The 144,179-nt window shown below is 32.5% G+C and overlaps 2 protein-coding genes across 2 annotated transcripts; one reads left to right on the top strand and one right to left on the bottom strand.

Annotated features, from left to right (window-relative positions):
- Nucleotides 1-55,489: 55,489 nt before the first annotated feature.
- On the bottom strand, nt 55,490-109,036 carry LOC118195956 (26S proteasome regulatory subunit 6B). Its single transcript, XM_085813708.1, has 9 exons — nt 108,882-109,036; nt 102,901-102,993; nt 93,219-93,405; nt 87,682-87,828; nt 74,374-74,577; nt 66,516-66,683; nt 62,489-62,565; nt 56,680-56,904; nt 55,490-55,685 (listed from the first exon to the last, which is right to left on the bottom strand). Exons 1-9 carry the CDS (start codon nt 108,912-108,914, stop codon nt 55,572-55,574), a joined length of 1,248 nt encoding a protein of 415 aa, XP_085669834.1. The 5' UTR covers nt 108,915-109,036; the 3' UTR covers nt 55,490-55,571.
- Nucleotides 109,037-125,407: 16,371 nt separating this feature from the next.
- On the top strand, nt 125,408-143,881 carry LOC118195954 (uncharacterized). The gene is made up of 5 exons (XM_035367300.2): nt 125,408-125,519; nt 128,681-128,802; nt 131,312-131,536; nt 138,281-138,450; nt 141,178-143,881. The coding sequence occupies exons 2-5, from the start codon at nt 128,694-128,696 to the stop codon at nt 141,412-141,414; spliced, it is 741 nt and encodes a 246-aa protein (XP_035223191.2). The 5' UTR covers nt 125,408-125,519; nt 128,681-128,693; the 3' UTR covers nt 141,415-143,881.
- Nucleotides 143,882-144,179: the final 298 nt, after the last annotated feature.

Raw genomic sequence — 144,179 nt, 5'->3', positions numbered from 1 at the left:
GTTCCTTTCTGCTGCTGTGCATACTGAGCACAGAATGCAATATGTGGCCCACAACAACGGCAGCCCCATTGAACCTCATCTGAATGCAAAATAAAAGGTAATTTCCGTATTGATTTGCATTTGTTAACACTCTATTTTCTATTACACAGCGCCAAATATTCTCCTAGCAGTGACTTTTGGAACTAATTTGTTTTTTCGCGGAATCCTTCGTTCCCCGTCTTGTTTAATCTTCCTACAAAATGTGGCGTCATTCTCGCAAATAGATCGCGCCTCAGAGCACTTTGAGCACTGTCAGTTTAAATATGGCCACCCGGTACTTTTACAGTAGGAGTGCAGAATATAAACACAGTGCAGTAAGTAAAACAATAACGACGTATAACCAAAGTTAAACGTAGAAAAGAAATATTTTACTATTAAAATGAAGAGGACTGACTCGCGGCCAAGATGAAAAGATGAATAAACGAGAAATACAAATGGTGCTCCACTGTTATTGAATGTGGGCATTATACGCCCACTTTCAATGCAAAACAATAAAATCGAAATTTACGGGTGCGCGTTATACGTCGGTTATAAAAATTATAGATTAAAAAATAAAGAATAAGGATAAAAAAAGGTAGATTTCTATACGTACCTAAATGCTGTTTATTTTTAAAAAATGATACTCCTTATGAAGTTAATCATTTTCACTATCAGATAGCATTTAAAGTTCGTCATCTTCGTCTTACGTTACATCTTCAAGCCCATCAACCAATTCCATTTCATCATCATCATATTGTTATTCTGATCCATAAATAAATAATCATCATCCGTTCCATCTCTCACCAACACCAAACATCCTTACTGTAGCCCGATTTCCATTTTCTTTCGCAAAATGAATGATATTGCATTTGAAACACCACTGTATTTGTTCCTTTTCAAGGGAACCATATTTACCACTAAAAAGGACCACTAGATAAACTGTACTATGTCCTTTGATTTTTCATTTCAGAATCACGGCTTCAAATGCCTATAGAAGGAGAAATCATTTAACTCCGAATTCCACGAATTCGTTCAGGTTGGAAGTCGATTCTTACTCCAAATTAAATCCGCGTTTCTCGAAACTCTAAAAGAGCATTCTTTTGTACAGCTGCATTGAATATAATCCAACCTCTTTGCAGGAATATTTACTCCATCCATCATTCAACGCACACCCATATTGTTTCTATCGCTTGTTAATTCGGTACACCATTTTTCGAAAGTCTAGGACAAATATTAAAATAAGTGACCTCAAAAGATGAGAACATCACACATGCATCTTTTAGATTTCTTCATGAAGAATTGGGTGCGCGTTATACGGCGAACATACCTAAAAATTTAAAAATATATAGCTTAAAATTATAAATGCGCGTTATACAGCGGAAAATATGGTGTATATATATATATATATTCTTTGTATAGTCAAAATCACTATTTTATATTTTACTGTCTAATATAAACATATGGTGTTATACTTAGTTTATCTAAATATGAAAATGGACAGGAGGACTATTTGCCTAAGAGTCCTCCTATCCACAAAGGACTATTGCCTTTGTGGAGGACTTTCTAAGAGAAACTATGGTTCGTATTCACGCTAATGGAGCAACCAGCCCGGTTAGCCTAGGTTCGAACCTGAGCCGAGCTACAGCTATGTAGCAGTCTTAACCATTAGTGTAGAGATAGGTGGAACTAACTAATAATTCTTACATAGTTATAAAGAAATATATACCAGAATTTGTAAACCAATCTATGAAGAATCATGGTAAAAGATAAAATTTTATGCATGAAGAAATTTTTAAAAAATTTGTTTGCGAGTAATTAGCACATTTCTGACGAAACCTTTTAAATTATTTGTTTCTCTAAATCTCTCTCCCTCTCTCTCTCTCCCTCTCTCTCTCTCTCTCTCTTCTGTCTTTTCCTCCCACCCCTTTTTAAAAAGCAGCTTGTTTCGGAAGCAAACAAAACAATTCGATCGTCATTGTGCCGTTAATGCAGACAAAAGACCGTGTAAAAGGTTATATCTTTAAAAGAATGCAAACATTTGCCTGCAACGAGATGGATATAAAGATACAAATCTTTTGCAAATGAGGTAATGGCGTTAAATGTCAAAGCTGACCCTGGTTCTGTGATATATTCGCAATTCATGATTTGGTTTCTTCTAAGTACGAAATCAGGGTATAATAATTTGTAAACCTCTCTCAAATCTTAAAAAGAGAAAAGATCATTTTTTCATTAATTAAATTTCCTTCATTCTAAATCAAAAGTGGCTGTACTTTACAGATATTTAAATTACTAAATACTTTATTAGTCAAGGCTGAAGTCAAATCTAAATTTACGTGCATAATCAGTAAAATTGGCAAAACCTAAGTGAATAATTATAATATTATCAAAAACTGTGAATTTATTATAAAAACTGTTATTAGATTCCCACTTTCCCAGAAAATAATTTTAAGCAAATAAGAATTGGCTGTCCAAACTTGTCCGCATTTTGCACAAATGTATTAACAATAGGCAAAATTCAACCTTCATTGGTTTTTTAATTTTGGACTCCGAATTAGCGTTGTTTTCGGACAAAATTTCGGGGTAGGAAGCGAATCTTATTCTTGAAAAGTAGAGGCTTGCTTTAGCAATGTGAAATTTTGATATAATGTTGCTATACATCACATCAATTGACCCATTTCCCATATTTCCAAACTTTCTTCCGTGAATGTAACATAAATAATTACATACCAGTTTCATTTTCCTGCGTTCCATATTGGGACCAAAAATTAGCATATTTTTCATAAAACTTTTGTACTCATATCAATTACCTGAATTTTAAGGGGAAATTCAGGCATTTTTACTTAATAATGCCTTTTTTTGCTGTGGTGTGGAACTGGGAAAACCACTTCAAAGAAAACAAATGCTAGGAAAAAAACATGTATTTTTTAAATACTTACTTTTTTATTTCTTTTCAAAATTCAGCTTTGGTATGACTTTTAAAACACGGACATAAGTAGAGTCCAAAATCACACTCAGGACAAAAATATCTGGGTTTCTTCCTGACTCGTTTTCAGCTACCGTTCTTTTTCGAGCAACTAACAAAGCCTAAACGGAAAGCAGTAAAACTTATCCTTGAACAGGTCGTGCAATCCAGTCTCTCTCAGGCATTAGATACATTTATTTGAAACTCTGCAAAGTAAAACACGTGAAAAAGGCCTGGCAAATCAGCGGACTGGTGTAAGAAAATATACTGCCCTACCAGTGTACGGGCAAATCAGGGAAGTCTCCTTTCTCGCACCAGAACGGTGCTCTCGGGCAAAACTGTTAAGTGGATAATCTACTTTTCTTACATACTGTCTCTCAGTTAGCGATCATTTTAATTATCTCTTAACGTTAATATGTAGAGGTGAACAAACACACTTACTTTCGATATGAAAAATTTGATAGTGTAAGAAAATATTTTATAACTGTGAAGTGGTCAGCACTTTGTGCACTAAATGACAAAAATCATGGCTAAAAGAACAAATATTCATTATAATGTTAATTACTTTATGAATTAAATCCTTAAAAACTTAATTCAGCATTTCCTACTCTGTGCTCCTAAGAGCTCCAGGTATACGTCCCAGAGACTCCTCCGCTGAGGATTATTGCTCACACAAAACAACTGTGTCCGCCGAAAACGCGTCAAAAACATCGCGGACGAAAACGTCGTGTAGAAAACAACGCAAGGCGAAAACGTCGTGGTACAAAACATCATGGGAGAAAACATCGCAAAGTAGAAACATCGCAGTTCTAAAGCATCGTGTTAAAAAATATCTTGGTCGAAAATAAAGCGGTTCAAAAACTTCGCAGTTTAAAAACACCATTGTCGAAAATATCGTGGTAAAAAATAAAGTACCTACAAATCATCGCATGACGATAACATCGCATACATGCGTTTTAAGGTTTTGATAGCTGTAAATGCATGTTCGTATGAAGATCATAGAGCGCAAGAAGGAAAGAGGGATTTTTTTACTTCTATATTTCATATATTTGAACGAACTAATAAATTTTTGCTGAAAAAATAAGAAGGTTTTAAGCATTTAAAAACTGAAAATGAGTAGAAAATTAATGCAACTTATAAAGCTTGATAGAATTTTAAATCTATATAGTTAATTAATTTTTCATGAAAAATACAGTCTAAAAATGCTTAGAAAAAGGAAGATAAATTACTGCATGAGTTACCTCTATAAAAATTGTTAGTTAATTAAATCATTTACTTTCACATTTGTTAATCTGATATTGTTTTAATGAAAATTACATATTGTTTTGTTTCCGTTTATTCTTAAAGTGTCGTTAACGTTTTCATTTATGGGATGCAATCAATTTTTTAAAGGTCAATTTGTTAGTTATGACGAAAGTAAGTTAAATAATATGTCACAATGCTATTTGAAAAAAGCATGTATGCGATGTTATCGTCATGGGATGATTTGTAGGTACTTTATTTTTTACCACGATATTTTCGACTACGATATTTTTAAACTGCGAAGTTTTTGAACCGCTTTAATTTCGACCACAATATTTTATAACTGCGATTTTTTGTCTTTGCGATGTTTTCTCCCACGATGTTTTGCACCACGACGTTTTCGTCTACGATGTTTTTGCCGCGATGTTTTCGGCTGTAACCCAAAGCAACAGTCTAACTACTGCTCCTGCTACTAAACTACTGTTTTGCTGCTAGCATTTTTATTCCTGCTACTACTGTTGATGCTGCCGCTGCTATTACTTATTTTACCACCATCAACCATCTCCTTCACTATCGCCATTGCAACTGCTGTTATTATCTACATAATTTTAGCTTAAAAATTACTAATTTCTATGTTTCTTTATCCCGATAACTTACAATTACTTCACTTGCATTATTTTCCGTTTTTAAGCTCAGATTAACTTCATTTTCCACATTTTTATAGAATGCAAGTAAACAAAGTAAATTGAGTTAAAATATTGGATCAAATAAGCAATAAAATATCAAAAACCTCATGTTAGTGAAACCTCAGAATTTCATTTATTCATAAAAATTCAAAAATGTTTGACAAACACTCTAAACACATATTCTGCATTGGAAGGTATTGAAGATTCTAAGAAACATTGCAGCGTTTTATTATAAAGCTTGGTCGGTAAAAGTTCTCGATCGAATTCCAATTTCGATTCGAAGAATATCGGCATACGACAGCGTGCTCTGTCAACCGAAAAATTAAATTACCACTTTCTCTCGTTTAAAGTTAGTACGTTTCCGTTTGGAATGGATGTTTTAGTTCATTCGAAGAATATACTCCTAGCAACTCAAAACCCACATAAGGAAAGAATTTGGATTAAATGTTAACAAGGGCAGAGGGGTTTCAGAGGCAAGCCATAATTCTTTCGAGGGAGAATATGGACATTCCAAAATCGATTTCCTTTAATTCTTTTAAAAAGGGATTTACAAGTTCTTTATAGTGATACGGAAGCTATTTTTTGCCCTAGTTATTCTGTAGGACATTATTAAACATAAAACAAAAACGATTTGTACTCCAGTCTTTAAAATAGTAGCCTAATTGCACTTACTTTGAATACATATTTTTCCAGACTGCTTGATAACTTTTCCCCTAAGTGTTATTATACTTGTATGTTAGCTGGTACTCGTATGTACATCGCCAAAAATAGCCCTTCTGACCCTGATTTCTGACAATGTTCGGAAACTCAAGAAGTTGTTACAAATACATTTTGAAATCCGGAGGTTTGTTATTTCTTTCCCATTTTTTCCTTGTTAATTCTCCTCCTTCTTCTCCCCCCTACCACCACCACTAAAGAGAAAACGGAGATAGATTCCATTTTCCTTTTTTCAACCTCGGATTTACACTAAACAAAGCAAGGATGTATTTGCATTGCATCAATTTTTGTCATCTTTGTAGGGTTTCCCTTAGTTCAATTACCCAATTATTCAATTTTTTTTATCTTTCCTGAACTCCTCAACTTCCTCTCGCATTTCTTCGCTGGGATGCTAATTTAAGGTTAAGTGAACTGAGTATTTAAACGAGTGAATCTTGGAGTTTATACAATGCTTGTTTTCGCTAACCAGCACACATTTCGTTTCTGACCTTGCTGTTATGCGAAGTTGCTGATACGCCTTTTTGGCCATTTGAATAATTATCACCTCGGATAGGTTGTCAAGTCAGTCTAGTTTGTCGTAACTTAAAAGTGCTAGTCCAGCACTATTCTTTTTAGACGTGAACTGATTTATGTAACAACGCTTAAGTTCCACGAGTTCCACCGCAGGTTGTCGGTGTTATTATAAAGCATGAAGTACGTGCCTTTCTGTTCATAGCTGAAATTAATAAAGGGTTATTTTCATCCTTATTCTGTTCTGATATTATTTTAAGCCTGGGAGAGAAGTCTCCAGGTTCATTAATAGGATCTAGTTGAGTTTATATGGTCAAAGAGAGTTAGATCCTATATCTTTTACTCCCAACAATTCTCGAGACAACGTTTTCTCGTCTGGTATTAATTTTTATTGCATTGTGTATCATGAGATTCTCGAGGACTGAAGTAGAAATGATCCGTTCTTCCTACTTACATGCTATTTTTTCATCAAAATAAGCAAGTGTTATGATTCTAGCGTTACAAAACTGTGTATGACGGAAGACATACGATGGAAATTTAATGTTAACAACAGCTAATGTAACATATAAAGTAAAAGGAATAAAATACTTTTAAAGAACTTCAGTGCCAAAAAACGTTCAGCTACTTCGTTACTCGTTATTATAACATGTTCATTAAACTAAAACGCTATTAATAAATGTAAATAAATGTTATTTTAGGTAAGATGTAGCTTAAAACCGATTGAAGTATATTCGTTTTGTGAATAATTAAATTTCTCTCTTAAAATAATAAAGTATCATAAGTGCGCTGTAGTACCAGTTTTTTAATATACGACTATTTCTCTTAATAATTTGATCGTTTGCATTAAATTAAAAGATTTATTTGCCGCTCTTTATTTTTTAATACTTGGCATTCAAATCATTCAAATAAATGGTAAAATGAAATGTATTACATAAAATAAAGAAATTAATTATATGCAAGATATATACTTCGAAGAAGCTCTAAAACCATTGTCCTACGAGTAGTCTTATTAACCAGTTTAAACTCACAAAAAAATCTGAAAAGATTCAGATTTTAACGATTGCCCAAAAGCGCTCTTTTGAAGTTTAACATCGCTTATCAGTAGAGGTTATCGATAGAGATGGCCTAAGGGTAATAGCGAAACATTTGTATACGATATTAGATGAATATGCATTTATACTAACATAGAAATGTTGTACATCTAATGTATATTTGAATTTATAATTTATTTTATAAAAATATTTAATGTTTTTAATTGGATATATCATGAATTAAATAAATGCATTTTTATTTAAATCAATCAGATTAAGTGATATTCTTAAGAACTGAATCTATTGCTCTAATTAGTTTCGTTTATTAATTAACAAACAGGCAATTTAAATAAAAAAAAGAATAATATCTTATTTTTTTAACGGCAAATGAAAAGTGAAAAAGCTCAAAATCGTGTTTCGAGACCAATAGCCCTTGTGGGCTAAAAATAGTCGAGTCTAATTACAATTTAAAATTATGCAACATTATCAGTTATTTAAAACATGATCCTACCAAAGGTATGCAGGGTTATCAGAAAGTTTGAAGAAAAAATAAATTATGCTTTTGTTTATTCTAACTAAAGTTTATATCTTCTTCAAAATAACCTCTTTGTGAACAACGTAGGAATTTTTCTTCTTCTTTGCCTCCAAAACGCTGTAAGACACTTTATACGGCGTTAGTGAATGTTTTAAGGAGAATAATTCATAAGTATTCTTTCCTTAGGGACAGACAGTGAAATCCATTATACATAACAGACAAATATCTGAAACGAATTCTGTGCGTTAGGTCGTTAAGCTCGATTAAATAATTGTTTTTTGCTGCACAACAGTTCACTGTCACACATTTCCATTCAGTCTCGTCAAGAAATTTCTCGCAGAGGAAGTACAGCGAAACCTCCGTTTTATAATTTAAATTCGTTCTTAAAGGCTGTTCTTCAACTAAACTCTTCTCAAATCAGAATAATTTTCTCTATAGGATTTGATTTAAAATGTATTAATTCGCTCCCTTGACCATAGATGATGGCTTATTTAAACTTTTACAGTAGTACTTTGTGCATAGGTTCGAAATATAAAACTGATGGAAATAACTAAATATAAAAATAAAAAGATAAACACAATATTATAAGAATAAAATAGATAAAATCTTAAATTTAATTTCACTCTATTAGTACAAAGGAAAACTGATGGCATACGCGGAGAATAATGAGGAATGTGTTTTTATTTGTATGCGAAATCTCTTCCATAGAGAAATATCATGCAACTGTCTTCTTTTATCTTCTTTTGCTTTTACTTTGTCTCTAAGAGACAGTCGACTCTGATAGTGGGTTTACGTTTAGTTCAGGATTTCTCCTATGTGATTTGTCATTGTATATGGTTAAAATGTTTCTAAAGTGGCATATGGCATTATCTATCAAAAGCTTCTGCTATAGATTGCTACTGCTTTATCAGGTAATATCGGTACGCGAAAACTTCAGTGTTTAGATAGTTTTAGAGTGATATCTAAACGCGAAAACCGAATGTACCGTTTTGTATCTAAACGCGAAAACCGAATGAATTATTTTGAACAAATGTTGCCTATTACAGAACTAGAGTGATTTTTTTCCTTCTTAAGATGAAAGCTGCACAGTTGAGCTTTGTTGCTGCTTCTTAAGCTGTTCTTTCTTTCTGAGCTTATTTTTACAATCCTCCAATGTTTTCTCCACATCTTCACTGTCAGTTTCCTAACTCATGGTTTTGCCTAGAGACACAAATCATAAATCACAAAAAAATGTCTTAAAGACTGCAAAGTCTTAAAGCCTTTGCTGTCTCTGCCTGCAACCGAATATAGGCATAAATTAATCCAAAGACGAACTCATCATCCTTTAAGTCATTTGCTGTCAGATTTCATTATTGAAAGTTAAGCAATGAAAAATATTAAAATGATATTTCCATAAGTCCCTGAATGCTAATTATGTGACGTAGACTGCCTCAATGTTTTGCAAATCATGCGTTGTCGGCTTAAGTCTGAACACAGTTCATCATCCAGACCATTTTTAGGTGATTGTTCGTGAACTGAATTGTTCATGAAGTGAGCGTTCGTAAACCGAGGCTTCGCTGCATCAGATTTTTTTTAATCCATCCCGCCTTCAAACTAAAGTTAAATTGTAGTCCGCACCTTCAAACTAAATTTAAATCTCCCTTCAAACGTATTTATGAAAACCGAAACGAGATGCCGTATTATTGGCATCCAGATTTTCATAAGTTTATTTCTGAGATAATTGACAGCTTTTGTCAATTCAGGGTAAATATTTGATTTCCTTGATAATTTTGCTTTAAATTTTTCCTTTACTGTTTATTCTTTTGTATTTTGTTTCATGCTTACCTCTGTAAGTGTCATGCGATACTCTAAAACATGTGTTCTACTGGGGAAAATAGATGTTTCAGCTGAAAGTTGTACAGACTTAATCTTTCGATTTTGTTCTAAATTATTCTTAAAATGTTTTAAGTAAAAGTATTGGTAAATAGATTGAGTGTAAAATGCCTTTTTCAGTTTATAATTCTATCTTTTACTGCTAAAGTTTCGTTATAACAATGTAAATGTGGTATTAATGAGACTAAAATTTTAGATAACATATTTTCTGCATAAAATTCCAAATAAAGAATAATTTAAGTACTTTGAAATTTAAAATATTTAATTCAGTACCTTATCGCATTAAAGAAACGTTATTATTCCTGCAGCTTTAATGCTAGTTCTCAACAAACAAATCGATATAATAGTGCTTTGCTTATACATATTTTGCTTCTTCGATGTTTATGTTCTATGATTTTTTCTGTGAATTTCTATAAATATGCTTAAATTTTCATATTCGTAAAGAATTTCTTTTAACTTTCAAACAAAAGACATGAATTAACTTCATCCATGCTTTCTTTTTTTATTCCTCTGTTTCGTATATCTCAAGATACCCTATTGAATACATACCGTTTTTGCCAATAGAAGCGTAGATTATTTCTTTGTCGTCAGATCCAGCTATTCCAAAAGGAATATTCGATTTTTCGATATCATTCGTATTCGGGGTCAGAATTATTTGCTCAAACATTTTATTTCATTTCGTCGTTCTTTTATAAACGTTGTTCGATACTATCTCTGCAGCCCAAAGAAAAAGTGAAATTATTTATATGCAATTGATCCTTTTCCTTGAAAAATATCTTAGTTTTTTCTTCGAAATGAATTTTTCCGATATTTTTGCTTATTCCACTGAAATGGGGGTGCAGCTGATTTTATAATCAAAGCTGGAAATCGGGGAAAAGAATCATGCTTGTGTTAGTTTTATGCTTCTATCGAAAGTTAAGATGATTATGTTATAACTTTCATCGATTCATACATTTTTCGATGAAGGGATTTGCTTCAACCTCAAGTTCGCAATTCCGATAAGGAAATGCTACGTAAGTAGGCAGTGATTGTTGTCAAACTTCAGTACTGCTTCAGCACTTTCAATTTAGAATTCGAGATGAATGCACGGTTTTTATAGCTGACATTTTGAGCTTAAGTTTGAACGCCATCAAATGGATCTTTGAACAAAATAGTGTTGTTTCAGAGTATGTCATTTTTACACTTTCATCGTTGGAAACACTAAAATGTATTTCTTCTTCTAATAACATAACCATCGAGATTCAAAGACAACTTAAAAAACTAAAAGATAAAAACATTTCTGTTGCTTCTGCATTTGCTCATAAACAATGGAAATTGTTTGAAATGTACAGGCCAATTTTCTTGCAAAGCATGCCATCAAGCGCGAAACTGACATTCTTGCTAATATTCCTTAAATCCGTTTATAACTAGGTCTTTAATGATAGTATTGTTAAGTCGTGAAATCAAGAATACATTAGTCAAATAAAGGGAACTTAACTAAGAGATTTTTCCCTTCCTCACTTCCATCAAAATGAGATTATCATGTCATCATTTTTTTACAAATTATAAAATGATCCAATTCCTTACTGGACACGGAAACTTTAAAAGTTATCTGAGCAGATTTGAGTACAGACATTTTATGATTACATCAGAAAAATATTGAACCTGTGATTCTTCTGTGCTGCAAATATGACAGTGAAAGAAAGATCTTGAAACTGGTACTAAACATTTAATATTAAATAAACAGTTAATATTAAATATTTATTGGCCTCCAGATTTTCATAAGTTTATTTCGGAGACAATTGACAACTTTTGTCAATTCATGGTAAATTTTTGATTTCCTTCATAATTTTGCTTTAAATTTTTCCTTTACTTTCTATTCTTTTGTATTTTGTTTCATGCTTACCTCTGTAAGTGTTATGCGATACTTTGTGGTACATGGAGGTTTTTTTTAATTTCAGTACGAAGTATAACAGTAAGATTTCATTACAGAATTAAAAAGAATCAGGGCGGTGAGTTATTTTTTCCTTCTAATATAAATATTAGCAGCAGAAGAATATTGTCCTAACAATACATAATATTGGCAGATTTACTTTACTTCTTCATTCGTAATAAATGCAAATATTCATCTAGCTTTAAAAATCACGACAGACAAATAAGAGTTTTACAGCATTCAATTAGTTATACACAAGATACACAATTCTGCGGAAAAGTTTCAGCTCAAGCAAGGGCTCGTTAAACCAAACGATTACATTAGTGAGCTTACGTCCTCTAACAAAGTCTTTTGTTATTGTAGACTATATTTGAGAATAAATTAAAGGCATGAAATATGGATGACATTTAATTTAAAGACATGTAGCAAAATATTTTTGCTTATAAGAAATGCTTTGGCTTTCCACATATGCATACAGAAACATTTAAAAATTTAACTGATCGTAGATCAGCACATATTTCAGTTTCATAAAAATTTAAATACTTGTAATGTTTATCCTAAGTTTTCAGCAGTTATCTTTAGTTAAAGCTACTTTTCTGTCCCTTCTAAATTTCAACTTACAATTTCCTGCCAGAGTGTGTTTTTAGAATCGCGGTTAATGCAAATGAGGAAGAGCAGTACTTAAGTCGAAGTTCCACTGACTTCGTTAGAGAGCCAGAGATTCTGACTAGCGCGAGTTTGCTTGTCGGCTACACTCTCTCTAAGCTATTACTACGCTCGATGCGCACTGTAGAGACATTAGGTTAACTGGAAGCAGGAGAGACGAAAAATGAGCGACGACCTCGCCGAGAATCGAACCACAGACCTCTGGAATACGCCCAGCGTGCTGACCACTACACTACGAAGGCATGCTAAGAATGCGGGAGAAATACCTTATATACGTTTTTACTGTTTCGAAACTGTTTTAAATGAAGAAAACTTTAAAAAAAATCTTTTATATTGTTTCAATGAGTAAAAATTTAATTGCGAAAATGTTCATTAACTTTTAAATAGATTAGAAAAAAGTTTTATCAGTAGCCAGATATTGTAAAATTAAGCAAAAAGCATATTAATTTGTCATAGATTTCAGGGGTGACTATTAGTTCTCCTTTAGGCTAATTTAGTGTTACATAAGCTGTTTTAGGCCACATTAAGATAGCTTAAAATAAATTAGACAACCTTATATTCGCCTAAAATAATTTAGTTATGTTTTTAGAATATAATAAATCTATACAAAAAAACAGTTGGGCGGTACAGTCTTATCTCAGCTTTTCAGTTTCTTTCTTAATGTCATACGTTCGATGCATGTCTGTCAATTCAGCTTTTGTAAATGTTACACTCACTAATTTTTTATTACAAATAATCAACAAAAACCAAATAATCGTCTGCCCCAGTACCTTATAGAACTTTCTAGAAGCAAAAAAATGGTTTCGTCCAAAACACTCCTCTAGCACCAATGAATAGTCACTCCATTCAGTCTTCTATCACCTAAGAATTTTCGTAGGTATATATATTGTTACCAAATGTACAGGCGCGGTAAGATGGCTTCTCTGCAAAGCAGGTTTAGGGTTGCCATAAAATGGCAAGGGAAGGCAGAGCTGCCACATTTGGCAAGAAATCTCCTATTTGGTGACATTTGGCGACGAAATTGGCGATATTCCATGCACGGATGGAGAACTTTCTGGAACGAATTCTTATCGGTTTAGCCCAGAATGTTCTCGAACACAAGCCAAAAACTATATAAACCCTCCTGGTACGCAGAGAGTCAGTAGTGCGAGATAGTGTCTCGAGTTAGTCAGTCCGTGAGGAGTCGATCGAGTTGACAGCCGGGCTGCGAGTGCCGAGTGGGTCGTCGAGTGCATCGAAGAATCTCTTAGTGCATCGTCGAGAGAGTGTGTTAAGCTCCGGGAACGACTGAACCGAAGAGTCGGGAGCTGTGCTCTGTGTGTCGTCAAGTACATCGCGAGTTGTAGCGTGGAGAGTCTCGAGAGTAGATAGAGTTCCGAGAACGACCAAGCAGAGTTGGGAGCTGTACTCTGGTGCTTTGCAGTGATATAGCCTGATAACCTGAAGTCCTGATAACCAGTGTCTCCACCGATATAGCCTGATAACCTGAAGGCTGTGTCGCTGATTCTTCCAGCGAGTGTATAGTAAATCTTCGACGACTGTAAAACCTGACTTTGGAGCTGTCCTGATTAATATTGGCTAAATAAAGTGTGTTTCGATACTTCATCAAGTGTCGTCGTTATTCACTCCAAATCTCACGAACCCTCACAACTAGTGCAGGGGAAAAAAGCAACAATATATATAACTAATGAATTAAAAAGACTAAAGTATGGGCTCCATTAAATCTTTTAATGGTACTTTGAAGATCACCCTGTTTATTATGATAACTATAACTCTAATAACTAACATACATATAAATAAAACATAAAATAAATTAGCGTATTTCCAAGGACATAAATTTCCTTCATCAGACGCAAACAGATCTGCACAAAAGCAAAGCAAAATTCGGTTACCCTAAAACTTTACAAAAAAAAAAAAAAAAATTGTTCAACTCCATTTACTGGAAATGTCAAGGAAGAGTCATAATGAAAAACCGAAATGGATAAATAATTAGCTTCTTAAAAAAATAAATGGATAATGAGGAATGGCAACATTCATTAGCTATCCATTTTGATTTTGGTTTTCAACCATCAATGCGTAAATGATGATCACAGCTAATTATTTCGCCATTTTACTTTTCTTTTTACTCTTCATTTTTAATCAAAAAAATCTGATGAGGACACCACGTGGCATCCTTCTACGGTCTGTTAAATTATATACATTTTTTGCTGCAACAATTAACTTATATTAAATATTGTCAGATACTTAAAGAAATTAACTGATATTAAATATTGTTAGATATTTATTGTTAGACTAACGACATATATAAACTATTATAAGTTAGATTTCGTTGTTTGGCGAAAAGTAATTTTTTTTTTTATTTGACATTGCCAAAACATGAAGGTTTTCGTCATTTAATGGTGCGTTTCGTCATTCGTTGCGAATGGTGTTTAAGTAAATGTTCAAAATGGTGGTCTTAAGCATCGATAGCTTTCCGAGTACAAGTCATGACTGATTCCGTTCCTCGCATCAAAGTGCCCAATGGGATTTCTGCCTACTGATACGCTTCTTTTGTGGAAGCCCTTAAGTATAAATTACAGTTCAAATTTTCACTGACAGATGAAGCCGTTAATATTACATTATAAGAAAAGAATGAAAATAAAATTAGAATCATACAGCATTTATTCGTTTGCATATACTTAATGCAGCAATCCACCACTGTGCTATCAATTGCTCATCTTCTTTCAAAGGAAGCTGCAGATTTTCGCAATAACGTTAGTAGTACAATGCCATATAGAGAAAAGATTTAATTAAAATATATCTTGGCGCCAAAAAAATAAGTCTTTAACAAGTTTTCAATGAATCTTTTATTCTGTCCGTACATACAGATGCCACGCAAAAAAAAAAAAAAAAAAAAAAAGAAAAAAAAAAAACATACATTCAGATGGATTTGAGAAAGGTCGAAAAGGTTATTTTCATTGAAATATGATAACCGAAATTTTTCGTGATTACAATTCTTCCTTTACTTCGTACGCGGAATTAAAAACGATTTCTTACTTCCTTGTACGAAGTAAAAAAAGTACTATATAGTATCGCGAAACGTTTCGGGTATCATATTTCAACTGGAATATTCATTTTAACCGTTCACGAATCCATTTTAACTATTTTTTTTTTCCCGAGACATACAGATGTCCAGAATAAAGGATTTTTTTAAACGAATTGTTAAATGGATGTTATCAGAGGGGAATTTTTCTTGACATCTGACAGATGAAGCCGTTAATATTACATTTTAAGAACAGCGTACACACGCGTATATATGTATGTATATATCTCGAACATACGCGTACATACGCGTTTATATGTATGTATATATCTCGCAAAACTCAAAAACGATAAGCCGTAGAGCATTGAAATTTGGTATATGGGACTGCTATAACATCTAGTTGTGCACCTTCTTTATTTTATTGCAAATGAGCAGTACTAAATGTCCCCTTACGCGGCTTAAAAGTCTTTACTTGGCCTTTATTTTCGCAGTCGTTCATGGTAGTCGTGCTTTCAATTATAGAATTGTTTTAAATGACGTAAATTTTCATATTTTGGTGATATCAAATTTTTAAAAAAATAAATTTTCGACAAATAACGAAATCAAACTCAAATTTAATAACAGTTTATATATGTAGTTATTCTAATAATATTTAAAATCAGGTTATTATTGCTGTAAATATCTAACAACATTTAATGTCATTCATTGTTGTGCCCACCAACCTCCGAGTAGTTAAATCGCTGAACACTAGTAGTTCAGTCCCGGATTCGAGTCTCGTTGAACGAGCTGTCTGCATGGGCATCTCGTGGTTTTCACCTTGCGTAACGTGAATACAATTCTATTTCCCTTAGAAAGTCCTCCACGAAGACATCCCTCCCTTCAGGCAGATAGTCCCCATGTGCTTTGCCGTAATCAAATAAACCAGTTCATTGTTGTTCTAAAAATAATATTTAATATGACCGTACAAGGAAGTCATGTAGTGTCTACTATATCATAATTTTTTAGGTAAAATATAGTCAATCGAGAGTTGATTGCATAAACGATGGAGCTTGTATTTAAAATTGGATGGATGTTAGATTGGGTGAGACTACTCGCCCAGGACGGAATTGTGAAATCTGAAGTAAAAACTTCTTATGGCGTACAGAAAAGTTCCTATCATGGATCAAAATTTCTGATTAATAGAAGAAAAATTAGACATACAACTGGCAATTTTTAAATTAAGATGTATAATTCCTGCTCAGTTTCAGGCAAATATTTAAGTGCGCTTCTTTTTTATTCGTTTCTTAAAATCGAACTATAACTATGAGTGTACAACTATGGCTATAAGATCTATTTATCGGAAAATCTGCATCATTGCTATTTTACTGTCTGTTTTATTTTATGTAGTAATCATATGCTATGCTTATTCTTTTAGTGCAGGTCTTTAACAGTCGAATCAGCTGATACCTTGATTTGAAAACGCAGCTAAAATTCCTCAATTCACATTTGACTGACACATTTCACGTTCAAATTGTTACTACTAGTCAGTGCTCTTAATATCACACTATGAGACCAGAATAAGAAAATTAAGATTGTTTAGCAATTACTTGTTTGCATTAGCGAGCATGTTCCATAAAGTCCCTATGCTTCCGTTCCGCGGGACGCACGTCGAAAGGAACATTTCTCAGAACTCGTACATTTCCACAAAACCTACGTAGCTAGGTTACCATTTTCACTTACTAAACAGACTTGAACGCCAAACGGTAATCGATTATCGCTCAGATTGGGATCGCATGATCCTTCAGAAGCAGAACTTTCGTCTGATTGGTTGATCTCTACCCGGGACAGAGCTGCAGACAGAACATTTTCGGCGAAATTTCAAAATATCCCGCGTAGCCGGGACATCGTTTCCGCCGCTAGGCGGGACTTCGCTTCCAGGGGAGCTATTTTTTTTTCTAGGAATCCTCCCGTTTAAACCAATGCTACCAGAATCTCGTTTCTCAGAAAAGTCCCGTCTAGCGTGGACAATCGCTACATGTGAAAACCCCTTTAGTAGTAATAGTGTAGCATGACGAAGTCATGTCTGTCATGAAGTATCAATGACACACTACCTTTTAAAGGATGTCAAATTACACATTTTTGCAATATTAAAGGGTAGAAGTCATCTGGAGGCAAAACTGTGAACTAAAATTTATCATAATAAAAACATAATTAATTAAATGAGTTCTGCGGGAAAATATTGCTAGATTTTTACTTGCTAACTCCCATCTGATGAACCAACTTGGTGATTTTACATGGTATTTTAAATTGTGTCCAAATTTATGGGACGTTCTGTATATAATGTACATGTATAAACAGAGAAAGAAACTGCATGGGAAACTAAACACTTGTTACTTACCTAAAAAAAGATTTTCTTTTAAACTAATTAAAGCACAATAAATGCTTTAATTATAATTTCTACTCTACATTTTTATTTTTAAAAAGGAGTAATTTTTTAAAAACTAGTGTTCTTCATGCCCTACATTATTAATTTATCCTATTAAATTTTTTATTTTATTTTAAAAAACTTAGCAAGTATACTTCTAGAATGAATAAAAAATAGCGCTCGTAGGCATTTCCCTCTACCCCGAACATCCTATGTAAATAAGCATAAATAAATAAACAGGTACAAAAAAATGTAAATATATATAGTACACTAGACTCATAAGTACATGTAAACATACATAAACTCCTACATAAAACCATACATCATGAAAAATAAAAGTACATAAAACTATACATCAATGAAAAATAAAAGTACATAAAACTATACATCATGAAAAATAAAAAAATGCCAAACTGGTATGAGATGGTTGTCAAAATGCGCATTTTCATCAAAATAAGGAATTCGAAATTTTTTAACGTTTACTAGACAGTTTTTTTTTTTTTTTAAATTTTTTTTTTATTTTATTTTATTAAAGAAAACAAAGAAAACAAATGGAATATATTTCGGAGGAAAATGCTGCCGTACATAACTGACAAAATTCTTTCTGCTTTCGCTTAAAACTATTGACGTTGCGTGATAAAATATAGTGACTTGCGTGACAATGTTTTGACAAAACGTATTTTTTCTCGCTCACAGGTTCATTCTTCTGCTCAAATCAGTTCTTCCAAATTGCAAAAAGTAACTTAAAGTAGCATATTTTGTTGCTTTCCCTAGCAGAATGTGTTTTGCCGTCTAATATGCGAAGGCATTTACATTATGCTTTAAGTAACTGCAATGTAGGTAAACACAAAGAAAAATAATATATTTTAAAAGTTATATTATAGTGACTCATGACTTGCATACTTTCTAATGTACAGTGAAAAGCATATTTATTCTGCAATCATTTAACATTAAATCGAATTTATCAGTAAATCAACTAAATCGAATGTAGATATAGAATTAGTAAGATTGTGAATTAGAATTTTTAAGGATATAAAAGGATTCGAGGAAATCCAAGTCACCAATTGAAGAGTCTTTTTTATTTTGGTCAAAAGAAAATTTCAGTGATGATTATGGTTCCAGCAAATCAAAATAATGAATAATTTATGAGTTTCTTTTCTCGAATATAATATTATACGTGCTACCAACTGCGAAATTCTAAATTCTCCTGATCTGACTGATATAGGATAAACTAACAAGAAGATAAGAGAATAAACTTCTTATGAAGCTTACTCTCTTATCTTCAATTCTCTTATCTTAGGTCTTTAAGGACCACACTTAATAATAAAACTTAACTTTTTACTCTTATCTTAAGTCTTTAAGGACCACACTGTGAATTTTATTATAGACAGAAATTCTTTCTAGCCACACAGCAAAATCTATGCAATATTGTAACTGATAAATGAAATAAAAGAGATAAAAACTAAATTGTTGCTATCATTTGGAATGGATATTTACTGTTTTTATTATTAACTGATATTTCTATTAGCGTTGATTTCTACACTTACGTCCTTTTTTACTTTCTTGTACGAAGTAAAAGAACTATTGTAATCGCGAAAAATTTATGGTATCATATTTCAACGAAAATATCCATTTTGACTGCTATCGAATGCAATTTAATGATGCCTTAGCATTGCATCTGTATACGTAAGGACAGAATAAGCGACTCTTTTTCCCAAAACGGATAGCAAAAGGGATTTAAAATGGATTCAAAAGAGATTTTTCGTAACGTCTAGACGTACATACGTATGTATATATGTATCTGGCAAAACTCGAAAACGAGTAGCCTCAGAACGTTGAAATTTTGTATATGAGACTGCTATAGCGTGCAGTTGTGCATCTCTCTTTTTGGTTGCAATCGGCCACATTAAAATTATATAAATATGTATATATACATCCACTCTGTTACTCGACTCAGTGAGCTCAGTTTGTTAATTCTTGTATATTGGTAAATTGTGCGTTTTTTGCTTTAAAAATTATTGAATTATGCTGTTATTATATTCCGGTTAAGATTTTTGTGCCTTTAATTAATCTGCTAGCAATAGTTGCAGAATTATCAATAATTTAAATGTTGTTTAAGTGCGGCTAAACTTAACTTAGCAGCCATATCTGTTTACATTTGAAACTTAGCAGAATAGTGAATTAAGTGAGTTTCTGCATCTTCATTTTTTTTTTTTTTTTTTTTTTTTTTTTTTGTTCCGAGTGGTATTAAAAGTATGGTGTTTTATGTTTTTCTGTTTTTTTCAATTTTTAATTAAGACGTTTTGAGCTTTTATGTATTTTTGCCTTATCGCAAAGTGAGAACTGAATTGATTGAATGAGAAATATATCTCTAATGAAATTCGAGGAAATAAGTTTAAATGAAATACTGCGAAAAATGCGTATATTTTAATAGGCCGTACAAGGAAGTCATGTGGTGACGGCATCAAATTTTTTCTTTCTTTTCATCGAAATGGGAAAAAAAATTATTCACATTATATATACATCAGTTTTAAGCTGTTTATATTTATTTTTCAGGTTGTTTTTAAGTGTTTTATCTTATTATACGTGCATGTACAAAAATTTTAGGGCAAAATTCATGCAAAATCGAAAAATTAATGAAATACAGTACACTTCCGATTATCCGCGGAATTGGGTGGCGCGGCCGCCGCGGATAACAAAAATCGCGGATAATCCGAAAAAAGCTAAAAACGGATATAGCAAAAGGGAAAACAGTCATTCCAACTTTGAAAAATCGTTTTATGTACAATAAAACGTAAAATAAACAGCAGGAAATGTTTAACTAATGCTTAATATTTTGGTATATCACTCAAAACTAACCTAAAATGTATTTTGTTAATGAAAACAGAAAAGTGCTTTGTACTTACGACAGGCGTCAAGGATACACAGAAAAATTAATACATATGTACGGTTTTAATACTGTAATGTATTATGTAATTACAAAAGCATAACTGTAAAACTACACCTTTTTGAAGAAATCAGTCATTTGTGTTTGCTTCTTTGGAAGCATTTTCTCTTGATCCGAGATTGCATTTTTCGTAGCATAAGTTTCTCGGCCAACTTCTCGTCGTCTTGTTCTTCCAAATAGCTCAGTCCGTCGACTTGTTGCATAGCCGCTTCGTGAGTCTCCCGCATCTGCACAGTGGGCTCTTCTTCGCCTTCACTTCGCTCTCCTTCATTCTCAGTCTCTCCCCTTGCTTTCTCCACAATTTCGTCATCTGTCAAGCGTTCGAAGCCAGGTTCGTTGACGTCACATTCCAACCGCTCGTTAATGTTTTCAGTATCGACATTCTCACCACCCGGAACTGTTTTCACCATATCGGCAAGAGTTGCCGTGGGCGTGTCTACATCTTCATTCTCTTCTTCACAACTCAAAGGGGTCAGGTTGTTGTTGGCTTCAACATTAGGCATGAGTTTTCTCCGTGATTTTATGAGGGTTGAGGGTTTCACTGAGTCCCATGCAGATGCAATATCGTAGATGCTGTCCAAGATTGTGTAGTGTTTCCAAAACTCTTTCAGATCATAACCTTCTTCAATTTTGGTTATTAGCAGCTTGGTTCGGTATGTTCTCTTCATTGTTGCAATGACTCCTTCGTCCATGAGTTGGATTAGCGCAGTAACGTTTGGGGGGGAGAAACTTTGCAAACATTTATCCATCAGTAGACTTTAGCACACTTGTTGCTGGGTGAGAAGGTGCGTTGTACACAGCTTTAGCACAGAATAGCACAGCTTTTTCAGGCAGGTTTTTCGATTTAAGATGTTTACGCACTTGAAGAACAAAGACTTTTTCGAACCATTCTTGAAAAATGTTTCGTTTCATCCACCCCCCCCCCTTTTTTTTTTTTTTTTTTTTTTTTTTTTTTTTTGTTAAAGTAATCAACGGGCAAATTTTCTATCCTTGTGCCTTTGAAAGATCTCGGTTTTTTTTACTTTCCAATGACAACAATGACAGTCTATGTCCACCGGTAGCATTACTACAAGACATGATAGTGATCCTTTCCTTGCTGCTGTTATGACCCGCCGCTTTACTTTCACTTTCAAATGCTAAAGTGCGAGTGGGAAGACATTTCTACAAAAGTTTCGATTCGTAGGCATTGTAAATTTGTTCAAAAGATAGCTCTTCTTTTAAAACAAATTCTTTAAATTCATGGTGGAAATTGTCGGCTGCTTATTGGTCACCACTAAGTTTCTCCCCATGAAGTCCTATTTCTCGAATTCCATGTCGCTGCTTAAAACGAGTCAACCAGCCAGAAGACGCATCAAAATTTTCTTTCAGGCCTAACAAATCAAAAAACGTTTTTGCCTTCGCCGCAATGTGATAGGACCATTTACAGGAGTACCCTCTTTTCGAACTTGAGCTAACCACTCTGTTAATACCGTGTCTAGCTCATCAAAGGTAGAACCCTTCATAGTTTTTCGCGTTTTCATAGCGGAAGCACTGTCCGACATTGATGCAAAGTTCACCAGTTTGTCTTTTTGCTTTAGAATGTCACGCACTGTTGTTTCCGCGATTCCGTAATCCAATTCCATCTGCTGGCTTGTAGCGCCGTTTGCTACTTTGGAAATTAATTCTAGTTTTTGCGCAATCGTCAACACAACCTTCTTTCGTTTTCCTGACATTTTAAATCGGTAATGAAAAATACAAAACCAAAAAGCACAAGTACTGAACACAATAAAAGATAAGAAATTAACTCCGACCGGTTCGCAAACACTATCAGGCTTAAACTAACAATGGCGAGTGGGAAGAAGTGGACATGTCAGTAAGATTAAGATGAGAGAGGGCGGTGGAGCGGGCACAGCAAGGGTAAGTAAGAAATCACTTACTCATCAGAGGGGAAGTTTCCGAGAAGGCCGCGGGAAAGGTTCCGAGAAGGTCTGGGATATTTTTGCTATAAATAAGCACGATGTTAGCAAATTTAAAGTTTCACTCAGTTTTGTGAACATTTTTATTTTCTCTGCTTTATGCTTGTGAAAAAAAAAATTGTGCGGCAGGCGCGGATAATCGGGGGTCTACTGTACATTTTTTATTTTTCACTACGCAAGGATTTCAAGTTCTGGTCAACGTTTGGCATGTTCATACAGCTGTTTGATCCTTTCGTACAGCTCATCTTCTGGAAAAGTATTTCCGTCTCTAGTTACGGCTTTCTTAGTCTTTTTCAGTGCTTTTCGAAAAATGATATTTGAGCCAAACTTCCCTTTAGGGAAACGGAAACAGTCTGCAAGGGCTAAATCGAGGTGAATAACGAGAATTGTTTCTTAGAAACTGTTTGACGAGACCGGACGGTGTAATGGCGCGCTATCCGTACAGCAGAAACTAGTTATTCCATTCATAGTTATGAGGCTACTTGCTATATTCTCTTCAGACGTCGGTCAATTACAGTTTTATAAAATACAGAACTCATCGTCTATCCTTCAGGAGCAAATTCCACGTGATTAATCCTTTTGCAAAAGAAACAAAAATGTCATTAGTAAAGTTTTTAACTTGAGATTTCTAAAACTATATTTTCCGTGAACCTTTTTAAACTCAAGCAGATGATTGTCTCACTGTTATAAACAAAACATCAGGTTTTATCTGCAGTCACAATTTATTTGATTAAAAAATAGGGGTGAGATTAATACCCGCTTAGAGCAAATTTGCTGAGCTTTTTAATTTATACCAGCAGATTCTGAATCCATGTTTGGCAATAACTTTTCATACAATGTAACATATCAATTAATATTTTAGTGTATTCTTTTTTAAACTGTACTAGCGGACAAGCCCGCCAAATGAGCAGGCTGAATCCAAAGCAAAATTTATAAGTTATATGTACACTTGAAAAGAAAATGTATAAAAGCATTTCAATATGAATTAAATCAGTTTAGTCTTTCCAAGCAATAGCAAAATTCGTAAATAAATTTTTTGTTGCCAAACCAGAAACAAAAACATTTGAAACTATAGGTTAAAACCTATACGTATGTAGTCATGATTTAAATTTAATGTAATATGGTAAATTCTCCTCAATGTCGATAAAAGAATTAACGTGACAATAATATATCGTGTCATTTCTCCTAACCTGAAACAAAAACGTTGCCAACAACAGTTATTTAATTTATTTAAAATGCTGATATTAACGAAACATTTTCTACCTACAGTGACGTTACATGCAATCTCTTGCATTCTTCAACGTCAGAATATGACCTTGTATAATAATTATATATTTAATGTTTGGCAATGCATTTTTTTTTTTTCTTTTTGTTTTATCATTTTGGGTTGAAACCTTTAAAAGGCCGTATCACTTTTCAAATCGTTGCCACCAAATACTATCGCCCTGTATTATATTTGAAGAAATTAAATAATAAAGAATCTGCATAAATGTATCTATGTTTCTTGCATTGTGATAAAACAACGGTATATACAGCCATCCAATTTTGAATGGCATAATCCTACTGCGAATATGGGCATCTGAAAGCCGAAATTTGGAATTTGTTTTATTATTGATTTCATGTTTTGTAAACCTTTAATGAATTTTTAATGAACTCAACGATTTAAAAGCGAGCAACGACAACACTCTTTACGGGGGGGGGGAACCTTTTTATCTCTAGCGAAATCTATCTAATCGGAAATGTATCGGAAATTCTAAAGATAGGCTCATTTTAAAATTATTTTGCGACATTGCTATTGAACTGAATTTTATGGTTAAAGTGCAAAGAACATGATATTTAATTAAAGGTAACACAGAAAACGCTAAAAAAACGCCCCTTTGGACGTAATTTAAAATCTAAAACCTTTCAGATTTTTTTTTATTATTTCATATTTTGTAAAACTTACAAATTTTTTATTAACAAACTCTACGATCTGAAAGCGAGCATCGGCAAGAGTTTTCAAAATAAAGCAGATTTTTATCTCCAGCGCGTGAGACTGTTGCCACTCGGAAAAATTATTGTTTAAATTAGCGTGTTCAGAGTTATTAATTAATATCTCGGGTAATTAAAGTCGTACGAAGATGAGATTGGTCGAAATGTTCTCCCACGAATATTTGGAATACGGATTTGCTTTTCTCGAAACTCAACTCCCTGCCGTTCTGGTGGAGATAATACCGCAAAAAAACAGACAGATTTGAATAGATTTTTAATAGTGCAGATTCTCTCCATAAGAAGACGCTATTTTAGGAGTCGTTAGAGGAGATGTTCTTCTAGCAATAAATTTTATTAATTATCTTTTGTAGATTTGCTGGAAATTTAAAAAAAAAATAGTTCTTAAAACTTTATAGATGTTTTTATGTGTATTTATTTCACTCTGATGTTAATTATTTAATATTTATAATTCCCTTTTACAATTAATTTCTTTGCTTTTTCTTAGGAAATCTATCCAATTTCTTAAAATGTATATTTATATTTAGATAGCTTAAATAATTACAAAATGGGGCATACATAGCTTGTGTCTGAAGTGTCTTTAATTGTTGACTTATTAGAAGAACATGAAAATCCTTTATATTTGTGAAAATAAATTACGAAGATAGTAAATATGTCAATTATCAAGTATATATTCTAACCTTTAAATTGCGCAGTTATAACTGATTTTGAATTACTTTGCAGCAAATTCACTAAATTCTAAAGCTTTTATCAGTGCGTTTTATATCAAATACATGTAGTTGTTTATTAAAGAAGATCCTTTTGACCTTTAATGCTCAATGAGCCTTCAGAAAAAAAGATTTTCTCATTATAATTAATTGGAAAGTTTAATTTTGAGCTTACTCTTATTGGTAACATCCACTCCTTTGAATTTTTGTTGAATTAATTGCTTTAAACAAAGCGAAAGAAGAAAATAAAGAAGAGTTCTGAGTGGAATTCGGAGAACGCGGTATTTCTTTGAAAAGGAATTTTCTAGAACAAGGATTTTTCTATTTTCCCGGTTTAAGCCTCTTTTCTCTAGTTGAATTGCCCTTCGTGTTTTTTGAAGTTATTTTTTCCTTTAAGCATACTTGAACCGGTATTCCTAAAGAGCTTACGTTTGAAAGGAAATTGATTTTGTGTTAACTCCTGGAAAATATCTCCTTCCCTTACAGCGCCTTCTCATTTTCAATACTTAAAGTAGTTTCAGTTAAAAATTTTTAAAACAATTTAAGAGCCTTTTTCTCAATTCATAATCCTCAAAAATACCTTTCGCTGTAATTTAAACGATAAAAAATACAGAGTTTCTCGAATTATTTTTGCCATAAAATATGAGATGAATACTTGTTAACTTACCTCACTTTTCTTATGAGCAGCAGATAATTAATTTCAGGTGCTGCTGCTAACTACATGCGTGTGCAAAGTTAAAGAATAACTTGTGAAAATGCACTTAATAATCAATTACCAACTAAAAATCCTAGGAATGTGTATTTTATTTCGGAACTATGGAATTAACCTGTAACATGAATCAATTTCTAACAATATTGTTGCCTGCGTACGGGTTTGTTATGAGTTGAATGCAGAAGTCCGATGAAAAGTGAATAAAATTTATTATTATCACAACAAATAAAACAAAATGCTTAAACTTCCTCATATATTCGTACAATATCCCAATATCTCACAGTAGTTATCTTTTAAACTACTAAAAACGTTCGACAGAACTTAATTTAAATCAGAGAAACGTAAAGAAAGCTAATCCGATTCACCACGAATTCGCTACAGTAAACAACAGCAGTTTTCTAAACAAACTAGAACTCAGAGGTTTAGGTTTTGATCCCGCTTTTATAAGCTTTTTAAACGTGTACGAGGATATTCTTCTATTTTCTCGATTTCTCTGGAATTTAAAGAGTACAATTAGAAGATATATTTTATTAAAATGTTAAATATGCGTGCTCCTGTAATTTAATTTTTCCGGCATAGCTTTCTATTCAAATAAGTCGCGTGCAGCATTGCAGGGAGAAATATAAAACAATTTTAATTAATTCTATTTTAAAATAACTAGTTCAATACAAAAACCGTAACAATAGTGTATGGATAAAAAAAACACAGGTTGTTAATTAGCAACTGTGTATATAGTAAAGCTCTAAGTAAATTTATTACTTACTGAGCATTTGAATATTAATTAAAGATAGTGGACATTTAGCCGACAGCTGATAGCTAGCAGAACATTTAGCCGACACACATATTTAGCCCACAGGACATGTTTTGTTGCCCCAGATGAAATTGCCCCAGACATTGTTGCCCCAGACATGCCAGAAACATGCCCCAGATGTTTAGTTGACAGACTATTTGAAAAGACATTTAGCCGCTATCATGTTTAACCAACAACAAACAACTTCAGCCGACAGCATGTTTAGCTGAAAAGTTTTCTATTTAGACAAAATTATTCAACAGTCAGTAACTTTGACCATATTTATCCAACAAAAGGCCATTTCCAGAGTATATAATAAGAAGATTTCTGGAAGTATCGCACTTTTGTCTTTATCTGGTGCTATACAGAGTATAAATTTTTAAATTAGACAGAAAAACCGCCTTAGTTTCCGTAGATTTTGAAATCAGTTTCGAGAGCAATCAAACATAAGTTCGTGCATTTTGGAAGGAGAAAAGAAACTCTGAGCAGTGGAAAGAGTGAAAAGGTTTTTTTTTTTATATGGAAAGCAGTGGGTGGAACAAAGCGAAAATGAATGTAACAGGATCTGATTGAGGAAATTAATAATGAAACGTGAAAATGCTATTATATTAGATTTCTGAAAGCATTGAGAAGAATTAAATTACAAAATTAATGCCATTAACTAAAAGAAGAAAACTTTTTTTAATTGAAAAGAGTTCTCAGAAGTCCAGTTTACGGATAATTTTTGCAGATAAAAACTCAAAATCGTAATTAAGTGTCCAAGTGTGATTATATGTCAAAAATTTGTTTGTTTCTCCTTTTCGAACATGCGATTTATGTTCGCTGATGAGACGTTTAACGTTTTTTTTCATTTTATTTCTCCTTTCCGAATATACGATTCATGTTCTGCAATGAGATGGGCCGATATCAAAGGTGGTATTTTTAAGAATGAAACGACTAATTTTACTGATAGGGAAGAAATAAATTGAAAGTTGAGCTTACAGTGAATCCAAACAATTTTTAACTGATCAAATGAGCAAATAGCTGTCGAAGATAGAGACAAATTTTATTAAAACATTCTCTCGTGCTTTTATCCTAATATGCTCAATGATGGCTAAGCGTATTATCGGTTAAACATGTTGTCAACTAAATGTACTGTCGATTAAATTCCCTGTCAGCCAAATGTCTAACTCGGTTAAATGTACTGCAGAATAATTGTTGGCTAAATGTCTTCTCTGATAAACGCACTTTTCGACTAAATGTCCTGTCGGCTAACAGCTGCTCATTAAGTATCAAATCAGCTAAGCGGTTGTCGGCTAAGTGTCACGGACCTATTAATAAGTATGCCACAAAGACATCATTTTGAGAAATACCAACAGCGGCTGGTGTTTGGTGGAATTGAAAGTGAGGAATCCCTGTTGTATAACTGCAGAGTTTTAGATATTATAGGATGTAGCGTATCAAATTATGAGTAACAGATTTTTAACACTCGAACTCTTCGTTTTTGGTTAAACACAGATCATTCATGGACATCCAAACTTCCGAAGCTATTACTCTTTGTTTGAGAAGTGAAGTCATTAGGCAACTACAGCTCACATTTGATCTCATTCTAACGATGAATAAATAGTATTACTGCTTATCAAAATCTGCAAGAAAGTGACCTGCATACAAAGAGACAATATGCTGCGTCCCTCCTTTTTTACTTTCTCAGTGAGCTTAAACGGATGTGCGCCACCACACCATCAATGAGAAAAGAAATATCTTGTGCGCAGGGTCATTGCGAATAAACTACACCATAGCTGTCTGTGGTTTTACATCTACATCTATAATGCGGTGAATGAAGGGACGAATAGCGAGACATTATTTCAGGCGGTTTTCACGATGGTCATATTCACATCTAATGTTACTAAGGCAATCGATCGAGTGGGTTCTGCATTAAGCATTGCCATACGGTCTGACACTTGACACAAGTACGCATGTTAGGAGCGCTAAACATATCTCTAATGTGACAGATATGACATGGGCTACCCTGTCATATCTCTTATCTTCAGACTCGATTTGGGACCATTTGCGAGTACGCGATAGGTCACGATCTCATGTGGTTAGCATAGTCTAATATGCTCCATTTCTTCCTTAGGAATGCATTTTCCGGGATTTACCGTCTACTGCCTCATGATGGCTCAACGTTTGGGATACCATAATCTATTGCTACAGCCGGTAAACATCTACAACACGTCGAAATTTCGTGGATTCCACGTTTTAAGCACATTCACCATCCTCCCTATGCCAGGCCATTTCACCTGTAATTATTGCCGCTATCGATGTATACCCGATAGTAATGCTTTTATACTCAAAAGTCGAACAAAATTCTAATTTTAAATGTTTCAGTCTTGCATATGTGTAATATGCATATGTATAGATTCTTTCATAGATATGCGCTTTTAATCCAGCATGTGAAAGGAAATAAAATTTTATTAAAATGCAAGTGAATAAATGAATTATTTTTAATACATATTAAATTTCAGTCAATTTCATTTCTACACTTTTTAATAGATTGATTTTTCTATGGATTAAATGAAAGTTATAAAAAATATGAAAGGTTTCAGATTTTAGCGGTTACCCAAAAGAGTTTCCTAAGGTTTTTTTACGCTGTTGCTGAACTCGCAGTCTACCAGTCTGCTGTCATACTTCCTCCAGCTATTGTCATACTTCCTCCAGCTATTGTCATACTTCCTCCAGCTAGCCCATTCCTTTTTGTCTTTTTAGCGTTATTATTAAACGTAATTTTCTTTGTAAATACACCATATACAATTCAACAGCAAAATTACAAACATTTTAAAAGCAGCATAGCAGAAAGTGTTTAGAATTCCAGTTGTTGTGTTGGCTTATATTTTTCTATTTTGTTCAGTCTTTTTCTCAGTTCACTATATCAGTGCTCGGTTTCCTTAGAAAAATGACTTGCAAAACTTTGTTTTTTGTTTTCTTATTATTAACGTTTTGCGTATTCACTTTGTATGTTAAATATCACGCTTTTCGCTCTTACGCGACATAAAATTCAGTTCAGGAGCAAAATCACAAAATATTTAAAAGCAACATATCTTTAGAATTTCCTATAGACAGTTTTACGTGGAGATAAAAATGTTTAATTTCGTACCATGTTGCCACTGCTGGCTTTCAAATCGTACAATTCAACAGCAAAATTTCAAACATTTTAAAAGCAGCAAAGCAGAATGTGTTTAGAATTCCGGTTGCAGCGTGAAGTGTTGGCTTACATTTTTCTATTCCAAAATTCATTAAAGTTTTGAAAAGTATAAAATTCAAAATTCAAAATTCGAACTTCCATGTGCACATCTTCGGGTTGAGAACTACATTATTCAGAATTTGATGGCTCTAGGTACCGGCGTTTTTACACAATGCTAGGAGCATACTTGGATGCTGGTATTTAGGCTGGCATACAGCTAAAAGTTAGCTCTTTTCAGCTCCTTTTTTCAGATCCTGAGTGAAGTTTTCTTGAAGAAAACGTCGCAAAATCGAAGAAAAGAGGCAACATTATCCTCTGTGGAAAGCAACATCTGATAAGTACTGATAAACTGACGGTAGAGATGGTGGCCTCTAATGATGATGAAACTTTCTCAGCTGGTGGGAGAAAACATATCCAGGGCAAGATAATGTAATAAGTCAGCAATTATGTACAAGATGCAAAATTCGAAAAATAAGATTGCGTAAAAATATACAAGTTCCTATCTGAGGCAGAATAAATAAAATAAGTCCATACTGGTGGAAATCTTACACAAGCAGTGCAGTAGGTCAGAGGTAGTTAAAATACGCAGAAATTAAAATACACTACTAAAAATTTAAGAATAGAGGCAAAATTTGTCCACATACTGCACAAGTAGAAAACAGCCTATTTCAGTAGAACAGCGGGAAAAGTAATTTACGACAGGCAATAAACAGAGTTAATAAAGCTCTGTAGCCGACAAGTAATTTTGGATTCTGAGCCGGTCTCCTGGCAAACAACCCTCTCTCATTCAATCTTCTGGAAACAGCCACCCTTCTCACATGGGTTCCTGTGGCTGCATACAGGTCCCGGGAGAGCTGAGAAGCTCTGGGATTGCACTGAGGATATAAATTCATTTATATCCTCAAAGTGCAAATGGAGCCCCTCTATTATGCCTCTCCAAAATGGATAAACAGCAATCTTCTCTGACCATCGTGGCTCTTGGACGACCTTGCCCAGGCTTTCACTTGACGGATCCAGTATCCTGAAACTGTTTCCATTTGTTACACAACGACGCTGGGAATTAAATTAAACTCTCTGTATATCTGGAATTTCGATTGTTCTGCCTCTAGCCTCCCCAGAATTCGCCACCTTGTTCTATCATCTAAACGTTGGTGGTTATTCATTTTTACTGTTCCGATGTGAATTTAACCGATTGCTGCAAGTAACACCAAGAAATTCGACGAGGTGTGCTAGCGAACGCAATTCGTCTTACCCTCCATGCGCTTATAAAGTCTGTTTTTCTGCTGGCTTCGCCTACACACACGTGTACGCTTACGTATTCGCCGTACAAGATTTGCATTTTTATCTAGAAGCAGTGGTTTTTCCTTCAGTTCAGTTCTTTTTATGTAATTCGATAAAATAAGCAAATTCTCTTAATTTATTTCACCAGTGTAGATATATAGATAGATAGATATTTTTTCCTAGACAATTTCTGTTAATAATATCTGTACAGAATGTCAAACGTAGCATTAAATATCCTTGCTGGTACCACTCCTCTCCACCTACAAGCGATTGATGAAGTCATTTTTTCCAATGTGCTGCAACTCAAAAGCAACATCTATTTGCAAACAAGATTGTTACTTCAGAAGCGTATGGATCCCGTTCTCCACTTTACAGTAGACATCCAACTGAACCTCACAGCAAAATTAAATTCATCAAGAATAACATCTTATTTCACGAAATGCAATAATCGCTTATACTGACGGTTCCAAGATCCAAGAAAAATCAGCTGTGCAGTTCCCATTCCTGCCCAGAAGTTCCCATCCAAAGCTCAATAAACTAGTTAGGTCTATTAGGTCTACTCAATTAATCTAACAGCACCTACTAAGCTGAATTATGTGCAATTAAAACACCAATACAATTAACCAACCTCCCAAATGTGCAGACTTTAAATATAAAAGCCAATAACCAAGCTGCCATATTCTCCATAATAAATCCAGATAATCCATCTCCCATAGCATTTGAAATCAATCAGTCATCCAAAAACCTACAAAACCATTCATCTCCCACCATATTAGATCAGAGGCAATAAAAATGATACGGGTAACGACCAGGCAGAAAAACTGGCCAAGGAAGAAGCCCTAAATTAAAAAGCAACTCCTTTTATCAGTCAAATCTCAAAATATCACCTTCGAAATATTATTAATAACGCAATACACGATTTCTGGCAGCAGAAATGGGAAAATCCGTCACAGGACACCATAGAATGGGAACATGACGTCACAGAATGGGAGGCACAGGAATGGGAAAATGCCATCACAGACATCAAAGAGTATACACTTTTTAACCGAAGTCAGTACAACAACAAGAAATATCCAATTCTACACACTCAGTACTTAACAGGGCAGAAGCAGTTCCTTGAATATTTCCTGAAAAGAGGAATAGCAACAGACACGAAGATTACAGAGACGCCGATCACTATGCCTTCATCTGTCAACTAACCCAAGACCTTCACCTACTCCATCCGTTATTAATCACCCTGGCATTTAGAAGTCTTCTAATTGCACAACGAAAATTCAACCATAAGGTATAAAAAATAACAGATTAAGGTTAATTCATATGGAACAGAAATCTTTAATACTTTTATCGATACCATAAAGTAATAAGAGATCTCCTAGAAAAGCAACGAGAAAAAAGCATTCGTACCTCAGTAACCATGCTGGTCCAAGTATGGGCTCAACTAACTAAAATGAACTTAAAACTGATGAACAATGAATCCAGAACCAAGAGCTCTATACCAAGACTTAGTGACAACGAGCAACTCAAGCACCGTACGTTTCCATTGCACGATAACGCATTTCTACAAAACAGAAACATCAGTCCGTGTAATTAACACTCCCACTTGGAATATTCCTGAAATCACCAAAACCAAATCCCAATATGAAAATTGTATTCTGTTATTTTTTATATATTTATAATTCAAAGTATCTTAATTTATTTAATATGTATTTCAATTTTCTTTAACTAACTACTCCTTGAATATTGTAAAATGTACCTTATCAGTTATCTGTATTAAATGTACGTTCAATAACCCAAGTAATATTATCAAGTACTAAAGCAATACTTCAATCTATTATTGCAATCTAGCCCTCTGATATGCACATAATAGCACATTTATTTCCAACTTTCAAAAACTAAATCACAAAGCTATTTTAATGTCTTTGCAAGATTGACCCAATAATGTCGATTGAGAATCTTCTGTAAATCGCAGTGAACTCTGAGTAATAATCAAATATAATAACCCTCTAAAAGGGTTGATTATTATATTTGATTATTAATTATTTACCTTCATTCGGTAAATCACCAGTTTAAACACCGAGTACTTCAAGATTTCAGGTTTCGCCCAATAGGGCGCTCGCAAGACCCCCTGCAAGATTCTTTCCTTTAGACTTATAATGTGAGGTGACAATACTTTTAAAATCTCATAGTGAAACTCTGGTGTCTCCCACACTTTCGCCTGTCACCTGTTAACGGCGTAAATACAAGACATTTCTTAAAACAACCGATACAAGCTAAAAATCATATGTGGTCCCGCGACGTATATCAATGTCGAATGTAAGGTTTCAGGCTTTAGGCTACAGTAAGCACTGGTCTCGCTGACGTTATCTTCTGCTCCGCTGCAAATAAGAACACAAAACTTCAACACAAGTCAATGTGTAAATTGTTCGCTAGTAACACCTTATAATTTCTTTTGTTATCTAACTATTAATTGGTGCGTTGTGTTATTTGATATAAGGCTCATCATCTGCCGTGTAAATACAATTATTTTTAGCCTATTTAGGTGCAATTGTATTCCCATTTCCGTAGATTCATTATCCGTGATTTCAGTTTTCAAAGCGAAGGAAAAATGGTCCTTTGAAGGTTCAAAATTTACTCCAAGCAATAGACGTAATATGGCCAAATATTACATACAGCCCCTAAAAGAAGATAGGTTCTATATTCCTACAGCAATCACGACTACATGCATTTGTATACACATTCCTGACGTATGTAAATAAATGGACTCTTTGGAACCTCATATACGTTCTCAGGTTACAAGTCACTATTCAGAATTGCGCTTTGCTCAATTAATCTTCCACCCTTGGTGACTGTAATAATGAGGTAAAAACATCCAACTTCTGCCTCTCCCCATATCCACAGATTTTTCCGTTGAATATCTCCCAATTCTGCTTTTAACAATATCTCTGTTCTCATTAGTGATATTACCAGAGCTCTCGTACTCAGAAATGTTTTATTTACGTTTCAATGGCTACCAGGGCTTCTAAGAGAAAGCATGATGTCTTACACATTACTGAAAACAAAAAATTCAGAGAATAAATTTTTCATTATTATATTAGCAATAGAATATTTGAAGTAATAATAGGTATCGCTATGTAGAACGGGATATCCATGTAACACATATAAATTCAATCAAGTTTAATTGATAATCCGGAATATATCCGCGGAAAATTATGCAGGAATACGGCATGCAATGCAATTAAAACTGTGGTTATGAATATACAGCTGAAATAGTTATTCTTGAGATCCATCAGAAGGTTTAATGTTGACATTATTCTTAATGGAAAATTGCACATTGTTTCAGTCTGAAGGAGTTGTTTAAAAAACAAAACACAAGTTTTGAATTAGCGGTCGGAAAATATATTTTACCTTTGAAGAATTTCGAGTAAACATTTTTCCATTGCTCCCAATTTAAGCCTCTTTCGTTGAACTGCTTTTAGGAGATTTTCTGGCTTCCTCCACGCGTGCACTAAGATCTCAGTTGACATTTTTAGAGTGACAAAATTTTTGAAGTGATTTTTAATACGATTACACTTTTGAAAGGAAATTGATTTTGTGTTAACTGTGGAATAATTTTTAATATTTTCCTGAAGAGCTCTTCATTTTAATAATATATTTGTTTTTATTCAGGATTTCCAGAAATTTATTCAAAGTCACCGCTTTCCCTGAACTCATTCCCCTTATGCTTTAAATTAAAAGTGATTGTCAGATTATTATCTGTTCAAAGAATAAATAGATTTGTAATGCATTTTGTAAAGTATCAGAATTTTATGTCAAGGGTTTATGAGTCTCTGTAAGATCTTAATCTGTGGCGGTATTTTTTTACTGTTTACACAGTTTATTGCATATTAGTTCTGAGCATTTTGCTGATTGGACTAAGCTCGTGTTGACAGAAGGATAGGAATATTTAACTAATATTAGACAGCTAAAGAAATTAATCTTCTTTAGATAATGAATAATCTGTTGAGAATGCAGCGATACGTGCCAAGAATAATTTTAATATGAATTAAAAAGAAATGTTTAACTACCTTTTGTTCTTTCACTGTTAATTTTCCTTCTACGAATAAATGATGTTGGACAGTTTTTCATGACAATAAAATATTCTTAGTACTTAATATACAGCATTATTATTAAAGATAATCAGACATTCTATGCAACAAAAACTCAAAGTTTCAGTTCATAAACATTACAAATGAAGAATATTATAAATTAAAACTCTCCTAAAATAATTCGAGTCTATCTCAGGATCGTTAAAAGTAAAGTAGGAACGATGCTGAGGCGTTCCATGGAATACTTTGAGGCCATTTCCACATAGTTACATACACCTAGCATACAATATTATTTATTAATTAACAGTAGTTATAATATTATACTATTATAACTATAGATATTGAATGAACACTTTTATCAACATAAAATATTTCTTAACATTTTACATATTAGACAGAAGATTTTGCATAACATCAGACATGCTTTCTTAATAGAATAAGAATTTGCGATTTTAGTAATGAAGGTCCGTAATCTGTTAATAAAAGTTTCAAAAACAATATGTAAGATGCATTAGTTGGTGTGATTTGTATATTCCAGGATTTCGTTTCGCTCTATTGGAAGTATGAAAAAAACCCATAGATGTAAAACTACATAGTAAATAAACGATGGAGGGGAAAATCAATTAATATACTTCCCATCAATAAAAACCTTTGGTTACTAAAATTCAATTACGTTTCCAGATAGTAAGCGTAAGATCAAATATTACCTTATGTAGTTACATTATATCACGTACAGCATAAATAAAAACACAGTCAGTCATTGCAGGGTAGTAGTGCTCAAGCGATTGTTGTAATTAATTAACTACCTATGAATTGTTTCTACAGTAGGTTCCGCTGAATTTGATCACGTTTGTCCATTGCTATTTTGATAATATTAACCGAATGATAATATTTTTTACGAATTTTGTACATAGATACATGATTTTAGTGCAATTATATGTGAAATTGTTATATTTTTCTGTGTAATGTATCGCGAAAGATCTAAAGAGAGATGCTATGCCGGAGAAGTAAGAATAGAGAGACAAATCTAGTTAACATTCAGTAAATAGGTATCTGGGTGATTTGGCGAGAAATCGCTAAATGTCTCTAAACGTGGCGACATTTGGGTCTGGTCCCTGTATCACCGTATAATAAGTATTGTAGTTGAATAAATGCAATTGATCATTATATTAGTTGCAACCGTAATTCGACCCTTACATTGCTTTCCAGCAATATCAAGAAGCAAAAAGTACTAGAAATATCTCGGCGGCCAGTTGAAAACTATATCAGGCCGAAGAGAGCATCTGTTCTCAGTTATTGTTGTTGCGTGTTGTTAGTTCATCGTAAACTGAGATATCTCTGGGTTGGCTTTCTCTTCAGATGCGCTTTGCATTGCGTTGTGATTAACGTTCTTAGTAGTTTGAGGTGTAACTACTGATTGTACTCTGTGGTACTGTAAACACTTGTATGATTATTTGTGTGAAAACTTGCTTAACTTTGAAATGTTTTTTCATTCGATAAAAATGAATTTTATTAACCTATCATCGGACTTGTGTTCATTCAATCTATTACGAACCCGTACGCACGCAACAATATTAAACGATGAGGAAAATATATCCTTCAAAATAACAATGTAGTTTAACTAATTAAATATAAAAATAACAAGAAACAAAGCATTTTCACAGTATTGAAATGCTATTTTTATGTTTATAATTGAAATTAGAAAAATGCAAAAATATGCTTACGAGTTGTTCTATAATTCAGTTCATTTGGGAAGTGTTCCTGGCGTTTCTGGAAATTATTTGACCGATGTTTTTTCCCTAATCTCAGGCCAATCCCTAGGCCATTGACTGCCCGAATACTTTCCTAAGAGTTCTATAATTCAGTTCATTTGGGAAGTGTTCCTGGCGTTTCTGGAAATTATTTGACCGATGTTTTTTCCCTAATCTCAGGCCAATCCCTAGGCCATTGACTGCCCGCATACTTTCCTAAGATTGCCGACCCCAAATTAAAAAAAAAAAAAAAAAAAAAAAAAAGCTCAATGATTAATACATTATTTATTTCATACTCAATAAGTACTTACATATGGCAAATTGTATAAAAAGTAAAAAGTGCTTACATATGACAAGTACTTACAATGAATATTTAAAATATTTAGGCGTAGTATCGCGAGAGTCCGTTTTACGTGCGCCACCCCCCACTAGGAACGGCCCTGCCTAATCTCAATATTCGGAAAGCATTCCTAATTAGAAAAGAACAAGCCAATGTAAAATTTTAAATTAAGCAGAAAAGCAATCTTAGTTTATCATAGAAGTTTTCATAAAAAAAAATTTCATTGGAAAAGTTTCTGCTGAATGCCTTTTCCTCCTGAAAAAGAAAGATTTGTGTCTGATCGCCATCAAAATAGATCAAGCTATTCAAAGTCTTCGTCAAAAGGTTGATTTTCTGCCTAATTCAAATGATTGAGTGAAATAAAAACCAATCTGTTTTAGCGGCTTAACACCTCACTAGGCGACATTTCTTTCTCAGTTTGCAAATTTTGTAATCTATTTTGATCTTATTTGGCAAGTTTATCTTTTAGTAACGACTTTGCTGGTTTAAAAAATTCAATCTGTAACACTGTGGTGATATTAAACGAAATGTTATTCACAATAAGCGATGTATTTTTCATGTTTTCGTATACAAACGAACGGAATTTCATAAATCAATCACAATATCCAAATGAAAACATTAAGAACGATTACATTAAACGACGTCTATTGTACTGCGCTTCCTATTGTAGGCTTTGGGGGTTTAATATATTGATGTTATGAATATTTATGATCTAGTTAATTTAATATTATTATTATTTGTCGCATTATAAGGATTTATCGAATTTACCAGAGCGTGTTCTCGTAGTGTAAGTCATAGCACATCTAGCAACTGGAAGAACGTTTTTCAAATCTCGAAGAGGGCATAATCGATTCCTCATGTTCCTAGTTTAGAAATCTTAATGGTTTCTACATTTTCATGTTATATTATCATGATATTGACCATCTATACGACAAATCGGCAGTTCTGAAAGCTAAGGCCGCCCCTTTAATTTATCTTTTAAATAAATGCACTCGTATATTTTTATTTTCATGTATTCTAATGTGTTCCTAAATAGCATTTTTAAATGCACATACATATGTTTATCATCTCTTCCCCTTTTAAGTGCAACATTGTGACTGGAATTGATTCTTATCAATAATAGGACAGTTCTTACATATACGCACCATTAACACTTTACAGAACAGTCATAAGTACAGTCTGGCGTCACAAGTACAGTATAAATATATAGGGTGGTTGAAAATTGTATTTCAAAAATAGAAAAGCAGGTAGAGGAGACCTGAATAAGCAGATTTCGTATAGGAATGTGTGTGCGAAAATGCCGCATTAAAGTCCTAACACGCAAAGCAGAATGAATCACAGGAAACTGAGAAAACAAGTAAAGACAAAAGAAAAAATATTAACAGTTTACAATAGGAGCTTGAGAGTGCGGCCACCAACAGCGATACAAGATTCACAGCGGTGACGCGCAACGCGCATGGATCGGCCTACATTAGAATAGACAACGGGTATGTCGAGCGCATGTCCAGCAGCAACAGACAAGCGGGAAACAAGATTTCCTGCAGATGGTGACGGGATTCTCGTTCACGAGGCTTTTAATATGACTCCAAAAGAAGAAATCCAAGCAGGTTAAATCACCAGAACGTGGTGACCAGAGAACTGGTCCACCCCGTCCTATCCAATGCTGGCCGTCTTTCAGATAATTCTGACTTTCCGGCTGAAGTGAGCTGGGGCTCCATCATATTGGAACTACATTCGTCTGCGAACAGCTGGAGGAAAATCGACCAAAAGTTCAGGTAAGACCTCCCTGTACGTTCTTCAAGCATCTCATCCATTTCCTTGTGGAGCACCATACATAAAATGCATGTCGGCAAGCTTCGCATTGGTGTAACTATGCATGGTGCTCGAGATAATTTAACTAACACATGAACATATGTGTATGTAATAAATCTGCAAATTCATGCATTTATTTGATTTAATATTTTTGTACATTATTCATTGAAACTATTATTTTAGTATTGCATTGGTTTTCCTTAGTTGTAAGTACAGCTTGCTATTTTGCGGCTGCACTACACGGGACGTGCAGTTCTTGGGAAGGGAGCAATGTAACGAATTTTGTACATACGTAAATAATTTTAGTTAAATTATATGTAAATTGTAATATCTCGTGTACAGTGAAAATGACAGTCCTCAAGAGAGTGAAGCTTCGCCGGAAAAATAAAGTTACTGGGGCAAATTCATTTAACACTGATGTAAATGTCTATCACGCCAAGTTAGCTAGCTAGCGCCAAGCTGGTGATAGTTTTGCTAACTGATTTTTGTGGCCAAATTTTGTGAGAAATCGCCAAATGTAGCCAAACTTGGAGCCCATTTGGTGACATTTTGGTTCCATCACTGTGTAACTGTAACTGGTCCGATGACTATATAACTGTAACTGCATCCGGCCCTATGCAACTATAACTGTATACGCTTTCCAGCAACTTCAAGAAAACGAAGTTACTGGAAATTTCTCAGCGGACATGGCAAAACTGTACAAGACCAGATAAAACATCAGTGTTTAGTTCACTGATGTTTAGTTCAGAATTCAAAAGTTTAGTTCAAAATTTAACTCAGAGTACAGAGGGTACTGAGAGATGATCACTGTGCGACCTTAACGCATATGAGGCTTTTTATATTGTCTTCAGTGGTCTTAGTAATTTGTTGAAGTGGTAACTACTGATTACGCTCTATCATACTGAGAAGAGCTGTGAAACTTTCAGAATTACAATTTTCAGAACTTTCAGAAATACAAAAAGTGTTTCTTTTTGGAAAATAAATTTGATCAAACCATCACCGATTATGAGTGCATTAAATCCATTACGTAACCAGTACGCACGTAACAATATCAGTTCACACTGACACTACTCACTGTATATGCTAGCTTGTAAAAATTACCTTTTTTTAATCTCTTCGCCATGAAATATTTTCTCATCCAGAAATGACATTTTATGGCAGGGTTATTTATAAACTATACTATAAAATACTACACAATAAATGAACCGTTAGTTATCGGGTAATTCATGTCATCTGAACATTTTTCGAGTTTTATTTCATATTGCGCAGCACCCGCAGATAAGCACAAAAGAACTAGGATGTCTGTACTATAAAAACGTATGAAAAAACAGAAACAATATTCATGAATAATATCTTAATCGTTTTGCCTCTCGCACGACAGCAGGCGAAGCTAAAATCAGCATAATAATAAAGAATTTGGGAGATCGAATGACATTTTTAAAACATAACTTGAATATCCCGAGAGAAATAATTTTCATTTCCACATGAACATTAAAATTAAATATTATCACGCATACTTACGGGGACAGGGAACATAATTTAGACCCATAATATTTTAACAATATTTTCGAGAAAGATTCTAATTAAAGAAGCATAAAATTCAACAATACAAATATGTTATTTTGAAGCAATGAAGTAAAAAATTATGTAAGTAATGAAGGCAAATCACGCGAGGGTTATTTATGTTAGAAAAACTTCATTAGGGAAACTACATTTAAATTATAATAACCGAATATTACTTATGGAAAATCATAAAAAAAAATTAAATTAAAATAAGTCGAGACATTAAAATCTCGACTGAACGATGACTGCTCAAAGTACTGGATATCTGAACTAGAAGTAAACGAGATGTGTACCCATTCCGTAACTTCTGCTTCTGTTTGGCCCATACCAATACTCCCAGCGCAGAGTCGATATAACGATGAAGAATGCAAGCTTCACAAGTTAATCTCGCTCGGCGCCTCCACACACGAATATGGCCATCTTGATGCTGTAACTAAAAGCCAAGGGATCTTGGCATAGAAGACGACGTCACGCCACTGATACGTCCAAATGCATTGCTGAACAAACCACTGTACGCAATGACTCCTGTGCAGTTTTAGCCGCCTTGTTGGCGGAAAAATATTAGCCATCTTGTTGACTATCCGTGGCACTGCAGAAGTCATCCCATCGTATAACGCAGATACTTGTGCCCTAAAGCACACCCAAGTTATATGATGAGCTATTTGATTCTTTATAGCAAAGCAAATAAATTATCTTTCATCTCAGTTATTGGTGAATGGGGGTCATAGAGATCCCGGGTGTCGATCTGTGTGGCTTGCCTGAACTCATCGATTGCTAATTCTCATCAGTCATTCGATTTCGACCATCAGTAGCAAGGTACTATATTATGTAGACACTAGGATTCTCCCACGATCGAATTCTGACTCTCTCTTATCTTTTCGGATCTTCGGTTGAGAACCTTATCGATAGGGACTTCGAATAATTATAAATAAACCCTTATTAATTTAGAACTTTCCCCAAAGCCTATAAATGATTTTGGGCGAATTGTTGAGATCCTGGAAATACCTATCTTTGAATGTTCTCATCTGCTAACCTTCGAAGGTTTTACAAATGCATTATGCCGCCATCAATATGTCTTCCCTGTGCCATATTTATTAGCACAGGGAACATCATCTGAGAATAAATAACAACAATACTGAATACAAGTTCTTCGTATTGAACCCCCTCTCCCTAAAAAAAACTGCATAAACCAACACTATAAATTTCTCCATCTACCAACTTATGGGAAGAATTTCCAACTACTCTTCTCAAGGGAGCAAGATAGCGTTGTCTACCGATTTTTATCTCAGTATCTATCATATATACGCACTTGGCAATTCCTTTAACCTAAGGTATTTTGGTATCTTAATTTCAACAGCAGATTTCGATCAAATTAGTCTTCCTTGCAGAAACAAAGTAATGAAAAAGTCTAGAGATTTCGATTCACATCCCCATAGTTTAAACGTTCTGCAAATGTTTGACTGGCTATAAAGTTACCGACCTCTTTATGTGTTTCACAAAGGAAAAAATCGATATTCTGTGCGACAAAATGATAACACTGGATGCTGTAACATCAAATGCAAACTGCTTGCGATTTAAAAGAGAGATTTTTAGTACAGTCATAAAATGCGCGTATATGCAAAACTCTTTCATGGTTGGTCTGCTCTGTTTCATATTTTACTGCAGGTTCAAAAATCCACACTGTTTCGCTGCTCATTTTATATTTCATGAAAATAAATTACAGCCTAATATGTATACATAAGAAATGCATATAAAGTACCAAAGATATTTGATGTAGGAAAGAAATCATGAAGAGTAAAATTAAACTAGTAAAAATTAAATCGATTCTAGAGCTGAAATAGACTTATGAAATCACTAATTGAATCAACAAATCCAAAATTAAGGTTGAAATTATAACAAGTAGCTAAATATATAAATGAAATATAATACTATAAAAACAATAATAAAAAATCTGACGTGTACACATGATTTCCTTGTACGGAATATTAAACTATACGCATTTTTTCTTGCATTTCATTTAAACTTATTGGACTAAATTAAATTTATTTCGCGATAGCGCATAAAATACAGTATAATAAATGCACTCTTTAAAATTCACTATACTTGTTTACCACAGTGACACTCAGGCCCTAGGTTCACTTAACAACATTAAATTGCATTCATTTTAACTCAGAATGCACAAAATTTATATCATCTGAAGAATTAGCTAATCATTCCCACATATTCTATTCAACTGCTATAATAAATCTAAAACGATGTATAAAAGAAATTAAGCACACAACTACAACAACAAAAAGAACAGTTTTTCACAGACAATTCAGTATTTTCCATTCAATTAATTCAGTTTTCACACCGCGAAAAGGCACAAAATACATAAAAACTCAAAATATCCGTATGGAAAACACTTATTTCCTCGAATAAATTCCAGAGAGGATTAAGCATGATTTAATTCACAATAATAAAAGAATGCGTTATCTTTATTTTTGCGAAGCTCACTTTCGCTAGATTGGCAACAAATCTACTATTCTGCTGTTTCAAATGTAAAAAACATTGCCGCCATTGCAAAACTAATTAGGCTTAGCGGCACTCAGACAGCTTTTAAATTGTTAATAATTCTAAAAATATTGCATGCAGCTTTACTAAAGGCATAAAAAAACTGGAAGATAAGCAGGGGCGTAGCTAAAGGGGGGCATCTGTCCCCGGGCGTAGAATCCAAGGGGCGCCAAACTGATGTTACGACATTTTAGAATTAAATGTGTTCCATCTTTGGCAAGTAGTAGGCGGCGCGAAACCTTCAGTTGTCCCTGGGAGCTGAAAACCCTAGCTACGACTCTGAAGATAAGCACACCATAATTCAATCATTTTTAAAGCAAAAAGTGCACAATTTACAAACATATAAGAATAAAGAAACTGGGATAACTGAGCCGAGTCACAGAGTGGATATATTATATATATATGTATATATATACATATATTTATATACTTTTGGTCCGGCCGATTGCAACCAAAATACGAGGTGCACATCTACATGCTAAAGCAATCCTATATACAAATTTTCAACGTTCTGAGGCTACTCGTTTTTGAGTTGTGCGAGATGCGTATGTACGTACACACAGACACCATGAAAATTTCTCATCAGAATTCATTTTAAATCAGTTTTATAATTTCTTGGTGAGAAAAAGAGTCCTTTATTCTGTTCTTACGTACGGATGTCACGAAAAAATATCATTAAATCGCATTCGATAGCGCTCAAAATGGATATTTTGACCACTACCGAATAATCATTTTTGTTGAAATATGATGCCTAAAGTTTGTCGCGATTACAATACTTCTTTTTTACTTTGTACAAGGAAGTAAAAAGGAAAAAAGTTCGATTATGTTTTTTACATTCTAAACAAAAGAGAAAATTTTCTCATTGCTTTAAATTATATTACATTACATAACTGAACTTTTTACCTCAATTATGATTCAAGTATAATTATTAGTTAGTTAACATACTGAATAATTGTCACTTCAAATTTCTTTTAATAATCCCACGTGGAGGCATGTTTGTTTTCTAATGAAAATAAATTTAAAGCAACTAATTTCAGTTTTTTAAATTAAAATTCATTTTAATTTATAAATTTGAAGTAATGACTTTACCAGGGAAAAGAAAATGCATTGCAATGAAATTTAAAAAAAAATAGAATTTTTTCCATTTAATTCAAATTTCAAGCATAATGCTTAAATAATTAGTGCTCTGTAATTAAAAAATTAGCTTGTTTGAAATTTTTCCAAAGTGATTATGTTGTTGTTTTCTGATTTAAAAAAATGCCTTCTATCATTTTAATTTAATCTCATGGATACTGAAATAATCTGAATGAATTTTCTAATGGATTTGATGTTATTTTTTACTGCATACATAATTAATTGTGCTGGTAATAATGTAAAAACTTTCCCAAAAAATTCATTTCATTGATCAGTGTTCACAGTATTCATTTGTTTAGGTTGACAGCACCATATTGCCATTAACGTGCTGCCTGATATTCCAATATTATTGCCCATTTCATAGTTCTGCGATCATGAAACATAGTGCATCCTAATTCTGGGCATATTTTGCATATCCTGGTGAAGTTGCTCTTGAAATCTAAGTATTCTTCGACTCCAAACAGTGAATCTGTCTGAGTCCAAAAACTGATCAAACTCATTTCGGACATCCTGTGCAGAATGGAAATAGCACCAGCAAGATGTAGTTGAAGGCATGAAAACAGGTAGAAATCCAAAGGAGTGATGTCAGGGCTATATGGTGGGTGTGGTCAAAGATCTCATTTGATTACATAGAGTCCAGCCGGTGAACACAGACACATATGGTCTTGCATATCTTCTTGATCGAACGTCACCTTTTGCACCGGAACTCAATTCAACATTTTTCCTTGATAGCAGTATCATCACGGACTACCATCTCACTAAACACCTTAATGTCGAGGGTTTCGGCTTTTTCCAGATACTCTTTGTGGATAATACAATGGCTATCCAACCAGATACAAAGCATGATCTTTCTGTAATCAAATTGAGCTTAGCAATGCTGCCAAAGAGCACTCCAAGCATACACCAACCCCTTTTTCAGCCTGCTTTGTAATCCACTTTTCATCACAAGTGACAATCCGGTCCAGAATTTTGTCCTTGCATTGATATTCGAGCAGATTAGTGCAGGCCTGGGAACATCCGTCCTTATCTGCTTCAGTCAGCTCATGTGGAACCCAGCGATTGAACCTGCACGCCAAATGTATGCGACATATAGCACGACTAATGGACATGGCACTAACGTTTACCTCCTTAGCAAGCTCTCGAATAGTTGCATACTAATCTTCCACAAGTTCTCGCAGGCAGGCTTTATCAACACCAGTAGGCCGGCTAGAGCCAGGACTAAAGAGAAGGGCTAGCTCATAGAGCGTTTCCTCCTGAAACAGGCAGTGAGGAGTGATGACATAGCAATGACACTGAGCGCGGAGATGCAATTGACAACATAGAGATTAGCGTTTTAAATTTGAAGAATCAGCGTTTAAAATGAGCTGTGTGTGAAAGATAGCTATAATTTGGAAGAGACAATGTTACTGCAGTATGCATTTTACACTGAACATTACAAAATATAATAGTACTTACTCAATTTTAAAATAATAGATAAAATGCACTACTCTTAGCATAAAGTTCCTTTTTTTTTATTTGCAGGGATTTTTTTTTTTTTTTTTTTCTTTAAATGCCTGTTTGTTTCTAATCATTTCTTTATCTGCATGTTAACTAAGAGAACTGTACTACTGCTAAGATAACTATAATAACAGCTATTTAAAATTAATCAAAAAAATAACCTTAAATTGGCATAGTTTTAAACGTGTATGGTTATATATGGCAAAATTTCTGCTAATCTAAGTTTGAGTTTCAGCCTAATTGTAAATTTTACATTAGCATATTTTTCTCCCGATTCATTATAATAACATATATTTTTTTTTTTTTTAAATAATTTTGTAACTTAGGCTTACATCAATATTTCATTTAAATAAATACATGTAAGATTGTTATCTTAATTTAGACAAAACAACTTTATTCACAGTACCTAAAATAATTATTTAATTTTTCAAAAGTGGGGGTTAAGGGAGCAGGTCTTCTTATGCCAATTACTTTAATATTATACTTTATATATATTTTATCTAGAATGCTAAGCTAGCACAAAATCGAATCAATAATAACAGAGGATACAATAAAAATAACTGTAACAATAACTTAACAGAATTAGTTCTCATTTGAAATATGCTTTACGCTATTAACTTCTAAAATGCAATCTAGAAATATTTCAAATCAAAACATATTATATATACTTACTTTTTGTCTCTCGTTTCCCTTGACCATTAAATAATTTGGTTTTAGTTTGTGACACAATTTAATTCTCTTTAATAATATCAACATTTAAAACAGTTCCATCTTCTAAAACAAATCCTTTATCTAAAAAGTGGTTTCTCAGTAATTTGAGCCCACCAGAGGCCGAGCGGTAAAGTCGCTGAACACTGGTAGTTCGGTCCGAGGTTCGAATCCCGCGAACGGGCTGGCTGCATGGGCGTTTTCGTGGTTTTCCCCATGTGTAACGTGTATACGAGCCAGTTTCCCTTAGAAAGTTCTCCACGAAGGCATCCCTCCCCTTAGGCAGATAGCCCTAGTGTGCTTTGTCATAATTAAATACACCAACACTCAACTAATTTGAGGCAGTGTGCTAAATCTGCAAAAACCCATATTTTTTTCGTTTGGAATACTGGATTTGGAAAATGAGAACTATTAATCGAAATCTGTAACTCTTTCCACAAAGTAGTAGATCCTCCTAAATCAGATACTATTGCTTTCACTTCTACTCTAGATGATTGAATATGTCTTATGAGTGAAAAAAGAAGTTCTTTCTTAATTGGAGTGTTAAAATAAAAAAATATTGGTTGTTTCCACTGCGAAATGCTCTGATTAAAACAAACTGCACTTTTTGAAAAGGACCGATTTTGGTCCAGTTTAGAGTCATAGCAGAGTTTAGAATCTATGTGCATTTCGTCGAAACTGAGAACGCATATTTTTTCTACAGAATTCAAATATTGGCATCTTTCCTTCATTACAGCAAGAACATCACTCTGAATTCCTGGACTACATGAAAATTTAGCGCACCATCTCTTTAATGTGCTAGTGCTAGGTAAAGGAATTCCCATTTTTTCTTTCCAAAAATCGTAGCTTTTAGATGACAGAGCTCTTATGACAATGCAACGTGAACTATCTTCACTAGTCCACCGGATTTTTTCCTTCTTTTCTAGCAATGCGTCTTTGTAAAAATATGCTTTAGATGTTTTTCCAAATTCTCCGATCTGTTCTGTTTTTTCCTAAATTTCGCTGTTTGGGATTTTAATTTCTGAATTTCCGATACAAATTTCTTTCTAAATGCCGTCCACCTTCTTTGTCGCTGAGCAAACATTCTAAAATCTTTCTTTTCTCTATTTTTCAATATTTTATTACAATTTTCTAAAGATATTATTTTGTTCTTCAAATTATCAATACATTCTTGTTTATCTTTACACTTAGGGCACTCAGGGATATTGTCACATAGGGCATTGGCACTTGTGAGTTTTATTTCAAAATCATTCACATTTGATTTATTATTGTCAGCTTCAATTTCGTTCTCGGCCTCAAAATAAATTTTCTTTGGGCTTAATTCATGTAGTCTTTCAAAAGCACTCTGCATTAGTTTTTTCAAATGTCTCCGATTTCTTGGTGTTATTTTGTTTACTGCACACGATAAATTTACTTTCGGCACAGCATTGCATTTCAACAGTTTCTTTTGCGGCAATCCAAGCAAGCGATTTCTCATGTCATCTTCATAATCACTGCACAGAAAATGTTCGCTGCAAATTCTTGCTTTTTTCACATTAATAGAATCCTGTCTTCGACATTTATGTATCCATTCTTTCGTCAAAAGCAAATTGTCCTTGGGGAAAGCATGAAATACAATATCTCTTCCTTTCGTATTTCTATAAGTGTTACGGCACGTTGCTACAGCACAAGAAGCCATATTACATAAAGGATACTTTAAATATAGAATTTAAAAGGAAAACTGACTAAAACTATATATGCACAAATTATTTTAAATATTTGCATTATTAAAAAACAAATATGTATGATTAAAATTAATTTGGGATATGCGATCTCCAGAAAATCATCTCGCAACTGAATGAAACTACAGTTTTAAAGGCGCGAAATCAGAGCGGGTGCAACAGAGATACGTCAGATTACTTCCGGTTCCCCCCCTCTATGAGACTCGCGTCGGCGAGGAGTCGAACAAAGTAATGACCTAGCCCTTCTATTTATCCCTGTGCCAGAGCACTCTACTTCTTCACTGTCATAGTCCTTGGTTTTGAACTTTCAGTATCAAATCTTCACAGTGTCATATGGTACAACATCAGGACCTAAGGCTGTATACATGATTTAGTAACATTCTGTAGCTGACGTTTTGCAACAGAAATGGAAGTAAATGATGGTTCTATACTGATAGTGTGATAGTTCCATTTTAGACACCTTGTACTTCATGATAAAGATATTTTTTTTTTTAAATTTCACAACACAGTGTTCTAAAAAAAGTCTCTTTCTTTCAAATGCCAAAAATCAATCAGCAAGCCCACCAGCAGACGAGCAGTAAAAGCCACTGAAACCTGGTTGTTCGGTCCGGGGTTCAAGTCCCGCACCAGGCTGGCTGCATGAGCATTTTCATGGTTTTCCTCATGAGTAACATGAATACGAGCCAGTTTCCCTTAAGCTAAGCCACTCTCGGCCATTCCACGGGACATCCCTCCCTTTCCGTGTCAAGCTTAATGGCAGAGCACGTAATAAGTAAAAAAAAAAAGTTTGACAAAATATAATTAAGCACACCAATATGGACTGTTTAAGCAGACAATATTTGCGGTAACGGGAAACTTTTCGTTAAAACCTGATATTTTATATTACCATCTGTGTAGTTAAACTAACTACTGTATTCCTATAAAACTCTCTATTTGGCTAGGCACATACACAGGTCTAATAATATTTGGTACTTTTCTGATAGCTAGGTACCAGAATATTTGACCCTGGTGGACTCAACTAAATTTTTAATAAAATATCGCAAATAAATCTTTTTTTAAAATGGCTAGTTACAACTAAAACTATCCATTACAAAAAAAAAAAAAAAAAGTATCAGGTAAATTAATCTTTTTTTAAATGGATAGTTATAACTAAAATTATTTAATTATCAAGGACCTGTTAGTAATGATCTTTGGAGTTATTTTTAACGTTTATGGCAACCTTATAACAGCCTTTTTTAAAAGATGTTTCTTTTTACGAATACTGACTGTTTTATAAAATGCTAGCTAGACTACACAATTTAACAACTGCCTAAAAATCGCGAGGCAAGCATCCAATTTTTCAAAAAGAATAGAATTCTTCATAAAAAAAAAATGATCTTCGAATGATCATCCCATGAGGTTATGCACAAGTGATTCATCATGAGGAAGGCTAATGCAGTCTATAATCATGACGAGAAAAGAAAGGAATGTGGACACAAACCTGATTTGATTGATCATGTATCCCCTCCCTTAGCTCACTACTTTACGATTTATACACCTATGGTGTCAAGTGTTAACGTCGAATGAATTTTGCAAAGTTCACCTTCAAATAAATCGCAAGAAGACTGTCGATTGGAACAACTATATGAAGGAGGTTTCTGCCAGTGCTTTGTTGTTACAGGAAAAAAATAAAAAACAGAGGAACCAATGCAGCAGTTGAAATAGATGAAACATTTTATACCCAAAGAAAAAATAACATCGGCACATTCTTCAACCTCAGTTGGTTTTTGGCAGGTTATGTCATGAAATTAAAAACTGTTTCCTTGTTGCAGTTCCAGATTGAACAGCAGCCACTTTAATAGCTGCAATAGAGGAACATATGATGGTAGTACCATATTTTCTGACTAACTGAAAGGGTACAAAACTGAACTACTGAAAAATTCTGAACCTGAAGATTTTACAATCAATCACTAATATAATTTCGTGGACCTAAAAACTAGATGCAAGACATCATGAAAAGCTTCCTTGCATTATTGTACATTACCAGTCTTTGACTGTAAAAGGGCAGTGGTCATTGTAGGCTGAAGATAATAGAAAAGAAAGCATTGATTGTGCCTGTAATAACCATGATATGGAGGTCAACTTGACAGGCAGACACAATCTTCCTGCTGGCAAGAAACACTTCTGAATTTGAACACATCACTGGAAGAAACGTTTTTTATTTGCTATGTCTGTGACTTATAACATGTTGAAAATTTATAAATAAATAGATTTAAGCCTGAAAGATAAAGATATATTGCTGAAAGATTATAATACATTCAGCAACAGCCAAAGAGAAGCAGCTTTTAAGACAGAAATTTCACAACGGCAGTGTACAATTTACTTAAAACAAAGAAATAAAATCAATAAAGAACTAGTAAAAAATGCAAATGTCTCAAGGAAGTGCAAAAGGGATACAAAATCCAGAGATGTTAGAACTGCTCTTCCAGAATGGTTTCAAGCTATGAGACTAAAATATATTCCTATTTCTAGAGCTCTTTTAACCACAAAAGCTGTAGAATTCACTAAAATGCTAGGAGAAAATTCTGCACCAACAGACGGATGGTTCACAAGACGGAAAAAAAAATAACATTGTTTGTTGAAAACTACATGTTTAGAACCAAGGGAAAGATCATCATTTGACTGAGAAAGGAATAAAAGACATTTTACCCGAACTTCTATAAGAATACAAGCCCCACAAATTTATAATACTGATGAAATTCATTTAAAAGCATTACCAGAGCACATAATATTTAATTGTGAAACAGTAACTGGTTTTAAGAAACTAATGGGACAAGTTACTGTGTTATTAACATGCAATATGGATGCAACAATTAAAAAGGTTACTGGAAAGAGTATAAAATGTTTAAAAGAAATCAAAAACTTAACTTACCATAGTAACAAGAATTCATTGCTGACAAGCAATATTTTTACTGATTTTCTTTTAAAAATGGAACAGAGAACCGAAAAATGATGTGCTGCACATTCGATATCATTCTGAAAAACATTCAATTCACAGTGTTTATTCCTACAAATATGACTTCTACCACTCATATAAGTGTGCTGCACACCCAATATCATTCTGAAAAACATTCAAGTCATAGTGTTTATTCCTACAAAATATGACTTATTATAATAGCTTTTAAAGCAACGTATTATAATAGCTTTCAAATGCAATTACAGAAAAAGTTTCATTCAAAAAAAGATAAAAAGAATTGAATCTTGTGAAAATGTAACCACTTTGAAATCCTTGCTACGCATATTATAGCCAATGTATGGGAAGCAGTCTTTCAAAAAACAGAAATTGTTTTAAAAAATATGGTTTTTATCTAGAAGAGAATTGCGCACTACTTCTAATATTTCGAAAATAAGTGAGGGAAATTACGAAGATTCGTTTTTAGAATATGTTACAACTGACGATAATATTGAGACAGAATGTGAAAACCCTCACTAAGATATTATAGAAAGTGTTAAAAAGTGGTGAGGAACTGGTTAGTGATATGAAAACATACTCATGAAGAACGTGATTACATGCCAACCTCAGCTAACTCTAAGAAAACTCTTGAATTCAAAGGTGGAGATCAGAAAAGCTATGAACAGTTTTAAGAACTCGAGACTGTTGACGAGCAACACAAAAAACAATTATGGATAGAGCAGTTCTTTATAAAAGTTTTAAAATTGCATTAGGAAAGTAATTATAATTTATATATATATATATAAAAAAATAAATAACAAATAAATTTCCAAGTTTTGTGAATAGTTTAATTTTATATACATATAATGTAGCAGATTTAGATGTAATGATCTAGAAACAATGATAGCATAGATATGTACTCATAATGAAGAGCAAACTTGGCAGTCAGGGGAGATTAAATATTCATCTTTATTTCAGTAAAAATGTTGCGGCCACAAACAGCTTGGGCTCTCTAATTCATGCCTATTTTAAAATGTTTACATTTCAAAATGTTTACATTTTTGATAGCTTTGTGGTAAGAAGAGAAGCAGTAAGTGGCTGTCCAGTTAGGCCGATGTGTAGAAAGCAAAGTAACTCATGTTCAGAATGAAATCTTAATTCAAAATGAGTTAAGTTTTAGTTCTCAATGCATTTGATTGGATAATTAACACTGCTATAAAATTATTATTGGCTGTTCGAATTTTAGTTCCATTTACATTACCAGTGTTTATGTAAGGGTAACATGACATGGATTAGCCCTAAAGTGACACAGTGCAGAAAAAGATAATTAGTTTTAGGATACAGAAAGGAAATACTAAATTAAAACTAAGCATTAAGAGGCTAATTATAATTAATATTTACATATTTTATATACACGTCATTAATGTTGTGTGTGTCTATAAATGCATGTATGTACGTATGTATATAATCAAGAGATATTTGATATAAATTAAATCAATTAAAAGTGCAAATTTACTAATAGCAAAATCAAAGTTGAAACAAAAGAAAACAACATAGCAAATAGCAGCTCAAAATTGTTCAGTCTCTTTTAAGAAACAGCTGAAAAATTTTCACAGGATGATTGTCAAAATAAAAGGAGTAATGTAAAAAATAAGTAATTAGAAATAATTTAATGTAAATAAAATATTAATAAAATGCCAATTATGATTAAAAATTTTTTTGTTATTTTTAATTATTCATCAAGATATAATCTGCTACTATGTAAATTTAAACCAATCACATAAATACTGCAATATAAAATCAGGAATCAAAGTCAAAACTTCTTTGTTTTTTAAATTAGTACCTTCAAGACTATCATGGTAAATTTGTAAGTCATCAATAATATGAAATCAAACACAGAAAAGGGAAAAATGCTCAACCTATTTAAAAATCGAATTTTTAAATTCATTTTTTTTTTCTTTTAAATTTTGAGCTGAACTGGAGAAACTATAAATCTTAATTCTGTGATTTCTAATCTGTAAGATATATATATAAAATATTCAACATATATTTATGAAGGCAATGATTACCTTACGAATAATCTACTTCAATAATGACTTTTATAGTATCTCATTATGGGAAAAAACACATCACATTTGAGTTCTGTTATGAATGCAATTTTTTTGTTCATGTGTGGGAACAACACATAATAGTCCAAGATGGCCAAATCCAGAGAAAAGTTTCACAATGCAATTCCAATAATTTTTCTATTGCCGTTGCAAATGAATGAAGTGGAACATTTGTCATTTGCTCAAGTTTACCTATTTTTTCTTGATTTTGTTGTTTAAATGTAATTCAGTCACTGATGTTTGTGATAATATAATCTTTTCTAAACAATCAATAAAGATTATATCATGATTTACCCAAATAGTTACAATTCTTCTCACTGATAGATTTTTTTTTTTTTTTTTTCTTTTTTTTACACGATTTTGGATTGGTAATAGTGCATTTATGTTTTAACTACTGTTATATAATGATGTAAATTTTTAACAGGTTCAAATGCTACTTACAATCATTCACATTTCTGACTAAACGTTAACAACACTCATTTTATGGATGGTATTCTCCTATTTAAATGTTCATGTAAATTATTATCAATACTATTAAAATCTGTGCTGTCTATCTGTTTGTTTATAATATCTTCTCCGGAACAGCAGGGATTTGAATTTTGAGAGAGGTACTCCCCCTCCCCCCCAGATTCCAAAAATTCGTGGAAAGCTATTTCGACCATTCTTATCTTTATACGACTTTAATCGTCAGAGATATTATTTAAAAATTCTGAAAATGCTAATTTTTGCACCTAGCAAGTTGCTTTTTTTGCTGAATTTCAGCGCTGTTTCAAAGCACATACAAAGAGGAATTTTAAAATCACCATTTAAACAGTGGTAGAGTAAAATTTTGTATAAAATCATGTGACTCGTTTACTCCTCCATCACTTTCTTTTCTGCTTTTTTAATTTATTTTTTCATGAATTTTTTTAATTGTTTTTTATTGTTTGAATTATTTTAAATTTTTCTAAAAATATTCATTTAAATATGAAATATCTCCACATAAAATTCATTTCACATAAAAATTTTTTAAATTTTTTTTCAGGTGTACATAGAATTGATTTCATGCATATTGAAATGCTTTTATATTTTTCTTTTCAGGTGTAAACAGAACTTGTGCTTTGGCTGTAGCCCGCTCATCTGTCAGGTTTGCCTGCTAGTGTATACTACTGAAATATCTATGTATTATAAATACCTACATACCAGAAATCTTAGATACTTCTAATTATTTGTCCTTGATCACCATTTAATGGATCTTTTTAATCATCTCTGGTGTTACAACCTCAACACAGCAGCTGGAACATTTAATATCATTTGTACTTGTTCAGCCACATTTAAAATCACACCATTTGTAAATGATTCTGATAGTCTCATCATAATAATTATCTAGCTTGGATTTAATTTGATACTATTTTGGCCTCTAAAGATTAATGTTTCATCAACAAGCCGAATTCATAATAGCAATAACTAAAATAGAATTGACCGATTAAAATGGCTCTGAGTACCAAGTTTAACATTGAATTCGAATACAATACATGCCTTCAAAGCATGTCAGATTTAATTAATACTTACAATTTCAGTTCAGTAGTGCCATCTCTCAATTTATGCTTTAGCAAATCAAATGACCCTCAGATTAGTCAATAATGAATTTCCTTTTGATGAATAATTAACATATTCTACTACTGCGTTTAATCTGATATACTTAAAATTCACTAGTTTGATCACCAACAGCAAAATTTGGGCTCTTCAGATAATGAAAATGCTTTAGAGCTGCTAATGTCATAAATATTCCTTACGGTAATACTGATTAAATAATGAAATAAAGAACATTAAATACATCTGATGAAAAACAGCTTGGAATGACAAATTTCATGATTAGGAAAATAAAAACTAAATATATTTAAAAATTTGTTAAGGATTGTTCTAATGTACACATAATATTTTTAAAATCCAATTACTACTGTAAATAATCAAAAATGTAACACTGAATTGCTAGGTGTTTAAGACGTTACATCACAACAGATGGCAAAAAATGCAAGTACAATGATATACACAAAATTTTATGGTTAAAATAACTTAAAAATAACCATGTTCAGATCCCAAGACAATAAATACAGAACACCAGAGATTAATAAAAATTGCTTATATTTCTATTCTACAGTCAAAAAAATATTTATAAACCCACATCATATTTGTCAAAAGAAACACTTTTATTTATAAAACTCATGCTCAGATTCATCCTTTTTAATGTTGTTCTTATAACCCTTCTCAAAGTCTTTTGCAAGAACCACATATCTGTTTTCTCTCACTGCATGCATTCCAGCCTGCAATATAAAATAATGCAATATTATTTAATAAAATTATATCAGCATAAAATATAAATATGGAAGATTCTATCACAAAACCCTATTACATGCAAAATACAATTTTTAATACTGAATTTTAAAAAATAAAATTTAAATGCACATAATTATTAATAAAACTGTGAAATGCCCCAAAAAACAACGAATTTTAGTACTACAATAGAAGTTGAGTTATTCCAAATTTTAAAAAATTTTGAATTTTGTAATTTTTCTTCTAAACAATGCAAAATTATACACTGATATTTTCAGTTGGTCCAATATTAAATCTCATATCATCAGTGACTTGGAATATAATAATAATCTATAAATAAATAAGTATAAAATGATCTTATAGTGATAGAATCTAAAATAGTTAATACATGATTCCTTTTACTATTTCAATATCATTTTCAGCAAATTGTTGTCTACTGATATTTCAGTAATTCTAAGCAGGTTATATTTCTTATAGACATTAGAGCCACCCTCCCCCCTCCTTTCCCAAAAAAAAATGCTTGACCAACTGAAAATCTCAGTTTATAGCTTTATTTTATAAAGTTAAAAAAATAACAAACAAATTTTTAAAATTTAAATGCCATATAAAAAATAACTTTTCAAGAATGAATTAAAATCATATGCACAGCTTCACAGATAAAAAGTATAAAAACCAATTTTTTAATCTTATTGAGAACCAAATTTCATAACATAAAAATAAAAGTTAATTTTCCACTTCACTTATAACCATTAAAAACTATAAATTTGGAAAATATAATTTGAATAAGATTTTAAAAAATGTATATGTTACAATCAAACAGGATAATGATATGATTACTTAGATTGTCTTATAAAATAAAAATTAATTAAGTGTAATCCTGCAGAAATAAAAAGTAATTAAAAAATTTTCTAAAAAATTCATCTCAACATATTTGAATCTTAAGTTTTAAGAATTGAAAATAATTTAACACATAAAACAACATACTTCTTGACAAATAGCATTTATGTCAGCACCAGAAATTTTGTCGGGACGAGCTACATAATCTTCTAGATCAACTTCATCACTTAAGTTCATCCTTGTTGTTATTGTAGAGAAGATTAGACGCTTCTGACGTCGGTCTGGTAATGGGAATTCAATTTTACGATCTAATCTACCTGGCCTTAGCAACGCAGGATCTAGAGTATCAGCTCTATTTGTTGCCATAATTACCTGGAAAAAAATGCAATTTATGATACATAAAACTATAAACAATAGTATTCTTTAAAAAAATCATGAAATGTGATTTAGCTGCTGATAAAATGTTATCAGCAGAAATTCTGATTTATCCATACCCCCCCCCTATTTTTTAATTATTATTATTATTCTATTTAATATATTTTCCTGGAATAAAATATTACACAATACAGCATTATTCAGCGGGCAGAAGTTAAACCAGTGGTCTCAAACTGATGGCCCCCAAAGCAATTTTCTGTAGCCAGTAAATATATTTAAATTATATGTTTGCTGCAAATATTATGCTACAAAGATTTCAAGCTTTAGTTATGCAAAGTCTGAGTTTATATTATTTTCATTACCATTAAAAACAAATATACCAGATAATCTATAAATGGAGTTAATTAATCTGTAGAGACATTAGGTTATTTCGAAGCAGGAGATGTGAAAAACGAGCAATGCCCTCGCTGGGACTCGAACCACGGACCTCTCAAATTCACGTTGAGTGTGCTGACCACTACAACACGAAGGCATGCTAAAAAGGCGGAAGAAATACATTATATACTCCCCCTTTTAAAGGGCAACTGGGGTTTTAGGGGACCCCTGATGGTGAAGAATCATTATTCCAACACCTTTTAGTTCGGGTGTCACTGTAGAGATATTAGGTTCCCCCTCCCTTTGTGGTTTTTGCCTTTGCGTCTTTGCGGTCAGCACGCATAGGCATGCTAAGAAGGCAGAAAGAATACCTTATAAATCTATAAATGAAGAGTGATATAAATCTTACTCAAGGATCTAAGGATACACATTTTATTAACTTTGATTCATGCTTGTTAGAAAATAAATAAAGCTCATTTCTGATTTTTATATTAAGAATAATCCTCTTGTTAATACTATATGTGAACAGCTTTTCTCTACAGTTGAAAATTAAGAAGAGTCTGACGGACTAATGAACATCTACAATATGTTAAGATGCTATTTTCTCATAATTTCTCTCCAAAGCTACAATCTTTATCAGAATTTAAATGTCATCAAGTGTAGAGCTGTAATAAGAAACAGAGAAGTTTAATTATTTAGATATGAAAATTTGTATATTTATTCATGCATCAGTGAAAATTTTAATAAATAAGAGGAAATTGAGACAAAACTTAGGGTTAAAATCCAGAATAATCTTTCTGAGCCTATTGTTGTTTCAAATGGGCTCAAACAGGGTGATGCACTGGCCTGCTTGCTTTTTAACCTTGCCCTCCAAAAAATCATAAAAAGACTCCAACATTAATACTCGTGGAACTATCTTTAACAAGTCTGTTCAGATTCTTGCGTTTGCTGACGATACTGACATAGTCACACGCACTCCCGAGTCACTTAGAGAGGCTTTTACATCTCTAGAGGCTGCAGCCAGCAAAATGCATCTAGCAATCAAACAATGTAAAACTAAATACATAAAATTAGGTAATAGCAGCAGCCCCTAGTTTCAAATTGGGAATTACAAATTTGGAACTGTTAGCAAATTTAAATATTTAGAATCAGAAAATAATACTCTCAATGATTTAATGCCTGAGATCTGTAGTAGAATCACAGATGCTAACCGATGTTTCTTCATTCTCAAAAAATACTTGAAGTCTAACTTCACTAGCAGAAAAATGAAGATTTTAATTTACAAAAGCTTAATCAGACCCATTCTTACATACTCTGCTGAGACCTAGGCAATGACAGAAAAAGCTAAAAGTATCATTTCTGTCTTTGAAAGAAAAATTTTGAGAAGTATTTTTGGTGGCATAAAATGTAACAATATCTGGAGAACTAACTAACTCTATAAATCCTTTAAAGAAATAGATATAGTAAAAGGTGAAAGATTAGCTTGTATAATGAAGAGAAACCATAACATTAGAAATATATATAGTAAAATATATAATGATTCGGAGAATTAAATAGGCAGGACACCTGTGCAGAAAAAAGATCTTCTCGGCCAGAACATTCACACCCAAAAAAGAGGGAGACCTAGACTTAGGTGGCTCGACCGTTTGGAAACAGACTTAATTTTAAAAATAACCAACTGGATGTCCATGGCTAGGAATAGAAGGGCTTGGAATTTGATTCTGGGGAAGGCAAGGTCCCATCCTAGGCTGTCTGGCTATTGAAGAAGATTAGGCAACCAACCAAAAAGTCTTGCTGAACCAATCTTTACATTTCAGACAGAAAATAAGCATAAATTTGAATTTTTCCTTTTGCAATATTATTATTATTTATGTTTTGATAAAATTTGGAAATCAAAATTTAAAATATCTTATTTTGTTAGCAAAAAATTTTCATTTTGTTTGAAAAAAAATCTGTCACATCCGCTGTTTTTAGACTGTGCATTTAGCCTGAATGCAATTTGTGTTTGAGACCACTGTCTTGAACAACTACACTGCTGGCCATTAAAATTACAACACCAGGAAGGAATAATCTGATGAACATCAAAATCACATGAAAGAAAGAAGAGGCTGGGATATATAAATTATTAGTATTTCAGTGCATTTAGATGATGCAGGATGAAGAAACATCTGAAGCACTGCTTGAAAGAAAAATTGTGTAGTGGATTTCTCATTCGGAAAGCACTTTGTAAGGTCGGAATTTGCTCAAAATATCATGTTATGCATAAAATAATACGATGAAATGCATACCAGCAATTGTCGGAATTCGATACAGGCAGGATCGTTGCCTATCAACAGTGTGGATTATTGCTCCATGATATCGCCCGTTGCACTAGTTAACATCGAATGACTGTCATGCAAATATGGAATCAATGGATTGCTGAGGGTCATACTGAACGGCATGCAGAATCTCAATGCCCTTCCATGACTAATGCCCAAGAGAACAGACATATTGTGAGGTCAGGCCTGCAAAACTGTACAACCACATCAATGCTTATACAGTGTGTCAATGTTTCAGCTGAGTGGACTATCAGCAGAGTGACTCTTACTTTATCTACTCTTGACAACGAAGCATAGAGATGGACGGTGACTCTGGTGTGCCGAATGACAAAGCTGGATACAGGAGTGGCAAAATGTCATCTTTTCAGATGACTTCCGGTTCTGCGTATAGTATTCTGATGGCCATCTGGAGTGTCTAGACGATCTGGGGAGACCTCATATCGCCTGCTTGCATTTGATATCGGCATAGGGGCCTTGCACCTGGTGTAATGGTTTAGATAGCCAATGGGTAATTTGAATGCAGATTGGTACATTTCTGACATCTTACGTCCAGTGTTTGTGCCCTATCTTCGAGGCCTGCCAAATGCCATCATCCAACAAGATAATGCATGGACTGCACGTCTCTAGATCTGTCGCCCATTGAAAACATCTGGTCATGGGTTGCTGAGAGATTGGCCTGCCAAACCTCTTCACCTAATATGGTTGATGATGTGTGGCATAGACTTGAAGCAGTATGGAATGAGTTGCCCATTTCTGTCATCCAAGTCCAGTTCGACTCCATGCCTAACCAGGTAAGGGCTGTTTTAGTTGCCAGGGATGGCAGCTTTTTCTACTAATTTTGCCCCCCCTGTAAACCCCCAAACTGCTTACAAATTTAATCATTTTGTTTTCATGCCATACTGCTTACGTACAATAAATATCTTTTTAGTATTTGCTTTCCTTTATTGTGCTGCAATTTTAATGACCAGCAGTGTAGTTTCAATAACTTAACGATCTAACTTCAAACCAACAGATATATGATTTTTGAGAAATGGCAACATCCTATGTGACACAGAAAAAATAATACGGAATGTTTCAAACATCTTTAGCCAACACGTAGGTGATTGAAGTGATAAACATCTTTGTGCCAGCCAATGCATAGGCAGTCAAATGAGGCTGTCATTCTCTCTGACTTCAAGTTGGATAGGGATTAGTTTGGCTTTAGCTTGAAGTGAGTTCAGACATCATCATCACAAGGTGCTTATTATTTTGTGCGCAATGCAACACCAAAAGTTAACATTTGAACAAAAAAGTTTGCATTTGACACTTGTGCCAAAAAGAGTTTTAATGGAAAAGAAAAATGTTGAAATGGGAGAATCATTACAGTGTACCTCAACAAAATCTCTACCCGTAGGAATAGGAAAAAAGGGTTTCAAAAGCCTCAACACCTACAGGGCTACTAAATTATTATATTTGAAACATGGAAAAATGCCTGTAAGGAAACGAATACCATTTTCAACAGCTCTTATAATACAGTTGAAATCATAGAAATAAATAAAATGTGCATGATTTTATTAATCAAAGTTTGCAAGAACTTTATATATGAGTTGGTTATCTGCCATTGCCAGGCACAAAGTTGTTTGAAATACTCTGTATTTCATGTACAATCATACATATCACAATTTCATTCTTTAAAAATAGAACAGATTTGATAAAAACAATTCTGAGACAAAATACAGATAAATATTTTGGGAATTGTAATATTATCAAATTAGATAAATATTAATAATATCAGGTCAGTCCATAAGTTTGTGCGCATTAAGAGTATGTGTGGAATTCACTATGACGCATTTACTAAAACAATACAATTTTGAGCCTGTTGAAACTTGCCATCGTTTGACTAACATATTATTCAGTTCATCACCAAAATATCGAAAGCATTTTACTACCCATAGAAAATTAATATAGATAATCAATACAAACATGCTGCGCTACATTTTTTATTTTCGTGCGGTGAATCTGCCACATTTTCAGTGATACAAATTAATAGTGTATATGGTGAACACACTATTAGTGTAAGGACTGCCCAGAAATGGTTTAAAAAATTTAAAGTTGGAAACAGCAGCATTGATGATCAACCCCGTTCAGGAAGTTTTGAAATGTTAGAACAAAATCAAACAATTAATTCAGAAGTTTATGGTGAACAACTTTGCTGTCTAAAATCAGAATTGATCAAAAAACGCCCACGATTGGTGAATATCAAGAAAGTGTTGTTTCATCATGATAATGCTAGACCGCATACGGCTCGAACAACGCTGCAAAAAATAATTAGTGAATTTAATTGGGAGCTTTTGCCACATTTTGCTTACTCCCCAGATATTGACCCAAGTGATTTTCTCTTATTTCGTGCCTTAAAAAAATTTTTACTGGGAAAAATATTCAATTCTAAACAGGATGTACACAATGAACTTTCAAGTTTTTTTGCATCAAAACTGGTTGAATAACTTACTTGAAATGAAACTGGTTGAATAACTGGTAAAATGAAAGTTGCTGAATAACTTACTTGAAATGAAACTGGTTGAATAACTGGTAAAATGAAACTGGTTGAATAACTTACTTGAAATGTTTAATAAAATATGCATTAACAGAAAGCTTTTTTTTAAAAAAAAAAAACTTTGGTTCTATTAAGGTCATAAATGCTTCAGTATTTCAAAACCTTTTAACAACCATTGCATACAACTCTCTAATTTCAACTTGTTATTACTAGTTACATTAATGAACAAAATTCTAGAAATTTCTGACAACAGAATCTCCAAAATCCTTATGATTCAGATGTTGGACATACATTGCTAATTATACAATACACTGAATCTATGTTGCAATGTAAATAAGAAATTTCAAAATTATACCTTTACATTAGTAGTTTGGTCAAAGCCATCCATCTGATTTAGCAATTCTAGTAAAATACGCTGTACTTCTCGATCAGCTAGAAAAAGAAAATTCTACATGTAACAAAAAAAAAAGTACCCATTACTTTCAAAAAATACTCTCAATACCAAAGATCAATGCACATAATTAAATGTGAAAAATAACCATTAATGAGAACAGCATCAGGCAACTTCAACAACATAAGGCACTTCAGCTGAACAATGATTGTCAACTTATCAGTGTCACTTGATGAGACTTATAACTCTTATAGTTAATCAAAGGTGATAAAAATTAAATTTTTAAAGGGGCACTTACTAACATTTTAAAAATTATACAGAAGATTAAAAGGATAGGTGAAATTTTCAGATAAGTTTCAACTTACTCCAAAAGATGTAAATTAGCTAACGTAAAAGTGTTAAAATTAAATAGAGGCAAATTTTATTAACTGTAATTTATGGCTTGGTTCAGCTGAATTGTATTTGCTCCCACAATAAAAGAAAACTCGCCACTGGTCACTTAATACTACACAAATGAGAAGAAGGCCTGACGGAACAAAATATTTAGTAAGTGCAATCCTGAACTTTTAACTGAAACAATTAAAAACCAGTTAAATTAAACGGCTTGTTCTTCACTTAATTGTAAGTTATTACATAGTAATTACAATAACTACATAATAATTGAATAAGAAAAAAATAAATTCATTTAGCAATGAATTGAGATTTTATAAAGTAAACACCCACAAACTAGACAACTACTAGTTGCAGGTAAAGAGTGGAAACTGAAATAGATAATTTTCTCAAGTTCGTCTGATCTAGATAACTGAAGCATAACTACTAATAACTGCAATAAGTTCAGAATAACTCATCAAATTTATAATTCAGTACTTTTTGATTATCTCTACCCCCCACCATAAAAGTAACAAAATACTATTCATGAGACAAAACAATGTGTTGGCAAAATACATTGGTCAAAACAATTAGGGAATATTATAATTTCGGATACAAATTGCAGATAAGGAAATGTTTTGGTGACTGATATATGATGTAAAGATATTGTAGGTTATGAGAAAAGAAAATGCAACCAATAAGGAATAATCAAATTTTATTGACGATATTTGTCAATAAACAAAAAATTAAATAAAATATTATACAAACAAATAAAAAACATGACTTCTTGGACACACATGAATTTCAATAAAGGGTATGGTTTTCCCTGACTGAAAGTAATGTCACACACCTAAGAGGCATGGAATAAATGAGGTTATCAGTGAGGGACTGAGCTATCCTCTCCCACTCCTGTAGAAGATAAGCTTTCAGAGTACTGAGTTATTTCTGGAGATTATAAAAGACTAGCAATCCATCTCCCTAGATTGTCCTAAACATGTTCTACTGTGTGTGTATCTGGGAAAAATGCTGGCAAATGATCTGATTCCTGTCTGATTCTTTCATCGAAAAGGAAATTGCCCACTAGTTGAGAACAATATGGCCTGACATTATCATCCATGAAAATAAATTCATTCCTGATGCTGCAACACAAATGACCACATTAAGTCTGAGGATCTCAACCCCGTATTGCTGAGCAATTAATTCTGCATTCCAGATAATGTATAGGTCGATGCAGCCATTGACAGAAATATCAGACCAGACAAGATCACTTTGCCTCCACAAAATCAAACACTTTAATGCATAAATACAGGAGTATTCCATGTACCAGGTTCTCTCCAGATGAGAATCTGTCTATTGTCAGGTTATACACTAAAGCTTGGCTGTCCATCTTCTGTGGGCAGCAAGGTGTTTCTCTGCCAACGAAACATAGATCATAGGTCTGCAAGCATACAAAGCCTCATGATGGGCTCTTTTGAACAGTTTGAGTCAAAAATCTAGTACCAGTAGCCCCCTGAAGGTGCTTTTGCAAGAAAGTGGCACTTACAGTGCAGTTTCTTGTGGCCATTAGAGTTAAATACTAAACTTTACTTTGTGTTGTTGCAAACCCAACTTTGTTCCTATCTTTGGCAAACATTTCTAGTTTCCAAAAATTGATTCTATAGTCTGGAAAGACACTTTGAGAAACTCCTAAGGCTTCGACTAGAATGGACTGCATCTGACTAGCTTAAATTAATTCTGAAGAAAATCATCCAACTCTATTCCTTTTGTATGGTTTTACATGTAATTCTCAGTACAACACAATTTTCAAAATGGTTGTTGCCTTTTAGCCATTCTTTGGCAAAAAATTAGTCACCAAAACCTCTTTTACATATCATCCAATCTGCATCTTTTTAAGTGAGCTTGAAATCCTGTATGCTGAAAGAAAGTACATAAACATAACTGTTAGAAACTGATGAAAATACACTATAAAGTAATTAAAACTTCACATGACAAATAGTATCGATATTGCCATCTGCTTTTATTCTGCATGTGATTTTAATCATAGCATTATGAGATTTTTAATTCATCTTCTCCAAGAGTTTTCGGAACAAACTGAATTTGCAAACACAAAAGTAATATACATCACCTAAATTTTATATATCTGAAGCTTATTATTGCAGGTGTTCACATATTTTTGCAATGGTTTTGCAAAGATTTATATATAAACAAACCTTAGACTTTTTCTAATACATTCAATCTGATAGTCCTTTTGTTGAACTATCACATTACATTTTGATTTCCAAGATAAAAATCCCTTTTCTTATTCTACTCCTCCTTCACAATCTTCCACAGTCCATCCAGTGTTTTGGGATACTGCTTATAAAGAGCTTGTTTTAAAAGTCCAAATACACAGTAATCTATATGAGACACATCAGGGGATTTGGTAGGATACATTTAATGGGGATAGCTTCAATTCCAGTTTCATTTCTCATTTTTTCAAAAACTAGAGCAGTAGATTTAGAGGTATGGCTTGAAGACTTATTATGATGTAACTTACCACAGTGAAGATTGTTTGGATAAAGAGATGGAATTTCTTTAAAAATAGGTGTTAAAAAACATTTCTGATAGTAATCTGAATTAGTTTTCACATTTTTTCTACTTTCCTTATTTTAGTTTTCCGTTATAAGAGAATCCAGTATTAACCACAAAAACTTTAAAAAAAAACTTTCCTTGTTTTGTCTGAACCAACATATTAAGTCTTTTTCTCCTCTTTTTCGTTAGTAAATCATCCTTTCTATTGCAATTAGATAAGCATATAAGCATATTCAAGTCTCATCTAATGTAGCTATATATTTTCATTTTCACCTGTGAAATAATTTTCATACAATAATCTAATCTTACATTGTCAAGTCAAACTTATCTAGTCTTATACTGAGAAACATGTTTCGGCATTAGACGATGAACATCATGCTTTTTGTTTTGATTAGCTTTAAAACAGATTTTATAATTGTCTTCCCAGTTACTACAGATATATTTAAAGATTTTGCAATAGCTCTTTGTGGACTTGGATTTTCCTTTAAAATATGAGATGAGATTTTAGATTTAATAACAGTTGTGCATACCTTTATCGGGTATGCATTTTTTGCCTTTTTCCCAGTCAGATGTAAACTTTGATGTCCTTTTCCTTTCATATTAATTATCTCACTTAATTTTACATGCAGAAATACTAAAACTATGCTTTTTATATCTTTTTTTAATAACTGGATAGGAGTATTTCCATTCGGACAGCGCAAAAATATAGCCTTCGATCCATTATTTATTTTCCAGCAACATTTTAAAGAAAAAAATATTTTTAGTGCTGCAGATGATAATTAAACCTTATTCCAGTTTGATGCCAGTCATGTTTGTATTTTTAAACTAATATTTAAATTCAATTATTAAAGATAAAAATCATTAAGCATTCAGTTATTTTCTTTTGAATACTCATTGCAAAAAAGGGAAAAAAAATGGGAGTTTCATATACAAATTATTGTGTTCCCTTATAAACTACACTTCATATACTATATATGTATTTCATTTATAAACTATACTTGTCTGTGTATAATATTTACAATAATCTGATTAGGAAAAATATTATTCTTACCGCCAGTCTGGGCATCAAATCTCTTTGTTGCAATAGCATCAATTTCATCAATGAATATTATTGCAGGTGCATTTTCTCTTGCAAGTCGGAACACATCTCTAACCATACGAGGTCCTTCCCCAAGATACTTCTGCACAAATTCTGACCCAACCACTCGAATAAAAGCAGCTATTTAAGAAAACTCAAAGATTATTACTTGCCATATACATAAACAAATAATAAAATTTTATAGTAAATAAATACATGGTGGAAAATATTTTTGAAAATTTCTGTAATTTAGATACATTAAAAGCTTTTCATCACAAATAGGATACCAAGGTTATTCAACCCATTTTTAAAAAATTATTTTTCATTCATGCAAGAATATTAAAAAAAAAGAAAAAGAAAAGAACAAATAATAATACACGTAATAAAAGAATTTTACTTGTAGACATCATAGCCCCCAAGAAATTATAATTCTACCATGTTTAAAATACAGTACAATAAGAATTCATGATATTAAATTAGAAAAGAAATGTGTTAAACCTTTTTTTTTTTTTTTTTTTTTTGGAGGGGCCCAATTTTAATATATATAATATTTTATTTATATTTTTATAATATTTTATTTCTAATCTCCATAAGAATAAATAAATAGCTTATTACAAATTAATAATGCAAGTATTTTTAAATCATTTAATATAAAATAATTGTTAACTAACTAAGCATCATGCAAAATCAAGCTCAAATTAAAAAAATTAAAATCCCAAGATTATGAAGCTTCAGTTATGGATATGAAATGTCTTTATAACAGCATAATTAGCAATGGTCTTCATATGAAACACAAGAATAAAGGTCAAACAGAAAAAATTAGTAAACATTATATTTTATGTTGTGAGAAAAATAGCAACACTATATTTTATGTTGTAAGAAAAATGGCAAACTGTAGAGAAAGTGAAAAAAGAATGCTAGGAAAGGAGATGAAATTATAACAAGAGTAATAAATGGAATTTGTTTAAGTTGCTCTAAAATACAACTTTGTTTATATCATTCTGAAGAATATCCATACAATTTAAGCAACTGTAGATAATCTTTCACAAATAAATATATGAAAATGCTAGTACATATTTTTACATATTGCTACAATTACATATCTTCATTCCAGTTAAAAACGCTCGTAATTTTTTATAAAGTCCAACTCATTTAAATGAATATAATTATTTGTAATGGGCTGCATAGTTATTTGAATAAAACTACCAGCCCTGAATTGATATTTCCATCAAAATCTGTGCAATATGACATTCAACATGTTAATCAACTATTTAAAAATTAATATACAAGGCTTACAACATTTGTAACTAAGCAGACTAAAATTCCATTGTATTTAAATTCCAAAAAAAACTTGCAATGGAAAAAATTACTGTTTTTATTATAAAAACTAAAAAAATGTCGTATTCCTTCGATTAAGCTTTAAAAGAAAATATATGTTTTATGATATTAACATATAGAGAATTAACTTTCAAATCCTGAAAAGAGAGAAGCAAATATTATTGATTTGAAGTCATCAAGTCTAATTATGAACTCAAAATGTCAGAAAATGGCCAGTATTTCTTAAAGGACAAATCAAAATCATAAGTCTGGCTTTGCAGTTGTTGATCATTTACAATGAAATGCAACAGAAATTATAAATATTACAGCATTTTCATAACAAACACTCTATCACATATTTTCCCCCTTTAAAAAATTGTATTAGAAACCATCTTTAGATGAGACCTAAAACACCTCTTTTTTTTTTTTTTTTTTTTTTTTTTAAAGAAACAGCAAACAGCATTTGTTCTAGGCAACCCAATTTAGAAATTGTATAAAATAATGGTTTAAAAAACTGGAAAGACTCCAATTATTTCTATTACCAAAATAAAGCTATAAATTATGAAAAAGTGCATATACTGCTTTTAATTAGTTAATTAAGAAATGTAATGTTTCAATTTAAACGATAAATTCAAGACCTGTCAAAACTTCAAACTAAAAAAAAAAAAAAAACTGTCAAAACTTTTGAGAACAGCAACTTGTCAGGCCTCATGGATGCCAAATGAAAAGTATTATACTTAATGAAATGACAATACCTAACAGATCACATGGATATCACACAACCTCTTAATATAGACCATCATCAATGTAATAAAAAAAATGGGCCTACGGTTTAGACATTTAAAAGTGAAAAATTGGAAAAACAAATTATCAGGCAGCATATCTATTAACTACAATGCAATATTTGCAGCACAAAAGTTACAGATTACTCTCATATGAACAAGCAATCCAATTTTTAACAATATAAATGTATGATAAAAAATATGCAAATCAAAATTAATCCCATAAGCACTCCTCTATATTCTAAAAATCATAACTTTTCTGGACTGCGTCATTTCTAGATCAATCCATCTTGCATGGCTTGTGTAACGCTGATGACTTAACTAATTCGGAACTTAAACTCATAATTTCAAGAACTGAAACCTTTCTGACCTAAACCAAAACCTCCTCTTGGTAAGCCTCCATTTTGGATAACTCCGCACTTTTAATTTCAGCTCCCTTGTAGTCAAGATGCTACTTCCCTCAGTTTGCTTGGTCATGCTACTATGCCATTATCTAAAATGTGATACTCTCGATATAAAATTGTGGGGTGCATATTGCACACATGATTATGTGTGATGAAACAGATGTTTTTGATAATTAGTTTGTATGCACCAATAAGAGTTATATTTAGTTCGGTCATGTCAGTCTACTAGTCTTTCCTTCGATTGTCATCTTTCTAACTAAAGTCTCCCCAAGATAGAATGCAGTGGGACACTGCACAGAGAATCACTGTCAATCTGTTGCAGCTTACACCAAGTCATCATATTCCATATATGTAAGATAAAAATATGTAAATCAAAATTATAGCTTAAATTAGCAATAGCCCCTTAATTTCACATTTCAATTTGAGTATTTTTGGACTGTGTCATTTCAATCATATAACTTTTACATAATGATAACAATGTACCTAACTCAGAACCCAAAATTTCAAGAAACGGAAAATTTTCTCTGGCTAAGCTTCCATACTTGGATGGATATGCAGTTTGCTTCTACCTCTGAAGATGCTGCCATGCTGCTTTCTTCCTATCCCAACAATATCAAAAATGTAAATATTACACAAACAGGCATGATTAGAGTGCCAAGTGAATTAGTGCCACAAATGTCAACTGAAACAAAAATAAATAATTCATCTGCATCAGCTGCCAAGTTTATCGCTCATCATGGGTCAACATCTCAATGTCTATGAATCAATAGTTCTACAACATTGCATTTAATTGTGCTTTATTACATTTTAGTCAGCAGGATTTGAATCTGTGCAGGCAATCTTCAATTTCATTATAATTGAAGATAAAAAAAAAAAACACAACCTCGCCTTTTAAGTAATCTGGAAATATAGTTAATTTCCCTTTATCAGAAATACCCTTTGCACTACATCTTTTTTTTTTTTTTTTTTTTTTTAATTTCAAATATTTATCTACATGAGAATCTTTTGCTACATCAAATACCAGACAAGTAAATTTATCCTTACTTACTGAAACAATTTTTGGTTGGTCTTTAGATATGTTTCAGGTTTTAGACCTTGTCTGCACTTCACATTTTGTCAAAGAATCGATAAATTTCTTAATTTTAAGCATATAAAAACAACGGTACCTTTTCATTTCACAGGCACAAATCTTGCCAAACAAACTTTATTGAAAAACACACAGTATACACATAAAAAAATATAATAAATGTTAGTTCTAAGAAATTTTTTATTTTAGAGACAAACATTTTAATATCGTTTAAAATTTTTTTCAAATGCGGCTTTCGTTTTCCTTCTCCACATAAATTCCGCGAGATAACTTTTCAGGTGATGATGTGCCATTCTTCTGTGTTCCTCATTTTGCCGTTTGGCGCTACCCTATAGTCTTTCTATTTTTTATGTGTGCTTTCCAGTTTCCAGACTGACAAAACTGTATTTATAGTTCACTTTGAAATGTTTGAAACCTTTCTCTTCTAGTATGATTTTCATGAATCCAACTATATTATAGTTATTTTTTATATATTTTCCTTAATAGTGTCTAATATAATGCTCATGGATTGGTTTGGTAACATTACAAGGAAACATTCATTTGTTTCACAACAAGCTCCACCAAAGATCCACTGTTGTCGCAGAATCCATCCCACACTGTTTCTGCGCTTTGTGAACATAATTTCAGCCACTTCGATGATCATACTAGGTCCTTTTTTCCATTGTTGATGTTTAAGCAAAAAATCCACACAAATCTTGCACAGGTAGTTATTTCAATCTACAATTCTTCCATGATTGACTGATTCTTCCATGATGATTTCGAACTGACCGATTTTCGCACCTTTTAACTAACCAAGTTAATTCTTTGCTCCAACCATAAATAAACCTCACACACTTCAAGAAATTTAATTTTGATGACTCAAATCATGTGCCTTTCCGGATACTTCTTTTACCGTGACCAAATGAAAGGTTGCAGTGCCACTAAACTTCATCTCCGAAATACAATTTCATTTCATGATTATTATCACAAGTAGCAATATTAGGCAAAACGCCTTTCGCTTGAAAGAATTTGATAGATTCTTCCTCTGCTCAAATCCTAAATTTTCAACCATTTTTGACGTATTAAGGAAAAGATGTGACTGAAAAAAATGGCTGTGACTTATTTTGAAAATGTTGCGATAAAAGGTTACCAGCCGGGATATACCGTTCAGCGTCGGTTGTATCATTTTTGCTAACTTTATCGCCTGCACCAGCGAAATCGAAAAGTACCAAAAATTAAAAGCATTGGAAATAAATTATGAAACAACATTAAAATTATTCATAAATTTATCTAACAAAATACTGAATTATTACACTCTTAAACTGAAACAATAATGCTTTTCACTTCTTTAAGAACACTAATTCTAATGGCCAAATGTAATGATTTCATATGGGTTTGAAGGTTGCACAACTTTCACTTCTTAATGCCTCCTCCCAAAACATTTTTATGATTCATACGATGACTTTTTAACTAATGAGCATAATGATGATGTTGAAAATTCAAAGTAAATGATTTCTTGAACTATATACTTCAATATCCTGCTTTGAGTTGCAGTTGTAAATGCCACATTTCATTTTTGGCCACTTTTGGACTTGCAGATAAATGAGCACATTTATTTGAATTTTGTAGATAAACTGCACTGTGGCACTAAAGACTTTTCCTGTAGGTAACTTTTTGTCAACACACACATAGACACATAGCAACATACAAACGTAGGATAATATTATCCTGATTGCTCTATTTAATTGGAATTTTAAGATACATTAGAGAAAACACCAACTATTTGAAGAGAGTATGCAAGATATAAAATATGAAGGAAAATTAAAAATTTTAGCAACAGTTCCTGATTTTTCTAATTCCTGATTTTACTTTGGCAATGTCCCCTTCCTAGAATATAAAGTGCCTACTTTGGAAACTAATCTACATTATGTCCTCTTATTAATCCTGCAATGCAGTAAGCTCTTGTCCAATACCAGTCCAAAATTTTAACAAACAATTCAACTCTATAAATACACCTTTACAGAAATGAAGCAGTCTAGAAAAGTTGTTCATTTTTAGAATAGAGCAGGGAAATACCCAAATTAAAACAAATTAAGAAACTAGTGCTAATTTAAGTTGTAATTTTCATTTACATATATATATATGTACATTTTTTTCATACATATATATAGAGAGAGAGTCGCTGTTATAGTTTATTACATAATGGAATAAAATTAGCAGAGAAACTCTTCTCTCCACCTCCCTTTTGAATACGGTGCTGTTTGAATGAGGTTAGCAGAAAAGTCAGGCCTGCAAAAGCTAGTAGAAAAATAGTCTTTGAAGTTTCATCAACATGGCTAATAACATAAAATCATCATCAATGAAATCAACACAGGATAAAAAAGTTTCTACGGGAATTTCAGAAATAATAAACAGCATTAAAAAAAATAAGCAGCTACTTCTGAATAACTAAGAAAAATTTTCTACATTTGTTATGAAAAGCCCAGGAATATTTATAAGAAAATAAAAAATTCCATTTTTGAAGAAAAATCCAGAAAAGCTGCCAGGTTGCCAAATACTTAAAAAACTAGTCACTAGTGGCATTTTTGACAATGTAATTATGAATACTAGATAACCAACAAGTTTTTTTTTTTTTTTTTTTTTTTTTTTTTTTCAGTTCCTTGGTTTTATATGATTTACTCCATGAGTGACAACTCTATATAACTGATGCCCGTTCAAAACACAACATACATTTTTTGAAAATCTTTCCTTGAAAATTCTTATGAAACACTGCATAACAAACATTGGATTTCAATAAGAAGCAGCAATTTTTTCCTTGTTTGCAAAATTCTTATTTCTTAAAATTCGAAGAAATGTGTTAAACATTCTTACACAAGATAAATGAGCACTATGTAAAATATTCCATATATGAATTTCCTTAACTCAAAAGAATAAATTGAATTTAAATACAAATTTAATTAATTCTTTGCACCATTGCTGCAAGGAATGAAATTTAAATTTTAACAAATATTTCATTTAAACATGTATATACATAAAAAAGCAAATTTAAAGTAATTAAAAAAATGTTCATTATTGGTATTTTCCTTTTTGACCTTTAATTTTTAATTGCTAATTTCTCTAGGTACCACTTTATTGGTATTTCTTTTTGAACATTCTTCACTATGTATTTACTTTTGGTTTTGACTTTTACCCTTGCCTGCATGAATGACAAAACACAAATTGAATGATTGAAGAGTTAGGTTTGGAGGCAACTTCCCCTTGATAAGTCTGTCTCCTGCCTGCTCAACAGTCATTCATTTATGCATTTAAAAAAAATTTTTAGATTAATTTTAATTTGCTAAATTGGTGAATTTATTTTCATGGTTTGGTTTTGCACTTGATTTGCTTATGCTATCTGAATTTAAATGATATTGTAGATTAGTTCGAAAATTAAATCTTTTACATGTTTGCACATTTTTTAATTATTTTAACTTTAAATTTGCTTTTTTACGTATATACATGTTTGTTAAAATTTAAATTTCCTTAACATGCATTGACATAATAGTATATTGCATAACACATATTCAACATGCACTAGTCGCAACAAATTATTGTAAAAATTTAGGTAATATTAACGAGTACAGTCAGCTCTGTAATGGCTTTGTGGTTTAATAAGGCACCATTTAGCAAGACGAAATGAACATTAATTAAAAATATGGTTCAAAGCATAACAGTAACTCAGAGCAGTACATTGCTCCTACTGCAGGGCAAAATCTACAACCTTCTTCTTCTGAGGCTAACATGCAACTTTCAATAAATACATTAACCCTTCTTAGAGATGAGCTACATGCACCAAGCATGCTCTGTTGATTGCCAAACAGTTGCCAGATATCACAAGCTCTACAAAACATATTTGATAAATCCCCAGAGAAAATAATTGCAAGGAATCAAATGCACAACCATTTTGCATTATATAACCAATCTACAGATGAGGAACATTTACATTCAGTTAATATCTAGTTTTTAACTGATAATGAACATGGGAACAGAATCTTCTGCTTTTCAATATTAGGTAGTGTCCTAGTTTCATAGAAGGAAAAAAAAGAACTTTGTAACAGAAAAAATTACTCTTTTTAATCGATATGCCTTCATAAAATGCTGCAATGGTAAGGAAAAGCAATAGATATTGAGTAATAGTCGCATTGAATGTTTTAACAAACTTAATTAAAAAATCAATATTTTTATTTATTTACCATAAAGATTTAATTTTTATCACAATATACCTGTTGTATGATGAGCAACTGCTTTAGCTAACATTGTTTTTCCACAGCCAGGTGGACCATACATTAGCACACCTCTAGGTGGATCAATTCCTATCTGTTTATATAATTCAAAATGAGTTAAAGGTAATTCTACAGCTTCTCTGATTTCCTGTTTCTGAATATCCAATCCTCCAATATCAGCATATGTCACATCAGGTTTTTCATCTGAAATACAAATTATTACACATAAAAAAATGTCATACTGGCCCTATTAATCAATTATTGAAAAAATTTCACAGGAAGAAAATATTACAATAGAAGTCCAGAAATCCACAAAGCTTGGGACCAGAGGTTGTGCAGATTTTAGGACAGAAAAGATGATAAGTCATAATATTCCAGATTTTAGGACAGAAAAGATAAGTCATAATATTCAGACACAAAGTGCAAAATAAATAAGGCGTACAGTCAAAAGTCGTTAATCCAGACTCGTCGGGACTTCGGCGATTCCGGATTATTGATTTTTCCGGATTATAGATCATCAGTTTAAATCTGGTAAAATGGCATGCAGAAATTATAAAATTAAAAATATGAAACCGTAATTTACGAAATAAAGAACAATTATGATCTAAAGGATATCAAAATTTAGAAAAAAAAACTTAATATTTATTTGTTTACTTTATTAAACATTTCTTTCAATGTAAGTTGTTTAAGTTGCTTCGTTTTTTATGTGATAATACATTCTCTTTAATTTTATAAACAGACATAATTTCTTGTTCAGTTACAAAGTTCCGCTGTTCAAGTCCTATTATTGCTGTGTCGAGAATACCGACTAATTTGTCAATCGAAATTTTTTCGTTTTCAATAAACTCTGTCACTTTCTTCGCTATGGGAAGTGAATTATAATGAGGAGGCATTTGATTTAAATCATATCAAAGATGGAGTACATCGAGATGAAATACTACATTGAGTAAGCAATTATAAGCCAAATAAAATAAAAACATCTGCCCTTAAGATAAGGATAGTGCTGACAGATCAACTTCCAATTCATTGCACGCCCCCACCCAGAGTTAAAGATAAACAAAGTTTAGATAAACAAACATTAAAGTTTAGATAAACAAAGGATATGCCTTTATCCATTTTTTGCAGCAATTCCACTTTTTGTTTAATGGACTCTGAAAGATACTTTCGCTTTGTATATCCTTTACATATTAGGAAATATATATCGGAAATTCTATTTGACATAATCGAAAGTTCAAGCTTACTTTTATAAAATTGCTCTAACAGTCTGCAAAAAAATAATAATCTGGATCCAATTCGAAGATTAAGGAACAACACAATCTGCAACATTAATTGAAATAGATAATTAGATAATTTTAGCTTAGCTTATCCCGTCCATTATACATTAAACACGCATTCGTAAATGTATTTTGCGCATGCGCACACACAAATTCGCAGTAGTAAAGGTCTTACGAGCATGCGTCAACGCAATGCATGCGCGTAAGACCTTTACAGGATTTCAGGTTGGCGGATTTTCGTTATTTGACGCATGCGCAGAAAGTTTGTAGCTTTGAGGTCCGGATTATGGGTGTCCGAATTAACGACTTTTGACTGTATTAGATACATTTAATTAAATTATTATACACATTATTGCAATAACTTATTATATGCATTAAATTAATATTAAATATATAAATTGATTATATTATTCATTATATTATATGTACACAGCATCAAGGTTTGCAGATTTCGCCTTATGCAAAGATTTCCGGTTTCGGATTCCGGTGTTAGAATCACTGTTGCTGCAAAATTTCAACAGCTTTTCTTTATTTTTTCGTATATCATACACAATCATGTTGCAATTCCATACGATTCTGCTATAAACCGAGAAGTAGCACCTGCCTCCATCTTTTGCAGAATTTGCATTACTGTCAATGCAACGTGTTTACGTTTTTCAATGTCGCAAGCAGCAAAATCATGAGTGTGTTTCTTATCTGTAATTGTATTTAAAAGGGCTGAAATTTAAAATATTCTTAATTTATCCACAAAATATCCGTATAAAAAAATGGCAGCACTAAATAATCTCGTGAAATAACAAAGCTCAGAAAATACAACAACGTGAATCGTGAACTTGAAAGAAGAGTTAAGTGAATCGTCTGCTTTTTTACCTCGATGCAGATTAGAGGGGAAAAAACTTTTATCATGATGTCAGTAATTTGGTATTTATGACTCATGATTATTCAGTAAGTATTTTTTCTTCGATATTTTATATCCAATGTTGCGGTTTCCGGAACCTATTAACTGAATGTTTATATTTTGAAAAGCAACGCGGATTGCGGGAGTTAGCGGATTGCAGGTTGGCAGATTTTCGTTATTTGACTGTATAACTAAATAAAAAAAAGGTGTGATAATGGAAAATGGTGATCCATTTTTCATTCATCTCTTTACTGAATTTTTTGTATAATCATGATATTGCAATAAAATAATATGCCATTTAACTGTCTCCCTAATTTTAAAACATTCAAAGTTAGCAGATCACTGCACCTTCACTTCACGAAATATATATTCTAAATTTACTATTTCAAAGTTTAATAGCAATTACTCAACAAATTCAACTACACTCAAAATTTTGCCAACCAGTCATCTGCCAATTATTCGACAACCATTTTCAAGAAACAAAAACTTTTGCCAAAGAGTGTGATGAAGCATTACCAATAAAAAACTATGACATCATAACACTCATAAAATTTTTATCTTGGGTTTATGTAACCCCAGTGAATCTTCATCTTTGATAAACCATTTTAAATTACCACTGACTTTTAAATACTGATGACTTAATATATTAAAGTTTTAATCAACAATATAATTTTGCAAATTCTGATACAAAGGTGCACACTTAAAACACTTGAAAATTGTGGACTTTTAGCATAACAGTGAAATAAAAAACACAGCTGAAATATGAGAATATCACTTAAGATTCATATTAAAAAGAATTTACTTGATACTAACTTCATAAACATGACTCTTTTGTTGCTTTTTTAATAGCCTTTAGAAATTTTTGGCTGAAAAATATCTTTAAACTTCCATTGGAATGACTCTGTCAACATTCACAGTTACCAGAAATATGCATATGTATTATATTTTGGCATACTTCCATTTGGAAACATTCTTGTTTCATTCATACACAGCCTTTCTTTAGTACATATTTACACACATAATCTAGTTTCTATGTTATGTTTTTTTTTTTTTTTTTTAATTAGCATAATTTTACATTCAGTTTTAATTTACTGTATAGTCTAGCATATAATGTGCACTTTTAGTAAAAGGGAGAGAGGTAAGAGATCTATTTTTATCGGTGTGCATTATAAGTAGTAATGGGCAACTTCGGTACTTTCTTGTACCCGGTACGAGAGTAACGGGTACAGACAAGAACCTGGTACAAAATACCCGTTACTCAAGTAACCGTTACTTTGAAAAGTACCGAAAACCGATTTCAAGTACCGAGTACCCAAGTAACGATTTGGAGTACCGAAGTAACGAAATACCGGAGTAATGGTTTGCTGTACCGGAGTACCCTAGTAACGGTTCACTGTACCGAAGTACCCTAGTAACAGTTTGCTGTACCGGAGTACCCTAGTAATGATTTGGAGTACCAAAGTACCCTAGTAACGATTTGGAGTACCGAAATACGCAGCTAACGATTTTGCGTACTGAAGAAACCCGATAGGATGCAGTTTCCTAAGTAAATATCAGAAATTTAATGATCAATCTGTTTTAACATGGTATTTTTTATTTATACGGATAAATAACACACCACAGAAGTTGTTTAATACCTTCAATTCGATAGTAAAGGGCATAGGGGTGCGTAGGGTCTAGAAATTAAAATAATCACAAACCTTTATCCCACTTATAGATAAGATAATGACCTTCAGTACCGCTGCGAAATAAAATTTATTCAAGCTACCAAATTTTAAAAAAGATAATTCTCTTATTCTCGACTCTCCCCTATACATATTAAAAATTCTGAATAAAAAATTAAGATAATTTAAACATTAAATATAACATAAATGACCTTGTGTGTTTAATTGTACAATACTGGCATAAAATAAAATTTACACATTTATTCATATACACATGGTTGAAGAGCTTTTCCACAAAAAGTTTATACTGTTCCTTTTTAAATTACATTTAGGTTTATTTTGAGTTAAATTTGTACTTTTGGAGATTTGGCACCGTACAATAAACAACAAAATGATTAGAAATATTTTTAAAAACAAAAAATATGATTTTAAAAAATGCATAAACATTTTGAATTACCAAAAGCACTAGAAAATGAGGTATGTTTTGAAAAGTGAGATAATGTAATATATTTGTATGTACTACAGTAATAAGTAAATTTCAGCAAAATGGTTAAAAATATTTTTAAAAACGCACAATATGATTTTAAAAGGCACATTCAATATAACAATTTTGAATTGAAGATTAGAAAAAAACACTAGAAAATAAGATAGCAAAGGGTTTAAAACTGTGAGAGCTCAATACCTGGATGCAGTAAATGCTGTAAACACAAAAATGCAACAGAATGGTAAAAAATATTTTTAAAACTCAAATTACAGCCAAAGCGCATTCGACATAAGAATTTTGAGTGAAAGATTATTAAAAACACTAGGAAGTAAGGCAGCATGTCTTTAAAGCTTACGAGAACGTAATATCTGTATGCTGTAACAGCAAAAAGCAACAAAAATATTTGTAAAATTGCATTATATGAATTCAATAAGTACATTCGATATAAAGATTTTAATTAAAGATGATTTAAACACTAGAAAATAAGATAGCATGCTTTCAACTATATGAGAACTTAACATATGTGAGTACAGCTAAGTAAATAATAGAACTGTATAACTTTATATTATATTAATAATCTAAATACAATTTCAAAATAATATTTTTTAAGAAATTGACATTTGAATGAAGTAATATTTCATTTAATTAAAACAAATAAAACTTTGATAGGCTGTGCAAAACGTTATAAAAGTATCAAATTTTTTTAACTTTATGGAAATTTTAGGCATTTAATTCCTTCTATTTTTTTTATAAAGACCACTTAAAATATGTAACGAAAAATTAAGCATAAAAAAATTGACTCCCAGAAACAGTTTTGAAAATGATGCAGCGAAAATAAACATAGAAATAAACATTTTAAGCTGAACTTAGGTTGGAATTTTAAGAAGGTCAACAAATGATTAAATATTATAATTGTAATGTAAGAAAATTAGTTGTTTCAACTTTTGTCCACTCAAACGGTTTCGTCGATCATTCAGTATTAATCCAGCTTTAGAGAACACCCTTTTGCATGGCACTGAAGCAGCCACAAGGCCTAATTTTCATACAAAATAGGAAATACATTTTTATTCTTTTCCCACCACTCCAGTGGATCAGATTTTCTGGAAAGAATGGGCTCTTGCAGGTATCTTTTCACTTCTGCCGCAGCTTTGTCGATCGCCGCGTCTGCTGCGGGAGCTGATGAAGTTCGAGAGTCTTTAACTTTACTCTCAAACTCGAACCAAACCGATGATTCATCTATCTCTTCATCATCCCCTTCCACATACTCAACAAGATTATGGGTAGTTTGTGCAACTACCGATAACTCGCAGATAATATCACTTTCAATTTTTTTGGCGACATCACATTTGAGCCCCAATTTTTTTATTCAGTGGTCAAGGAAAGCGGCTTGAGCAATGTCTTCTCTTGAATTGATAGTTGTAAATCTATTACCCAATTCACGTTGTAGTACTAGTACCACATTTTGTACTTGTTCATTAACACTTTTACTAAGCAGATTTTCACAGATTTTTTTAAGTCCGCCGATTAATACAGGCGCAATAGATGCTTTTCCGAAAGTATTTTTCTGAACTCAACTCACAAGTCACCTTTTCAAAAGGTTTCAAAACGTCACAAAGATGTTGGACACTTTCCCATTCTGGCACATCAAGAGCCTCTGGGGGGGTTGTGGGGGTTGTTCAAACCCATTGTAGAACGAACAGCGTCTTTCAGTTCAAGGAAATGTTTTACCATATAAAACGTGCTGTTCCAACGAGTCTTCACATTTAAGATGACTATTAAGTCTTTTCTCTCCTCGCTAGAAGCACAGATATTTTGGCAGATTTTTTGCAGCGATATTACTTCTCCTGTAAACTATCGCAATATCCCTAATTTTCGTTAGAAGGTCGTTAACCTCATTTAGAGAATTTGTGACAGCCAAATTGAGAGAATGTGCAATGCATCCTAAATGTTTTGACTTTAGTTTGCTGTCGACAGCGTTAATCATATTTTTGGCATTGTCAGTCACTATTAAAGACACTTTTTCCATCGGAAAATATGGTTGGCAAATGTGTATGATATTTTCTGCAATATTTTTGGCTGAATGACATTCATCAAAAATTGAGCAGTCAATCAGTACCGTTTTTCTTTGCATGTGTTTGTCAATGAAATGGCCTGCCACGGCCATGTAACTTTCAGCCTTATGGTTGCTCCAACAGTCTACAGTCAGATATTTTGTACAACACTAAGAACGTTTTGTAACTATTCTTTTTTTCTTCATAAGCAGCAGGAAGAAAGGATTTAGAAACCGTTTTCCGTGAAGGTAAGGAATAGGTTGGATTCAAAGCCTTTGAGTATTCTCGGAATCCCTCATTTTCTACGATACTTATTGGTTGTAAATCCTTATATACCATTTCGATCAGTGCGCGATCGATTACTTTTTTTTTATGTACATCCATCGTATTTCTCTGGACAAACTGCATTATGCTGGACTGGGATTTTTGTGAAAATACACCAACAATATCACAAGCACTGTTGTCTACCGTAAGTTGAGTAGTCTGCTGGGATGTGCATGGTTGCCCACCATCTGCAGGGCTAGTGACGACAGAACGGGCTGGAGCGGCATCAATATCATCAACATCTTGATTCGGCAAAGCGCGTTTCTCATGCAGATTTACACAAGGATGCTTCCTTTGCAAATGTTTTTTTTAATTTCCTGTTGAACCACCTTCGATGGATAAAAGGTCTTTACAAATGTCACACATAACTTTTTCGTCTTCATTAGTATAGGAAAAGTGCTGCCAAACCAAGCTGAATTTCCTTTTCTTACTAGACATTTTGTAATTCTTTTTTTTTTTTTTTTTTTTTTTTTTTTTTTTTTTTCTAAGGCGTAAGAAACTGATAGAGATTAAGCAATTCTATAACGTACCGATACTCACCAGTACGAGACAAGAATGAATCTTATGGGAAAAGTGACGAAGTTGGGAGATGGTCATCAGCATCGTCAGATAAGCATAAAAAAAATTCTATTAATGACTTCCGCTGTTCACTCCAGCTGCAAATTCTAAAATCAGCACTACGCTGTGAAAAGGGTGTAAGTGCAATATCGCCTAATGATTCTATTAATCAGGCATGAAATAGCAAAAAAATGCAAAGGAAAAAATGGGAGGGACATGTATGTTTACATAAACATGTCCAGATAACTTCCGTTGTTCCATTCGATAGTTTTCCCCCCCTCAAATAAGCTCCAGAGGGAGTAAAAAAAAAAAAAAAAAAAAAAGTAGATTTGGACTGCCAGGTCAAAGTTTACCTCTCTTTCTATCGGAGGAGCGTCGACACGTCCTGGGGGGTAAAGCAGGCGTTGACAATCCTGCGTTAGGCACATGACCTGGGTTTAGTTTTTGGTGAGATGAAAATCTGTTTTAAGAAGGGAGAAGAATTATCATAAGTGGGTCAGTTATCTTTGTTCTTTCATTAGAAAAGTTTAAAATTGCGTCGGCATTTTATGTTGATTGGCTTAGTGATCCACTAGATGCTGTGACATTTTCTGAAGTAGGTACAGCGGGATAAAAAAGGATCATATTTATTTAAAAAGGTTCATATGATTTACGTTGCCCTATTAAGCAAGCAAACGAAAAATATTTTTCATGATTTATGCTAAAAAGTTGTTGAGGAAAAGGAAGTAATCTAGTTGGTAGTTGATTCCATTCACCATTCCAACAACAGCAACTTACCAAATCGATCATTTCAGATCCACGCAGTTTTTCTCCTACAAACGATGAAAAGTTAAAACATGCATGCACAATTCGGATTGCAAATCATCTAGCGCTCCCCTCCTTTTCCCTCCTGATTATACCGACTCCAATCACAAGCGAGCAATGCCGGCAACAGTGACTCCAACTGCTACTATTCCCCCCACACACACACACACACAACGAATGGCCTTTCGAAAAATTTCCACTATTTCACACTCGTCCTCCCGCGCACACAAAGGCAATTAATTATACTACCTCAAACTCTAGTCTCCGTGACGAACGGAACCCCCATTTCACGTTTGCCATTCGATGCCCTATTTCAAGGTCATTCATGGACACAAGGAGCGCATATCACCCTTTCGCAAATACAACCGGATAATACTGTCCTCGTACCAAAACCGAAGTGAGCTGAACCCTCATCGATCCTCCAGTAACGAATACGGAAATACCAAGAAGAGACGCATATTTTCGTTACAAAGTAGCGAATACCGAAAAGCACCCGTTTCGGTACAGAAGTAACGAATACCGAAAAGCAAGGTTCTTTAATATACTAAGGTTAGGCCAGGAACGGAAAAAGCGTGCCATTGGTTGCTGGTAGTGACGTCACCCGGGAGACAAGACGCATCGGCCCACGCTTCTGCTACATGATTTTGGTAATGGAAAAAATGTAAACTAAAGCAAAATGATCATTTTATATGTGGTAGATACACCGTAAATACCGGGTATATACTTTCTGATTAAGTATTTTGTTAAAGAAAATGTTTATTTTATGCACAGAATTCGTACGAATGCTGAAAATAATTGTAAACATTAAATTCTTTTTGTAAAGGAAAGCATTAGAAAATGAAAAACGTAATTTAAGTTAATTAAGGGAAATAAATATTGTAAAAAAGTAATATTTTCAATATATTTTCGTAGTATTGTTTGCACTAAATAAATCTTGTTGAACAGAATGCATGATGGCATAACTGCTAAGACCATGGCAAAAACATAATCAAAAAGTATTATTCTATTTATTTTCATTGCTCATGCACTTTTTTTAAATACAAATGAACTTTGACATTCCATGAGAAATATATGATCGTGATTTTCAGTTTAAATTACTAATCTCAAGCAAAAATATATATAAAGAGATTTGACTTAACAAATTCATATTTAAATACCATAAAATTCTACAAATGTCTTAATATCCGTCATTATACTTTTAAATAGTATACTTATCACATTCTTTTTAAAGTGAAAATGCACTTCATACTGATTCACTTCAGATTTTAGCAGAAGTGCGTATATTTTCAGTATAATCTAAAAGTACTCTTATAATCCCTTCACTCCCAAGATTTCTATATAACATTTATCCTGACGTGATTATTTGCTGTAGCAAATAATCTTCGATATTGGCATCCTGTTCTTCCTTCCATACATTAAAAATGGAACAATTAAAATACATTTTCTTATACATATACGCACAATAATAATAATAATAAACTTGCTCTACATCTTAGTTTCGGCCCACCAGCGGCCGCGCGGTAAAGTCGCTGAACACTGGTAGTTCGGTTCGAATCCCGCGAACGGGCTGGCTGCATGGGTGTTTTCGTGGTTTTCCTCATGTGTAACGTGTATACGAGCCAGTTTCCCTGAGAAAGTCCTCCACGAAGGCATCACAAAGCAGATAGCCCTAGTGTGCTTTGCCATAATTAAATACACCACCACATCTTAATTTCAATTCAGCCTGTACAGAAATTAAATATGTTTAATTACTAATGTATTTTTATCAGGTTGTTTCTTAAAACACTTTTGTTATACTCGAAATATGCGTTCAATATTGAATTATTTTTCTTTCTCTTATAATTAAAAACAAGTTATATGGAATCAAAATTAAAACATATGCAGCAGTTAAATAACACTGAACAGAATATCTTACTTACTCTTTCGCTATTTGTATTGTAGTATTATACACAGATTTGTTTTCCTTCAGGTTCAAGCATGTGTAAGTTATATCAATTAAATTACATCACACATACCCGTATGCATCAGTTAAATAACACTGAAGGAAATATGTCACTTACTCATTCGATGTTTGCATCATAGTGTGGTCGAGAAATTGTTCTTTCCTCACGGTGAGGCATGTATCAGTTTACTTAGTTCGCAAAGCTTAACCCAGACGCTGCTTCAATACATAGAATTACGTTTGGGATGTAAAGAAAGTAACCAAAACATGTGAATGAAGTTGGATACGCGAATTTATTAACTAATCATTCAGGTACTCAGTATTGGTAAACATGACACTGAGTTTAAATATCTCACTACGATGTAAGTCTCATACACAAAATGAAGATTATGATAAAAAATGATTTAAAATGAGAAATTTTTCAATTTAAATGTAAAATAGGAGTAAAATGAAAAATAAATGTAAAATTACATCACAGTTATGTATGAAAACTACATAACTTCATTAAAAAAATAGTTATTTTATCTGGTTGTAAAGAGCGTTTTCCGCTAAAAAACGTATTAACGTGTATAATTCTGACACAACGCTATAGCACAATTTGCCACTTCCGCCTAGGTATAATAGCAAATTAACAACACAAATCAAATCAAACTGTTAAACGTTGTTAATGCAACGAAAGTAAACAAACGCCAAGAACTATCGCTGTCACCCACATGACGTCATGCGTATGTGGCTTAACTTTCTCCCTGCACTGCGCATCGCTCTTGGGCCCCCCTGACCGAAAAGTACCCGTTTTGGTACAGAAGTAACGAATACCGAAAAGTACCCGTTTCAGTACAGAAGTAACGAATACCGAAAAGTGCCCGTTTCGGTACAGAAGTAACGAATACCGAAAAGTACCGGTACTTGGATGTACCGATTTTCAGTACTGTTACAACTAAGTACCCGTTACAAAATACCCGGTTTGGTAGTACTAACTCATCACTAATTATAAGGTGGTTATAAAAATGATAGATTTAATAATGACGAAAACATGAGCATAAAAATGTTAGATTCCTACATGTGCCTAAAAGAAAAGACATACCTTACGAGCTTAAAAGTTTTTATTTTCGGATAATATAAAAAGTTCATCAAATTCATCATCCGTTACAAAGTCATGCACATCATCAAATTCTAAAATTCTAAAGGTTGAACTAATGGCGTTAATGCACCCGGAAGAATTGCCATGTCTGTACTACAGTCTTTCAACAATTTCTTTATATTATTTCTCAGCATGTCCCAAGCTAAATGATTTTCTGGGTTCGTTAAGGCAACAGGATGCTTTTGCCAAAAAATTCTTATGTACAATTTCACACCATTTTCATCTGACCATCCTCTCTCATCAACATGAATGAAAACACCATCTGGAAAATTACATTTCGGCACTGTCTTTCTTTTAAAAATAACCATGGGTTTTAATTTTATGTCATCCACTAAGCAGGAAAGCACTACGTTGAAATGAGACTTTTTGTAACCTCATTTTACTTCCTTATCCGAAGTAAAAAGGAAGTATTGTAATCGTGGAAAGTTTCAGGCATCATATTTTAATGAAAACATCCATTTTGACCGCTATCGAATGCAATTTAACGATGTTTTTGTGTGACATCTGTACATAAAGACAGAATAAAAGACTCTTCCCCCCCCCAATAAAATATAAAACTGATTTAAAACGGAATTCTGAAGAGAATTTTTCGTGGCATCTGTACGTATGTATGTATGTACGTACCTACATACATATCTCGCTTAACTCAAAAACAAGTAGCCTCAGAATGTTGAAATTTAGTATATAGGACTGATATAATATGTAGATAGGCACCTCATAGTTTGTTTGCAATCGATCGCAAGTTTCTATACTCTTATATGTTTGTAAACTGTGCATTTTTTGCTTTCAAATTGATTGAATTATGATGCTTTTATCTTCCTGTTAAGGAAATTTGCAAGCAATATTTGTAGAATTATCAACAATTTAAGAGCTGTTTAAGTGTGGTTAAGCCTAATTTTTAAACAATATGGTGGACATATTTGTTTACATTTGAAACAGTACAATAGTAGATTTGTTGCCAATCTAGAGAGACTAAGTTTCGCAACAACAAAGATAATGCCTTCTTTTACTAATGCAGATTAAATCATGCTTAATGAATTCTGGAATTTATTCGAGGTAATAAGTGTTTAAGATTTACTTCGGAATTTTTAATACAGATATTTTGAGTTCTTATGTATTTTTGCTTTGTCGTGAAGTGAGAACTGAATTAATTGAATGAGAAATACTGAATAATATGTGAAAAACTGTTCCTTTTTTGTTATTTGTTATACGAACACTGCATTCATAATTAGTTTCCATATTCAGAATTTCTTCAATCGCATTCATTTAGAAAATGTCTGATCACAAAAAATCTCGGTGGTTTTTTTGAACTGAAAAAAAAATTTTGTTGAACTTGAAATTACAGTTCACATTAGGTATTACCCAGTACAGATTATTTTCTATGATGTTTTTTGCAGAATTATTCTGCTTGTTTCCAATTTCTTTTACTCACTTGTTATACAACAAGAAAATCTAAAGATGAAATTAAAAATGCTTCCATTGCTACAATTCATCTCATGATAGAATATGTCTTTTCTAAAATATGCTTACAATTATTACAAAAGTATAAATTTTGTAATTACATTACAAAAGTTACAAACATTACATTACAAACATTATATTACAAAAAGTATAATTCTGTGTTATATTACAAAAGTATACAATTACAAAAGTATAAATTTTAAAAGAATAAATTAATTCATAATTCCTATAAAAACAGCCTTTTACTCAAGCACACACACATACATAAATTGCATCAATTAAAAAAAAAATGTGTTTCTTGTTGATTGATGTTTTCAAACACCTCACTAAAATAAGAGAAAATTTGACATTACCAAATAAGAAGTGATTTAATTTTTTTCTTATAATTATAGCATTTACCAAATGTTTCTAAAAAACAAAAAATAAATAAACACATAACTAAAGCCTAGTATAAGCAAATAAAAACTTGTTATTTATTGAAGAAAATCGCTAAAAACACTGTTCCCAGTAATTTTATATAAATGCACTTTTTCCAAAACAGATATTACATTATTTTTGAAAAATTCCTTCAACTAAGTCTGGGGCTGAATCTGGCTGGCAACTATGGATCACATAGAATTAAATAATAATATAAAACACACACACAGAAAGAATATGGCAAATTAAGTTTAATAGTATACATGACATTACAAAATGAATTATTATACCTGCACGCAACATCGATATACTGCTATCTGCTTCTGGAGGGAGGACATCAACTAAAGCATTGCTGTGTTTGTGGAGAGCAACACTTGAACTGGGCTTTAATAACTCCCTGTCAATTGTGGAGAGGATACGAACATAATAATTAGAACCTAAATGAGAAAAAAATAAGATTTAAGCATTAAAATACAACAATCTGGCTAATAAAAGTTAAAAAAAAAAAAAAAAACTACTTTAAAGACAAAAACAATAATTTGAGCATTTAATAATTATCTGGCAATATTGAAACTTCACTCATGGGGAAAATATATGCTTTCAGTGGTAACACAAATGCATACATATCTAAATTACAATTCACCTATTGTGAATGAAATGCATGCCTGTATTATACATTTGAATAGTGAAACATGATATGCAAGTATTTTGGGTTCAAATTTTTTTTAAAAAGTCCATCCTAACAATGTTCTCTTATAATGGTAAATCTAGAGTAGTTTCTTGCTGAATCAAATACTTTCACTGCCATCACTTTCGAATTCTGAAGTGCTGCATACACAACTATCAACCCTCATCTTTTTTCTATATGGATCAACCACCTAAGTTTTACATGCTTTTACAAAGATTTAGTGCCCTGTAACTTATATGTCACATTCACTATACGTTCATCTGATACTTTGCCATTGAATTATCTCAGTCTGATAAATGCCCTCCTAGTGCATGCTTGCCAACCTATGACACTAAAAAATCAGGAGATTTTTTTAAGAAATCGATATTATTGCTTCCATCCATAGAGAGGCAGAACAGAGCTGTTTTAATGCAATCAATAACTGAAGATTTATTTTTCAAACCCATTTCTTTAACAATTGCACTTGTTTTGATTCGGCTAATCTTTGGAATATGGTAACAGGTAGCTTGGCAACATTTTGGTAAGGCGATAAAGGTTACTAGTTAGGACTTTAGCAGTGTACATGGATAAAGTTAAGAGTGTGCGCAATGCCATTTTTGTGCAATTCTGGGATGTTTTTTTAAACGAAAATAGGTCGACATGTACATGGATGATACCGTGTATGTGCAGTTCTTAAAAATGCAGCAAGCAGTGGACAATTCTGCACTTTCTCCCAATTTCACACCTAATCTTCGTCATGATTAAGCACTTTTGTTCCATAAAAGTTCTAGCATAAGCGTAATACAGCTAGCAGATTGTTGGAAAAAAATGTTCAGCAAAAAAAAAAAAAAATACCTTTACTTTGTGAAAACAAAATGGCGTCCAAAAAAAAATAGCACGTACTTGCCAACCTATGAAACTCAAAAACAAGGAGTTTTTTTTACGAAATCGAGAGATTTTTCACAAAGTTAAAGACTTTTTAAATGATGAAAATATAGTTTTTAATAAAGAATTAACTTTAAATAGTAACTAATTCTTAAATGCAAGCAACACAAAAATACCTTATACATAAAAAACAATTTTATTACTTGCATCGTTTAAGAAAACGAAAAAAAAAATTTAATCAATTTTCGTACAAATGTTATAAACAGTGGCAGATTTTGCTTTCTTTAAGAAGGAAACTTCATAATTTTGTTCATAGCAATTGCCACATAGGCCTGCTTTCGCTAATAAAAGTTTTTCTAATGTGTCATCCCTAATTTTAGATCTAAATTTAGTCCTCGGTTTTGCAACAACACTGAAAATCCTCTCACACTCTGCATTACTATGGGAAACTGTCAAGATGGCCAACATAATTCTAAACAGTTCACTATATTTTAAAATTCCATCAGCATCTTTCAGTTTTCCAATTAAACTCCACAGGGTGTCAATCCCAGCTGATTTTATAACTTCATCCAAGTTTTCTAATTGTAAACTGCTGTTATGCAGCTGTTGGAAATGTTTCAATTTTTCCTTCCTTTTAGAACTCCTTTCAAGATAATAGTAAATATCAACAATGTGTTCATCCACATTTATTGGTAAAGAAGCTGCCCTTTCTCAGCTGCTAAATTTAAGAGGTGACAGGTGCACCTCATGATCTGCAAATCTGAATTTTCCTTTTTCAAGATGCCTGCAATACCAGTCTTCAAGCCTACCAATACTAGTGCATTATCGGCACCAAGTGCTAAGCAATTATCCAGAGGGACTGCATTTTCTTTTAAAGTTTTAATAATTAGCTGTGCTATAGTAAAGCCTGTCAAATGTCCTTCTAAAGTGGGGACAGAAAGTAAACTGCACTCATTTTCTGAAGACTCTGGATTAAAAAAAGAAACAATTGGATACAGTTTTGAATCAGTATTATTGCTTCCATCCATAGAGAGACAGAACGGAGCTGTTTTAATGCAATCAATAACTGAAGATTTATTTTTCAAATCCATTTCTTTAACAATTGCATCTGTTTTGGTTCTTGCACTTGAGTATTTCTTAGCGATTTCACTATCGGGAAACATTTTTCTAAATAAAGCTGCAGCGTGATCCGATGCGTTCAGTGGCAGGTTGTGCTCCAGTAAAAAGGAAGAGAACAGACATTCTGCATTAATAACATTTTGGTCCTTTGTTTCCGAAGAAAAATTTAATTTTTCATTTTTTTCAAAACAACTCATATTGTCCTTGTGTTTTTGTGTACACACATGTTTGAGAACATCCGTCCTTCCACCATGCGAAATCGAAAAATCGCAATGACAGGCATCGCAAATTTATTACATTTTCTTGAGGAAATAATGGAAGGAAAGTCAACTGTGTACGATTTTTGATACGTACACGAGTATTTCACCTTTCTCGCAGACATAACAAAAGATGATAATTTCTAAAACTATTTTCCGGAGGCGCGTGTACTCACACAACTCAGGACAAAATGAACGAAATAACTAAAGAACATCCAAATAACAACTTGCTTTGTCCTCATTGGCTAATATATGCCAGCTGACAGGCACGCAGTGGAGACACGCAGTGGAGCTCGAAGCCCATTGGAGAACTGGAGAACGACGTTTCTGGATACGTATAATGCTCACACTCACAAACCAGAAGCTATCTGATTTGCAAGGTTTTGTTTTAGATATAATGTAGAGAAAATTCAATTCTTTCAGATGTCCAAAAACACTTTTTTTTTTTTATTCGTATAACAAAGTATTAAGCCAAGTTGCATAAAAATCATAAGAAATTTTAAGAATAAGAAAAAGTTGGGAGAAATATATTGTAAATCGGGTTGGCGGAAGAGCGGTGGAAAATCGGGAGTCTCCCGCCTAAATCGGTAGAGTTGGCAACTCTGCTAGTGTTTAATGAATTAATTCCAAAACATCCGGTATAAAAGAGTGCACAGGAAATTTTTTTAATTAATGAACATTATGACATATTATACATTTAGAGGTTATCTATTCAAAATCAATCCAAAGATTTACTTCCAAGTAATAATTAGCTGAATATGTTATCTAATAATAAAAATTCCTAAAACTCGCATTCATTTGTATTGTTAGCAATGGTTTCTAAAATTCTAATTTAACAGAACCTGACAATAATTAAAACAGTACAAAAGATTTTAAAATTGCTTTAAATTTCTTTATTTTTGTGCTAAACCTTCTCAGAGAAACTGGCTAGCCTGTCACACAAAAGAAAAAACATAAAAAAAAAAACATGCAGCCAGCTTGCTTAGCAGCTAGAATTAAAACCAGATGCATTCCATAATTTTAAATATTTGATCACACAAAATAAGGTAAAAGAAATATATATCACTTTCTTTTAACAGTTTTCTTTCTTTTTTTTTTTTTTTTTTTTTTTTTTTTTTCTCTCCTGTGATTGCATTCCTCACATATAAGCACATAATTTTCAAGCTGAGTACTGTTACTCAGCAAGCCAATAAAAAATCCGAGTTATCTTCAACTAATAAAATTTATTATCCACATTCTTCAAAAATAGCAGATCTGAATGTACTATTGGTGCTAAAAACAAATTATGTGTTAACATCAGCAAAACTAAAACACCTTTGAAATTCCATGCCTAAAAAGGATAAATAAAAATTATTTACTCTTCCCTGTATGTTTCTCAACTTTTACTTCCCTTTTTATTATAATTATTTTATTTATCATTTATTTATTTTATTATTTCTTCAAATTTTTTCTGTAATAATTATTCATAAAGGTTAGTGCATAGCATTTCTTATTTAAGTCATCTACATTCATTAAACACTAGTTAATCACTTCTTTATATTCCATATCTTCTCATGTCTCCCTCTTCTGTTACTACTTAGAGAAGGGTGGTGTTATTGGAATATGGCAAAACACGCAAGAGCTATCTGCCTAGAAGACACATGCTTTAAGGAGATTTTTCTGTTGTAAATTGGCTTAGATTCACATCACACATGAGGAAAAATGATGAAAACAAAACATGCAGCCAGCCAGTTTGTCTAGGATCAAACTTAACCGAAGTCCTGGTATTTAGCGGTCTTAACCACTGCGCCATTGGCGGGGCTATTACTGCTCATTAGCTACCAAGTATATTAATTACTTAAAGTAAATAGTCAATCAACTCAATTAAAATGAATGCAAAATTACGATTTTCTGAAGTTTCACAATTTCAAAAATACTATAATTTTGATAAAATATAACGTAAGAAAATTCGGTACTATTTGGTTTCGAGGACCGTAAAAAAATTGCAGCGAAAATATACGTGCAAAAGCGCCAAATCTAGGAAGCGCGTCCATTTCACAGCGCGCCAAATCTAGAGTATGCGCTGATTTCAGATTGCGTAAGTTTATATAGTTCTATATTTATTTCTTAAAACGCCATTTACTAGTTTAATTTCTAAATCCTTATTTGATATCCTATAGATTTAACAATTGCCCATGACGAAAAGTCTGCAATAGAATTTTGGGTAAAGTGCAGAATCATCCACTGCTTGACGCATTTTTAAGAACTGCAGATACTCAGTATCCATGTGCATACCTACCTATTTTCACTTTAAAAAAAAATCCTAGAATTGCACAAAAATGGCAATGCGCACACCTTTGACATTATCTATGTACACATCGACCTATTTTCACTTAAAAAGTAAAAGAAAATTGACAAAAATCCAATTGTTTTTTACCCTTGTAAAAAGCGGCAAACGAGTGAGCGATTCTGCACTTTACCGAGAATATTTTTAAAGAAAAGGCATCATTCATTATAGAAAATTACATTTGAACAACCAACAAGATGAAATTATGCTTTAGTGATAAGTCGGTAGCGAGATAGCGATGCAGGCATCCATTCAGTTATTTTTAGAAATTTTTATATAAATTATAATAATGATCTGAAATAGTTATTTACTCTTATGCTTCCATTCAGTCATGTTTAGCCTTTTTCATATAAATTAAAATAATAAAAAAGTATTATATGAAATTAACCCTTCATTTAAATTAAAACATCAAACTTAGATAGTAATTTACTATTATACTTTCTTTCTTGCCACAATTATTTTTGCCAGCATTGGCATCAACAATAGTTTGGCGATTTTTTACGGCCCTTGAAACCGAATAGTACCGAAAATTCTTAAATGCATATAATAAGCTGAGTGCAAAATTAAACGAACCTGTTGTGGATCCTACAATACCAGTATTGGGATCAACAGCTTCAAGAAACTGCCCAATAACTAAAGGTACACTTTGAATACGCTTCACCTCTTCCTGAGCATGGAGATACTCTTTTTTCAGATTTTTCTGTTCATCTTTGATATATTCCTCTTGAACTTCAAGAAATTCTAACTGCCTTTGCAACTTCTAAAAATACATATAAAAAAATTAGAATTTCAATACATTACTTATAAGTTTTTTCAGGAATCAAATTAAGGAAAATAGCTTTAAATCACAATTTTTTAATATCAACCAAGTATTTCTTAGTTAACAGGGTGCCACTTGGCTTGAAATGTAATTATTAAACTGCAGATAAGAACAGTAATCCTATTGTAATTGCAAAAATTTCTTCTAAATTGTTTAATACAAACTAAGAAACTAAAGGCAAATTGACCAACTATTACACCTACTTGTGATGGGAAATTAATTAATGCACAGGCAAACAATTAACTGTTGTTTAGACTGAAATTGTATCAGAAAGATATCATATGCCACATGGAAATGTTAATCTCATGTCAACATTCAGACAAACTTTAGTTCTTAACTCCATCAAAGTATTCTGAAAATAGTAAATTTAAGTCACTTATTTCAATACCATGTGCAATGGTTGATAGGTTATGCAATATGCAGTACAAAGTCCGAAATCAGGACTCGTCAGGACTTCAGTGATTCCGGATTTGGGATTTTTCCGGATATTAGATCATCAGTTTAAATCTAGTAAGATGGCATGTAGAAATTATAAAATTAAAAATATGAAATCGTGATTTATGAAATAATGAAATATTTATGAAAAATTTGCAAAAAAGGCTTAATACACTCACATGTCCATAAATTAAGGATAATTCGGAGTCACGCGGAAATCGAACTCTAAAATAAATATATCACCGTAAAATCACTACACACATCTTCAAGAATCATATGCAAATTTCAGGAAGTAACCAGATGACACCGATGGTACGTCACAATGACGAGAGTGATATATAAGGAATACAGGCAAAAAAGCAAAATTGTTCGCAGGCACTTTATAAGCATTTCAGTGCAATAACCGAATAGTTATGACACAAAAGACGCATTTGGATGATTTTTTTACGTGATAGAATTTATCAGCCGTCTGGAATGTGGGCGCACCCAACTGGAAGTATCAGACGAACTTGGAATTGCCCAGAGTGTCATCTCCAGGTTTTGGCAACGATTCCAAAATGATGGTAATGTGAGTAGACGTTACAGCACAGTTCGCCCTAGAGTTACAACGTCGAATGAGGACCGGTATTTGGCAGTTACTGCCAAAAGAAACAGGCGAAGCACAGCCTCAGAGTGGTGTCTCGTCAGCCCTCTTCAGCCACTAGTACGACAATTTCAAGGCAGACCGTGTACAGACGCTTAGGGCAGATTGGTCTATATGCTCATAAACCTGTCAGATGCGTTCCTCTTATTGCAACTCACTGTCACCTGGGGTTAGTCTGGAGTAGAGAGCATGCATTGTGGACACTGCAACAGTGGGCTTGTGTGATGTTTTCTGACGAGTCTAGGTTTAGCTTGCAGTCTGATCCTCGCCGGATTTTCATATGGAGAGCTTCAGGTACCCGTTACCACCAAGAAAACATCACTGAACGACACTGTTACGGTGGTGCAGGAGTACTCGTTTGGGGTGGAATTATTCTGGGTTCCAGAACTGACCTGCATGTTAAAACTGGAACCACAACAAGCCAAATCTATCGGAATGTCATTCTTGACCAACACGTATGTTTGTTTCGGGGCACCATGGGCGCACAAATTCTGTTTATGGATGACAACACCCGTCCTCACCGTGCAAACATCGTAAGCGAATGCCTTCAATCTGAGGATATCACCCATATGGACTGGGCAGCATTCTCACCGGACTTGAATCCAGTAGAAAACGTGTGGGATATGTTTGGCCGACGAGTTGCAGCCCGTCAACCTCCTCCTACATGTCTACTAGAAATTCGGAGAGCATTGCTTTTTCAGTGGTGTAATATCCCCCAAGATCAAATAGATAATTTGATACTCAGCTTGCGTTGGCATTGTACGGACTGTATTGCATCGTCTGGGAGACATACAATGTATTAACAATCATACCAACCATGCAATATTGGTTTTTTGTAAATAGGTTTTTTTTTTGTAATTTGCTCCAGGAAGAAAAAAACGCTATTTTTATTAATAATATCAAACATATAGCATCTTTTTTGGCTCTTTACCTTTTGTTTAATAAATAAGCTTTACAAATAAGTCAAATTTGTTTTGCTTCCTTTGCCTGATTTTGCATTATCCTTAATTTATGGACATGAGTATATTTGTTTACTTTATTAAACATTTCTTTCAATGTAAGTTGTTTAAGTTGCTTCGTTTTTTTGTGCTAATACTTTCTCTTTAATTCTGTACACAGACATAATCTCTTGTTTAGTTACATTGAAGTACTGAAACTGCTGTTTTGAGAATTCCGATTAACTTGTCAATCGAAATTTTTTCGTTTTCAGTAACTTTTCTGTCGCTTTCTTCACTTACGGTAGCAGTATTTATCTACAACCATACTACAGATTTCGCCATTCATTAATTGACTGATGATTGAGAAGCATTGTCATCACTATGAAAATTTCTTTTATATCAATCTTCATTTATTACCGTGTCTCCACATTTCTTTACAAAATCCGTTAATTGGAAAATTTCACCTTTGTTTTACGATATCAGAAAACGTTTAAAATTAGCGGCTATCAGCATCAAATTTAGCTATTTTTCACTACACATATTTGGCTATGCATAATAAGCTTGGCGACTAATGACAAGTTGTTTCGTTAAATTTTATCTTGCTTCTATCGCGCACTGAGACAATTAAGCCTGAATTGTATTAGTTATTTATTATACTTATGCCTATTTTTAGCACATGTTTAAAGCTTATCCGAGTTCTGAATACATAAATTCCCACATATACTTAAGCCTTATTGAGGGCCGGCACTTGATATCTTACCCCATGATACAATCTTTGTGGGTCCTAAATTCTGCGACTCGGTGTGGCCATACGAGTCCTGGCACTGGTCTGGTTCTGGGTTTATGTGAATAACTAATCAGTTATTCTTAATTCAAATAGCCCTAAATGTAATTTTTGTGTCTATGAGCATCATAAAAAAAATCTATTTTTAGCATATGGAAAGAAATTTTTGATAAATGTTTCCTCATAAACAATTTTTAGAGCATTTAACTTAAATCTGTAATCATCACCAAGAGTAATGTCAATATAAAAGGTTACCATAATCCTTTATTATTCAATTACTAACATAAAAAAATTGTTTAGGCATTGCTACATTAGTCATTACTCAAGTTGTCAAGTTTTGATAAACATGCAGTGATGAAAGGAAAGTACAATAAATAATGATTCGCCAGGTTGGCGTCAGATCAACGATGTATCTTTTTGGAATGTTTCGGTTTGAGATATGTATGTGCTAAGCAGATAGGCAGCAACGGATCCAAATTACTGGATCCGTTGCTGCCTATCTGCTTAGCACACATCTCATTATTCCGTTTTGAGGACCGTAAAAAAATTGCAGCGAAAATGTATGCGCAAAAGTGCCAAATCTAGCAAATGTGCCCATTTAACAGCGCGCCGATTTCCGATTGCATAAGATTATATAGTTCTATAGTTCTTAAGACGACATTGAAATACTAGTTTAATTTTTAAATCCTTTTTTGATATCCTATGGATTTAACAATTTGGGAATTGCCCATGACGAAAAGACTGCAATAGAATTTTGGGTAAAGTGCAGAATCACCCACTACTTGATGCGTTTTTAAGAATTGCACATACTCAGTATCCATGTACACATCGACATATTTTCACTTTAAAAAAAAATCCCAGAATTGCACAAAATGCCATTGCACACACCCTTGACTTTATCTACGTACACATCGACTTATTTTCACTTAAAAAAGTAAAAGAAAATTGACAAAAATCTAATTGTTTTTACCCTTGTAAAAAGCGACAAACAAATAAGTGGGCGATTCTGCACTTTACCGAGAACTTTTTCAAAGAAAAGACATCATTCATTATAGAAAATTATGTTTGAACAACCAACGAGATGAAATTTTGCTTTAGCGATAATTCGGTAGCAAAATAGCGATGCAGGCCAGTTATGTTTAGCAATTTTTATATAAATTATAATAATAAAAAAGTATTATATGAAATTAACTTTTCATCTAAATCAAAACATTAATCTTAGATAGTTATTTACTATTATACTTCCTCTCTTACGTTAGGATTGCCGTAATTATTTTTGGCAGCACTGGCATCGACAATAGTTTATTTATGGCCCTCAAACCGAATAGTACCGACTTAAGATATAAACAAAAAAACTCAATATATAAGTTCAGCATCTAAGAAAATCATTTGGTACAACCTTAAAATCAGAGAAGTGCTAGAAACTGCCACTAGATCATGTTGATCATGTATTTACCATACATCTCAATGTCAATCATGGGAAATATGGTAACCTTATATGAAGTACTCCTACAGGAAACAATAAAAGAAAGGGAACTTGATGAAGATATTGATTCCAAATCCAGTTGTGAAAGCAAACGGCTTTAGTGTACCAACCTAGAACATTTTGTTTTAATTTCATTTTAATCACATGTGCCTTTAAATTCAACTAACAAATATTTTTTGAACTGCAAAACTCAAAAAGAATAAATAAAACTTGTTTTGTAATACCAGTGAGAAGAAAAGCCTTTAGTGAGATTTAAAAAAAAAAAAAAAAATTAACATACATAAGAAAACTATAAAACTAAAAGAAATAATAATTTCATATAAACTTCATGTTTTTTAAATAAAAAAAAAAAACATATGAATGAAAGAAACTTCAGGATATCAAAAGAAAAATTACACAGGTGGAATCCTACATTAATTCTGAATAAATAAGCAATCACATCAAAGAGTATACTTTTCATACACATATAAAGTCAAATTTAAAAGATATTATAAGCATCAATCTGCATTACATTAATAATTAGACTTTTGAAAATATTTTTAATTTTCCACATGAAAATTTTATGTGCACTTTTTTCCCCTCTATCTCTTTCTCTCTCTTAAAAAGAGATTAAAAAATGCTTTACTTGATGACAACATTTTGTGGTTGGTAGCTTCTTGTTAGTGTTAAGTGACAACCTCTACATATCTAAATACAAAATATAAGTAGAATTAAATTATAAGTAGGCAATAAAAATATTGTTAACTGATTTTATTGTCGTTTTATTGCATGTAATACAATTATTCAGCCCTTATGTATAATTTTGTCCATTATGAAAATTAGCTACCATACAACTATAAAATCTGGAGGAAAACCTGCCAAAGCTGCAACAATCATTCCCATGGGAACTTATGGCCTCTTTATTTAATAAACAATCAGCATTTAACCACTTTCAATTATGAGTCTCATGGAAAGGTTTTTGTTGATTTCTACTACTTTGCTAGGCTCTCCGATTTTACAGGAAAGTGTGTTTAAAATGCTATGATTACAAACTTCCCGTAATAAAATATTCTGGCTAATCTTTGGAATATGGTAACAGGTAGTTTGGCGACATTTTGGTAGGCGATAAAGGACTTTGGGACTTTCCTAGGACTTTGGGAATTATGTGAGAAGTACTCAGTTCCAATTACTCATTATTTTGTGTGAGGGAAATGAGAGATCATGAGATATGTCATGTGACATTTATGGACGAATCACAGTTTTTTAATCGAAAAAGGGGGGTAAATTTGTAAAAATATCTGCCGTACTTTATAGCATTAGCTTCATTCTATGTTCTGTGAAACAGTGTTGCTTAATACTTGGATCCCATGGCCCTATGTAAAGTAAATCCGAAATTTTTATTGCGTTTATGTGTAATCCAAAAGAATTGCTTGAATGGTGTATGAGTGTAGGATAAGTGATAAGCAACGGAGGACGTGGGCACTGTCCCTTTACCAAAAGGTTAATCGGTATAGCACCACGTCCACCTATATCTAGAGCCTAAAGAGGAATCACAAGACGCCACGCGCCGGGCGCCCAAACCCAGAGCCAAATTCAACCCGGGGGCAGTCCAACAGACCAAATGCCCACGAAAGACAGTCTCAACAACCACCCAGGCCCCACATTTATTAAATAAAATAACAAAAGCATGCAGGGCCAAAAAGGGCGAGTTTGGACAATAAGCAAAAATTTTACAAAGGTGTAATACACACAAATATAGAATATACATAAGCTAAAGTACAGTCTGATGTTGGGCAGCCCAATGATATACAATGAATAAAATATAGACAGTAGAATTAGACTTAATGACAATATAACATAAAATAATGAATGTAAATGATTACAGCAATACACAGAGGATATACCAAAAGAAATAAAAAATAAAAGAATACAATGTAACAGAATGCAATAGCGGTACAATACACTTGATCACGTGGTATTGTGGGAGAAACATGCAATAAGGCTAATTATACGATTATGAGGAATAAAAATAACATATTTAGCCTGCATAAAAGTTAACGAATATAAGATACTATACAATATTACAATACAATACAATACAAAAAAAAAATTAACATATTTAACCTGTACTAAAAGCCAACTGATATAAGATACTATACAATACTATACAATACCACAATACAATACGATACAGTAGATACAATACCACAATATAATACGATACAGTAGATGCTATACAATACTATACAATGAAAATACAAAATACATTCAGTGTTGGTGACACAAAAATACATTTAAAATTGTCATGACACTAGTGATGAAAATACAAAATACATTCAGTGTTGGTGACACAAAAATACATTTAAAATTGTCATGATACCAGTGATCCTAATGCAGCAAATAAATTGATGCAGTTACCTGCATAAAAGATAACTTATATAAGATACCATACAATACTATACAATACTACAATACAATACAAAAGCTAATTAAACGATTATAATGAATAAAAATTAACATATTTAACCTGTATAAAACCAACTGATATAAGATACTATACAATACAAAACAATACCATAATACGATACGATACAGTAGATACTATACAATACTATACAATAGAAATATAAAATACATTCAGTGTTGGTAACACAAATATACATTTAAAATTGTCATGACACTTGTGATCCTTATGCAGCAAATAAATTGATGCAGACAGTTAAATGTGTTACTATACATTTGCAAAGGATGAAATATAGACTTAAGTATGCCACAAATTATGAACATATATTATACCGTGAAAAACACAAAATACATTCAATGTTGGTATAAATACAATGGATATATTTAAAACAATGGATAATGGTTGGATATATTATACAATGAAAATCTCTAGCGACCCCAATACATTCAGTGTTATTATTACACAGAGAATTAAATGTATGATATTACATGGGCAATTGATGAAAAGAAGACAGTAACAGTATAATGTATAGCCAAATATGCAAGTATATGGTATACCGATGTTTAACAGCAACTGGCAAACAATGTACCATTAATACGCCCAACTAGATATGCCAAGATATTATATACTATTATACAGTGAAAAACGCAAAATACGTTCAATGTAGATATTATCATAGTGCATTATGAGGGAATACAGACAGTTATATGTTTGATAATACATGGGCAAAAGATAAAAATAAAGACAATAACATTATTATTCATAGGTAAATATGCAGATTTAATATATTCAGATATTTAACAGCACCTGGTAAAAAATGTACCATAAGTACATTGATTAATAGCGGATAAGTATGAATGTCCAACATGTGGGAATGAAATAAGATTGTGTGAAAGGAAGGATATTACAGATAAGTTTGAATGGCGGTGCAAGAAATCTGGTGAAAATGGACATTTAGTGAAACGGAGTGTAAGGAAGGGTACATGGTTTGCTGAAAGTTGTTTGAGTATGGGTGAAATTTTATTAATTTCTTATTAGTGGGTGAATAGACTGCCAGTTGACTACTGGATTATTGAATCTGTAAGAAAAGTTTATCCGCCATGCAATCAAGATTGTGAAGAAGATTAGGTAAGTTAATATTATTAATCATTTCAGGATATTATTTTTATGCATGTAAGGAATAAATGTAAGGAATATATAAATTAATATGGTATTATTGGTAAATTGTTATTAGCAATGAATTAGTTTAAAGTAATTAGGATTGTAAGCTAATTTTTATTAATTTAATGTATGTGTTTATTTATATTTTAAGTAGTGTTTTTTAATTTAATTATATTTTAATTTACTGATCGTGATTTTGTGAATTATATGTTTGTAGTATTTTGGAATACGTTTGAGTAGAAGTAAATGTGCATGGAAAGAATTTAAATATTTGACACTAAGTATTTGGAACCATTTTTAATGTTTGCGTTATAAATTTGCAGGTGACGTTTATAATAGATAATTTAGAGGGAAAAGTTTTTGGATATTTTATTTATTTTATACATGCAAATGTTCATCCTTGGAAAGGGTATATACTTTTTCGCGATCAGGTAATTTCATATATGTGCTTTTTACCGAGTTTAAAGATTCACAAAATTTTCCTGCATTTTCGTGCAAATTTTTCTAGTGAGAAAAAAGCAGTGTATATGGATAAAGTCAAGAGTGTATGCAATGCTATTTTTGTGCAATTCTGGGAAGTTTTTTTAAGTAAAAATAAGTCGACGTGTACATGGTTACTGTGTATGTGCGATTCTGAAAAACGCGGCAAGGAGTTTACGATTCTGCACTTTTTCCCAATTTGCAGTTAATATTTGTCATGATTAAGCAGTTTTGTTCCATAAAATTTCTACCATAAGTGTAATTCGGCTAGCAGATTGTTGGAAAAAAATGTTCAGTAAATAAAAAGAAAAGAAACATGGCTTTACTTTGTGAAGACAAAATGGCGCCGAAAAAAAAAAGTAGAAGGTTGCTGTAGCAGAGTTGCTCACCAAATTTTCGCCAAAAAATCGCCAAGTTACCTTAATCCAAAGATCAACCAATATTCTTATCTGTTACTATTTTATCAGCCACCTTCAGATGACCATATCATGTTCATTCATTCTCACATTTGTTTTTATAGTAGGATCCATAATTTTGAAAATAATTGACTGCTTTACTGTTCTGCAAAAAGTTGATCCTACTTTTTTTTTTTTTTAAATGAAAAAAAAAAAAAAAAAAAAAAAGAGCAAAGACATTTATTTTATACCTTTGTTAAAAAAACAAATGATGCCTTATTAAGAATCAATAAGGTTACATCAAACGAAAGTGCAAGTGTTAATGAGCCTACTGTCATTTCACATTTATCCATACTTGACATTAAATTACACTGCTTGGTGACATTTTCATGTTCAATGGGGATAATATGCAAGTACCAATCATTGCTATTATTTAAGCTACTTTTTTAACACATAAGTGAAGAAAGTGTACAGAAACATTGACAATTGTGAACAATCAAAACTCGGAATTCTTAACGAGTACAAAATAATAATACTAAGTTATCTGCTTTAGTATTATTATTTTAGTTTTACTATAATCAAAAACATAAAAAAATAATTAGATCAATATACTTTTTTTAATAATATTTAAAAAGTTATAAACAAAAGAATAATTTAGATATAAGCATACCTTATATTTTGTATATAGATCATCAATATCAAAGTCATCAGGAGATGGAGCTGTAATATGACCTGTTGGACGCTGGTCTCCAACAACATCTTCCTGATAATTATAAATTTTACTTTTTACAATATTCAATTATTTAAAGATAATATAAAAAATTCATTATTTTAAACACAGAACTAGATAATAATTGTACTTTACAACACTGATAGAGTTTTATTAATCACAAAATATATTAAAAACAATGATCTAATCTTTTAAAAAAAAAAACTGGGCTTTGTTTTCCAAGCAGTATACTTTTTAAAACTTAGCAATACAAAGTAATAAATTACACAAAGTATAGTTAGTATTTTACAATAGCATATTTTAAAGTGTAAAATAATAAATTGATACAATATTTTAAAATAATGCTGGATATTATAAAATAAAATTCTGGCCAAATACTTGAAAGTTGTTATAAAAACACTGAAACCACACTAACAATATCAAATTAAGTATAGATTAAATTCACCTATTCAAAAATACACTAGCATGCTATATAAATACATGGTAAAATTATTTTGAAATTCTTCACTGCAATAAGGCCTAGTCATATATCTGCCCCAAGTAAAAAATTCTACGTATAATTAGATTAATCTGATATTTTAACACTTAAACTTCTAGGTGTAAACTTTTTAAAAATACTTTCCAAAATTAACTGAACAGCTATGTATCAATAGCATAACTTATGTACATTATAATCTTCAGTTCAGTTTTGATGTTTATATGCGATTTTCCAAAAATTTCGCCAAAATCAGTGAATCAATGAACATTAATCTAAAATAAAAATGATGGGTTAATCTATATTTTAGGGCACTCCATGGATTATCACCAAGTTGTTGTTTCACTTATGGTAACCTGAATACTGAATGTTATGGAAACCCTATTGCAGTGAATTTGACTGATGGGAAAATATTTGTAAGGCCTTATTTATGTGTTGCATGTTGGTTAGGAAGTGCATTGCTTATTTCGTGCTTTAAACCGTAAAATATCATTTATTTATGTGTTGGGTGTTGGTTAGGAAGTGCGTTGCTTATTTTGCGCTTTAAACCATAAAATGCTTGCTGATGGTACGATTAACCTGAAGTTTATGTACACTTTAGAATGATTGGGAAAGAAAACATTAACTGGCTGGTGTGTAAATGAAGATTTAAATGGCTTCATTCACTTCTTGGTAAATTATACAGCGAGATTTACAGATTTGGAAACCAGAGCTTATATCAACACTATGGAAAATAGCTTATATCAACACTATGGAAGGCATGTAGGGTGTAATAAAATGAAATTTTCAAAAGAAATGCCATCAACAGTCCGGCAATGCGGAGAATATTTTTCCTTTTTACTTTTGCGAATTTATGTGGTGACGGCAGTATACAGATTCTAGTTTATATAATTTTAAATAGTTTTTGGATGCTGTTAAGGAATTCTGTGTCTCGCATACCAAAGAAACAGAAATTTTTCAATTAAGGGAAGTCGATATTTCCTTTTCGTATCGCATAATTACGTAACATGTATTTCCATTCTTATGTTATTTCCTCGTTTGATTTAAAAAGCAGTTTATTGAGATTATATATTATTTTTTGTTGTAATTATGCATTATTGTATTATGTTTTGGATGCCATTTTACTAGGGTGGGCGTTGGACGTAAATAGGAATGGGGACAAAAAATCATCAATTTTCAGAAATATATTTTTACCAAATGATGTTCCACTACATTAGCTAATAACTCCTTTATTAATTTATTTACAGTATTTTGAACATATCGATTACAATAAAAAATCCCATGATTTACTGTGAAAGAGGAAAATGTATGTTACAGTCACAGATGAACTCTACTGCAAGAGCGGCATATGGTAATCGGTTTAACTATAAATAAGATTAAATGTTTGGTGCTACAGAAGAAACAACAGAAAAAATTTTTTACTTGGGAATGTCATAAGAGCAGAATTACTGAGTACTTTGTCAGAACATCAGTCAGGAAGAATAGCTGGTTTGAAGACAGTAAGTTAAGCCTAACTGAGATTTTAATGATGATGAATACATAGCTATGATAGGCCAGCATGCTTTCATTAATTTTGAATTTGATGTCTTGGAGGATTATAAATTTACAGTAGAAAGATTTCTGGAAAACAATAAATGTTTTACTTTTGTATATATATCTTAAACCTTACTTAATAACATTAAAATTTATATTTTACACTCCTGAAGTGCATTTTATACTGATATGTTGATAACGTTTGCCAATTTACAATAAATATCCACAGTTTTGCAATCTTTTTCAAAAAGATGCCAAAATTGTCAGTTAATGAGTACGTTTACTTCCTAGTGTTCTCAATCAAAAGTGGAAAAGAAAAGGGCAGTAGCTTAATTTCTAAAATTAGGAACACCAAAGTCCTATGGAAGGCCATCAGGAAAGGTAAAAACTAAATAAACAAAAAGAAAATATACTATCTGAAAGCTTTCAGATTTTATATTACAAAGGGGCATTTTTTTAACATTTTGTGTGTTGCCTTTATTTATTAAATACCATGTTCTTCGCACACGGTTAGAGTTGACTTTGCGATAATACAAGGGTACCCCTCTAGAAAATTTGGCTAATCTTTGGAATATGGTAACAGGTGCTTTGGCGACATTTTGGTAAGGCGATAAAAGTTACTAGCTAGGACTAGCTTACTAGCAGTGTACATGGATATAGTCAAGAGTGTGTGCAATACCATATTTGTGCAATTCTGGGATTTTTTTTAAGTGAAAATAGGTCGACATGTACATAGATGATACCGTGTATGTGCAATTCGTAAAAGCAGTGGGCGATTCTGCACTTTGTCCCAATTTCGCACCTAATCTTCGTCATGATTAAGCACTTTTGTTCCATAAAAGTTCTAGCATAAGCGTAATTCAGCTAGCAGATTGTTGGAAAAAAATGTTGGAAATGTTGAGTAAAAAAAAAAAAAATGCCTTTACTTCGTGAAAACAAAATGGCGTCCAAACAAACACTATTAGGTTGCTGTAGCAGGGTTGGTCGCCAAATTTTCGCCAAAAAATCTCCAAGTTACCATAATTCAAAGATTAACCCAAAATTCCTTAACAGCAAAGTTAAGGAATTTTGTAATTCGAAGTTGTTGTTTCGTTTATTGTCAAGTTGTTGTTTCATTTATGGTACTTTGGTGTGTGTTGCTTAGGAAGTACATTGCTCGTTTCATTGTTTAGACAGTAGAATAGCTGAATGTAGTAAGATTAATTTGAAGTTTCTGTACAATTTGGAACGAAAGAGGAAAAGTGCATTCATTGACTGGTGTGTTAATGAAGATTTATTTAGTAGCCATTTTCAGGACACTCCGGAATACATAGGATATTTTTTACTCTTATTTTTGTGAATTTATGTGGCAACGACGATATACGGATTCTAGTTGGGATAATTCTAGGAAGTTTGGGGATGCTGTTAAGGAATTTTGTAGAGGCAAGTGGATTTGCTTTGGGTAATGCTTAAATGCATAATGTTAATGCATAATCCTTTTTTTATGTTATTTTATTGTTTGGTTTAAAATGTAGTTTACTGAGATTATGTATTTTTTGTTTCCCTCTACTGTAGAATTGGGTGCTCCTTCAACTTTTTAAGTGAAAATATATCAATGTGTACATGGGCAAACTCAAGGGAGTGCGCAAAGCCTACTTTGTGCAATTCTCCGATTTTTTTTTAAGTGAAAATTGGTCGATGTGTACATGGATTAAGTCAAGGGAGTGTACAATGCCATTTTTGTGCAATTCTGGGATGTTTTTAAGTGAAAATAGGTCGATGTGTACATGGATACTGAGTTTGTGCAATTCTTTGTCTTGTTATTTTGGCTTTGTGTAACGGCGATTTTCCTGCGTTACGCAAGCTAAAATTCTTGCACAAATTCTGTATCCATGTACTGCCAAAAATCGCCAAGGGGTACCCTAAAATATACTTTTACCTTTAATTCAACACCAAAATTGCAAATTAATTTTAAAAAGAGCATATCTTTAGAATTTCCGATACAGTCTCTCACGCTGGAGATAAAAATGTTCCCCCCCCTTACAGTGTTGCCACTGCTCATTTGAAATCTTTGAAGTTCTTAATCAAGAACTCATAAATGCTTTACAAAATATGAAATAGATAATAAATTCCAAATTCGGGCTTCCAGATTTCCATTTTCGGGTGGAGATTTACATTACTCAAAATTTGATGACTCTAGGTACCATTGCTTTAGAGCGATGCAAGAAACATACATACATTTATGCAGATTCTTCATTATTTAATTTCTTTAAATATAATACAGGGCAATAATATTTGAAAAGTGATTCAGACTTTTAATGTTTTCGGCACAAAATTTCAAAGTAAAATTAGTTGAATTTAAAGAAACAATTAAGAAAGTAATAAAGTAAGCTAAATTAATAGTTAAATAAAAAATTTCGGTACTTTTCCGTTTCGGTGGCGCAAATCTCGCCAAGCAGACTTTATTGGCGACAACATACAGTATACACATAAAAAATATTAAAAAAATTTTAGTTCTAAGAATTCTTTTTTGAAGGCATAAACATTTTAAAAAGTATGGTTCAACTCCTAATTCGCCGGTTCGTATCACGTGACCCCAAGCGATCTCCTCTCACGTAAACTACTCTACAAAAATCTAATGCTCTCAGTAATTATCTACATTAATTTCAAGTTAAATCTTAATTTGGAACACAAGTTTAAATGCAAGAAATATTTCAATGCGTACGAATAGCTTACTCAGAAATTGTGTAAAACTGCAGTGCTTTACTTCAATAATGCATTCTTATTAGAATTGATGAATTTAACCCTTGACTTTCCTTTTCTATATTTTCGGCTTCGGGTAAGCGCTGTGATTGCATCCTAATTGACTTAATTACCAAAAATGGCCTTGGACATAAAACTGAACTATCTGATAAAAAAATTCTATGTAATTATATGCCAGTATTGAAAGAAACAATTAATCTGATTAGAAAAAGCTGCGACTTGTTTTGAAAATGAGGCGTAAAAGGTTACCAGCGAGGATATTCCGTTTGGCTTTGGTTGTACCATCATTGGCGACTTTATCACTTGCGCCAGCAAAACGGAAAAGTACCAAAATTTCCTTGCCACAGTTCATTTTAATTTGGACTCGAACTAGAATTACGATTTCATACAAAAACAGAACTGGATTTCAGCTGAATTTAAGCCATGACACTCACATCATAAATGTTGTGATAATTATCTATCCAGTCATTTGCATACCGCTTAGATGCTTGAATACTACAAATATCCAGTAATACTCATTCATAAATATCAAATTAATAAGATCTTACACATAAAAGCTAACAACATTTGTCATTTATAACTATAAGCCTGTCATGCCATTTACATATTTCAAATTTTTTATCTAACCTTTAGAGCAATATTTAAAAATTTTCCTTAAGTAGTTATTTTTTCACTTCTATATTGGCCACAAGATGCATTTCAATGGCTAAATGTTCTTTAAAAGTTTTCCAGACTGATATGACAATCTACATCGCTTCCCATATTAAAGAGTTAAAATTTAAAAGGCACTATAACTTTTAATGTATAAAATAAATAAAACTTACAAAATATGAAAAGCCAATTATAAACAATGCATAAATGTTTAAAATGCCTTCATTCTACATATTTTAATAATTAAGGGTTAATTTGGGAAAGCATCATATTCAACATGTACGGAGGAAACAGATATATAATCTTCTAGCAAAAGTAAAATGTTTAGATTTTAAAGCTCCTTAACATATTCAGAATGAAATGATTATTTACATTTAACAATTATTGAATTTTAAGTTTACGAAAGTTATACCCCAAAACGATCCACTTATATAAAACCTTTACTTATCGTTTACAGTGCTAGTTAATACAATAATAAATACATAAACAAATAAAGCAATAGATAAATTAACACAAAAACCTTTTCAACAACTGTTATTCCAATTTCTTCCATGATGTACGAAAATAATACAAAATCTACCGGATAATGACAACACAATTTGAGGAAAGTTTATAACACTAAAGGAGTTGCGTAAATCTCTTGCTGCTTTCAATGCGCAGATTTAGGCTAAATTAAAGTACTTATAAACAATAATTATCGACCAAAACCGCAGAATTTACAACTAAAAAAATATTCATATAAAAATTCTTTAATAAAATACTAAGATATATGCAATATATCTTTAGAACTTTAACAAATTTATTCGTTGTTACCATCTATCTATTTGGCATTTAACAGAAATACTAATCGGCCCAGAACAAACCAAAAAATACCGCTTACAAAGCCTTTTTTCGTTACAAATAAATGTAACTTACAGAGCTTTTTTCTTTAATCCCGCCTTCGTTTACAGAAAAGGTAACCTTCAGCATGTCATTTCCAGAACAAGGTTCCAACGCGCATGTTAGTGATGCATAGAGAAAGAAACAGATATATATACTCATCTATGTCTTTACAAATGACACCATTTTTCTTAAAAAGAGAATTAAGATCATAAGTATAATAATAATTTGAAAGATTTGTCTTATTTGATTTGTTATTTCAATTTCAGCTTGTTGCACTGTTTGTCGTCAGAAAGATAGGTTTTATTTCGTTTTTCATTCTTTTTTAAATGTTTTACAGTATATCCATCCACTAACACGCACCAAATATCAAGTGGACGGTTTTACGGGTCTAAAATTAGTGCTTTGAGTTTCTTTTGATTTTTTTTCAAATTCTTTTCTGTACGAATGATGTCATTGTCTTCCTTTTTGCCTAATCCCTTTTCTTTGTAGGTATTTAAAAGTGATTCTTCTTCTGAATCCTTCATATTATGGTGTGATTCAGTTCTAGGAGTTGAATTATTTTAGAATTCTTTACTATTGCTAACACCTTGGTCAGAATCAACACCGACTCTACTTGTTGTAGAGTCGATGTTGTCAGAATCCGGAACTCTATTGGAATTTCATGTCTGATGTATTTTTTAATTATTGTTACTACACCTGATTCAAAATATTCGTTTCCATCCATTGGAGGGATTTGATTACTTGCAGAAGAGTCTGTTTTATTTTATTCTGTCCATAGATCTATTATATTAATGGTATCTTGTTTTTTTATACTTCCACTGGCGAAGCTGCTCAAGCTTGTCCATGTAATGTGGAAGTGAAAGATTCGATACCAAATTCTTGTCCAGCCTAAGTTTGATGTTCGCTGTGTCGTCTTTCAAGTGCTTTTCTGCTTTTCCTTAAAACACTTTTGCTAGCATCCCCTTTTGCATCAATATTAATAAGCTCTTCACTTTCATGAATTTTACCTTCCCTCATCCAGAACATTTTCTCAGAAATGTCTGCATTTTTACTAACAGTTGAATTTTAAAGATATTTATATGCCTTCTTTATATTTCTTTCCTGATAACATAAATTAAATTTAGTGCAGATATCGATAAAGGGAACATAGATTTGAAATTTAATACTTCAAATTATTACTTAATTGATAAGTACTACTTAATTGAAAATACTTCAAATTATTACTTAATTGATAACTACTGTTATTTGGCGACATTGATATATTGATAATGTCGTTTTTTTTTTATTAGGCTTCAAACTGTAGACACAAAAAGTATTTATGTATTTTCACAAAAAGATGTAAAAGCAACTGTCGCATATAAAGAGAATGAGTATGCAACTTGTTTGAAGTTCAAGATACTTAGAAGCATTTGAGAAACAAAGCATTGGTTGGTAATAAGACCACTGTCGCTGTTGATATCAAGAAGAAAGCAATATAAATATTATTACAAAATGTACAGGCGCTGTGGGATGGCTTCTCCGCAAAGCACGTTTAGGGTTGCCATTAATGGCAAAGGAAGGCACGGTTGCCACATTTGGCGAGAAATCTCTCATTTGGCGATGTTGGGCGATAAAATTGGCGATATACCATGGACGGTTGGAGAACCTTCTGGAACGAATTCTTACCGGTTTAGCCCAGAATGTTCCGGAACACAAGCCGAAAGCTATATTTTAAAGGATTCGAAAATAACTATGGATTTAATATGAAAAAAACACTTTAATTGCAGATATTTCCAAAAAATTTAGAAGCAGTTATTCTTACAGAAAACGATAGAACTTATTTTCAAAACATAAACTTAAAACAGAGTTGAGTTGTAGTTGGTCTTACGCAAACACTATATAAACCCTGCTGGTCCGCAGTCAGTTAGTGCGTCTCAGAAAGTGTGCCTCGTCTAGCGAGCAATGCGGAGTCGATCGAGTTGGCAGCCGGGCAACGAGTGCCGAGTGGGTCGTCGAGATCACCGAAGGAGTCTCGTAGTCTATCGCGGTTAGTGCATCGTCGAGAGCGCGTGTTGAGCTCCAGGAACGACTGAACCGAAGAAGTCGGGAGCTGTGCTCGTGTGTCGTCGAGTGAATTGCGAGTTGTAGCGTAGAGAGTCTCGAGAGTACGTGAAGTTCCAAGAACGACCAAGCAGAGTCGGGAGCTGTACTCCGGAAAGCAGAGTCGGGTGCTTTGCAGGAAGCTATCTCCACCGTTATTGCCTGACAGTGCTATGCCGCTGACTGTCCAGAGTGTTTATAGTAGATCTTCGACGACAGTAAAAAGTGTTATTGGAGCTGTCCTGATTAATATTGGCTAAATAAAGTGTGTTTCGATACTTCATCAAGAAGTGTTGTAGTTATTCTCTCCAAATCCACACGAACCCCGTACGAACGTGAAGGAAGAGAAAAACGTTACAACTGGTGTCAGAACAGAAGAAAGAAAAAACGTAACAATATATATTTCCTTCAGCAGTCTATGCATTAAAAACTGCAATTGCGGTTTTACTCTTCACTCTCACAATCTTAAAGTAGTTTGTATATATAAAATAACATTTCTGCCAAGCAATAAATTAGCAAAATAAATCGCTTCCTAAGAGCAGTTTATTCGTCTTGAAATGAATCGTTTAGACCAATTTTCCAATAATATTTTTCTCTTTTTTAAAAAAAAAGATAAATTTCTTTATCTAAGCAACAAGGTATAGAAACCCTCAGCAATAAAATATTTTTAACTCCATGTACCAAGTAAAGTGAAATGTGGGGGGGGGGAATGCGTGGGAGAACTTGATGACTTAATAGAGAAAATCCGTCATCTAAAAACTCGAACTCAAAAAGAAATTTTCTTGGACTATATGATTTGTTCAGATTATGTTTAAATGGATTAGAATTCAAATTAAAAATACACATATATCTCAGCGCATAGAAAAATATTTTTCTTGGCACTGAGATATGTGTGTAAACTACGTAACGGTTAGCGAAGGCTGACCACTAGTTCGAATGGAAAGGTTTAGGGTTTTAATCCCATATAAGGATTAGTTATTTATGTGTTCTTACGCCTTCTTGTGAGCTTACTATCATACCATCCCTGTTGGCGTATCCTGTATAACGTTTTCGGTAATGAGACAATTATGTAATTGATTGGTTCGGCTAAAATGCGTGAAAAATATGTGTCCGGCCATTCGCGGGGAAAAACAGAATAAAAGTCGACAACCCTACCTTTTATCTTCTGTATTATACTTTTTATTATGAGTTTACTTATCAGGACTTATATGTCTTTTGATCTGCTTTGGAAATATTACATGTCCTGAATAGGAACAGGGAGCTTACTAAAGCTATGTTCAAGTATGTGTGGAATAGACGACACAAGCAGGAAGGGTTTACTTTGCCCTTTATTCTCTATTAGATTACGGGTGCTCTCGTACTTCGGGATACAGAGACCAACCACTCGTACTCTGAACGTAAAAATATAAAACTACTAACTAAAATTCTAACTAAAAGCTAACTTTAGTTTACAATTGCCTAACACTAAGACTGGCCTTTTTTAAAAGGTTACGTAGGTATTACGCAAACTGCTGAAACTACAATACGTTTTAAATATCAAGAGGACTAAACCTCTGGCCTTAAAGGCAAAGAGCAATTGATTGAAAACTCGTAAGAATACAGAGGTGAGGCAGCTCACTTCCCCTCTCTCTCTAACTCTTAGCAAAAACCACAACTTAAATACTTGGTCGTTAGCAAGTACAATTTGCATAAACAAGTTAAAGCATTTAATTCTGGCCGGAAGTGGAAAATAAGAAAGGATAGCACAGTTTTAAAATAAAATAAACGTTAGTAAAACTTAAGATCCTTACATGCTTAACTTTCATTTCTTTAATTATTTAATGTTCTCGAATTTATTATCAATTTGCCCTTTTTCATTTAATTTTTACGATATGTTAATCCCTTATTTACGCAATTATTATTAATTTGTTAATATTTTCTTCCCTTTATATTTTATTAGTCCAAAGGGGCTTTGTCCCTGAAGGATTATTGTTTTCGTTTTTGCGATTTTGCTTTGAATCACTATAAATGTCCGTTTCGCTTTTCAAACTGTTGCCACCATATGTAAGAGTCCTGCATTACATTTGAAGAAATTAAACAATGAAAAATCTGCATAACTGTATGTATATTTCTCGCATTGTAATAAAACAACAGTACATGGAGTCGTCGAATTTTGAATGATGTAAACCTCCTACGAATATGGGCATGTGGAAGACTAAATTTGAAATTTCGAATTTGTTTTATTATCGATTTCATATTTTGTAAATCTTTAACGAATTTTTGATTAACAAACTCAAGGATTTTAAAGCGAGCAATGGCAACACTCTAATGGGGAAGGGAAGCTTTTTATCTCTAGCGCACGGAACTGTGTGTCGGAAATTCTAAAGGATATGCTCATTTTAAAATAACTTTGCGACATTGCTATTGAACTGAATTTTATGGTTTAAGTTCAAAGAAGCCAGTAAATAAAGGTAACACACAAAACGTTAAAAAAACGCCCTTTTGGACGTAATTTAAAATCTGAAACCTTTCAGGTTTTTTTTTTTTTTTTTTTTTTTTTTTCCCTCCAATATTTATTGCTTTATCTATTATTTTATTTATACATTTTTCTCCTGTTTCTGGGGGCATTCGATAGAATTCCAGCATTTCTACTGCTAAAATTTCCGTTCAGAGCTTTTCATATACGAGGGATAAGGAATAGATCTTCAGTAAATTAAGAACAGGAAAATGTCTATAAAGATAAGATAATAACAGCAATAAAATATTAAATCGATTGATAAATCACATAGTATATGCCTTTATAAAGAACAGCTGTCTTAATCAATCTGTTGATTACGCAAAGAGATAAAAAATTAAATAAAATTGATAAGTGTAGGTAACAGTAGAAAATATAGGCATAATTTAGCATAAATATTTCTCATTGTTTAAACTGAAGGGTATTATAAATTGCAATTTAAAATATGAATACCATACAAAGGAAATAGCTATTTCTTAGTTAATTTCAAACAAAAAGCACAGTCATAGAATGTGTTTCGAAAAATGTGATATCAATTCATTATATTGCGAAACTGTAATACGTATACACGGAAAGCTCGACTTCTTGTAAACGAATCTGCGAACTTTCTTGAGCATAGAAAAATTTTCTTCTTATAATTTCAATATATCTGAAACTTTATTAAATATATTTAATTCTGGTCTTACGAATTATTTGAATAGAATTTTCTGTTTTTCTTTTGGGATTGAAAATAAACTTGCAATTAAATTTATACCATGTGTAAGTACCATTGATACTCATAAGACAATAAATGTGTGTGTATGTGATTATGGCAAAGCCTCGAGGGCTATCTGAATAAAGGGAGGGATGCCTTCGTGGAGGACTTCCTAATTGAAACTGGCTTGTATACACAAGATAATAAATGAAATTTAAAAGACTTAATCACTGATTTTGCTAATATCAATATTAACGATACCAGCGTTTAACATTTATCTGGAGCTAAGATGTAATAATTGATTAACGTAATTTATTTACTGATTACATTTGAAAATAAAACATTGTACGACATGCATCAATCAATTATGTTGAATTATGACTCTATCATATAAGTTTTTCGCAAGCTTTATCTGGAAAATATTTCATATAAGCATTTCAGATCTTAAATATGATGAATTTTCAATTTTTTTTTATTGTGTGCATTTATTTGTAGAGACATTAGGTATAATTTTTGGAAGCAGAAGAGACGAAAAATTAGCAATGCCTTCGCCGGGAATCAAACCACGGACCTCTGGAATACCCGCCCAGCATGCAGAACCACTACACCACGAAGGCATGCTAGGAAGACTGGAGAAGTACCTTAAATACCAGCCCTTTTAAAGGGCGACTGGGGTTTTTAGGGGACCCAATCGCCAAATTCTGGGTGTGGAGAGTCATCATCCACAACCCTTTTAAGTCGGGAGCCACTGTAGAGATATTAGTTTATTAATTTTGGAAGCCGGAGAGATGAAAAATTAGCAACCGCCTTCGTCGGGAATCGAACCACGGACCTCTGGAATACCAGCCCAGCGTGCAGAATCACTACACTACGAAGGCACGCTAGGAAGGCGGGAAAAATACCTTATATATTATTTTACATGCTGCACAATATTTAACTGTACTCATAAAACTTACACTCATAAATAGAATATTTTTAGATTTCCAGAGACGTATTCTGAGTTTTCAGAATACGTCTCTGGAAGGCAAGCCTTCCTGGAGAACTTTCTAAGGGAAACTGGCTCATATACACTTTACATATGGGAATAACCACGAAAACGTCTATGAAGACAGCCCGTTCGTCTGAAATCGAATCCACGTCGGAACTACTAGTGTTCAGCGATTTTATCGCTTGGGCAATAGCGGGCCGTTCCTTGTCTCCTTGAATTTTGAATTAATTTGTTTTATTTTTATTTTATTTTTTTTATTTATTTATTTTATATTATTATTTTTGTATACAATATAGAAGCAAAAATAGAAATTATCAAATAGTTATTTTTTATTTCTCTTAAATCGTTTAAATTTGAGAGTTTTGTAAAGGTGACCAAATACATTTTTTTCCCACTGATAATTTTGTGATTAAGTATTTGTGTATTAGCCGGTATCCTCTGATACACCACTAACAATCTATTGACGCCTTTTGGCTATGAAATATTCTTCTACTTCAGTAAACGGAGGAATGAAGTTTTCTTATTACTATTATTTATTTCCGGGGTATGTTTTTTCGCAGTCTATTCAATACCGCATCAATTAGCTTGGTTTTGTGCATAGCTTTTTGTGTGTGTGTGTGTGCTTCCATGTGGACCCTGCTAAATAAGAAAATAAGTGACTTCTTTCAAACTATTTTCTAATTCTTATTTTACTTTCTCGGTTGATGTGGACATTACATTCTCATAGTACAGAGCTCCCCAGCGGCAGAGTGGTAAGACAACTGAATACTGAAGAATTCCACCCGTTTCAAATCTTTGCAAATAAGATTGGCAGAGAATTTCCATAATTCTTCGCAGCGTATAGCGCGAATACTATTCAGTATTTCTTAAAATATCCTCCATAAAGGCATCATTACCGTTAGAAAAAGATATCCTCTAGTGCTTTGTCATAATTTAAGTAATCCTAAAATCCAACTTATATTTCCCTTCGCGTATAGCTTCACTGCGTGAGAACTCGAATAGTTCGTATATTTTGGCAAAATACCATCTACTTTATGTAACGAATTTATTCTGCTTCATTTTCGGGCAAATTTAGTAAACGCATAATGCAAAATACAAGAAAAATAAAGTGAGAAAAATAAACAATATCCGAGAAATTTCCATAGGAGAAGGTAATTATAAAAAAAAAAAAAAATGATGTTATAAAGATACGCCTTCGTTCGTACTGGTTTGAGTTCACCAGCGGCCGATTGGCAAAATTGCTGAATAACGGTAGTTCCAACCTGAATTCGATTCCAGGTAAATAGGATGGCTGTCTGGTCGTTTTCGTGGTTGTTCGTGTATAAGAGCCAGTTTCCCTCAGACAGTCCTTCACGAAGGCATACCTCTCCTTAGGCAGATACCCATAGTGTGCTTTGTTATAATCAACTAAACCAGAATCTAAAAAGTATTGATCTGAAGTTGACGTCAAAGCAACTAAAGAAGCCACTGCCACCTTTCCATAGCCAAAACGCTGGCAGGAATCAGAGTAGTATTTTGGGTTTAATACACAAGTACCTGTCATTACGACACATTTTTACTTCCTTGTACGAAATAAAAAGGAAGCATTGTAATCGCGAAAAGTTTCAGGCATCATATTTCAACGCAAATATCCATTTTCACTGCTATCGAATGTAATTTAACGATGTTTTTGCGTAACATCTGTACTTAAGGACAGCATAAAGGACTCTTTTCCCCAAAAAAATTGTAAAACTAATTTAAAATGTATTCTGAAGAGAACTTTTCATGGCGTCTTTGCCTACATATATATCTTGCATAACTCAAAAACGAGTAGTCTCAGAACGTCCAAATTTTTGTATATAAGACTGCTATAACATGTAGATGTGCACCTCGTATTTTGGTTGCAATCGGCCGCACCAAAAGTATATAAATATATTTATATATATATATCCACTCTGTTACTCGGCTCAGTGATCTCAGTTTTTTTATTCTTATATGTTTGTAAATTGTGCATTTTTTGCTTTAAAAGTGAATAAATTATGTTGTTCTTATCTTCCGGTTAAATTTTTATGCCTTTAGTGAATCTGTATGCAATATTTTTAGAAGTATCAACAGTTTCAAAGTTGTTTAAGTGCCGCTAAGCCTAATAATTTTTTCGATGGCGGCCATTGCTTGTTTATTTGAAACAGCAGAATAGTAGATTTGTTGCAAATCTAGAGAAAGTAAGCTTCGCAATAACAAAGATAATGCATAGTTTTATTATTGCGAATTAAATCATGTTTATTACATTCTGGAATTTATTCGAGGAAATAAGATTTACTTTATAATTTTGAATGCACACATCTTGAGTTTTAATGTATTTTTGCCTTGTCACGAGGTGAGAACTGAATTAGTTGAATGATAAATACTGAATCGTCTGTGAAAAACTGTTTTTTTTTTTTTTTTTTTTTTTTTTTTTTTTTTTTGTTGTTGTTGTTGTTGTTGTTGTTCTTTGCTTAATTTCTTTTATATATCGTTTTAGATTTCTTATAGTATTCGAATAGAACATGTGGCAATGATTAGATAATTCTTCAGATGATATACATTTTATGCATTCTGTGTTAAAAAATGAACGAAATGTTACGCTGTTAAGTGAACCTAGGGCCAGAAATCGTTATGGTAAACAAATATAGTGAATTTTAAAGAGTGCATTTATTCTATTGTGGTTTATGCGATATCGACGAAGTAGATTTAATTCAATCCAATAAATGAAATGCAAGAAAAAATGAGTATAATTTAATATTCCGTACAAGGAAGTCATGTGGTGCACACATCAGATTTTTTTTAAATTTCAGCGTCTACGAGAGGATAAATTATGCATCGACATCATATTTGATTCAAATTAATTTACTACTCACAAAGGACCTGTTCATTATTGTGCGTTTGAAATTGTTAAGTGTGTTAGAGAGTTTTCCAAAAAAATACGCCTTTCGGATAATTAACGAAGAGAAAATCATTAAAATTCGCCAATTACTGCTCACAAATTTTATAATCTAATAGTAGTGTTACTCTTTCTATTATTCTAGTAAGACTGATAATCAAGATTTTATCTAAATTATAATTTTCGAATTAATAAATAATTGCAAATGGAAATTTAAGTTGCTAGAGACTAAAAATTTCAAAACTTCTATGTAATTACCAGCGCTTTAACTGGAAATGATTAGTAAATATTTATTCAACATTTTTACATGAAAAATGCATAGGTTTTTTTTTTTTTTTTTTTTTTCTTTTTTTAATTCCGGTTTAAGCATTTACAGACCATTCTGTGAAAAACACATCCATAAACCCCTTAAACTAAATTATTGGTAACAAACATTGCAATTCCTTTTCTGCATATTTAGATCATTATAAATATTCATAATATTAGTTATTTAGAATATTTTTAGAGAGTAGAAATGTTAGACTGTGAGAAATACCATCTGTTAGTGTTTTAACCGTGAGCGATCATTTTGGATTTGAAAACAACAATTATACTTGCATATTATGAATTTTACTGGAGGAAATGTTCAGCTTAGAATAATAATAAGCGTTTTATTGTTATAAAAATAAGAGAAAGCTTAAAATATCTCTTCATCTGTAGATAATTTTTTCTGATTTCTGACAGTTATTAGCTAACATTGATTACTGAATATTTTAACTCGGAGAATGTCACGATAACACGCCTCGAAAAACTACGAAAAACATGCCAGTGTCGAAGACATTTTTGCATCGGGGTTGAACTCATTTTTACCAAGCATTCATTTTCCAAGGGAAATTATTCTAAGATTATTACAAAAGGAGTTTTCTTATAATTTATCAATAAATGTAAAATTTTATTATTGGTCCCTCAAATAGTTGATTTGCTGAATTTTAAATGACGCAAAACATGGAAGGTCTATCTACCAAGAGCGTGATGCCTTCCTGGAAAGCGTCCTAAAAAATCCGGATCGTACCGGCAATCCGGCAGTTGGCCGTGCTCGTGCTCCAGTCACACGGGAAAAACGATGTTTTCCTTAAAAGTTCTTCACGAAGGCATTCTCCCTTTAGACAAATAGCATATAAATAAACCGAATAAACTCATAATCAATTAAAACCCCATAAGCAAACAGACCAAACTGATTCATCAGTACTTGATCAGTATTAGTGCATTCTCGTCATTGGTATAATACGCAGCTGAAGAACAAGAGCATTCATGGACTCTTTATATTCTGATATAATGGAACCATTTATAATATTTGTATTTTAAATAATTATCTGTATTTTAAATCAGCAGAAAGTCTATTTCTGAAACAGCATGTAGGACAAAAAATATGCAAAACAAAATCTAACTTTACACTTCGCAATAGTCCCCTGTCTCTCCATTTTAATTTGGTTTACTTCGCAATAGTTCCTTGGCTCTCCATTTAAATTTGATTATTTCCCCTTTCTTTTCCAAAAATAGTAAACTCTTAAAATTAATCCATACCATATGGCAAAGTTTAGACACATTACGCTATGTAATTCATACTATGGTTGTACTTCTCAAGGATAAAAAAAAAGTGTTAAATCAACCACAATGATTGTTAAAACTTTTATGCACCAAGCTTTGTCACTCGATAAATCCTTCTCTCTACTATGTCAGTGACTTCTAAATTATATAATCGGATGCTCTTGTGTAAACCGACATTTAGCTGCTACAATTTAGCAGATCTTTTCTGATATCTCTTAAAATAATCTCAAAAAGTACCTGACATTGAGTGTTCCTATGTATAGAAATGGATTTGGGTGTAGTAACTGGAAGTTATCGCCGAGCCGGTGTAATAGTTACTGACGGTGACTGCCGTACCAATGGGCCTGGGTTCGAATCTTGGCATGGAAGGTTTTACGTGTACAGTGTCTCTGCAGCAAAGGGCTCTTAAAGTACAGGACGAGCCGAAAATCCTTTTGATAAGTTGGCTGTAGGGGAAGAGGAATGGGAGACGGATCACCCCGGGGTACTCTCCTTCAAAATTGGGACAAAATTGCACAGCTGGTACATCGGTACTATAATTCTGATGTACCTATAATTCTGATGTCCCATCCACTTCTACCTGTAGCATTTGGAATGATGGAGAAGGCAGCTGCCCGGTCTGGAGTCTGGATTGGCTGAGGGATCATCTGTTGACTAATGAGCAGGCAGGAGCGATTACTGACAAATTATCTTCGATCTTCCACCTCTAAATTTTATATGGGATGACATATTTCACGACCTACAAATGGCGCTTCCTGCCATTCAGAGAAACTGAGATAGAACAGTCGATGCCACCATGAAAGGAAGATGTGCTAGTGAGAAGCGATATGATGGAAGATATTAAACTTTTATTTCGTGAAAAAACATTTCCTGTAAATAGATCCATGCGACTGTTTTCATCCTATTTCATATTCATTTTATCCTATATTATCTTAAAACCATTGTTAAATGCAAGTTAATTTGGATTATCATATTTACATTAACCCATAGACACCACCAACAGTTAAGCCTTTATTCTAAGAAATGGGTTCATGAAGAGGAATTCTATACAGGCACATACACACACATATATAACATATATATACACACACACATATTTATATATATATATTTACTTTCAAATAATTTTTATTTCACAGAAAAGTTAGTTCATATCCTTCACTTAAACGACCTAGCCCTTGTTTTAGGATTTATATCACAGGACTAAATTAATTTTCAATTTTGAAAATTTAATTGATTATTAAATTATGTGAAAATATGTTATTTTTATTTTTGCATAGTAACTGATTCATCTTCAGCCTTTTTAGGCCTCTTTGATAATTTTATATATATATATATATATATATTTTTGCATTTGTGTATAATTTTTGTACTAAGGCGAAATCATGTCAGGAAAAGAAATGAATTTGATGAGACTTTTAAATTAAATTATGTGTGAAAAGAAAGTTGGATTAATTTAAAGCAGTTTAAAGTCTCAGGGAATTCATTACAAAGAGACATCTTTTTCGACACTCATTAATCAACTTGGTTTAAGGCTTCAAAACACTTTGCCCTTGACAAGTTCTGTTTGAAGAGTTAAACAAAGGAGATGGAAATTTTTTTTTACTGTTTTGGTTTTAATATGTGCAAATTTCCCGTTTTTTTATAATTTTTCCTTTTTAAAATGAAATTTTTGTTTTCAATTTTGTGATTTTCGTTAATTTGCATTTTACCATTTTATTTCGTTTTTCGGATAAAGTAGGTTTAACATTCAAATATTTAATACGACATTTTCTTTTCTGTTCCGATTTTCGAGATTTGGACTTATATATACATTCTTTGCAAAAAAGTCGAAGCACCATGAAGAAAGCAGTTTTTTTTGGGGGGGGATGAAATTGAATATATAAAGCTTATACACAGATAATAAAATAATTAAAAAATCAAGGTCATAGTACCTGTTCACGGCTCACAATCACTCATTGAGTGTTCAAATTAGTAGTTGGTCAAACCGCCTCTGACGGCAATGCATGCTTGAATTCGTCGAGGCAAGGAGTGGTAGAGGTTCCTAATGTCGTCCTGAGACACATTCTGCCAGGCATTTATCAGGTGTCGCTTCAGATCTGCGATAATTTGTAGTGCCCGAATCTGGCGGCCTATCATGTCCCAGACACGCTGGAATGGTGAAAGGTTTGGTTACCAAGGGTAACCAAGAGTATCAACCGCAAGGAGACAGTTCAGAGATATGCGAGCGGTATGTGGTCTCGCATTATCTTGCTGGAAAATGGCCCCAGGATGACGTGCCATGAAGGGTAATGCAAATGGCCGCAGGATGTATCAACATGTCTTTGACCTGTTAAAGATGCACGGAGGATGACTAAAGATGACCTTCAGTCATAAGAAATAGCGCCCCGCACCATTACACCAGACGTTATGGCTGTATACCTGATTGGGACCGCTGGCTCCGTCCTTTCCAGACACGAACACGGTGGTTATCTGCTTCTAGACTGAAGCGGGATTCATCGTTGAACACTATACAATGCCAGTTGGATGGCAGCCATGATGATCGGCTACGACACCACTCCAGACGACTCCGCCGATGTTGTGGGGTCAAAAGCAAACGTCTTTAAGGCCTCTATAAGCGCAACCCCGCGTCAGACAAGCGCCGTGATATGGTGGACGGTACCACGGGAGGTATAGACGTGGCTGTAGTGCGTTGAATAGTCGACAATGATACCGCTGGGGTGGCTCGGGCCTGGCGAACAATCATCCTATTTTGCCTCGCATTTGTGCTCCTTGGCCTTCCACAGCCTTCATTTCGTCGGCAGTTTCCTTGTAGCAACCATTGCTGCCAACGTATTTGTGCAGTAATGTCTGTATGTTGCAGGCGGCGGCCTATTGCTCGGTATGACCATCCAGCTTCACGCAACCCTGCAATGCGACAACATTCGAAGTCGGTTAGTTGTCTGCAAGTTCTTCGATATTGTCGTCATGGCATCTTTAGTTGCTTCTTTACTGAATTACAATGGCAGCAACAAAAGAAGATAAATTTTCTGCCTCTGTTACTGGTTTTATACTTTGAGAATTGCGCACTAGAAATGCGCGTTATGATCGCAATTACTGTTCATTTGCCTTGAAACTTTGATCATTTGCATGTTCGATCAAGATGTTTTTGCATACCAAATTTCGTTTCCGTTTTCCTTTCTATTTTAAAAGGTTAAAATTACAAGAGTCTGACCTCTCTGATATCTGTAAAGAACCGGGCACTGCGGAGCATTATGTGGAAACACGTAAATATTCTACTGATATCAGGAACGAGTTTAAGAAAAATGATGTTTTTAATATATATGATATTTTAAATGATTTTTAAAGACTGAAAAAATTTGTCAGGAAAATGATGGAGGAGATTAATCATGATAAGCTTGCAGAAGGGATTTTAATTTTAATTTTGTTTTTTAGTTATGTTCTTTATGTCTGTTTGTTGAAGGTGTTGTTTCTAGCTTGCTCTGGCGCAGCCCGCAAAAAGGCCATAGGGCGACGTAAAGTCTGCCAGGAAGGTCGGGTTGCGTCCGTCATATCATACCAAATTTCATCACGATCGCAAAAGTCCTTCTTGGTGCTTCGATTTTTTTGTAAAAGAGTGTATATATATATATGCTTTGTTAATTTTATTTCGTCGTAGTTAATTTGATATTAAATGAGTCTTTGGCTAAAAAAGACATCAATTATTCTGCCGTCGGGAGTGGATTGAAGCTGGATGGTCATTGAAATATCGAACACGTAGTAGAAGGTGCCGGAAACTTTTAAAAAATTACAAAATCACTTGATAATCCAAACATATCTTTATTATTTGTGGATTATCCAATGCAGGACACATCACAATGGGAACAATCAGCACCCAACAAGTTTTTAATAAACGACGTATTACATTTTTAATAATTATTAGAAGCAACCAAGCAAGAGACGTCCTTTAGGTAGCAAGCGTAGGCAGCAAGAAAGACTGCGTAATGGTTGCAGTAGTATTTATAATCTCAGAGCGCTTTGTTTTAATCCTGCACAGCGATTGAGGCAAGAGTTTTCGTAATGCAGTTACTACAGAGAAGGCGCAGACGCTTTGAAGGGATTGTACTTTCTATGAATTGAAAATTAGTAAAAGAAATTAAATTGAAAATTAGTAAACGTTTCTATCTAATTGAAAATTAGTAAACGTCTATTGCCAATTTGTTCCAATTAAGTTAACTGTGTTAATAAATTTCTGTCATATTTCCGTCATCACGCAGTTTCATTTGTAGGATTATTGTGCACATTATCTATATATTACGAAAGATGTAACAATTAATTAAGGTCAGTACTTATGCATCTAAAATAAAAAATATGTAAATCAAAATTATAATTTTGATTTACATATTTTTATCTTGCATATTAATTTAGGCTCTTAAAATAACTACGTCGTTAGTGTTACGCAAGCTTTATGGCATAGATTAATCTAGAAATGATGCAATCCAGATGAGTTATTACGATTTTTGGAATAGAGAGGGAGAATTAAAAGGTTGCCCCGTTAATTTAAATTATAATTTTGATTTATATATTTTTATCTTGATATTTTTCTGATATATTTACATATTTTGATATTTTTCTATATATTATATTATTATTATTATTTCTTATATATTATTCTTGGTATTTTCTTAGATATTTATGAATTTTGATTTACATATTTTATATTTTTTATGCATACATATATTTTTACTTATTTTTATACAAAATTAAATTCATTGAATGTAACTGCACTTTGAAATGTTATTGCGCTACATTAATTTAAAAATAGTTTTACTTCCATTATTTTTCATTTGAAATAACTGCCACTTTATCCACATTTTCAGTTATCCGAAATAATATCCGTTTTTATTTATCCGGATAACTAAGGATATTTCAATATTCTGGATTATCCAGATATTTCGATAGCAAAATTTCATTGCGGTTCTCCGTCAAAAAATTTTCATATACATAACCGGCCAAATAGCCATATATTAATGTAAAGAAACGATGAAATTGAAATAGATATTGAAAAAAGGTATTAGTTCTAGCTCAGTTCTGAATAAATTTATGATTAGCAAAACTGAGATAAAAATGGAAAACCCTATACTTCATAACTACAGTTAAAATTTCTCTTTTTCAATATTGTGGTTATAAATGGCAGAACGTATAGACCGGATTTTAAACATGAAAACTCAGACTAAATCACGATTATTGAATTCAGATTTTAGCTTTAGTTTTTGCGGCAGCTGAAAGTAATTAGTAAATTGTTTATACCTTCTCATGATCGTAGTAACTCATTTTTAACGTCTGTAAGCAGTTTATCGAATATCTGGAAATTAAGCAAAACTTTTTGCGTGCTTTCGGAAATTCGAATCGTTCTTTACAGTCATTAATTTTACAAAAATTATTGAAGCGTTATGCACTTTTAAATGCACTCAGTTTGCATCTGCCGTTGCAAGAGGTTCCTTCTATATTTCCAAAGAAAGCAGTACTTGCTTTTAGAACTTGTACTTTTAAAAGGTAAGAAATTCGTTTGTGATATTTTCGTTGATGAAAATTTACTTCATGTAATTTCTTTAGTATACAAGAATATAATCCAGATGATTTTGCTGCTATGTAATTAATATTGCAAATGAAAATATTTTAGGGATAATATTTTATTTTTGTGCTGCAATATTTAACTCTATCTCAAAAACTAAGCAATAATTTAATAATTACCAAATTTTTGGAAGCTAGGTAGATCTTGATGGAGGAAAAAATTTATAGAAAAAAAAAATCTGAAAGGTTTCAGACTTTAACGATAGCCAAAAGGGTTTGTTAAGGTTTTTTTACGCTCTCGCTAAGCTCTCAGTCTACAAGTCTACCGTTACACTCACGCCTACTAACCCATTTCCTTTTTGTCTTTTTAGCTTTATTTTTAAGCATCATTTTCTTCGTACTTACGCCCGCCATACGCAATTCAACAACAAAACTACAAAAATTTTAAAAGCAGCTTAACATTATATGTTTATAATTCGCGATGCAGCGTTTCGTTCAACATATCAATGTTCAGTTTTCTTACTAAGATGGTGTTATAAAAGTTTTTTTTGGCCTTTTTATTACTTACGTTTTGTATATTTATTAAATACCACTTTTTTTCGCTTACGCGACGTAAAATTCCATTGAACAGCAAAATCACAAAATATTTAAAAACAGCATATCTTCAGAAATTCCTCGCTGGAGGTAAAAATGTTTTTTTTTTTTTTTTTTTTTTTTTTTTTGTGCAGTGTTGCCACTACTCGCTTTGAAATTGTTCAGTCTTTTAACCAAAAATTCGTTAAAGCTTTACAAAATATGAAATTAATAAAACAAATTCAAAATTCAGGCTTCCAGGTGCCCATATTAGAGAAGAGGACTACTTTATTCAAAATTTGATGCCTCTAGGTAACGTTGTTTTTTCACAGTGCGAGAAACATGCATACATTCATGCAGATTCTTCATTATTTAATTTTTTAAATACAGTGACGGGAGATAATATTTGGTGGCAACGATTTGAAAAGTGGCTTATGGTTAAATACCGTTGCGGGACTAATATCCCATTCTGAACTAACGTCTCTTTTGAGTTAATTATTTTAATTATTTAATAATTTTAATATTTTATACTTGATTTGGTGAAAATGAAACTAAAAAAAATCTAAAAGCTTTCAGATTTTATATTACGCTCAAAGGAGCGTTTTGTTTCGTTTACACACACATCCATATTTCGAGAGCATTTGGGCTCATGTCCCTTTGGGCTAAAATATTTAAAAGCTGCATATCTTTAAAATTTCCGATAAACAGTCTCGCGCGCTGGAGTTAAAAGCGTTTTCTTGAATACAGTGTTGATATTGTCGCTTTGAAATCGTTGAGTTTGTTTATCAAAAATTCGTTATAAAGTTTTAAAAAACTGTAAGGATTATGTTAATTTTATTAACTGTTAAATTTTAAGTTAAAGTTCGTTTCCTGTCAAATTCTTAACTTCAACTTACTACTTCCGGCCAGAACGTAATTTTGGAATCATTCTGAATACTTAATGAGGAGGAGCGGTATTTAAACCGCGAAGTCTACTTGCAGAGTTAGAGAGAATCAGAGTTTCTGATTTGCGCGCGTCTGCCTTTTGGCTACTTTCTCTCTCAAAGCTGTTATTAAGCTCGGCCGTACTCAGGCCCTTGATAAGCTTCGTAGTCAAATAGAATTAAGGGGCCAACTCGTTTAGAATCTTGATAGCTTGGCCTATATTTCTTTAGTTAATCTTAGTTTTAGTTTATTTCTTAGTCTCTTAAGTTCAAGGCCCAAGTGTCGGCTTTTATTGTATACTCCAAGACTGAGTTTTGTTAACTCTTATTGAAATAATAAAGGGTTAGTTACCTTACCCTTCCTTCTTGTTGTTTCGTGTTACACGAACTTTAGAGAGTATTCGCTAACTGGTTCTTAAGATTCGTCACTTTCTACAGTAACTGAGAATTACACTAGTGAGAGTCTTACAAAAAATAAAATAGATAATAAAACAAATTCGAAATTCGGGCTTCCAAGGGCCCATATTCGGCTAGAGGTCTACATTTATTCAAAATTTGATGGCTCTAGGTACCATTGTTTTTCACTATGCGGGGAAACATGCATACATTTCATGGAGATTTTCCATTATTTAATTTCTTTAAATGTAATGCAGAGCTATAATATTTGTTGTCAACAATTTCAAAAGTGTTTCAAAGCAAAATATAGTTTATACATGATTTGAAGAAAATGAAAATAAAAAAGGAATAAAGAACTAAATTAATAAAGTTAAAGTAAAATTAATCTTTCTTGGAAATCAAGGTGTATATTGGCAGATAAAAAAATAATATTTGTACTATATTTGATTGCTTTGATACATTAAAAATTCTATTTCATTATATAAATAAATGTAACCACACCCAAATAGCAGCTTATCAAATTCATAAAAATATGAGTAAAATTTTCTACTAATATTAATGTGTTCTTTTGCAATTAATAAGACAATTATTTTGGCCATTTATTACATATATTTGCCTTTTCTGTAAAGTTAAAAGCATTTGAAGTGACATTAAAATAGGGGATAATAATTAATAATGTTGATAACATTTTATGTGACTTTTAAGCTTTGAAATTAATAATATGATCAAAACTTTTTATTTACTTCATTTAGTTTTTTCGGTCTAACGGCCTTTTGGGCTAATTATTTTAACTCCTCATTTTAATTTTCTTTTAAATTTTGTTTTTAGCCGATGATTATAAGTAGTTTACTTTTCATTTTCATCTTTTTTCTTAAAGTTGCTTTTAAATTTCGTTCTTGTAAGCGAAGATTTTTTTAAGGATGCTATTAAGTAATTATTTTTGTTTACCATAAAGTTTCCTATCTAAATTTTCGTATCTATCTTAATTTATAAATGCACCTAATATAGACTCTGACTATCTTTCATATATAATTCTGCATAAAATAATCTGAATCATTAAATAATCTGAATTATTCTCTGACCCTTAAAAGAAAATTACATAGCATTTCGGAATATTTAATTTCCAAAAGATGGTTATTTAGCTTTATCATATAACATATAAATTTAATTATTTAGTAAATATAGTTATTTAGCTTTAATAATGGTTATCATCGCATGAATCATGTTATTTATCTTTTGTTCTATATTTAGGAAATTTTAGATTATGGAAATGACAGATGAATCTCAGAATCACACAGTTCATCCGGAAAGCTTGAATTTGAGAAAAAACAAGAAAACTCCAGCTGCCTACTATAAAGAACTTCATAAAGCACGTAAGTTTCATTGTTATTCTGTTAACAGAAATTATTCCTCAGTAAAAGATTTGCACAGAAATAATTAATTATATAAAAAGAAAATTTCTTCAGTGACACAGATGAATAAGTTACTTATAAATGCAGCTAACAGGTTTCGTGTTCTGAATGAACCAAAAAACTAGAAATTCCAAATTCCGAAACTGAACAATACAGTACACCATATAACATGCTACATTTAGTTTAAGACTAATGCCAATCTGATTTCTAGCTAAAAAATTCTGCATAACTATTTTCAGTAATGAAGACGAAATTCCATTTAAGCCGATTGGCTTTTGATCTGTAAGTGGTTGGGTTAAGTAGCTAATGTATATTAAGCACAAATATATATCTCTAAAATTACACTACTAGGGAAGTAGGAAGATGAGTATGAGAAAGCTATTAATATTCAGCTTTCATTGATGATTTTATAAATATATATATATGAAATATACTAAGTGCCGCAGTCATGAGTCCTGTACTTTTAACTTCTGGCTGTAGATATGGCTGGGTGGATAAGGCAGGAATAAGATGTTGACAAAACCAATTTCGGCGAATCACCATCTTTATTTTTAGGCACATCAAAAATTATTTCTTTGGCAAACAAATTACTTTTCGATCATAGTTGAATAAAAATAATTTTTATATACACAGATAAAAAGCTACGACATCATTTCAGCATAAGCGGCGTGGAGTTGTTTTCATAGTAGAAGTCAGACTAGTGCTCGTGACTCAGTATTTATAGTTCCTAGGGGCAGAGAGTATTCTAAGCTATGATTGGTCAATATTAGCTTTAGTTATCTTTTTCAAGCGGTGTTATGTAATCTGGAATGATCTCGAATTTGGGAGAACTGATGAATTTAGGGGGGGAGAGCACCAAATTTAGAACGTTAATTTTGAGGTCACCAATTATTTTTTAAAGCAGCCATCATATTTTGTTGTATCTTACACACACACACACACACATATATATATATATATAAATTACTTGATTCATGAGGAAATTAATCTGGTTTTCTCTGATTTTATATATACATGTAATTGAAATAAATTACAACTTATCCAGTAAATTTTGTAGTACAAAAACATAATACTGTTTTCAATTCAAATTTCTGACTAAATAAAAAATATTGTTTTTAATCAGTTAATTAGAACAAAAAATATTTGTATAGAAGTTTCTTAAATAAATACATGAAGAAATTGTTCTGCTAACAGAAACTTTAACAAATAATTAAGATTCCAAAATCGTCTGTTAATCATTTTCTAAAAAATGCTGACATCGTCTACAAACTTTAAATGTTAAGTTACAGTACGAAGCCGCATTTTAAACCGCAAGGATGATAGTGACGGATAAGTAAAAAATATTTATAATGTGTAAATTTAGTAAAATAATTTATTTATAAATTATTTTTCAAGCTCTATCCATTAACTAACAAAACTATTGTCTCTTCTGTGAGACATTTTAGCCAGTTGTATGAAGGATATATTACTATTACTATTAGTATTTAGGATATACTCATTTACTATTCATTCTTTTTTCATTTTTCTTGCTTTATAGCCAGAAATTGATTTTTCATTTTTCGACGGTGTGTAAAATTAATTCCCGAATAGCAACAACTTCTTTCGCCAAAACTTATTCGAATTCTGAATTAGCCAAATCACTAGAAAACTTAAATCCTGAAATTGAACAACACAGCAGTACACCATATGAGTGAATTCCATGCCAAGGCGCGGAATTTGGCTGCCACTAGTAACCTTGCTATGAATTCCATTGGCCAAACTCAGCAACAGCTTTCCGCACTAACGGTCTTTTGACAGACATAAGCAACACTGCCGTATTTAAAAAAATTTTCTGACCTTCTGTAATTTGTAAAAAAAAAAATATTTTATATTATAAGATATTTTCTCCCTCCTTACCATTTTCATTCGATTTCCACAGTGCATTTTCTCTCTCTTTAATTTTCGATGATAAGTAACAGCTGTACGTAACAGCAGCATCATACGATTTTTTTTTAATTCTAAAACTAGAGTTTTATTGGTGAGGGATTTACTTAAGGCCAGATGTCATATATACTAGTACCAATTATAAGAAATTATAACATTACGTATTATCCATCTGTCTTTCTCGACTAGAGACGGATAAAATTGAGAAAGAAACAGTCAGATAAATTTCTTTTTCGAATAAAATTAACATTTTCGAAAGTGATGGATAAATTGTTGCTCACATCTAATATTTAATTATTTAATAACATTTATTATCATAAACGATGTGTAGAGGAACCATTTTCAAGCATACACCCTTCATTTCAGAAAACAAATAGCCTTCAACAATTATTTCTAAAGAGATTGTAATTTGTAAATAAAATTTTTGTTTTTAAATATGTTAAGTGAAAGATTCTCACATACTTACTTTTTCGATAAAGGATATTATTCTCATTTTATAAATAATTTAAGCTTTCTTGACAAAATATTAAATCATTATTTTCTGCAGAATCTCCTTTCTTGCCTTCAAATCTCAATGTAACATGGATTCAGAAATGGAATGATTATCTCTCAACCGCTAATTCATCTCTATCTCCCTACTATTTACAACGATCATCTTCTCTTCTTGGTTCAGTTCATAGGAATCCATCCTTTTTATGGCCAATATGTACGAACCATTTGGTTAGAAATAAGTCGAATTGTACCAACAGCTTGAAATCCCAGCATTGTGGAGGTAAGTATTATTTTTATACTCAGTTTTATTCTGGAATAAAATTGCTTTTCAAATTCCGTTGCGTTTTGCAAAATAATGTGTGGATATTTAATTCCTTGTATTTAAATTATTCGAAACCCCTGTCAAAAATTTTAAATTTACTAACTTTTAACTGTTTGTTTCTAATATTTTATTGATTTAAATTTTTAAAAAATGAAACTAATACACACGGTTTAAAGAGGTTAATTAATTTAGATGAATGATTTCAACATGCAGATTGGCAAACAGTGTTTAAACAACAGTTACCCTATAAATATTTAAAAATTAGAAATTACATATTCTTTATAGGCTTAATGCTCTTTCTTTAATTTTATGGGCAAAGTAAATAAAAGGATTAATTCTATTGTTTAATTTTAGTTTAAATAGAAATGACTGTATATGTAGGCGAAATTTTTAAGGAAAACAAAAATATGTTTTTACATTTTATTGAGTATTGCATTAATTAAGTATTGCATAATCTGTGTCCAAGAAAAATCCATTAACGGAAAGTTAAATTTTCTCGCTGACTTTTCACAAAATGTGTATTTTAGTCTACAGATTAAATACACATTTTCATATGACTATCAAATTATTCGCATTTTTTTTTCAGTCGGTTAGCTTGGCTGTAGTCGCAGGTGGCTTGGATATTTGGAGTTCTACTGAACTATTTTTATATAAAAAGTAAAAATTAAAAGATATTAAGTTTCCTGTTAGAGGACAGAAATAAAAAAGAGAGCTGTGTATAATGTTATACAATCCGTAACACAACAAAACGAATTGGCTGCAGGCTTTATTTCCTTAAATACTGATTTTTCTAAATAAGGTATAAAATTTTATACGATTGTTTTAATGTATTACATAGAAGAGATTTTAATTATAAAGTATCTTTATGTAATCATTGCAGCTTTAAAAATTTTTAGAGAGAAAATTATAATCAGCAAAATATTCACTAAAATTTTAAAATTTAAATATAAATCATCTTAGCTTTTCCTGTTTACACAATTTTTACTTACAGTTATCTCTCTTTATTATTGCAGGTATTTTTATCATTGTGGTATATTTTGGTGGGTGATGCTCTACATGTGAAACATAATTTTATTGGGTTAGTCACATGGATTGTGGAAGAAGAAAGAATAATTGCAATTTATTGGATTATGTAAAGCTCATTATGCTTTTAAGACAATAAAATACAAATTTTATCTAGTATCTATTGCGCCATTTAAGTAGCTCCGTAAAAGTTGCGGTTAATGTCATACGCAAGTATTATATAGACTTATTTAGGAAAGCTGACTTCTCGTTAATATCATACTCATTATAGTATTTTAGCTTCTATTAAATCAAAAGAATGTATAAAAGTTTTCTCATTCCAAAATTGGGGCTATTTTAATCGTTTTCAAAAATGAGCATCACATAAAATATCATCGCAGAACATAAAACTGCCATCGTAAATAGAACCAAAGTTAGGCGACACACCTTTTCAAACGCGTTTGTTCATCATAAATTCGCGCGAGGTATTCATTTTTATTCGCGTCATTTCAGTCACCAATTCATTTGGGAAATAATAATTTCTTAACAAACAAGAAATAGCTTTAATCTGAAAGATTAAATCGTTACCATAATTTCCTCTGCCCAAAATAGACAACTTAGGAAGAAATAATAAATTTGGATTGAAAATGAATTAAGAGTGCACATTCCAGTAAAACCCTTTTTCGGAAAAAATTATTTCTGTCAAATCTATTTATAGTCTTCTGGCACAAGTTGCACAAAAGATGTTCGAATCGATTAGGACTCTCTCTCCTAAAGGTTAAATGTTAGCAGGAGTAATCAGTTAAGTGCTGCATAGCTCGCACCAACTATTCACAACATTGAATACAATAATTAAAGGAGCTCTAGAGAAATACTGGCTATTTCCAGCATAACTAGACATTACGATAACCCATTACTATGCAAGGAACTAATGAGTTGGTGCCGATTTAATTACCAGGAACGAAAACACTATTTCTGCACGTAACTTCATCCTTCAAAGTGATACTCGTATTATAAAAATGAAAAATGCTTTTAGTCTAAACAGACTAATACTAGTAAGCACTGAAAATATTTATTACGGATTATTTGTAATCAGATGATAGTTTATTACTTCAGAGAAAGAATAGAAATTGAAACAATCTCAAATAAATTTACAATTACCAATTAATTTAGTATTTTTTAATTATAATACAATGTCCATCAAGAAGTGTTCTGTAGAAAAAAATGGGAATTGAATTGTTCTGTAGAAAGAAATGGTAGAAAGTTGCCTATTGATCACCACTAAATCAAATATATTTTTGTTGTATCTTGCAACAGCGTTGTTGATTTTCAAAGTATTTCAATAAAACGTGTTATCAATAAAGTATTATTAATAAAAGTGTATCAGTCAGTTAATCGGTGTTGCGTGCGAACGGGATCATGATGGATGTACACAAAACCAATGACAGCTTGATGAAAATTATTTATGCAAAAGAAACACTTTACATTTCTAGAACTTTCCACAAAAGCCTTTGCACAGCTCTTCTGAGTAGGACAGAGCACAATCATTAATTACCACTTCAAATTCGAACCCAAAACGAACTACCAGTGTTGAGCGATTTTACAGATCGGCCTCTGGTGAGTTGTTTGTCAGTTTCCTTATAGCTCTGAAAAACAGTTATTAAAGTCAAATTGCATTCTTCAGAATTTGCAATAAAAATTTGAAAAAATGTCAAATTATTACCTGCTTTTACACAAGCTTTTGTAGAAGGTAGATTATCCTTCTTCCTTTCAGCTTTTCATTCAATTGAAGAAAAACCACATATGGAAGGATTCAATACATTAAGCATATTTACATTGTTTTAAAAATCTTTTAACGATGAGATAGTTGAGTTTTCTCCTACTTCACGAACAAAGCATTATTAAAATCTTATTCGGTACTCTTCTGTTATCGGGACCGGATTTAGAAATGTATGTATATATGCATGTGTGTATGGATGCATGTGATCACGTATGCATGTATATTCAAGTATGCGTGTATGTTGCGTATGTATGTTTATATACACACATATATACGCACATACATACATATATATGGACAGATACATACATGCACACGTGCATATATTTCAGAATGTGGTCCCCATAACAGAAGCGTACCTCTTATTCTTTAATCGAAAGATAAGAAAGTTAGTACCAGGAATTGGCATAATGTAATTAAAGCTTGTTATATTTAAAAAAATGTTTTGAAAAATCAGACAGTATCTTCTTCAGTTCACCATAATTCTACAAACATTAATGTCGTGCTTAACATTTTTCCATTGTGAGGGTTTGGGGTGTAAGGATTATGTTAATTTTATTAACAGTTAAATTTTAAGTTAAAGTTACTTTCCTTTCAAATTCTTAACTTCAACTTACTACTTCCGGCCAGAACGTAGTTTTGGAATCACTCCGACTACTTAACGAGGAGGCGCGGTATTTAAACCACGAAGTTCTTGCTGAGTGCGCTCAGCCGTACTCAGGCCCTTGATAAGTTTCGTAGTCAAATAGAGTTAAGGGACCAATTCGATTAGAATCTTCATAGCTTCGGTCTATATCTCTTTAGTTAATCTTAGTTTTTAGTTTATTTCTTAGTCTCTTAAGTTCAAGCCCAACTGTCGGCTTTATTGTACACTCCAAGACTGAGTTTTGTTAAATCTTATTGGAATAATAAAGGGTTAGTTACCCTTCCATCTTGTTGTTTCTTGTTACACGAACTTAAGCGATTATTCGCTAACTTAAGGTTACTCAATTTTGAGTGCAATTACACAGTGATAAACCTCACAGGGGATCCGTAAATCCTCATGTCACAAGTTGAAGAGGAAAGTGGAAGCCCGAAAGAGAATATTTCGTGTGAAATTCTTTACGGCGAGATTTTAGGACCATTTTCCTCCCATAAACAAATAATAACAGCCGCAGTTTACCCTGAAGCATTGATTAATTACATTTGCCCACATTTGGAAGACCATCAGCCAGAGGTCCTTTTTCAGAAGGATGGCTTGCCACCACTCTGGTTAACGTGTTTTCTCAGCAGAACCTTCTCGAACATATGGATAGGAAAGAATGAACCTATTCCATAACCAGCACATTGGCCTGACATAACACATTTGTACTTCTTTCTGTGGGCTATGTTAAAGATACTGATTACCGTTTCAAAGTGCCAAACATGTCAGACCATAAGACCAGAATCAGCAATGCCATGGCAACTGTTGGTCACGCTACCGTACATAGACAGAATTGGAATATCTTATATTTTGCGCTCAACTATGGTATACATGTGAAGGTTGTGTAACTTGTGTCACTTGTCATAAAAATTTCAAACCTTGCTCGTAACAATGTGGCCAGTACTAAAAATATAAGTTATTTCATTTCCAAATAGCAAGCTGTTAAATCTGCTCAGAGACTTTGTGGACAACCTTCATTTATTTTTCTTTTTAGCAATTCTAACAAATCTCAATTTATTAAGCTGATACAGTATGAAATATTAATTGCCCAATACATGGAGATACTAGTCATATGAAAGTAATTCTATGCGTAAGATGTAAAGTATACTGTTGATTTTAATCCTAGTTTTCCATTTTACATCATTAGTTTTTGCTTCCTTTTTGTAGGCTGAGTTTTTTCTTTCATATATTTACTAAGTTATTATCAATTTCTACATAGTATGCGCATTCCAAAAGTCTACAAACAACATATAAGGACTTATTTTATTCTTCTGTTTATAGAAGTATCAGAAAGTTTTAACTAATGAAAGAATAAAAAATAATGATGACAACTATTTTTAATTAGAGATGATGGAATTCTAAATAATTCACAAAAAAAAAAGTCTGAAAGTTTTCAAATTTTATATTACGCCCAAATGGCCTTTTTTCTCATTTACACATACATATACACGTTTCGAAAGCAGTTGGACTGGACTGAAAGTATTTAAAAACAGCTTATTTTTAGAATTTCTGATCGACAGTATTGCGCGCTGAAGATAATTTTTCCACCACTGCTCCTTTTCAAAACTCCTTTTTTAACGATTTCAATCGTTAAAGCGGATTATTCCAACAGGGATAGTGGTTAGAGACGCTGGCCCGCTTTCAAATACCGGAAAAAGCATGGATGTTTGTAAATGTATCTATGTGGCATGGGGCACTCTAAATATGTGGCGAGCCGAAAGTCCTCCGAAGAAGTTGGTGGTAGGGAAAGAGCTGGTAATAAAAGACCCTCGTGCCCGTCCCCTGGGGTGCTCTCCATCAAAATTGGGGTCGGAACTGAGCAAAGTCGTACTATCACGATGAGTTTCGTGGGCATATTCTCATGTGGACAAATGAGATAAGTCATAACAGCAACAATAAATATAATAATACAGGTGATAACATTTGGTGGCAACAGTTTGAAAAGTGACAAAATGCTTTTAGTGGCACGACACAAAATGCCATTTCGAGACTATAACGAAGACACCTAGAATTTAATTTAAAACGGCTTGTCTAGTTTTCAGTCCAAAAAGCCCAGAAGGGCTATTAATTTCGTTTTGGCATTTTGAGTTGATTCACTTTTGAAATTGTTGCCACCAAATATTCCACCCCTGTATTATATTTTTAAAAAATTAAATAGTGAAGAATCTGCATAAATTCAGGTATGTTTCTCGCATTTTGATAAAACAACGGTGCCTAGAGCCATTAAATTTTGAATAACCTAATCCCCTGTCGAATATGGGCATATGGAAACCATAATTTGGAATTTGTTTTATTATCTGTTTCATATTTTGTCAGACATTATAGAATTTTTAAGAAACTCAACCATTTTAAATCGAGAAATGGCAACGCTGTACGAAAAAAAAAAAGCATTTTTATCTCCAGCGCGTGAGACTGTGTATCGGTAATTCTAAAAATATGATCATTTAAAAATTATTTTGCAATATTGCTGTTAAACTGAATTTCATTGTTAAAATGCGAGGATTATTATATTTAATAAATAAAGGTAAAACACAAAACGTTAAAAAAACGCCCCTCGGAAAAAACATCTTTAAACTAAAAACGTTTGGGAATTACGTTCATTCTTTATTTCATTATTGTGTTTTCTAAAGAGGTATAACTTGTAGAAAAACAAGTTCGCGTATAATTGCATTGGCATCTCTCAAAACGCAAGGTTGTTTCAAAAGAAGTGTGCATAGTTTCATATAAAAAAAAGGGCAGTGAATGTTTTCGCGAGGAGACTTGAAGAAGTATGTGCCGATAGACAGCGAGTTTTTTACAACATTTCATGCGACGATGTAGGCAAATCAGCGTATGTCACATGATTCAATAAACACGATGGTTATGTCGGCAGTAGAAAAGGTTTATTTAGTTTGGTAAAGCTTATTTGGGTGCTGCAACAACTGCAGATTTTATGGAATCAATTATTGTAACATGCGTTCGCACAGGACTTTTGCCTTTGCTGAAATAGCCCATTATCTAAAATTACTTCCACCAGTCGTGGGTTTTTAAAAAATCAGCTTTTAAATTGTACAACGGGTTCCGTTTGGCTCAATTCTAAAGTGCTAAACGCCTTTTAGCCCAAAGTCACATGACGCAAAGTGACAGCTTACTCCAGCATCCAGCATGCTGGGGGAAACTTCACATCTACACGCACTATATACGCCTTAAAATTTCATCGCTGTGTATTTCAAGATGCTTTTTTTATGTAAATTTTTAGATACCAATCAAGAGAAGGCAAACAAACCAAGGTTTCGAAGAAGTAGAACCACGTTTACCGCAGAGCAACTGCACGCCTTAGAGAAAGTCTTCGCTGAAATTCAGTATCCTTCTGTTAGCGTGAGAGAACGTCTTGCAGCTGACATTAAACTGCCAGAAGCTAGAGTTCAGGTATAATTAATTTGAACATAATGGAACATAATGATTGCTCCTAATGCAATATAACAAACAGAGGCTGTTCGCTTATTTTTATACGATTTTCATTGTCTTCACAGAAATATTTTATTTACAATTTTTTAGTTTTAAATGTTCTATTTGATAACCTTATTCTTCAATATCTTTCCATGTCGTAATTTCCAATAAAGCCTCTTGTAGTATCAGAAGAGATACTTTATCCCATTCTACTTGAACAGTTTCCAAGTCCAAGGAGGGCTGTAGTTCAACGTCTGGACAATCCGCTTGTTAAAAGTTCAAAAGCGTAAAAATCCACGAATGATCCATAAAGAGATTAGTAGGGATATCAGTGAAGGGTTGGTCTTGATACCCGTTTCTTGTACCATTGTTCCAGAAAATTAACAGTGGATTTTGACGTGTTGGCTGCTTGCTTTGTCTTGGTGCAGTTCTACTAATTGATGGCCCTGTAGGAAAAGAGAAGCTATTTTATGTTTGGAAACTGGGTATAAAATATGTTCCTGATAATATCTGGTTAGCTGGTATTAACATTTTTCTCTACTCCTTATTTTTAATTTCCATTATATGAAAAACCAACAACAATCAGAAATCCCTTTCAAGACCTTTGTTTAAATTCTTTGAACCATGTTTTAAGATTTTTTCCCTCCTCTTTGATAATATTAAAGGGATCTTTTTTTTTTTTTTTTTTTTTTTTTTTTTTTTTTTTTCAGTCATTTAAATATATCCAAGATTCATCTATTGTGACAACATTTTTCCACTTTTGTCCGGAAAAATTTTCTTATGAAGAGTTCTGCCGCGCGTTCTGCGTTCGGCAGTACGTTGTGGAGAAAGACGATGCAATTTATGTTTTTTCGTCTTTTTGCCATTCATCCCTTTGTTTACAGTTGACACTGAGCATTTTAATGATTTTCCAACTGTCCTTTGACGTCGAGGAGTTTTTTAACATTAAATATCTTACCTTTGCAGCATTCGAAACATTCCGTTTTTTCCTGGTATATGTATTTGAAACAATTTTTCCACGTGAAACCAAACATTGAATTTTTATTCGTATCTTTCGACAATATTGTCTGTTGTAGCTTCAGATATCGAAAACCCATGGCTTTCACAGTGTCTTTTCATAACTACATAGGAGTAATTTTCTCCAGAAAGAGCACAAACATAGACTTCCAACCATTGCTTCTTTGAAAGCGCCATTTCGCATAAACACAAAACTTTCAAGTAGCAGACGATAAATTAGACAAAGTAGCAGACAAAAATATAGCTGCAGTTAAAAAAAACTCTAATCAGGCAGTTTTTTTTTTAGAACAAAGCAAAATAATTTTAAAATATTCAAACAGCCTGTGTAGCAATTGCAAAATGATGATAGTAACGCAAAATGATTACTAATATTACACAAAGTATTATTTACAAAATGATGACTCCCTTTTTTTGTGAAGAAATTTAAAACAAATCAATAATAATAATAATAATAAGTTTATTTAAATATCCCGTAAATAATAATACTTTTCTTTCTAACTGAATCAAGTGTTTTTAAAAAATAATTAATGTGATATTATGTAAGATTTGAAAATTAACCAATTTAAATAATTTTTTGCAAATGTTCGAATTTAAAATATAAGCATCAAATGTTTAATTAGTTAACTGTTCATCTTAAGCCCTTACTGTAATTTCTCGTTCTTTGATTCTTTCAAAGAAAACCTGTATATAAAATTCTGTTTTCTATCATATGTTGCACCAGATAAATAGCGTAACTGTTCGTTATGTAATTAAAAAATCATATTTCAAACTCTTAGATGGCATTTAACTCACCTAACCTTGTTATCTATGATAAACGTCAGGCAAAATAAAAGTTTGGCAACAATTTTAAAATTTCAATAGAAGTCGGTTGCTATATACTATAAACTATAAACTGTATTGTTAAAAGTTTCAAATTCTAAAGTCTTAAAAATCCTCTTTTTAAAAGAAATGCTGAAAGTATGAGACAATGTGTCTTTCTAGAAGCTCGACACGGAATAAGGTACAGATTTTTTCGCTGAAAGTATTTAAAATAAGTTATTTTTAAAACTGTGCTGTGAAGAAAACAATGGGAGAAAATATACTAATTAGTTTCAGTTGCTATTCTTCGATGTTTTAAAATATTTCAAACTGAATTTATAAAGCTCGGCTTAACTTAAATATCGTTTTTCACTAAGTAATTAATGGATACGCTGAATTTCCTTAACACACAAACGTAAAACTCATCTAAACGTATATCAATATCTACTTAGATTTCACAGACTAAGAATTTGAAAAAAAAATCTTCCACTACTACTTTGAGGGTTTAAATTAGCACAAAGTATCAGAGCATAAACAGGTTTGTATTAACATTTACAACTACAGAATTCGTCGCTAAAACTATCTTCATCCTATATACAATCTCTTAAGTAACCAAATAATTTCGCCAAATTTTCCATTAGGGTAACCAGCGATGCATGATTCATGTTCGTAGAATCACAAGCTAAACAAATCCCAATCCCAATCCATGCTCTCTAAGTGCTGTTTGCACTCCCTATTAAACTTCATTTAATGTGGATTCTGGAGAAATTGGATCAGAAAGAAAAGAGAAGAAAAAAGTTAACATAAAAATAACTGCCACTATTAATAATAACCAATCTTTACAATTTATTATTTTTCCTCAAATTTAATAGGTTCAATTTCTTATTTCAGGTCTGGTTTTCCAACCGCAGAGCAAAATGGCGACGCGAGAATCAGATTAAGAAAATCCAGCTTTCTCAAAGAATTGCCCTCGGTCAGATGTCGAATTCGACAACTAGAAAAATGACAACATGCTCTTCAAAGCCATCCGACGTTCTGCAGTCTCAACATTTTCTAGACAATTCTCAACCAATTTGTGAAGTTCTACCAAGAATGTTTTATGTACATCCAATTATGAGTTTGAATTGAGTTGCACTGAATTTTCATGCGTACCTAAGACATTCAGATATTTTTGGAATTTTCGCTATTGTTATTAATGTTCTCAAATTTACAGGTCAACTCAATACACTGACTTTGCAATGACGCTACATTTAATATACTCAATTGTTACACACACTTGCATGAATATATTAAAAAATGACAGATGTTTTCTATTTTCTATGCGCATTAAAAATATAAACAGCGTTTATTCTTTAAAACTTTATTTCCTTCTCTTTTTCCAAAATCCAATCGCTCATTAAATATTGGATTAGTTTACGCTTTTGAACAAAACTTAAAATCCTTAAGATATAAAATATTTAATTCCTGAATGAAATGAACTGTTAAATAAAGCAAAGCTTTCTAGTGAGTAAAAAAAAAATAATTTTTTAAACAAGAAGAGTCTCAAATAGCCCTCCATAACACATAACATTAGAATGTCCTGTTCAAACCATAATGTTTAACGCCTCACCGAGGATATCCTGAACACCTTGATTCTTTTAGATGCCCTGAATATTTTGTAATTTAAGATTCTATAGATGTTTTATGTAAGTCCTTGTGTCTCGGAATATGCGAAGATATCTTGAAGATGTTGATTTTTTGATGTTTTGAGATTCTGTAGGATATGAGTATTGAATTTTCAGGAGGACTTCTATCCTTTCGTCTGACATTTTGAGTATGTTTGTAAGCAGTTCATCTAGCAATTTTAGTTTTTTGATCTGGTAAATTATTCTTTTTTTAATTATTTATATACATTTTGCTTTTTTCTAAGAGTTACTTCCTGAACTCTATTTAGGAATAATATACATAGTGCTCAGCAAAGTTGGATATCACACCGTTGATTTCGAATTCTGAGGAGAAAATTACATTAATAAACATACAGAGTCTATGAGAAATAAGGAATCTAGAAATCTGTCTGTCGGGGTGAAAATACTGTCATGATATCGGTGGTACGTAAGCAGAGAGACAAAATCCTCGGATTCCGTCGCCCTCTTTCCGAGGCATTCTGCATGAAAGCTAAGATTAGTTTTTCGTTTGGTTTGGTTGATTCGATTATGCACTCAACGGCTATCTGCCAAAGAGGAGGAATGCTTTCGTGGAGAACTTGTTAATAGAAACTGGCTCGTATATACATTTCACATGGGAAAAACCACGAAAACGTCCATGCTGCCAGGCCGTCCTCTGAGATTCGAACCACGGACCGAACTACTAGTGTTCGGCGACTTTAACGCTCGGTCACTGGTAGGCCACTAACATGAAGATTAGTATATACTAAGCATATACTTGCCATAATTAAATATCCTAGTCTTGTCTTTTGGATGTAATACATTATTCAATCTCTCTTGCTTCCAAAAAAATCCTAATGTCTCCACAGTGGCACCCGAACTAAAAAAGGGTGGTGGAGGATGAACCTCCACACCCAGGATTTGGCGAATGGGTACCCTAAAACCCCAGTCGCCATTTAAAAGAAAGAGTATATAAGGTATTTCTCCCACCTTCTTGGCATGAGTTCGTGGTGTGGTGGTCTGCACAGTGGGTGCGTATTCCAGAGGTCCGTGGTTCGATTCCCGGCGAAGGCGTTGCATATTTTTCATCTTGCCTGTTTTCAAAAAAATACCTAATGTCTCAAAAAACTCCATTTTGAGTATTCAGCATGTGTTTACATATGAATACACGTACTTTGTGTTCAAGTGGAATCCTCTTTCGACGATATGTTGCACCGACAACTGAAATACTGTTACTTGTTGTAAGGAAATAATTTTCGAGAAAATATTATTATTCGTAAATTAAATAAAGAAGCAAATTCAAATAAATACAAAACAGTAAAAATATTAAACATGTGGAGAGTTGTAGAAAAAATAAAATGTAATATTAATATATCGATCGATAGATAAAGGTATATATTAAAATAGAATTTTCGGAGAAATCCTCATTAAAATAAGTACGTGCAATATTTAAATAATAGTTATTTGTTTTTTCACGCTACAAAATTCTCAGAACAGGATTTCATATACAAAATAGGTTTTAGACCAAAGTATTTCAGTCTGAGTTTTCACCAGCATGCAAACAATGTCAAAAATCGCATAATTATCAATTTTTAAGACATCCTAGAGAGAAACAAAGCTCACTTAAAAGGATTTTCCTTTTACGTTAGAGTAAAAATTAGTCTCTTTTTTTTTTTTGTAATGTTTGTTTTAAAATAAAAAATTGTATGAATTCAATAACCTTGAGTAAAGAAAATATCAGATTGATCCGTTCATTGAAATCAGATCAAATGAATTTTTTATATTAAAATAAATTATATTGTATGTTGAACGTTTATTTATTAACTCATATTTAAGTGCTGATATAAGAATTTCAATGCTGATAGCAGAATACAGATTTTTAAATTTGATTAAATTATAAATTGGAGAATCGAGTGCCTGTATTTCATCTACTGCTACGAGAGCAAAATAAACTCAAATTAAACATGTTGTTATCTTTGATCTTAATACAAAATTATTCTTACATAAATAACATTGTTGTTACTTATAGTTAGTTCTTAGTTACTTACCTACAGCCTAACGATTAATTAATATCAGAAGAACTTTCAATTCATCTTTGAAACGGCACACATATTAGCTTTCGAAATTCGCATGAGAAAATTAATATTTCCATTAAATTTGCTATACGCAATGCACTAATTGAAATTTTTTATAAAAATACCAAAGCGCTGATTTTTTTCTATTACTTCCTTGTATGAAGTAAAGGAAGTA

This window comes from Stegodyphus dumicola, chromosome 3 (assembly GCF_044657685.1).
Source record: "Stegodyphus dumicola isolate Sdum_Otavi_A_Nest chromosome 3, ASM4465768v1".
In the NCBI taxonomy this organism is placed as follows: domain Eukaryota; kingdom Metazoa; phylum Arthropoda; class Arachnida; order Araneae; family Eresidae; genus Stegodyphus; species Stegodyphus dumicola.
The sequence above is the reverse complement of the archived record's forward strand: the minus strand, read 5'-3'. Positions and strand labels throughout refer to the sequence as shown.

What these genes read in the sequence shown, in the direction of transcription:
- LOC118195956 (XM_085813708.1), bottom strand. Translation starts at nt 108,914, where the DNA reads ATGGAAGAAATTGGAATAACAGTTGTTGAAAAG. An exon ending in GAATAACAGTTGTTGAAAAG is followed by an intron (nt 102,994 to 108,881) that starts GTTTTTGTGTTA and finishes TATAATTATCAG; the next exon opens with GAAGATGTTGTTGGAGACCA. An exon ending in ATCTATATACAAAATATAAG is followed by an intron (nt 93,406 to 102,900) that starts GTATGCTTATAT and finishes ATGTATTTTTAG; the next exon opens with AAGTTGCAAAGGCAGTTAGA.
- LOC118195954 (XM_035367300.2), top strand. Translation starts at nt 128,694, where the DNA reads ATGGAAATGACAGATGAATCTCAGAATCACACAGTTCATCCGGAAAGC. An exon ending in GAAATCCCAGCATTGTGGAG is followed by an intron (nt 131,537 to 138,280) that starts GTAAGTATTATT and finishes GTAAATTTTTAG; the next exon opens with ATACCAATCAAGAGAAGGCA. An exon ending in TGCCAGAAGCTAGAGTTCAG is followed by an intron (nt 138,451 to 141,177) that starts GTATAATTAATT and finishes TTCTTATTTCAG; the next exon opens with GTCTGGTTTTCCAACCGCAG.